This window comes from Trifolium pratense, linkage group LG3 (assembly GCF_020283565.1).
Source record: "Trifolium pratense cultivar HEN17-A07 linkage group LG3, ARS_RC_1.1, whole genome shotgun sequence".
In the NCBI taxonomy this organism is placed as follows: Eukaryota; Viridiplantae; Streptophyta; class Magnoliopsida; order Fabales; family Fabaceae; genus Trifolium; species Trifolium pratense.
The window spans coordinates 41,034,330-41,173,841 of NC_060061.1; the positions used below are offsets into that span (position 1 = coordinate 41,034,330).

Below are 139,512 nucleotides of genomic sequence, written 5' to 3' on the forward strand. Positions count from 1 at the left end.
TATTAATTTGGCGGTAGGATCTGGTATTCCTAGGCAAGGTAATTTTTTCACTATTGTCTTAAGTTGTAATATACTCTGGGTCATGGTATCATCCCAAGGAGGTGGATTTTTCCTAAGTCTTTTAAACAAAGGGATACATAAAGTCCTTAAATTAGGTATAAAATCTGACACATAATTAACACAACCTAAAAACCTTTGTAATTGGGTCTTATCTTTTAGTTCATTAGGAAATTTACTAACAAATTCTAATGATCTACTAATCGGGGTGTACATTCCTTGTGTTATATCAAAGCCTAAGAATCTAATTTTTGACTGATATATTTTTAATTTTCTTTCAGATAATACTAATCCATTATTTTTAACGATTTGATAAAATAATTCCATATGGTGGAAATGTTGGTTAATTGAATCCGAAAAAACTAATATGTCATCTAAGTATACTATGGTGAAATCTGAATAATTATTAAATATGGTGTTCATAATATTCTGAAATTCAGAAGGGGCATTTTTTAATCCTAAAGGCATAACGTTCCATTCGTAATGACCAAATGGTACCACGAATGCTGTCTTATATTTATCTTTTTCTTCTAATTGAATTTGATAATATCCTGATTTTAAATCAAATTTTGAGTAAATACTTTTATTATGTAATCTATTTATTAAATCTTTTTTATTAGGTATAGGATACCTAATCCATTTTAATGCTTTGTTTAATGGTTTATAATTTATTACTAGTCGAGGACTTCCTCGTTCTAATTCTGAAGCATTGATTACATAAAATGCTGAGCAACTCCAGGGAGATTTGCTTGGCCTAATTAACCCTTTATCTAAATATTCTTGTATTTCTTTTTTACAGTATTCTAGGTGTTGCTGATTCATTTGTATGGGTCGAGCTTTAGTTGGTATATTAATTTCTTTAAAATCTTGTTCATACGGTAAAGAAATAGTGTGTACTTTTCTTTTCCAGAACGCATTTGGCTGTTCTGAGCAAAGATCCTGTTTAAATTTTTCTAAAACATTATTAATTTTTTCTTTAATAATTGGTGATCCTATCTGTTCTTCTATTCTCTTAAATCGTATCTCTTTATTAATAAAATTAATTTGCTTTTTCTTTTTATTTATTAAATTAATTCGAGATATGGCTTTCTCTTGAACAGAGTTTAAATCCCTAATCTTTGGTTTATCTAAAAACTCAAAATTAATTTCCCTACCTAAGACTGTAGTGGTTATACCAATTTCATCTACTTTAAGAGGGTAAAGTAAGGTTAAAAAGGGGGTTCCTAGAATAATTTCTTCTGTAATATTTTTTACTAATAAAAAGGAAGTTGTATAACAAACTTTATCTTTACAAACTTTAGCGTTAGATAATTTGTAAGAAACTTGTAATCTAGTGCCATTAGCTCCTCTTAATGATTCCTTAGTTTTTTCATAAAACTGAGTAGGTATTAATCCTTCTTGTATACAATTTAAATCTGCTCCAGAGTCTACTAAAGCAGTAAATTCATAAGTTGTATCTTTGATTATTAATTTTACTTTAGTATACCATTTATGGGATATCATTTTTTCTATTTTATTAATGTAGATTTCTTCTTCGTGTTCTTTACTAGAGCTAGTAGCTCGTAACCTATTTTGTTCTTGGATAATCATGGTTCCTTGTATTTCTAGAAGTTTTACTTCTAGCTCATCATCTTTAGTTTTTAATGATCTAATTTCATTTTTGAGAATCGTAATTTCTTCCTTTAGATCTTTTATTGTTATAGTTCCTGATGAGGGTTTTTTAAATAGATCCATAACATCTTTAAATTCTACTTTATGTAATTCTTTTCTAGTTATTTCATTATCATCTATAATATCTTTAATTTGTCGCATAAAGGCTTGCTTACTTTCAGATTCTTCCATCTTATCTAGTATTCCTATTAGAGTATTAGCCTGATGATTAGTTAAAACATTAATGCTTTTAATGCAGCTGTTACAATTACAAAAATCTATACCTAAACACTCATCTGATTCTTCTTCACTAGAATCACTGGATTCTACTAATTGATTAATATCCTCAATTTCATCAGACGAAGAGGATTCTTCTTCTGATATTAGCATTATATTTTCTAATGTATGAATTAGATTTTGCTTTAATTCTTCTGAAATATCTAATTTACTTATTTGTTGAATTTTTTCTCTGACTTTACAGTCATTAGCATAATGTCCAAATCGTCCACACTTGTAACATTTAATGTCTTTATTTTTGTTACTAGTTTTCTGATAAGGTTTCTTACTATTCTTATGCTTTGGTTTTTTATAAAATCTTTTATTTTCTTGGTAATTTTCTTTTTGGTTTTTGCTTTTCTTGTAATAATTGGAAATATTTTTCTTGTTCTTATTAAAGGATTTTTTCTTACTTTTAGGGTTGCTAGGAGCTCGAATAGGGGTAGCACCATACTGCTCACAAAACGAACCCATTTCTTTTCTATTATTTGCTTTTTCATTTTTAATCTTATTTTGTAATTTATAATCTGTACAAATTTGCAAACCAGTTTCTACAATATAATTTGATATTTCTCCTAAAGTTAAAGAATTAAAAGGGATTTCTCCATTATAATTTTGTCTAATGTTACTTTTGACTTTTTCTGCAAATAATCTAGGTAAACCACTAATAAATCTTTCTTTCCAATAAATGGCTGCTCCATCAGGACGCAGACATAATTTAGAAAGAAACATATCTTTATACCAACGGTAATCTGACATAGTTGGGCAATATAGGTTTAATAACTGATCAGATGCTCTTTGTTGTAATTTTAAAGGTTCTCCTATAAAGAACTTGGTTATCGCATATAATAGGGTTGTAACACAGATCTCTTCATTTGTTTCTAATTTAACAGCTGAATCTATTTTAAACTTATCTTCCTCACTGAGGATATTATCCCACCAACCTTTTAATTGACCAGTAAATCCCATTACTAGCATATCTTTGGTTTTTCTGTCCGAATTCTTTTTAATCTTGAAGGCAGTAGCTGCCATGGTCATATTCTGAATAATATTTAATATATGATGTTCAGACGCACCATCTATATTCCATTCTATAATGCAGTCTCCGGAGTAACTATCTCCGATGAAACTATTTCTTTCCTCAAACTGAACATCAGCAAAGGAAGGTCTAGGGTAATAGTTTCTAGTTTTAGGCCGGGGGGCTTTATCTAAACGAGAGAGAGTATTCTCTTTGTTATCTTCAAATGATAGTGTGTTTATTTTTACTTCTGATGTGGATCCTATGTTTAAAATTTTTAATCTATCAACCAATTCATCTAATTTTTGTTCTGGATTAAATCCTAAGGTTAAATTTTTAATTTCTTTATCCGAGGGTATATTGTAATGATAGATTGGTCTAGTTGGGTCAGATGTTTTAACATCTAAGGTTTCTGGTAATAGTTGTTCAACTCGGTCTAATTGTTGAGCCATGGTGTGTAATATTTGGTTTGTGTAGTTTAATTGACTATGAATATTATTTATTTCTTTCTTTGATTCAGTAGGATTAGTTATAATTTTAAAAGGCGAGGCTTCTATCTCAATATTTTCTTTTGGTGGAGTAATTTTAATAGCTTCTAGAGGAGGATGAATAGCTTCAACTATTTCTCTCCGAGCAGTCTTCCACTTAATACTCATTCTGGTTTTAGTGTTTAAAAATAATTTTTTAGCATAAAGATTTGGAATATCGTTATCTAAGCAGTATAATTCAAACCATGTAAAGAAGTAAATATTTACTTCGTGATGTTCTAAGAATTGATAAAATAATTTTAGATATAGATTTCTTTTATCTTCAGAGAAGGTATTAAAATACCATTTACGTTTCTCTTTGTTATAATCAGCTAAAAAGTCTTCTCTAATCCAGGTTTTATCAATTTCGAAAGGCTCCTCACTTTTAATCATTCCTAATATTTGAGATTCAGTAGGTGAAGGAGATCTACTGATTCTTTCTTGGTAAATAGGTTGTGGTATATTTGGAGCGAAATTTACTCCTGCTAAATTTAATCTAATTGTAGAGTCTACAGAATGTCTAGCAGAGGAAGTAGATCCTATGCTGGGCGACTGATTATATCTAAAAGATTGACTTCTATTCATTCTAATCCTAATGTTTCCATTCTGGTCTGAAATGATATCTCTAATAGATCTAGCTTCTAGCTTCTCAGGCTGAGAGGCATTTTCTATTATCCATTCTTCGGGTATTTTATCTTGTAATTCTGATATTGTTAGAATCTTTGGAGTGATAACATTAGATTTTTTAAGATTTGCTTCAATAATACAGGTTTCATTTTTTGGGGTTGATCTTAATGATTTATAATTATAATTCACGTTAGTTATTTTATATGTTATTCTGGTTATAATATCTACGTTAGAAATTCCTTCGGTAAAATTATCGTTTTGATGTTGGACACAAATAACTAATGAACTACTAGTTACTTCATCTCCCAAACTCATAGAATAATTTGGATAACAGTTAAAGTAAACCGGTCCATCATTAAGATTGGATTCCAGCATAGCTATAACTGAATCATGAAAATCACGTATTCTTGAATCTCGTAAAATTAGTAATATTGGTGAGTTTAATCCTAATTTATGAAGTGGTTTAACAGCTACTTGAACTAAACCTAGATGAATATATCTAAAACCATCTCTGTAGTGTTGATCTAATAGCTTTTTGTCTAGTAATGTAAATATTTCTTGTTTATTTTTTACGTTTCTAGCTTGTTCTAGAGTATGTATAATCTTTTGGCTTTTAAAATCAAAAGTACTTATTTTATAGATTTCATTTAACTTAATTTCTGGCATATTCCAATTAATTAATTTATTTTCTAATTCTTGAACTTCTAATTCTTGATTTTGAAAAGTATAGTAAAGTCATCAATAATAAATACAATAAATTTAATAACATAAAGATAAAAGAAAAAATTATTCAAAAACATTTTATTAATAAAGATATCTTACAATTTCTAGAGGCAAGTCATGTATCTTCAGGTTTGATCTGAAAAATTGCTGCCTTGTAATACAAACGATGAATCCTTTTATAGAGTAAGGAATCCATCGGACTTCAAAACTAATGCAATACAATACATAATTTGTAACAGCTGTAAAGTAACCTAAAATTATTACGGACTTCAAAAATTAATGCAAAACAATACATAATTTGTAACAGCTGTAAAGTAATCTAGAATTATTACAAACGACAAAGTTAACAAGTCATAAAGGAAAATAATAGAGGCCCATTTTGTAGTGATGTCAAATCTAAAGGTCCTGAATGCCGTAACAGTCATCTTCATTTTCAGCCGCGCTGGTAATGCTGGTACTTTCGGTGTCAGATAGGACAGACATAGCATCTTTTACTTTATCAAAAAATTCTTGCGGATCAGTAATCTTTTTTAAAGATTCTAGTAGCTTTGGATGAAGTGTTGAGAAGTCATTAATCTCTGAAGAAGGAGATAATTTTGTCGCCTTACAAAGATTTGGGTTTGCTTTGAACCAGGCATTTAATCTTTCAGTTGAGAGTAATTGCGGATTAAACTTACTCCACCGTTTGACGGAGTATTTTTTAACTAATTGCAAAGGAGGGGCATCTTCCCATAAGGGTTCAGTAGATAAGGTCCAGGAGGTAATCCAAGTAATTCCAAATACAGCACAAAAACCAAGTAAAGCCTTATGCTGGGGACAAGTAGTAGTCTCTTTAAATATTTTAAAAGATTCAAAAGCGTAATCTGGTAATGTATCCAGGATTGGTCCCACGGTATAGAACCATTCAACAAACCAAGCTGGAAAATTAATTGATATATTTTTATTAAACCAAATAAACCATGTATGGTTATAAGGTTCAACGTCTAAAAAATGGTACCAAGCTCTCATGTAATCAAAGTAATTGTAACATTGGGGGACAAAAGTTCTGCTAAGAGCTTTTTCTTTAAAAGGGGGTTGTCCCCAATCTGCTGGAGATAAAACTTTGTTAATCTTAAATTTTGAAAAGGTAATTTTCGATGGGTCTTTATTATCATAGTTGTGAGTGAGGATTATTGAGTCAGTATCAATTAAAATGAATTCGTAGAACGTTCTGGTTTTAAATAAATTTGAATCTTCTGGTAGATAGAAGAATCCAGGAGGTAAAACCTTTGACACTATTTGGGCTAGTGAAGAATTTGTTGGACAGTAATGGTTTTCTAAAGGTATAATGGGTACAATCTGACTTTTAGTAATGAAGGATGCTTTAGGTGTAGTTTCTGGTGGTGAGTAATAAGCTAATTTAGCAGGACGAGTGTTTGTTGAGGAAGGACTCGGAGGTCGAGCGGTAAATTGTAATGGAGTAACAAGAGCAGGCCTAAATCCTGAGGGTGGACTAATTCTGGTAATAGGCTGGGGACTAGCCATAATTTTGTTTAAATAACTAGGTGATCCTAATGTTAAAGTTTTTTCTGATGATCTTGATGAACTTAATGCTAAGGTTGTATCTGTAATTTTCTTTGGAGGTCCATAATTATCACGAGGGTCAGCAGGAGCTTTACTCATGTTTACCCTGTAAAAATTCTCTGGTTAGAAAATCTGGCAAGGAATTCTTAATTCCCTGTATATGCTCAATTTCGAAATCAAAACAGGAGAGTAATGATTGCCATCTAGCAAAAATATGTTTTGAAACTAAATTTTTAACATCTTTTTGTAAAACGCTGGTTGCAGCTTTGCAATCAGTTTTTAATAAAAATCTTTTAGAAAATAAATCATCTTGAAATTTTGTAATACATAAAACAATTGATAAAATTTCTTTTTTAATAGTACTATAATTTAATTGGGCTGGGTTCCAAGCTCCAGAATAATATCTGACCACTTGTTCCTTATCCATACCCGGTAATTTTTGCTTTAAGATTCCTCCAAAACCAAGATCAGAGGCATCTGTTTCTACTATTAATTTGGCGGTAGGATCTGGTATTCCTAGGCAAGGTAATTTTTTCACTATTGTCTTAAGTTGTAATATACTCTGGGTCATGGTATCATCCCAAGGAGGTGGATTTTTCCTAAGTCTTTTAAACAAAGGGATACATAAAGTCCTTAAATTAGGTATAAAATCTGACACATAATTAACACAACCTAAAAACCTTTGTAATTGGGTCTTATCTTTTAGTTCATTAGGAAATTTACTAACAAATTCTAATGATCTACTAATCGGGGTGTACATTCCTTGTGTTATATCAAAGCCTAAGAATCTAATTTTTGACTGATATATTTTTAATTTTCTTTCAGATAATACTAATCCATTATTTTTAACGATTTGATAAAATAATTCCATATGGTGGAAATGTTGGTTAATTGAATCCGAAAAAACTAATATGTCATCTAAGTATACTATGGTGAAATCTGAATAATTATTAAATATGGTGTTCATAATATTCTGAAATTCAGAAGGGGCATTTTTTAATCCTAAAGGCATAACGTTCCATTCGTAATGACCAAATGGTACCACGAATGCTGTCTTATATTTATCTTTTTCTTCTAATTGAATTTGATAATATCCTGATTTTAAATCAAATTTTGAGTAAATACTTTTATTATGTAATCTATTTATTAAATCTTTTTTATTAGGTATAGGATACCTAATCCATTTTAATGCTTTGTTTAATGGTTTATAATTTATTACTAGTCGAGGACTTCCTCGTTCTAATTCTGAAGCATTGATTACATAAAATGCTGAGCAACTCCAGGGAGATTTGCTTGGCCTAATTAACCCTTTATCTAAATATTCTTGTATTTCTTTTTTACAGTATTCTAGGTGTTGCTGATTCATTTGTATGGGTCGAGCTTTAGTTGGTATATTAATTTCTTTAAAATCTTGTTCATACGGTAAAGAAATAGTGTGTACTTTTCTTTTCCAGAACGCATTTGGCTGTTCTGAGCAAAGATCCTGTTTAAATTTTTCTAAAACATTATTAATTTTTTCTTTAATAATTGGTGATCCTATCTGTTCTTCTATTCTCTTAAATCGTATCTCTTTATTAATAAAATTAATTTGCTTTTTCTTTTTATTTATTAAATTAATTCGAGATATGGCTTTCTCTTGAACAGAGTTTAAATCCCTAATCTTTGGTTTATCTAAAAACTCAAAATTAATTTCCCTACCTAAGACTGTAGTGGTTATACCAATTTCATCTACTTTAAGAGGGTAAAGTAAGGTTAAAAAGGGGGTTCCTAGAATAATTTCTTCTGTAATATTTTTTACTAATAAAAAGGAAGTTGTATAACAAACTTTATCTTTACAAACTTTAGCGTTAGATAATTTGTAAGAAACTTGTAATCTAGTGCCATTAGCTCCTCTTAATGATTCCTTAGTTTTTTCATAAAACTGAGTAGGTATTAATCCTTCTTGTATACAATTTAAATCTGCTCCAGAGTCTACTAAAGCAGTAAATTCATAAGTTGTATCTTTGATTATTAATTTTACTTTAGTATACCATTTATGGGATATCATTTTTTCTATTTTATTAATGTAGATTTCTTCTTCGTGTTCTTTACTAGAGCTAGTAGCTCGTAACCTATTTTGTTCTTGGATAATCATGGTTCCTTGTATTTCTAGAAGTTTTACTTCTAGCTCATCATCTTTAGTTTTTAATGATCTAATTTCATTTTTGAGAATCGTAATTTCTTCCTTTAGATCTTTTATTGTTATAGTTCCTGATGAGGGTTTTTTAAATAGATCCATAACATCTTTAAATTCTACTTTATGTAATTCTTTTCTAGTTATTTCATTATCATCTATAATATCTTTAATTTGTCGCATAAAGGCTTGCTTACTTTCAGATTCTTCCATCTTATCTAGTATTCCTATTAGAGTATTAGCCTGATGATTAGTTAAAACATTAATGCTTTTAATGCAGCTGTTACAATTACAAAAATCTATACCTAAACACTCATCTGATTCTTCTTCACTAGAATCACTGGATTCTACTAATTGATTAATATCCTCAATTTCATCAGACGAAGAGGATTCTTCTTCTGATATTAGCATTATATTTTCTAATGTATGAATTAGATTTTGCTTTAATTCTTCTGAAATATCTAATTTACTTATTTGTTGAATTTTTTCTCTGACTTTACAGTCATTAGCATAATGTCCAAATCGTCCACACTTGTAACATTTAATGTCTTTATTTTTGTTACTAGTTTTCTGATAAGGTTTCTTACTATTCTTATGCTTTGGTTTTTTATAAAATCTTTTATTTTCTTGGTAATTTTCTTTTTGGTTTTTGCTTTTCTTGTAATAATTGGAAATATTTTTCTTGTTCTTATTAAAGGATTTTTTCTTACTTTTAGGGTTGCTAGGAGCTCGAATAGGGGTAGCACCATACTGCTCACAAAACGAACCCATTTCTTTTCTATTATTTGCTTTTTCATTTTTAATCTTATTTTGTAATTTATAATCTGTACAAATTTGCAAACCAGTTTCTACAATATAATTTGATATTTCTCCTAAAGTTAAAGAATTAAAAGGGATTTCTCCATTATAATTTTGTCTAATGTTACTTTTGACTTTTTCTGCAAATAATCTAGGTAAACCACTAATAAATCTTTCTTTCCAATAAATGGCTGCTCCATCAGGACGCAGACATAATTTAGAAAGAAACATATCTTTATACCAACGGTAATCTGACATAGTTGGGCAATATAGGTTTAATAACTGATCAGATGCTCTTTGTTGTAATTTTAAAGGTTCTCCTATAAAGAACTTGGTTATCGCATATAATAGGGTTGTAACACAGATCTCTTCATTTGTTTCTAATTTAACAGCTGAATCTATTTTAAACTTATCTTCCTCACTGAGGATATTATCCCACCAACCTTTTAATTGACCAGTAAATCCCATTACTAGCATATCTTTGGTTTTTCTGTCCGAATTCTTTTTAATCTTGAAGGCAGTAGCTGCCATGGTCATATTCTGAATAATATTTAATATATGATGTTCAGACGCACCATCTATATTCCATTCTATAATGCAGTCTCCGGAGTAACTATCTCCGATGAAACTATTTCTTTCCTCAAACTGAACATCAGCAAAGGAAGGTCTAGGGTAATAGTTTCTAGTTTTAGGCCGGGGGGCTTTATCTAAACGAGAGAGAGTATTCTCTTTGTTATCTTCAAATGATAGTGTGTTTATTTTTACTTCTGATGTGGATCCTATGTTTAAAATTTTTAATCTATCAACCAATTCATCTAATTTTTGTTCTGGATTAAATCCTAAGGTTAAATTTTTAATTTCTTTATCCGAGGGTATATTGTAATGATAGATTGGTCTAGTTGGGTCAGATGTTTTAACATCTAAGGTTTCTGGTAATAGTTGTTCAACTCGGTCTAATTGTTGAGCCATGGTGTGTAATATTTGGTTTGTGTAGTTTAATTGACTATGAATATTATTTATTTCTTTCTTTGATTCAGTAGGATTAGTTATAATTTTAAAAGGCGAGGCTTCTATCTCAATATTTTCTTTTGGTGGAGTAATTTTAATAGCTTCTAGAGGAGGATGAATAGCTTCAACTATTTCTCTCCGAGCAGTCTTCCACTTAATACTCATTCTGGTTTTAGTGTTTAAAAATAATTTTTTAGCATAAAGATTTGGAATATCGTTATCTAAGCAGTATAATTCAAACCATGTAAAGAAGTAAATATTTACTTCGTGATGTTCTAAGAATTGATAAAATAATTTTAGATATAGATTTCTTTTATCTTCAGAGAAGGTATTAAAATACCATTTACGTTTCTCTTTGTTATAATCAGCTAAAAAGTCTTCTCTAATCCAGGTTTTATCAATTTCGAAAGGCTCCTCACTTTTAATCATTCCTAATATTTGAGATTCAGTAGGTGAAGGAGATCTACTGATTCTTTCTTGGTAAATAGGTTGTGGTATATTTGGAGCGAAATTTACTCCTGCTAAATTTAATCTAATTGTAGAGTCTACAGAATGTCTAGCAGAGGAAGTAGATCCTATGCTGGGCGACTGATTATATCTAAAAGATTGACTTCTATTCATTCTAATCCTAATGTTTCCATTCTGGTCTGAAATGATATCTCTAATAGATCTAGCTTCTAGCTTCTCAGGCTGAGAGGCATTTTCTATTATCCATTCTTCGGGTATTTTATCTTGTAATTCTGATATTGTTAGAATCTTTGGAGTGATAACATTAGATTTTTTAAGATTTGCTTCAATAATACAGGTTTCATTTTTTGGGGTTGATCTTAATGATTTATAATTATAATTCACGTTAGTTATTTTATATGTTATTCTGGTTATAATATCTACGTTAGAAATTCCTTCGGTAAAATTATCGTTTTGATGTTGGACACAAATAACTAATGAACTACTAGTTACTTCATCTCCCAAACTCATAGAATAATTTGGATAACAGTTAAAGTAAACCGGTCCATCATTAAGATTGGATTCCAGCATAGCTATAACTGAATCATGAAAATCACGTATTCTTGAATCTCGTAAAATTAGTAATATTGGTGAGTTTAATCCTAATTTATGAAGTGGTTTAACAGCTACTTGAACTAAACCTAGATGAATATATCTAAAACCATCTCTGTAGTGTTGATCTAATAGCTTTTTGTCTAGTAATGTAAATATTTCTTGTTTATTTTTTACGTTTCTAGCTTGTTCTAGAGTATGTATAATCTTTTGGCTTTTAAAATCAAAAGTACTTATTTTATAGATTTCATTTAACTTAATTTCTGGCATATTCCAATTAATTAATTTATTTTCTAATTCTTGAACTTCTAATTCTTGATTTTGAAAAGTATCTTGGTTTAATGTGGGTTCAGTACTTGAGGAAGTAGGTGGAACTAAAGTTCTGTTAGACCTACTGCTTCTACCGCTAACTCTGCTCCAAGCCCTATCCAGTAACCGAGACATCTTTGAATTAATTTCACCTTTAAATTTTTAATTGGTTCGCTTTAAATTAAAACTCTCAAAACTTTTCTAACTAATCTTACTGTGTGACTCTCTTCTCCCCCTTATTTTTGTTTGAGTTTCGAAGAAAAATACAACTAGGCTAAACCAACGGTTTCACTGCCCTATCTGCGGGTCTTACTACCTGGACCACCCAGCTATTCAGCATCTTCTTACAAAACAAGCCAACACTCAGGGTTATGGGTTGAATCAAAAGCAAGATAAGTAAAGAAAAGAATTTAAAGTCATAAATTAAAGCTTAAAAAATTAAAAATTCTAAGTTCTATTAACTCAAGAGGTCTCAGAACCGTTCAGGCTCTGATACCAGTAATATGGGGATAACACATTTTAATCTTCCTTCACACGATTTGTCTTCCTTCACTAAAACTCAATAGTTTTTCTTCAGAGTTTTTACTACACTCATTGTCAGAATTTGTACAAGTCATCCTCATCTCAGTCGCCCTCGCCGCTGTAACAACATCCCGTCACTTGGTTGAAATTTCGCTGCTACTAAATACCTCGTCAGTGCGCTATGGGAGAATCATGAAGAATCATAATTTGAGTATTGCACCAAAGGTTCTTGAAGTCTAACAAAACTAAATCATAATTTGAGTAGTGCATTGTTTAATGACCGATTTAATCTTATCCATTGATATGAATTTAACGGTCGACAATTGATCCTCTCATCTCTCACAATAATAAGTCCTCTTACTTGTGTGTATACAAACAATCAATAATAGTTTTAAATATACAAACATAATAAGACGGTTTAGTTCATTTCAGATGAGAAATGACGAAACTTCATATCCAAGGAATAATCAATACTGAAGGATAAAAGTTTACGAAGTGAAATTCGTATGGTGTTATCAATGAAGAAATGAAAATACAAGAAAATATAGTCTAGTATCCAATAGGGGCGCTTAAAGCTGCCTCTTGTTGAATGATATTCTCCAAAACAGCTTCAGAGGATGTTAGTTGATGTTTAAGATCCTCTATCTTCAAACGCAGTACTTCAACATCCTTTGTAACTTGTTGCTTAGAAACTGATAGATTTTTTAGTACATCTTGAGAGACTTGTAAATCAGGAAACAAAGTGCGCCTCTCGATACCATCAAACCAATCTTTATCAAAAGCAAAGCTGCGTGCATCTTGTAATAATTCCACAAATTCAGTTTTGCATGAGCCCAATACTTCCAACACGCTATGAGTTTTGAGGAATTTCAATAGCTCAGCAAGGCAGTTGTAAGCATAGCCCTTGTATTTATTACTAAGTGAAGTGTCCCTTAAAAGAACTGAAGGATGATTTACAAGGAAATCATTCAACAAACACAAGTTCTCATCATCCAAATGCTTCTTGGTGACCAGTTGCTCAAGCTCCCTCATCACAAGCAAAGAAGAACTTAATTCTTCTACTTTTTGAGAAGGGTCTCCTGAAATCATAGGAAAGAATAACTAAACCTATTTGCGCACAACAAAGTTAATAAATAATCAAAATTCATGCAATAAAATACCTTTAGAAGGAACCAAGGGAAATTGAGATGGAACAGGAGATTTGGAAATTGTTTCTTCATTATTCTTAGGAAACTGGTCCTTGATATTTGAGCTTACTTTCTTCAAAGCATCATCATTCCGAGAAACTAAACCAATTGTGAGACGAAAAAGTTCAAAATCAAAAGGGTGATGGATTGTGAAGTAACATAAGAGTGAAAAAACATATTCAAAGCATTTTCACCTTGATTATTGGTCTCTGTAGTGGCAATGAAAAAAGCTGTGGCTATTTGGTCATCACCATCTTCCTACATATTTAGTTCAAACCAACAAATCATATTATCATATCTTAAGTCTGAATATGATCAACCTTACAATATTTAACACGATATTTTTAGTTTGGAAGAGCCTAATTTCACAACAGATAAGATTTAAAATTGTAAAAGAATGTCAATGTTAAGTCTCAACAATTATTGAGCAACAATTCCTTTTACTTTGGGTGCAAGCTTTTTAAGCAACAGACTTCTTAGAATTGAGAGTTGGCCTAACTCAACCCTACAAAAACCGGCTTGTAAGGTGAGTATTATCCTTACTTATAAACACACATTCCGACCATCTCGCAACCGAAGTGAGACTTCTTAACACACTCACTCACGCCAAGAACTATTGGGCTCGGTGTGTGGATATAAACGGTGGGTGGCCCGATTATGGAAATCTGATAACAGGTAGCCTAACGGATCGTGGAGGATACTCTGATACGATCATATAATTGAGAGTTGGGACTAACTCAACCCTACAAAATCAGATTGTAAGGTGAAGATTGTCTCTACTTTATAAACACATTTTCAGGTCATCTCGCAATTGATGTGAGACTTCTTAACAAAACAAAAAAAGATATTCTTTATATCAAAATTAGTTTGAATTTTGATTCATAGGAATTCAATCACATGGCAATTATAGTTGGTTGGGTGTTGAGTGGGTGTCTCCTCCTGGTATCCTAGGGTGTTTTGAGGTTTTCTTAGACATGGGTATAGGAAAAACAAATTCGGGTGGATGTTAATTTGGCAAACTATTGTGTGGACTATCTAGAACTCCCGAAATGATGTTTTTGTTCTGAAGGAACTTTTTTTGCTAAGTGTTTGGTCGATAGGGTGAAACTTTCATCTTGAAAATGGTGCTAGGTAAAAACTCTGGCTCCGCCTGTTCCTTTTACGAGTGGGGTATGCACCCTATTTTTTGCTGGAACCGGTAGAGTCTGTAGGGGTGTTGAGTTGGGTCTTCGTGAGGTCTGATTGATTGAAGGTCTCTTGTGACTGTCCTTCTTGATGGTTGATCCTTGCCCCTCTCTCTGAGGGGTCCTTAGATCTTCTTGTGGTGGTGGGTTTTCAGTTTGCCTTCTTGTAGAATGTATGTGTTTTTTAGAGGTTGAATGAGTGTACTTCTTTTGTATTATGAACTTTCTCTTATTCCTTTTGCAAATTATATATAATACTATTATTTGCCATTAAAAAAAAATCACATGGCAATTACTAATCAAATAATGGACCATGATGATGAACTTGCTACCTTTTCATCTATTTGAGAAGGGTCCCCTGAAAGTATAAGAAAGAATAATTAGTCTTTTAGAGCACCATATAATTTTTTAAAAAATAAATTGAAGATAAAATTGAAAAGGGTGATGAGGTAACTAAAGAAGATAAAATTGACCCAAAGATCCTTCACCTTGATCATCATTAAGAGTCTTTGTCAAGGAAATTGGAGGAGAAGCTACAACTATTTGGCCATCACCATATTCCTACATAAAGTTTTAATTGTTTGTAGGATCAGCCACACTATATATTTTTGTTTGGTTCGCTATATAAAGATAATTAAGAAAATAGAAAACAAAAGAATCCAAGTTTCAAAAGCAGACTCCATTTTTTCCTCTTTATATCAAAATTGATTTAAAGGTTTGATTCTTATAAACACACAAGTAAGAAAAATACCATGTTAATTTTAAGACTTTGATACATAAAATAAACTCACTAGTGAAGATGTAGCCGTTGGACCTAACGAATTAGCTGATTTTGAATGAGTTGACGATGTTATTGTCTTGGCATTAGCTGATGTAATTCCATCTTCAGAACTTAACTTTATACCCTGAATCAAATTAAAAGGATGTTTAAGTTGATAGTATAATTCAAAACCTGCATTGATGAAGAGTCAAAAAGATAATACAAACAAAATAGAGGAAAAATGCCTTTTGTTTAGGAGCAACGTCTGATTGTATAGGTGGTTCATTCTTTGTTTCAAAAATGGTGGACAAAGAAGGTTCTGCGGCTGTTTTTCCTGATGTAGAACCCTCCAACTAATTGCATAGCATGAAAATGTAAATTAGTTGCAGCATATTTTTAAATGGTTAGAATTTCAAAAATGGTTAGAATTTCAGTAGAGATTTCTTCATCTTCTTGGAATATAGAACATAAGAGGAACAATTCCTTGGCTTTTTTATCCTTCAAATTATCATAGCTAAACTTCAAACATTTATAAATGTCAACCTTAGTGTCATCAACACCGGCCATGAGCATAGGATTTTGTAAGGAGTTTAAGGCAGCATCCCAATTTTCTTGACGTTTTTCTCCCTTCAAACTTCTGGCGATAGTAGCAATTGCAATTGGTAATCCTTTGCATTCACGAGCAATTTTGCATCCCTGGTCAAGAATATTTTTGGAGGAAATATTACTTAGCTCAGCATGCCTTTTGAACATTTCCCATGCCTCTTCTTCAGATAAGAGGTCTAGTTGAATTGTTTTTGCACATGACATTTGGTTGCATACCTTAAAATATCGTGTGGTTACAAGAACTTTGCATCCTTTGTGATTATCACTATTTGGAATCCCTATGTCTTCAAAATTGAGATCATCCCAAACATCATCCAATATCACAAGAATTTTCTCACCATTGGTGAGTCTGTCCCATAGCTGTGTAGGCCGGGTTGACTCATTGGTGGCCCTCCATTCCAATTCCAAGTGTCCAGCAATATCATCTTGAATCTTTTTTATATTAGGAGTATTGGACACTGTAGTAAAGATGACACGATTAAATTGCATTGAAGTCTTAAGTTGTTTGCCCACTTCTTTTGCCATGGTAGTTTTTCCTGTGCCCCCCATCCCATGCAATCCAATTGTATAGTAACTGTCATCTTTTAGTGCATTCAAAAGCTCATTGTATTTCGACTCCCTAGTTTTAAAAGAAATGTAAGATTGAGAAGAATAACGCTCAACATCTGGAAGACTACGGGTGAGTTCAACATTTTCAAGTTTCTCTCCCTTTACCATCAATTTTTTAATTTCCTCCGTTTTGTTTGTCAACTCCTCTCCCCTTTTATATAGCCATATGCAATCAGGGCAAAATCCAAAAAAACATCTTTGTTTTAACTTAGTGTTCTCTTGAATGAGCTTATTAGCTTGCTTTTCCCAAAATTGAGCATTAGATTGAATATCTTTACCTTTTTCCTTTGCCTTTGTAAAACGCAGTGTCATAGTTTCCCATTCTGCTTCCAATTTTTCCTTCTCTAATTCAAATTCGTTGGCAATGCACTTGTAGCAAAATAGATAACGTGATTTTCCTATTACACCGTTTATCAATTTCTCTACAAATGTCTTCCCCAAATCTGTCGAGATACCCTCCATCTAAATCAAGTTCCATAGATCAAAGTTAGACATAAAAAACTTACCATGTATTTGTTTATTTTTTTTTCTAATTAAGTTGAATGAGAAACAAATATAAAATTAAAGGTATATGTAGATGATCAAAATAAAAACAAAATGCTAACTGTATTTTTTTTAGAGAGATACATGGGGCCAAAAACTCTCATCAAAATAGGGGTGGAAATAGGTCGTGCAGCCTATAGCCTAACCTACTCGTTTAGTAAAAAAGCTAGGATAAAGCTTCTTAAAATCATACTGTATTTATTTAGTTAAGTATGTTAACTGTTAAGCATAGGCTTGTTAAACGAGACAATCATATCAGGCTTTTAAAAATCCCAATAATTAAACTTAGCCAACTTATTCGTCTTTTTTGGGTATGTCACTTCATTGTTTATTTTTTTTATGAAAATGTCACTTCATTATTGTCACACCAAAATATACGAATTAATATATTTTTAGATAAAATTATTATTTTAAAAAAAGATAAAATTATTTTCAGGTTGTTGTTTTAGAAATGAGCCTCAAAATCGTATCGTTGGGGCATACAACTCACGCATGGAAAAATTGTTAGTTACTAATGAATACGTAAAATTTAGTTTTTTTTTTTTATATCTTCTATATTAAAATGAGAATAATTATAATATACTATAATTATAAAAAGTTATATATAGGCCAAACATTTGTCTCTAAAAGAATCACTTAAATATATATATTTCATAATATTTTTGAGAAAAAAAACAATTATAATACACCAATTATAATTTTTATAAACTTAATTGTTTTCACGTTTTTTTGTAAATGAGTTACTAAAGATTGTGATAGAGCTTACGATTCATAAATGATAAAATTATTTTTCACTAATCAATTAGTTATAGTTAAATTTCTTTAAATCTTCTAAGTAAAAATGAGAATAAATATAGTATTCTAATTATATTATAAAATTTACTATAAAAGTGAAACACATGATAAATGTGAATAAAACTTTAGTTAAATTTAGTATTTTTTTTAATATCGTCACCGTATTAGTATAAATGAGAATAAATATACTAAACAAAACTACAAATGAGAACTTTGCATTCTTTAACGTTATTTTTTTTTTTGGAAATGGATCGCTAAAGAAGTTTTTTTTTTTTGACTTACGCTAAAGAAGTTGTTGGCATATACGAGTTGAGATCCTCTTCATTTTCTATAATTTCCATTTCTTCCATTATCAAAGTTTTTAAATGTTTTTGGATGTATAAAAAATATTTGGACTCATTTAATACCATATTTTTGCATTTATATTCTCAAAACTATATAATAATGGAGGAAATGAAAATAATGAGAAATGAAGAGGATCCTAACTCCTGAAATGTACAATTTATACACAATATAAATATTTGACATTAACCAATTAATAAAATTTTGCATTTTTGATTTAATAGTGTCGATATAAAAATGAGAATAATTATAATACACTAATTATAATTTTATTTTTCCGAATTTTTTTTTATACTTCAATTTTTTAATGTTGCTTTTTTAAAAATGATTACTAAAGAAATCATTGATGCATACAATTTAAACACTATTTAGAGGCTGTTTGTTACAGTTTTAAAAAAAAATCAGAATCTAAAAATAATCATAAAACAATTAAAAAAGAGAAGCTGCTAAGAGTAGCTAAAAATTGAGGTTATTTAATAATTAAAAAAAAAACATTTTTACATTTTTTTTATAAGCAACGTTTTTACATGTTGTATCCAAACAAATTAAAAATTATATTATTAAAAAAAGTGATTTTTATTACAATAAACAAACACAAAGTAAATTTTACTTTTATTCTATTACTAATATATTAAAATCGATTATCACCAAAGTTACTAATTTATCCTAATTACTTTTAACCGCGTTGCAAGTTTTATATCATTCATTGTAATTTCACTAAAAAAAATATTAAAAAAATATAGAAATAATATAAGATAAATACATAAAAAAAGAAGATGATATGCTTAAAAATAGAAACAAAACATATATTATAGATTGAAACAAAACAAAACGAATATATTCTCATAAAAATAGCAACAAAACAGATTAATACGATCAACTCAATAATTTATTAAAAGAAGACAAAAAAAAAGTCAATAAAAAAATGATAGGAAAAATAAGATTAATATGCATAAAATTAAGAATATATAAATAGAAATAGAAACATAAACAATATTTTTCATTAAAAAAATACACTATTAATAATAATATAATACTAATAAAATAAAATTAATCACTATCAAATTTACTAAATTATCCTAAATATTCCTAATCAAATTTCTAATTTTTTATTAAAAAATATACACGGGACTATTATTTGTGACAAATACATAAAAAAATTTGTGACAGATACATAAAAAATTGGATAATTTATCATCGATAATTATTATCAAATTTATTTATTTAATAAGTTTTACAAAAAAATAGCACAATAGTTTCACTTATATTTTCACAATATTATATAACAAATTATTAAATATTTTATTCTAAATAAATTTTCTACCTTAATATAAATGACAAACTTAAATATCGAATAAAAGTCAATGACACGTGCAAATATACGGGTCTTTAAACTAGTTTCTATAAAATCTCTAAAAAATAATCTCTAAATTGTACTGGTCATATTTGTCTTTTAACTACATGTTGAGAGTAGGATTTTGTTGTTATTATTGTTGTCAAAATCACATTTTAACTCGTAAAATAAAAAAATGTTAAATCGGATGTAAAATCGTTTTTGGTAAACTCGAAGAAAAAATGAGTTTAGATCACATGACACGTACTTTCCCTCCTTTCAATTTTTTTAAATTATTTTCTTCCTTCAAACTCAAGGAAACAAATTTGTGGGCCAAAAAAGTCATCTCCCTCTCATTTTGTTTAAGTGGGACAAAAATGAAGTTAAAGAAGAGGGGTTTAGTTTTCCATTTTTGTCCTCATTTCTTTTATTAATATTATTATAGAGTGAGTTTATGTGATTAATTATATATTCAAAATAAATTGCGAAAGTGTCATAAAATCATTTTCTGTATATGAGTAGACTTGTAATGAAATGATCCTTAGTTGTTTTGAAAAGATTTTTGAAAATTCCTATTTAGGTACTCTCCAAACTGAAACAAGCTTTTTCTTCATTTCCGAAACGACGAAAAGGGATATATGGTTTGAGTCGTGTTAATTTTATAGCTGATTAGTGTTGCTTTATAGACATTATAATTTGTCTATCGACTGAAACAAATGGTAAGACAAAACTAGCAACCAGATAATATTATGTCTCCAAATCAGTTGCTAAGTTGATCGCTAAAAGTAGATAACATTAATTTAATAAAATGGTCACAAAATAAATCGCCAAACTCCATCTCTATACATTCATGTGATTTGAGATGTTTTGGAAATCGAAGTTTAAGAGGATGCCCTATGTTTATTAATTCTCAGAAGCTTAAGGCTCTAAATATTTGTATAATTACTTGTAGAGCTTCATTATTATATCTTTTATGTGGTCATGAAATGGTAAGACTTTGTTATGAAAGAAATAACTAAGGAGAATGAGAATGATGACTCAGCAAAGTTGGTTACAAGTTGTGGAGAGGGAATGAGAAAAGGGAACAGAGAAGCGACTAATCGCCAATTGCATAACAATCACACTTACTACTAATGCAGATTGCTTCCATCTCCTTCATGAAGCTCTTGAGGCACTCATTCAAAAGCAAACCATGCCAACTCAACAGAGTCTTCCCATGGTGCAATGAACTTGATCGAACAACCATTTTAGATACGATCTGTTAAGCTCGATTTTTCCCGATTCGACGAGGCAATGTATTGCACTGGATTTTTAAGGTGGAACAATTTTTCGAGTATCATAACACACCATATTCCGAGGTTAGTGATTTTGACGGTACATTTGGATCACGACCTTGTTTTGTGGCTTCAAATGAATCAACGATCACACCCATTTCGTTCATGGCATGAATTTATGAGGTCATTAGAAATGGATTTTGGCTAGTCAGCTTTTGATTGCCACAGAGCAGCTCTATTTAAGCTGAATCAATCAGGATATATTGGTGAATATTGTAAGAGTTTAACAAACTAGCAAACAGGGTGTACAGTGTAAGTTCAGAAGTGCCCTCAGACAGTTTTTTGAGTTGAGCTCACCAATGGATATGAATAAAATTTTCCAAAGTGCATTGAGAAAATTAATTCTAGTATTTTTCGATGATATCTTCAAATATAGCTCTTCATGGTCATTCCTTCTGCAATACTTTGAATGGGTTTTACAAGTATCACAACAATATGAACTATTTGCAAAACTGTCATGTGGAATCTAGAAAAGGAGTTTCCATGGATGCTAATAAGATCAAGGATGTGTTAGCATGGCCTCCTCCAACAAATTTGAAGCAACTTAGAGGCTTTTTGGGATTAACTGGATATCATAAGAGATGAAAGTGATAGAGCAGCTCAAGGGTCATCTGATGAGGGCACAACAATTGATGAAAAACCAAGCTGATAACAAACGAAAAGATGGAATTTTCAACGCAGGAGACATAGTTTTGGTCAAGCTGCAACCTTATTGTCAACATTCTGTTGAATTAAGGAAGAATAAGAAATTATCAACGAGGCAGTTTGGACCATTAACAGTCATTGAAAAGATAGGAAATCTGGCCTATAAGCTAAAGTTCCTTGCAACTGCCAAGATACATCCAGTATTTCACATATCTCAGTTGAAGGAATTTAAGAGCAGTAACGAAGAGCCTTATTTTCGTTTACCTCTCACAACATCTGAGACAGGTCCAATGTTGTAGCCTACTGCTGTGTTAGATGCTCGAATGCAACTTCAAGGCAATCAACATATTCCACAAGTGTTGATACAATGCTAGTGGGAAGACTTCAGGGAAATTTGTGACAACTATCCAGCTTTCAACCTTTGAGGACAAGGTTGAGTTTAAAGAGGGGGGTATTTTTATGAAAGAAATGACTAAGGAGAATGATGACTCTGCAAAGTTGGCTACAAGTGGTGGAGAGTGAATGAGAAAAGGGAGCAGAGCACGTGTAACAAACGTTAGGCTCAAGGACTATAAAATAGGCATGTGATGAGTGTGATTGTTAGGCAATTTGTGATTATTGGTCTCTCTAAAATTCTGTTATTCCCTCTGTACTTCCTTTCTGCACTGAAATAGATCCATCTTTTCAAAAGAGGATCCGTCTTCATTAATAACATTATCTTTGTGAGTATACTGTTAACAGACTCTCCTATCCTATGAGTATTTCCTAGTGGATATCAAACTTTGTTATTTACTTAAATTGGTATCAATCCAGTGTTATTTTCCACTTTTAAACAAATATTTGAGAAAGTTCAAACATTGCATTCCATCCAATATCTAAGTTTGAGATCCATTAAGCAGATTTCTAAATATCCAATTTATCTTTGATAATGATAAACCAAGTTAATCATGTAGAAAAGTGAAGTGCAGATCGAAAATGGAAATCATATGCAAATAGAAAATCTGAGAAAGTAACAAAATGATAAAGTACTCATTTACCTCAACCAATGTTTGTCTTTTGACCAGTATAGAGTTCCTTTCTCCCCAGCAGCTAACATCTACTCATCTATAGAATATGAAGTAATATAAACTATCATTCATGTTCTGAACAAACAATAGAAGCAATTCATTTATAGATTCAAATTATGCTTTAAATTTATCAACATTCTACATACTCTAAGGAGTATAGCTAGCTATTCATTTAAAGCTTAATTATTGGTCACAAATTTATCATCCATTAATTTCACACTTTTGGTCTTTCTTTTACAATCATTCTTAAACGACATAAATTCTATCTGATAATTTATCTAAGTGACAACAATCATTCAAGATAAATAAACGATATATATAGTTTTGCTATATTGTCTATGTAACTATATGAATCATAATTACAGATAGCTTCACTCATTTTGATTGTTGTGACTACATAGATTATACTCAAAATAAGTACTAAATTTACTTTTCTTTCTAAGGTGACATTGATTAGATATAGGTTATGAGGAATAACATCTTTATTTTAAAAAGGGAACCATATGATTGTTTGTTACTTTATTTCAGCACATGCTCAAATAGTATGAACAATGAAGGTGTAGTGTTCACTGCAATTCAAGTTCTGCAGCATAAGGTGTACTCCTCCTACTGTGCCAATGATTTAAAGCTTCAATTGGAATAGGTCAATGTAATGATGATGAGATATGAAGAAAACATGACATGGAGAAACTATGAAGGGAGTACTTTGTTCGGGTTTCAAGTGTGAGTTGTTAAGTCTCACATTGAGTATATGAAGCTAAGATTTTGGGTTGAGATGTGGCGTCTATCTCTTGTGGTCTTGGAGCATTTGACTTGACGCTCCCCTAGACGTCCCAACAAGGGGTATCAGATTCAGATCAACAAGAGAGATGACCCGATGCTCCACCGGACTCTCCCCAACATGCTTACTATAACTAATAACCCTTTGTAGGCTCTATTTAAAGAAATAGTCTCGCCTGGCCTGAGCCTATGCAGTTTACTACAGAAAAGGTTAATAAATTTATAATTTAATCAAAGTACAAATTAGTTTTTTTTATCAAGTAGCCTAATGGCTAGAAAATCTACCCTTAAGGCGGATAAGTAGAATAACCGGTGTACAAAAGTACAAATTTTAATATATAAAAATAATAATAGCAGTAAAAATATTATTAATATTTACTTAAATAGGTTGACCTAGTAATACAAAAGGGTTTTTTAATAGTGTGCAGCCTGACCTTTTTACTTACATAGGCCGATAAAAAAGCTCTGGCATGGTCAATTTAAAGAAATAGTCTGGCCTGAGCCTATGTAGGCTAGGCTATAGGCCCCTGTAGGCCGGTCTGGCCCATTCCCACCCCTAGTTGAGATGTGGTATCTCTCTTGTGGTTTTGGAGCATTTAGCTTGACGCTTCCCCAGATTTCCCAACAAGAGAGGTGACCTGACGCTCCACCGGGACTCTCCCCAACATGCTTATTATAACTAACAACCGTTTGTAACTAAATAGCTTATTTCTAACTAATAGATAATAATTGATTATTACTAGTTTCAGTTAAATTGAGTATGTCAAAATAAACATGAAGGTGTATTGATAAATAAATAAAAAGAAGTGGAAAAGCTGTAGCTTACAAACAACATGAGTAGCGATTATTATTTGCAGTATGAATGAACAATGAATCTTCTTGCTTCCTTTTTAAATTTGTGGAATAAATTTTGTAGTAGCAAATGTATTTGAAGTTCTGTTGCGTTGTTGTGTAGAGATTATATATATAATAACAGCTTTGAAGGAATGGAAATAGAATCAGTAAAGGAAGTAATCGAAGGAAGGAAGGAAGGAAGGAAGGCACAAAGCAAAGCACACATTCATTGATTGATTGAGTGAGTGAATCGTATGATGATACCAAACTAAGCAACCAAGCAAAGCACAAACAAAATGGAATTTACCAAGAAAAGAATTGTACCATTATACCTCAAAAAAAATTGTACCATTATCCTCAATTAATAAAAGGAATTTTTTTACTAAACTTATTTTATCCTCTATTAATAAACTATTTTTATAAAAAATATTATTTTTAAAACAATTTTTTTAATTCTATAGACTTTTTTTAAAATTTCAGATAAGCAACCGGTAGTAAAAAAATAAATAATGGGGGGCAAATGTTAAATGGGGTAAAGTTGGGGGAAAATTGTGGGGTTAAAGTTGTGAAACTTAAATAGTTAAAATTAAGAAATTGAAACTTGAATGGCCATAATCAGATAATGGTGATATTTGAAGGGTTAAAACTGCATTTGAGTAGATCGAGTTTTAGATTAAATTCTTCTCTTTTACCACTTTTTTTTAAGAAACTAAATTAACCCACCCAAATTGGTATCAGGGAGAATCTAAGACTTAAGACCTTAAAGAGGAGCACAATTCTAAGTCTCGAATCAATACATTTACCACTTTCTGCAAACTATCATCTGCAAATAAATGTCTAATCCGACTCAGACAAACATTAAAATACTCAATATTACACTCCATCTCACGGCCTGGATTGGCCAACACATCCAGACACTTGTTAGCTTCACCGTAGGCATAAGAAATGTACACCTCTCAATCGTTAGTTGGTTCAGTGGTGATTGACGCTGAACTTTGTAGGGAGAACCACGATTCGATCCCCCGCAACTGCGATCGGGAGGGGGCTGGAACCACTTGATGCCAGAACTGACCCCCGAACCAGATTAAACTGGTGGTGAAAGCCAAAAAAAATAAAAAACATTCCAATAACATTGACATTTGCTAGGAATTAATATTCAATTCAACATCTCATAACCCCAACATCCATGTGTACTTCAAACCATCACACACCAACCCTCACAACTCAGCCACAATCGCAATACAACTACCAAAAAACTTGGCAAATTCACCACACCATTCACCACAACTATCTCTAACAATCCCACCACACCCCGCCTTATGTTCATCTTTACATATTAAGTTCAAATAACAACATTTCTCTCATCAATATTACTAATATCAATTGAAAAGAAGACTCTAACAATATAAAAAATGACATAAAACTCTCCATAAATATAATATATATAGAAGTGACCAGCGGGTGTTACTTAACCAAAACAGCTACTTTGCAGACCAATAAAATAATCACTAAAATCAAATTACAACTTTTCAAGAATCAAATCTAGGTAGCCATACTAGGTAAATTCTAATATGGACCACTTCATCAAGTGGTCCATGGTGGACCAGTCATGAATAACATTATAACGAATACGAATTTTACAAAATCCACTGTTGGATTGAAAGTTTATATCATATAGATTATCCATAGAAAAATTTAGAAAAATTGAAAATCATTTGATATGTTATTGAGACACATCAAGATTAACGGTTTATTAAATAACGTAAATCTTGATGGGTCTCAATAACATATCAAATGATTTTCAAAAAAATTTAAAAAATTTATGGATGATCTATACGATATAAACTTTCAATCTAATAGTGAATTTCGTAAAATTCATATTCGATAGATCACTTGTCCACGATGGACCACTTGTAAAGGTAGTCTACCGTAACATACTGAAGCTTTTTTAGGGGTGAACTGAATGAATGAACTTACTAAGTATACAAACTTTTTCATATTACATACTACTAAGTGTAAAACTTAATTAGAGTGGCCTTTTACCGTAATATATATATGGGTCATGCTAACCGGTGCCCCGGGGCACTGGTTAAGGAAACCAAGATTAGAAAGTTTTGAAAAGAAAATAACACTTTTTAAACTTTCGAGAAGTTGACTGCACAAATTCCAATACCAAATTACTATTTTTGCATTGTTTAATGACCGATTTAATCTTATCCATTGATATGAATTTAACGGTCGACAATTGATCCTCTCATCTCTCACAATAATAAGTCCTCTTACTTGAAAGTTTCACACACACACACACACACATATATATATATAGGGGGCTGCTAACTTAGACCCAGTTGGGTCTAAGTTAGCAAGGTGCACCTTTTCAGTTGGACAAAAATACCCATGTTTTTAATTTTTGAAAGAATAGAGCAACAGGGGCATTTCTGTAATTTTCTGCAATTTTACACGCGCCCCCACTTCTTTTTCCCCCCCCAGGACACGTGGCAGCGTGTGATTGCACAAAATCCGCGCGTGGGTGGAAGGATTTCGCAGAGAGAGAAGATCTGATCCAGTGTCGCGCGCGTACCGCAGGACCATGGTTACAGGCTGTTGATTTCCATCAGACAGCCAAGATCTGATCTCATCAAGACTGTCTGATCAATCAGACAGCCCAGATCATCCGAATCCATCAGATTCCAGCGCGTGCACCACACTGGATTACACCCTGGAGAGAGAAGAATCTACTTTTTAAAAGCAGGACACGTGTCGCTGTCTTATTGGCTGGGCGTGATTTTTTTCCATTTAATACTTTGAACTCAATTATTTCGTCGTAAATTAATTTTTTATTTTTTATTTTTTATACCAAAATTCATAATTTTTTTTTCTCTACAAATAGAGACTTGGTTTGTTTGATTTGGACACAGAAAAAAAAAACTCAATTTTTCACTACCTTAATCTCATTTTTCACTACCTTACATCAACTCACTGAAACCATTCTACAAGCTAAATGGTTTCAGAAGCAAATAACTAATAATCAACTTACTGAAACCATTCTACCAGCAAAATGGTTTCAGATTACAACTCTCTGAAACCATTGTACCAGATAAATGGTTTCAGAAGCAAAAACAATTAATAAATTACTCACTGAAACCATTCTACCAGTAAAATGGTTTCAGAATACAACTATGTGCAACCATTCTACAAGCTAAATGGTTTCAGAAGCAAATAACTAATAATCAACTTACTGAAACCATTCTACCAGCAAAATGGTTTCAGATTACAACTCTCTGAAACCATTGTACCAGATAAATGGTTTCAGAAGCAAAAACAATTAATAAATTACTCACTGAAACCATTCTACCAGTAAAATGGTTTCAGAATACAACTATGTGCAACCATTCTACAAGCTAAATGGTTTCAGAAGCAAATAACTAATAATCAACTTACTGAAACCATTCTACCAGCAAAATGGTTTCAGATTACAACTCTCTGAAACCATTGTACCAGATAAATGGTTTCAGAAGCAAACACAATTAATAAATTACTCATTGAAACCATTCTACCAGTAAAATGGTTTCAGAATACAACTATGTGCAACCATTCTACCAGTAAAATGGTTTCATAAGCAAACATTAGTTTTTAATTACCGTTTTATCTCATTTAATTAACTAAAAATAGTTTCAGGTCTCCAAAAATTTCATAAAATATACCAACAGTTCCAGAATATTATCTACTATTTTCCTGGTATAATGGTTTCAGTGAGTTGGTTGAGTGGTGCGTGTTAAATTACAACACACAAGTAACGTATTTAGTAGACAAAAAATGAGTTTAAGGTAGTGAAAAATTGCGTTTTTTTTTCGGTGTCCAAATCAAACGAACCAAGTCTCTATTTGTAGACAAAAAAAATTATGAATTTTGGTATAAAAATAAAAAAATAAAAAATTAATTTACAACGAAATAATTGAGTTTAAAGTATTAAATGAACAAAAATCACGCCCAGCCAACCATTGTGTGACACGTGTCCTACTTTTAAAAAGCAAATTTTTCTCTCTCCAGGTTTTAATCCAGTGTGACGCAGGCGCTTGAATCTGATGGATCTGGATGATCTGGGCTGTCTGATTGATCAGACAGTCTTGATGAGATCAGATCTTGGCTGTCTGATGGAAATCAACGGTCTGTAACCATGGTCCTTCGGTACGCGCGCGACACTGGATCCGCGTCTATTAATGGTTTAAGAAGGTGGGGCGCGTGTATATGGTTGACAAAATTGCAGAAAATTACAGAAATGCCCCTGTTGCTCTATTCTTTCAAAAATTAAAAGAATGGGTATTTTGGTCCAATTGAAAAGGTGCACCTTGCTAACTTAGACCTAACTAGAGTCTATGTTAGAAAACCCCATATATATATATAGTAATTGATTTTAAACCTTATTCGTCCCTCTTTTGAGACATATGATATGGCTCCCTATGATCATCACAAAAATAATTAAATTTCTGTCGTTGATTGTAAACCTTATTCATGCATTTTTGACACATATGACCAGGGGCGGACTCAGACACAAATAACTGGTGGGGCTAAAAATTTTAGGCACTACTCGAAAAAAAAATTCATTGATAATTCAGTTGAACAACAAACAATATGTGAGATTTACTAATAGAACATGTATATCCAAAAAAAAGAATAACAAATCAACAAACTATAAAATTTCTTTTAAAAAAATTCAAACATAAAAAAAAACCACAAAAATTCTATTCGAATAAAAAAAAGACTATAATTGTTAAATCATGCATATCAAACATGAAGAAGAGTTATGTCATGAGAGGTTGGTAACTTGGGTTAGGGAAAAGAGGAGAAAAGGATTAGAAGTTGGTTATTGGGTGGAACAAATTGTTGATCCTAATTTGGGATCAAATTATGATGTAAAGAGAATGGAGACTTTGGCAAATGTTGCTTTGGATTGTGTGGCTGAAGAGAAAGATGTTAGACCCACCATGAGCCAAGTTGTTGAGAGACTGCTAACTCATGAACATATGATTATTGATGGTTTGCTGAATGAATAGCCATCTCTCATGTTTGCTATTACCCTCTGTTCCATTTTCTTGTGTTTTAGTTAATTTCCTGATGTAATTTGATTCAAGAACTTATGATTAATTAGGGTAATCTATTTTTTTTATTTGTTCACGTGTGATCAATTCCTCACTTTCCAAATTCTGATATCCAAAGTGTAAGAATTCCTCCCCTCGTATTAAACACTTACCAATTCAATTCACACACCATAACTGTGAAGAGTGGTAAATTTGAGGTTCGGACCATGTCCTCTCCAATAATATTATCTTCAATAGTTACAGCTACCTTTACGGAACATTTAATTTGAAATTGTTATAACGCATCTTTTTCTTATGAAACAATTTGATCAATGTGTACTAACTTTTTCTATAAGATTATATATCTACTAACTTATACTATTCATTTAATAATTTTTTCTTAACACTTCATTTATTCAATAAGATGGTTTGTTCAACACGTAGTAAGGACATTGTTGATGGATAATCTATAACTTATAAATACTATTTTTAACGGTGTTTTATGAGTCTTGATAGTTGACCGGGCCCTAATAAACTTTTGAGGGTCATATTTAAGCAACTCAAAAAAAAAAGAAAAAATTGGACTTGAAAATGCAAGTCAAATATTTCCACAGTATAAAATATAGTACATTTTTCTATATATCTCTAGGGATGGCAACGGGCGCCCATGGGTGCGGGTTTGACACTTACCAAACCCACACCCGAAATCATCACCCAAACCCAAACCCAAACCCAAAGACTGTTCGGGTGGCAAAACAACACCCACGCCCACACCCATTGGGTTCGGGTTTTTTCCACCCAAACCCAAACCCACAACACATTTAAAAATAATTTTCAAATTTAAGAAATTAAATTCCAACATAGACTTTGAATTAAATTACAACTAAAATTAAGGTCTTCCAAAGAAATTCAAACATAGACTTTCAAGAAATTACAACATATACTTTCAAGAAAATAAATTACAACTAAAATTTAAGGTATTCCAAGGAAATTGAGGGAGATTATGGGGGTAATTAGGTAATTATAAAATATTTCGGGTGGGTGTATGGGTTTGACTGATACCAAACCCACACCCATATTATCGGGTGTCACCCGAACCCAAACCCAGTCAAATCGGGTTTCGCCCGTTGACTTGAGTTTGGGTTCGGGTGGGTCTCTCGGGTTTGGGTTTTTTTGCCATCCCTAATATCCCCATTGACCCTTAATGAAGCTTGCCCAGCCTCTAAAAATGTCAGTACCTCGTTTTGATTCCTCAAACAATATTCTAAAGAGGCCAAGTCTAACATGAACAAGTGGTTCAATGAGCTTGATTCAATTGGTAGGGATATTGTATTATATAATACAGGGGTCGCAGTTTGAATTCCCGACACTCCACTTATTCACTTTAAGAGTGAAATTTCTAGTCATTTGGCTACTTGACAAAAAAGATAATTATTAATATTTTCCTATAATTAATCAATGAGATGACAATAATGAGAAGAGAATTGTGCAAGCAAAAGAAGAATTGAAACTAGTAGAAAATTCTCCGAAAGTGGAAGAAGTTTCACAATTCGAGTCACTCCTACACGGCACATCAAATTCCTCATTGGTTCAAACTTCCAACACAACACAAGGATGAAAGTTTAACAATGAACGTGAATTAACTTTACGAAAAATTGAACGACCGGTGATGAAAGTTTAACAATGAACGTGAACTTTACGAAAAATTGAACTTTCAACACTCATCATCATTTTCCCTCTCTGTTGAAAAACCCGAACAAGACATTATAGTTTCACCCAAAGGCACATTCACCGCAGGCTTCTACCCCGTTGGAGAAAATGCTTATTCTTTTGCCATATGGTTCACTCAAAAATACAAAAACCTCACCAATGCCACTATTGTTTGGATGGCAAATCGTGACCAACCGGTAAATGGAAAGCGCTCGACACTTTCCCTTCTTAAAACTGGCAACCTTGTCTTAACCGACGCAGCTCGTTCCATCATTTGGTCTACAAACACTAACTCATCTAAACAACTTGAGGTGTTTTTGTACGACACTGGAAATCTCGTTCTCAAAGAGCATAACACAAATGGTATCGTTTTATGGCAAAGCTTTGATTTTCCAACAGATACCCTCCTTCCTGATCAAAGTTTCACAAGGTACATGAAGCTTGTTTCCTCTAAAAGCGACAACACATACTCCTCTGGCTTCTACAAGCTTTTTTTCGACAACGACAATCTTCTCCGTCTTCTCTACGATGGCCCTCAAGTATCAAGTATTTATTGGCCAGATCCTTGGCTCGTTAGTTGGGATGCTGGAATATCCTCATACTACAATAGTAGGGTAGCAAAACTAGATGTTTTGGGGAACTTTAGTTCTTCGGATGATTTCACTTTAAAGACAAATGATTACGGGACAGTGCTCCAACGAAGATTGACTCATTTTTATGGTAACAATAGGATTTTGACTCACTATAAAGAAACAAGGCTATGTTCTTGCGGCAACAATAGGATTTCGGGAATTCAATTACTCGGAATTAAAACAAGCAACAAAAGGTTTTAGTGAAGAAATTGGAAAGGGTGCTGGAGGAACTGTTTATAAGGGTTTATTATCTGATAATAGAGTTGTGGCTATAAAGCGACTACACGAAGCAAACCAGGAAGAGAGAGAATTCCTTGCAGAAGTAAGCATAATTGGAAGGCTTAATCACATGAATTTAATCGGTATGTGGGGTTTTTGCGCAGACGCAGAGGGAAAGCATAGGATGTTGGTTTATGAGTACATGAAAAATGGTTCTTTGGCCGAAAATTTGTCATCAAATGCGCTTGATTGGGGTAAGAGGTATAACATTGCTTTAGGTACCGCGAAGGCTCTTGCCTATTTACATGAAGAATGCTTGGAATGGATTTTACATTGCGGCATAAAGCCTCAAAATATACTTACCAACCCAAAGTAGCGGATTTTGGGTTGTCTAAACTACTACAAAGGAACAATCTTGATAATTCAAGTTTCTCAAGGATGAGAGGAACAAGGTTACATGGCACCTGAATGGATTTTCAACTTGTCGATCACTTCTAAGGTAGACGTTTATAGCTACGGAATTGTGGTGTTGGAGATGATTACCGGAAAGAGTCCAACATGTATCCAAGTCGTTGATAATGGAATAGTGTTACATAATGAGAGGTTAGTAACATGGGTGAGAGAGAAAAGAAGGAAAGTATCAGCGGTGGAATGTTGGAAAGAACAAATAATTTACGCTGCATTGGAATTAGATTATGATATAATTGATATTGTGAAATTGGAGACTTTGGCAATGGTGGCTTTGGATTGTGTAGAGGAAGAGAAAGACTCGAGACCCACCATGAGTCAAGTTGTTAAGAGGCTCCAATATCATGAACATGGTTCTTGATTATTTGCACTAAGAAGTTAATAATATTTTAGGTCTACTTAGGAGAGGGAAATTGGTTACAATGTTTGTATTCTTGTAAAATGCAATAAGTGTAACTGTGTAAGTAACAATGTTGTCCCTAAACTAAATCTCAATGTTTTTTTTTCTCATTGTTATGCTATGCCACTCCTCTGCTTAACATTTTAGTTAGCACAAGAGTAAAAAAAGGTAAAAAGTGATGGTGTAGATATAGATATGGGGGTTCAAATAGTAACCTATTGAAAAATTTGCTTGATGGAAATACTAGGAGATTGGATCTTCTACTGTTTTTTCTGTTGAAAGAGAAAAAAACATGAATGAACGATTGAGATGATGGCAGCACGGATAACAGAAGAGGATCCAGATCCAAATACACGAGTCTAATTTGGCACCAATGTGCTTTAAGTTGTATAAGGTCACAAAATTTCGCAAGAGCCAACATTACCAACTATTCAATTAAGACTAATGGCTTTGCTAAATCAATTAATGGAATCTTCTTATACTGCTACCCAACAATTAGGTGCTAAGCAAAGAAATTTAAAGGCAACATAATAGACAAAGTACATTTTCAATTAAGTAGTGAAGATTAAATTGTTCAATCTCATAAAACCACAAGAATTCACATATAAGAATTCTGGTCAAATGTTGATAGTTATAGTGACTGAATACACAAGTGCACCTTTATTTAACATGCTAGTTATACGCACACTTTAAAAATAGAAAAAGAAATCACATGAACAATGAGAAAACCATCATCACATGTCACATGTTATTCAATCACCATAAGTTTCCACAACATCCACAATAACTTAAACTAAACCTCTGCTCTTCAAACACTCAACTGCATCCTTGATAATTTGTTCAGCTGGAGTAAACTCTAGACCTAATTCAATCAACTTCTTTGATGCATTCTTTGCTCTCAACAATCCAGGTTGTTTATCCGTTGGCAACCTATAATTAAGCATTCAAAAATTTATATAAGTTACTCGATTTAGATTAGAGAAAATGGGCTCAGTAATCCCGAGTTTGGCAGCGAAGTAAGTAAAATTTGGTCAAAATTTGACACCATCAGGATTTGAACTCGGGTTCTTCCGAACAATTCGTTCTAAGAGAGTTCATTAATCACTTGAGTTCAATGCCTTAGTTCAAATGAATTTATTTTTTGTTGTAAACTTGTAATTAAATGAATTTGTCTAAAAAGTTAATGTAATTGTGTGAAATATACTCACTTTGCAACATTATATTCAGGGTATAAATCTGCAACCAAATTGACAAAATCACTATAGTGACGAATAGCTTCCACACACAAATGCCTTCCAGATGCTTTCTTTTGCTCAAAACCCAAAATATGTGCCAAAGCTATGTCTTTAAAATGGGCCATTCCCATGAAGAAGTCCTCATATGTCTCTGTGTCACCTATAATAACAAGCTCCAAACACACATTTTATCAGCTTTGCATGCTATGGTGTCAATTCAGTTGTAATAATATCGACATTTATTAGTTGAAGTAGGATTTATGAACAAACATTTTTATTTTTGTAACCATAAAAATTTAAGTTTTCATCATCTTTCTCACCCATCAAATGATTCACATTAAAATCATTTTTTTTCCTCTCAAAACTACTACAAACATCTTCTCATTTTAGTTAGATTTTTTTTTTTCTTTTTATAAGTAACTATTTATTTTTTATATATTCATTGAATAATTAATATATTTGGTCTATATTATAGACAAAAAAATATCAGTTATTTAATGAATCTAAAAATTAAGTTGTTTTTTTATAAGGTTAAATTACACTTTCGGCCGCCTAACTTTTACAAACTTATAATTTTATCCCTTAACTTTAACATCTTTTGTAAAAGGTTGACTCCACTACTTTTGACCAAATCAACGCACACGTGAACTGTGACTCACATGTTAGATCAGCATGTTTTACCACTTAGATTGATGTGGCATGAGTCATTGTTGACATGACAAAACATGTTGACGTGACATATGAGTCACTTTCCATAAGTGCATTGATTTGGTCTGAACCAGTAGAGTTAATCTTTTGTAAAATAGATAAAAGTTAGTTATACATTGTCTAAAAAACTTAAGCAAATACAACTAAAACTACTAAAAAATTAGTTATACATTTTTTTTTTCTTTTTTCTCTAAAATAATAGTATGTTACACAAGAAATCTTATGTACCTTTGAGAACACCAGCAAGAACAGCCATGCTAGAATTAATTCTTGGTGGAATCAAAGGGCCCAAAGCAGTACCAGGGTTAATCATCACAACATCAAAACCAGTCTCTTTAGCAAATTCCCAACCAGCTTTTTCTGCTAGTGTCTTTGCAATGGGGTAGTATAACTGGTCCACAATATAATAATAATTGTTCAATAAATCAATTAAGTAACCCTACCAAAAAAACAAAACAGTATCACTTGTACCCACACCTTATCAATTCATTTGCCATTGGATGGTTGAAATTTATTTTATTTTCTAAAAAATTAAATGAAAAATTGGTTAAATTGGATTCCAACATGTGGTGATGAATTTTATTGCAAAAAGTTTAACTCTTTCACATCATCAAATGTACACATCAATAAAATTTGGATATTTATTTTTAGAAAAAAATTGAATTTTCAATTCTTAGAGTGGAGGGTGGATTCTCTCCGGTGAAATTTTCATTTTCACCGGAGACGGTTCATTCTTGAATCAAGCCTTCTAATATTTTTTAATAATATAAATAGTAATTGTTCAAAATAATAATATAAATAGTAATTTATAGTAAAGGAATGTGCGGTTGAGATGCCACTTGAGAAAAAATGTACTATAGAGAATCTTTTCCTTTTAGGGTATGATGATTCTTTTCTAACCCTCGATTTTATGTCTTCTAAAGGTAGTTCGGAGATCAAATTTAAATTTTAAATTCTCCAAGTCTATTAGATTTAGTCATTAAATTATTAAACTGTTGAAAACAAAAATAGGGTTTTATAAATGGATAAATAAATAAATTCAAAAATAAAAAATAAACAGAAAACTGAGAGAATGCATTATTGAGCAATCAATGTCTCAAAATTACATATTTCTTTCCTCCAAAGAAATATATATATATATATAGTTCCTCTGTGATAAAATATAAGCAAAAAATATTTTAAAAAATTTATTATATAATTAATTTTATTTGACTAGACCAAATACATAAAAAAAAAAAAAAAAAAACCATATGTTATGTGGTACACTAAAAAAAATCTACAATGTTTGAGAATTTAAGACGAATATGATTGTTATAAACAACACTTTTCCAATTACGGAGGTTATTTTACAAAAGACAAAATCGTAAAAATTAGACAAAATTTAAAACAAACAAATAAGAGTATAATATATGTTCTATCGGTGTAAATTAATTTTATATTAACATTCAATAAAAATCATTTGTTTCATATTATTAAAGTGGAGGTGATTTGGTGAAATACACAGTTGTTATTGAATAACGGTGTCGATGAATATTCAATTTTCTCAACAAATTAATAAAACTTTTTTCATATATATTTTCATGTACTGAATCACTTACCACATTTTTCATGTTCTCTGATTCTTTATATGCACTTACTATAAGTACAAATTACTCAGAGACAAATATAAACTGATCATTAATATTATTTTATTTGATGATTTTTCATTTTCCTTTTTCTAAAAAATATATAGACTTAATATAAAAAAAATGACATTAATTATATAAAAGTTTCCCAACACTTGTGAACTTTAGATAATAATGTAAAGGGCTTAATCACAATGACGATACTTCAACCATGATTTTTCAATATTATTAAAAAAAAAAAACATCAATTATATTTACTAAAATTAGCACAAAAAACTCACCTTCTTCTCCTTGCAATACTCAAGGTCTGTCCAACAATCTTCTGCCTTAATCTTATCAGCTGGCCAATTAGGACTCGGTATGATGGCGGAGATTGACGACGTCGCCACCACACGCTCCACTCCTGCTTCCTTTGCCACCTTCAACACGTTAACCGTTCCTTGAATTGCCGGTTCCAAAATTTGCTTCTGCATTTTTAATAGTAGTAGCACAAGTACAATACAAATTCAATACAACACCCAAAATTAAAATGTTACCACTAACAAAATAAACAACATTAATAATTAATGTGAACCATATAAAATTGGACTATATGTTAAGTAATTTAATTTTGTTTTTGTTTTCGGAACCTCGGGGTCTTTGACTTCACCAATGATGTTAGGACATGCAAGATGTATAACTCCGGCACAACCTTTCACGGCGGCCGCAATAGAGTCGCTGTTAAGAAGATCCATTTCGAAAAATTTGAGACGACCTTTTGCTCCTTCCATTGCTTCCAAATGTTTTGTCTCGTTCTCATCCTCTATAAATTAAGTGACACAACATTCATCATATATTTTCATAAAACTTAAATGTATATATTTGATTATGTTTGTTGAGTAACAATGTTTTCAAGCAGCTTAGTGAAAAATGTTCGTAAAAATGAACGTATCTTAGAGAATTTTACTTGTTTTGTTAATAATTTTTGTAATGTTTATTAATGTGTGTGTAATAAACTTTGTATTATGTATAGAGTGGCTAACCGAGATCTTGGATGGTGGCGTGGACGATGTAGCCGCGTTCGAGAAGGATGCGAACCACCCATGATCCGATGGCTCCGCTGGCTCCCGTGACACAAACAGCCTTTGACATGTTTGAGAATTATGTGATTACTCAATTTGGTGATGAGTCAAGAAGTGGTGTGGAAGTGTATTGAGATTCCTTGTATATATAGGACTGGGGAAACACTGAAAAATATGGATAGGGAAGTTATGCACACAAAAGTTAGAAAATATATCATTATTTTTAAATGATTATTAGAGTTTAATTTTATTTGTCACCGTGAATTTAGCTTAGTTATAGGGATATCACATTATATATATATATATATATATATATATATATATATATATATATATGGGAGCCCCTAATATGGTCCTCAAAAAATTAGGTCCACCAATGGTCCTCTTAATTTGACCTGCTATAACAGGTTTCATTAACTTTTTTGTTGGTGGGTCCCATAACAGTAAAAAAAATGAAAAATTTATTGATATTAAATTAGAATGGTTGATTCCGTTGATGCCCTTGCATTGACCCATAAATCTAGGTACAAATTAAAATTGATTAGAACAGTTTTTTTCCTAACAATAGTTCCTTTTTATTTATTAATAATGCAATAGTAATAGTTTCTTTTAATATATTGTTAGTACAAATGTTGAAACATTAATAATTTTAATTTAAAAATATTTTTAATCAAAAACAAAGAAATTCATCATAAACTTGATAGAAATCCACAAATTAATCATGATCTTCATATAAACTCAATAATTTTTTTTTTTGTTTGAACTAAACCCATAAAAAGAAAATCAGCAATTGAAGAACTACAACGCAGAATTTCATCAACATATAAAAAACGTTTTCTGTTCTCATCCATCCAACAACTGCCGCCCCACTACGACCACACAACACTGATATTCTCTATCGCGACTCTGCTCTCAGTCCTTGCAAGAACCGCCGCGAACCAGATCGTGTTCTGTTTCGATCTCGCGCGTCCTCTGTTTTCAAGCGCCGCCATCGTCGACGAACAACCCAACAGTGACGCCATCTCCTCTGTAGTGATGATGTACCAGTTGGTCTAGGAGATGTTTTTGCAATGAATCAGACAAATCTTGGAGACTGCAAGTATGTTAAAACTATTTCTCATGGGAGTGGAAAATGTGATAGAGAAGGAGAAAGATCTATTTTTGATATTATCAAAATAGAAAGTTTGAATTTCATGAGAGGTGATAATTAATAGGTCAATGAGAATGGAAATCTTGTTAAACTATTTGGATTTTATTTGTAATGAAGCATTAATACAGATTGGCCGGTGGTTGTTTTTGACAGAGTTGTACCTAGATCTACGGTTCAATGTAAGGGCATTAACGGAATCAACCATCCTAATTTAATATCAACAATTTTTTTTTTTTTACTGTTATGGGACCCACCAACAAAAAAGTTAAGGAAACTTATTATAGCAGGTCAAATTAAGAGACCACCGCTGGACCCAATTTTTTGAGGACCATATTAGGAGCTTCCATATATATATATATATATATATATATATATATATATATATATATAGAGAGAGAAATTGGAGTTTGAAATTCGAACACTTTACTTATTCATCTTTAAAAAATGTGAAATTTCCATAATCACTGAACTACTTAATCATTTGTCAAAAAACAAAACTACTTAACAAAAAAAGCAAGGAGTTTAATCTTATTCATCGGACTGCTTTCTCATGACAAAATTTTTACACTATTTTATATTTTGACTATTAATTATAGATTAAATTGTGCAGATTAATTCTGTTATAAGATTATTTAAAATAATTTTTACCGCACAATTTAAATAGAATAGTTTACCTCAAAAAAAATAAAATCGAATAGTCTTATGAATATTTACAGCGTGGAATCTATCGGTCCCAAAACAGTGTTAGACTTAGATTGAACATGTATGTAGGCAAAGGCCCTTGCAATAATTTAGTGTCTTTTATTGGGCTTGCCCTGTAATTTTCATGACACGCGCCTTCTAATCCTGCAATTAGTGGTCAGTCTCAGCAAGTCGGTCATCCTATGGTCCACCACCACAACAATGACTATTTTCTATTTTAATTTTTAACTTTTTTATTTATTTTATTATGGTACGAAATTTCCACGGTCGTTAATAATAACTAATTTTAAGTCATTAGGTTTGATCTAGTGGTCAAGGGTTTGTGTAATACGCTATAAGTTCTGGGTTCGATTCTCAGCTCACTGTGGACCAAAAAAAATAATAACTAACTTTCATTGGAGCATTTACATAAGGTATATTATCTCCTCTCAACTGAATTTTTTTCATATGCATGAGTCATGAATCGAATTTCTAATCACATGCTTAAGATGATCAAGATAAAAAAAATTTGAAATTAAGTTAATGGACCACACGATTTGGATATTCTCTAATTTTTCCTCATGTTTTCTCTCTTCTTGCTTCATCCAATGTGTAATTTTACCTTTTTTTAGGGTTAAAAGAAGTTTTGGTCTTTATGCATCTCTCAAATTTTATTTTAGTCCTATAATAAAATTTCAGTAAGTTTTGGTTCTTAAAATATTTTCCGTCATGACTTTTGCTCTCTGCTATTAAATCAACTTATAAGGATAAAATTTATATTTTGTTAACAAGACATGAATTAAATATGAACTTTTTTTCAACCCTAGCGCAACCTCCACACGCGCAGCCTATCTCATTTCTCTCTTAGTAACCAAACTCACCTCCTCGCAACTTCCATAACCACCACGAAGGTGCGTTTGGCCGTCCTATCCATCGCTGTTAGGTTTGGTGGCCCTTGGTTTGTGTCAGATGAAGAATAAAGCATGTTATTCGTTTAGTTGCAGACTTGATTTGCGGCGAGGAACATGTTTGGTTTTTGTTACACCCTTGTTAAAATATATATATATATATATATATATATATATATATATATATATATATATATATATATATATATATATATATATATATATATATATCAGTTTGCGTAGATCATCTCTGTTTACTAATTGTTTGGAATCCACTCACGATCCAGATTCTTCAAGATTTGCCTCGGCCTAATAATGTTCGAAATGGCTAGTTGTGTGTGGATACGTTGTGTTGGCGGTGGTGTCGCTCGTCGCACTAAGGGGTTCAATGGTTATTTTGGAGATTCTCAGACTCGTGGTGCCAGCTCCATCGATCGACCATCTCTCGATCTAGCTTTCAAATTGTTCTGGGTTGCTTTGGATGTTCAACTAAATTTGTTTAGTCAGAGATTGATATTTCAATATCCGTATCAGTCATTGATTTCAGACTGTATTGCTTGAAAAAGCTTCATAGCTTGTTGCTTGTTACGGGGAATATATGGTAGGTACGTGGACCGTTTTCGTGTTGACAATCGATTCATTCGCTCGTTTTTTCTATGACTTATATGTTGTCTTTTAGGATTAACTAGAAGTTGATATATCTTTTTCTACTTTTTAATAATAATATGAGTTATAATTGGAGGACGAGGAAGGATATGGATGCCAACAACGTTGGTATGTCTTCCCTTACCTTTATGTGTAAATGCTCTTAATTTATCAACAAAAAAAAAATGAACTATTGAGGTTTTTGCACTAAAAAATTTATATTTAATCCATATTTTGTTAGGAAAAAAATCTAAATATAAGAAAGTTTTATTGAAATTTGTGTAGTCAATCATTCAAAAATATAAATAATGTTATTTTCAATACAAAAGTTAATTTTTTTTTTCTTTTTTAACTAATGCCTAAATGACACTATTTAACATGATCCATAAGTAATGATATAAATTTCTAAATTTAATTTTAAAAAGACTTACATGCAATTTTAATTCTTCTGTTTTATCTGAAATTGCATTTTAACCCATCTATTTTATATTTTTCATGATTTTGCGCATTTAACATTTAATTAAGATTACTTTTTTGTGACGTGTTCGATTACTTAATTCTAATTTTTCCGTTAATACATTGTGTATTTTATTGTCAAGTCTCAGCTAACCATTTCTTGAAAGTTAAAAAATCGTTGGACCAATTACTTGCATCTAGCTAGGTCTTTCTATTAATTAATCTACTATATAAGAAAAGAAGGTACATATGAAATTCCTAATTTGCCCCTTTTTGATTTTTTGACACATAATCAATTCAGGGTTATTTTGTGTCTTTATTAAAAAAAGTTAGTAGAAAAATGCTAAAAAATTTCTTAGTAGGAATCGAACCCTTAACCTTTTAGTTACACTTCTTATTAGATTTACCACTAAGCCATATGAATTAATTTGTTATATTTTTGGAACCAACATATAATTAACATGAGTTAAGTTAAAAGAAGAAAGGGGAAGTGTTTATTTATTTTTTCTTTTTTTATAATAAGAGAGTAAAATTCATTACAAATAAAAAGAGAGATTTAATGAAATTCTTTATTTCAACGTCATGAGTGCATTATACCAAATATGACAACAAATGTATGGTTTATTTTTTTTACAATATAGAGGTACATGATGTTGTTTCCATTTATTAATGATATTTTATTTGAGTCCAACCCTTTCTTTAGTGTAATTTTATCATTTATTGTTTATGTTTTGTTATTTTAGATTCACTCAACTTGATTTATGGACTTCAATCCAATATTTAATTAAGTTAATTTTCAATTTGTAGTTCAACTCAATAAATTTAATTAATTTAATACAAGAATATGGTGGGAAAAAACTGAAAAACTCCTGTAAAAAAATGGTGAGACAAAAACAATAAAAATTGTCAGTTACCTCAAGAGGATTATTCTCTACAGTTTCGCGTGAATGATACATTTAGTTTTAAAAAAACAGTAAAAATTAAATACAAAGTTGAAAATAGTTGAAAAATAAATGACATTTTTTAGAAGTTTTTTTTTTAAAAGATTTTTTGTTTTTGATATAAGGACTAATATTTTTTTTAACAAACCAAAATGAGATATATTAACATAGAAAACCTCTCCAACACAAGATGTACCGAAGTAGACTACAAAAGTTTACAAAGAGTCAGAGAAATAAAACCATAAACAAATCACACAAGAAAGATATAATAAGAAATATATGACTTTCGTTCTTATGAGATTTTTCTATGCGGAAGAAAATTATTGGAGAAAAAAAAGGACTAAAATATTATGTTGCCTATTTTTTTTTAATAATTTTATGGGTTATATTCAAATTAATACGGGAACCTAATTTTTATGGATATATCTACGGGTCTTATATTTTTACTCATATATTAGTAGAGTTGTTTATTTTTTTTATAATTTTACGAGTTATAGTCATATATTAATATGGGGACATAATCTTTCGTGTGAATCCTACGGGACCTATGTTTTTCTTTTTTTTTTAGACTAACAACAAACAATATTCATTTATTCAAGTAAGTAGAGTACGTGTGAATCTGCACTGAATCTGAATCGGAGCAAATCTGCAAATCTGAACAAAACAAACATTGTACTACAACGGAATTAAACCGGACACCGTACCAAGACGCGAACTCAAGACAAAAAACCTCTGCACTAAGACGGGATTAAAACAACATCAGACAAGAACAACAAAAGAAAACTCAAATGAAACATAAGAATGTGTGAAAAATCACTTATTTAAATAAAAAAAATATATAAAACAATCAAAAAGGGGTGATTTTAGATCAAAATTGATCCAAAATCACCCCTCTTTAAAAGATGAACAAGAATAAAAAGCAAAAAGTAGGGTTTACTATGTTGTTGTTGTTGTGGGGCGGCTATGAAAAAGCAAAAAGTGGCATATGTTTTTCCTCTTATTAATAAGATTTCATGTTCTTTAATAATTTATGTAGGACTATATATTTATACTCATCAATTAATAAGATAACCTTTTTTTTTTATTTGTACGAGACTTATAATTTTAATCATATATTAATAAAGTTGTTTATTTTTTTTATAATTTTACGGGTTATACTAGATCAAATATTAATACAAGGACCTAATTATTTTGTTCATTTTTACGAGCCATATATTTTTTTATTAATATATTAATAAGGTTGCTCATTCTTGACATATATTTATACTCATGCATTAATAATAGAAGGATATAATCTTTTGTGTGATTTCTGCGGTGCCTGTGTATTTTTTTTGAACAAACTAAAATGAATTTTATTATTAATAATGAGTCCTGATTGGCACAAGGTGTGCCAAACAAAACAACAACAGTTTATATCATACACGTACGTAGAGCTGTCAATAGGGCCCTAATTTAAAGGGCCCATTTATTTGGCCCCCTATAAAGCCCCAATATAGCTGGCCCCCTTTTAAAAAAATTTAAACAAATTATTTTTGGTCCAGCCCTGTGTTATCTTTTTAAATTATTGGCCCCCTTTTGGGGCCTTACTATTGGGCTAAAAAAACGAGAAACCCAAAACGCATAATGCATCTTCTCCGCCGAAGAAACAAGCAGAAAACTCCGAAGAAACTATATTTTGAGGATAAACCCATGCAACTTGAAGAAGAAAACTCCGAAGATTTTGAGGTACTCCTTTATTGGAAGCTTCATGAGAAAAAATTTCCAACGCTCTCCATAATGGCACGAGATATTCTTAGTATTCCCATCACTACAGTGGCATCAGAATCTTCTTTCAGTATTGGTGGACGCGTTCTTACCAAATACAGAAGCTCCACACTTCCTGAACACATCCAAATGTTGATTTGCACTCGAAATTGGTTGCACGGCTTTACTGAATATATAAATGGTAATAATACTTGGTATTACAATTTTTTTGCTTTTGTTATAAGTAGTAGATCAAAGTAGTGTGAGTTTGACTGCATTTATGGCATCAATTCTGTTTCAATTCATTGCACACTTATTCTAATTATATATATTGATGATTTTTTAAGATGATGATGAAAGTAATATTGTGGACGACTGCAACACTGCGGCGACAATGACTCAACATGGATGAATGCAACGCTAGGGGCGACTGCAACACTGCGGCGATAATGACTCAAAGAATTTTATTTTATATCTACTAGTATACTTTTTTCCTACTATGTGACTGTGTTCTTATGTGTAAATCTCCCGCTTATATTTGGACGAGTGTATGAGGATTTTGATAATTTGATGTGTTAGATGAAAAAAAACTTAAGTGAGTTCTAGGAATTTTTTTCCGAAAATTCTCGTTTCCGAGAATTCTTAAAATTTTCGTTTCCGATGCTTCGACTCATCTGATGGGGTAATCCAGCAGAAACTAAAGTGATCATTTTGTTTTAACAAAATGTAATTATTTGATTGAGCAAAGTTTATAACACCAGATATTGGTACACAAATCTTAATTCCCAGATGGCAATATTGTTACTACTTTTAGCTGTTGGTTTCAATTCTTAATTACAATATTGTTATCGAAATTCCCAAAAAAAATTAATTCTCAGATTTTTTGGATAAAATTGGGCTTTGGGGCCCATTTTGGGCCTTGGGGCCTATGTTTTAACTTTGGGGCTTAGTCTTTTTGGGGCTTAGTCTTTTTGGGGCTCATTATGATTATCAAATTTAGGCCCCCTTTATGTTGGGGGCTGGGCCCAAATTTGCTTAGCCCAACAAATTGACAGCTCTACACGTACGCAGGGCCTATATTTTTACTCTTATTAATAAAATTTACAGTTTTTAACTATTTTTTGTGAACTTATATTTATACTCATATATTAATATACGATAACCTGATCTTCTGTGTGGTTTATGCGGGACCTATGTTTTTTACTCATATTAATACGATTAATACGTTTGTCCATTCTTTTATAACATATACGGAACCTATAAAATACTCATATATTAATATGGAAACTTTTTTTTTGTGATTTCTACGGAGCTTATACTTTTATTTATATATTAATTAAGTTGCCTATTTTGTTTTACAATTTTACGGGTTATACTCATATTTAATACGGTGACCTAATTATTTTGATGATTTTTATGAGACCTATATTTTCACTAACATATTAACAAGGTTACCTATTTTTTAATAATTTTAAAAGGATATATTTATACTCATATATTTAATACAAGGACCTAATTTTTTGGTGGTTTTTACAAGGTCTATGTTTTTACTAATATATTAATAAGGTAACCTATTTTTCCATAAATTCTACATTATCATTTATATTCAAATATTAATACGGAGACATAAGGTTTTTTTGTGATAGTTTTACCATTGTTCTTTTTCTATTTTTTTACCAAATATTATTATATCTTTCTATTTTTTTAATCTTTTAATCTACTTCCCAATAAATTACTGTTTTATGTTATCAAGTGAAGTTTTCAATTTTTTACTATTTTTTTTAGTCCTATATTTATAATTATATATTAATACGAGATCCTAATCTTTTGTGTGATTTCTGGGGACCTATGTGTTTTTTTTTTGGTACATGTGGACCTATGTGTTTTACTCATATTAATAAATTTGCCCATTCTTTTATAACATCTGCGGGACCTATATTTAAACTCATATATTAATATGAAAACTTTTTTGTTTGTGTGGTTTCTACGGGACTTATACTTTTAATTATATATTAATTAAGTTGTTTGAAACAAAAATAAAATAAAAATTAAGTTGTCTATTTTTTTTTACAATTTTTCTGGTTATACTCATATTTAATACGATGACCTAATTATTTTGATGACTGTTGCGAGACCTATCCTATATTTTCACTAACATTTTAATATGATTGCCTATTTTTTAACAATTTTTACGGGACTATATTTATACTTATATATTAATACATGGACATAAGTTTTTTTTTGTGATTTTTCAACACCTATGTTTTTACTAATATATTAATAAGGTAGCCTATTTTTTTTCTTCATAATTTCTACATTATCTATATTTATATTCCTAAATTAATACGGAGACCTAAAGTTTTTTTGTGATGGTTTTACCATTGTTCTTTTTCTATTTTTTTTTACCGAATATTATATCCTTTCATCTTACCAAGTGAGGAGCGGCAACGCCGCGACTCCCGTGCGTCCCCGTGCGGACGCACGGGTGTCCAGCTAGTGATATTTGATAGTTTGATAATCGCCCTATTATTTTAAGAAGTGACATTGTTGAAATACTGGTTTGCCTAATTTTCTTTAAGGAAGCTTTGTTTGTTTCCTCCATTTTTATATCTCTTTCTCATTTTATGTTATGTTTTTTAGATGTTGGCCTCCATGACTTTCTTCTTTTGTTTAAAAAACAATATTATGTATTGCTCCTTTCTTTGGAAAAAGCATTGATATATATCTCCTGTTAAAGATTTTCCGATTCCGTGATAATTTTTTAAAAATCTGCTTCCAACTAGTGTTCTGTGATAGGGTATAGCTAGGGACCATGTCTCACATTTGAAACCTGTTGTTTTTTATGTTTGAAAAAGATTTTCGAAAGATTGGAACCGAAGAAATTACTGGTCGAGTCGCGTACTAGATCGCTCTCTTTAAGACATTTCATGATACTGCTCGAATTGTGCAAAGCAGACAATCAACCTCGATGTCCCTAAGATGAGTCGTAACGGATGGAGCGAATCGTGTGGAGAAAGAAAACATGTGGATTTCTTATAAAAAAAAATGTGGATTGACAAAAAAATATCCATTTAAAAACGGAACGGATTGGGGCTAGTGATGAATCGATGTGTAATTAAAACATTAAACATGTTTTAATGACTCATTTGACCACTGTTAATTAACTAATAAAAATTAATTAATTTTGTGACTAAAAAATAACACATCATTCAGACTCAAGCCCGGCCACAGCCGGCCGAACGGACGGCGACGCGTGATGTTCAAGAGTAGTGTGTGGTCCACCGTTTACAAAACGGAATATTCCTTGGGCCACACCTCAATTAGTCACCATTGGGATATAAATACTATTAGGAGAATGTTAACTTGTGCCCTTAAGGGCACATGTTAAGAAGATAAATGTGGAAAAAATTTATTGAACTTGTGGTGTATTCAATTATCTAAACATTAAATTCTTTGTATCATTAAATGCTATATTACTATTTTTAGATAGCTTAACATGTGCCCTTAGGGCACAAGTTAACATGAGTGTTTATATTCTTTTTCATTTCTTGTTTTAAAAAAAAACACTAGTGTTTATATTCTTTTTCATTTCAATCACATATTGGTTCAACAGTTCAACTTACACAAATTAAATAAACATTGATGAGTTCATTTCAATCACATATTGGTTCAACTTCCACTTAATGTTTCCTTTGGTAGTTCTCAAGTTGCTTTGAATTGAAACAGAATCGAAAAAATAAACTTATTCTTACCGGAGAGAGTAATTTTTGTAAAATCTATAAAATTGAAATAAAATAATAAAAGTAACATCTTGATATTTGCAATATTATTTGTATGCAAATAGTCAGCATTAAAAAGAAATACCACATGAATAGACTGGTGTGATTATAATTTAAATACTTAAAAAAAAATGTTCTTAGAACTACACACGACTCACAAAAATAATAGGATGTTTTGGAAAAAAATTATCCTAAATAAGGATGGCAATTTGACTCATACCCAGAGGGTACCCGCAAAAATTACCCACAACGATAGGGTAAAAACCCGCATTTTGGGTACGGGCACGGGTATGGATAATTACCCGCAAAAATGAACGGGTATGAGTGCGGATACGGGTACCTTAGTACCCACCCCGCCCCATGCCCGCATAATATATATTTATTTATTTTATTTATATTATTATATTATAATATATGTAAATCAATTTAAAACAATACAACTCTACTAAACTATTACATATTTTTAATAAAAATATTTATTTATAACATAATATAAAAATAATGTGAATATTTAACATAAATATGAACTTTACATAAGGTTAGTAATAATTTTGTTTATAATTTTTATTAGTCAATATTAAAATCTTTGAAATTTTTTTAATTCTATTAAAATTATATGATATTTTATAATTGATCAATTTATTTATAGTAAAAATGCGGGTAACGAGTACGGGTATGAGTATCTAGGTACCCATAGGGTATGGGGACGGGGACAAAAATTGTTACCAACGCGGATATGAGGATGGGTACCAATATTTTTTCAATCTGCAGGTATGGGAATGGATACTATAGTACCCTACCCATATCCTACCCATCGTCATCCCTATTCCTAAACAAAAGGCAACAAATTATAAAATGACAAAAGGAAACCACGTGTTGAAAATTGATAAAAGTGACCACAATGGAAAAAGCTTACTACGTCAAAATCATAAAATGTAACCACAAAATGGAATCAATAATAAAAAATAATTGTAACTTTTTATAAAAGAAAATAAAATAATTGCAACAAAATAACAGAGGACGTTAGTCAGTTAGTGGCTTCCAAAAGCAAGAAAACAAACTTGTTCATTTTGGACATCCAGCCACGTTTCAGCCTATGATTGTTCCAACTTTAAACATAAGATTTTTTTCTTTTGGTACATTAACTTAATGCTAGAAAATTTATCTTAAACCTGAATAAATGGAGTGTCTGAAATTTAAACTCCGACTCTGCATAATATATGTAAAGTTCCTACACATAAAATTGTTTTTTAGTTAAAAAGAGTATGGGGCAATAAAAAACTAATTTTGTTTCTAAAATTTAAATTTAGTGGATGACTAATTTACTTTTATCTCACTAAAATATATATCACCTTATTTTGTTTCATCCACTAAAAAAAAACTAATTTTGTTTCACTACCTTAATCTCATTTTTCACTACCTTACATCAACTCACTGAAACCATTCTACCAGCAAAATGGTTTCAGATTACAACTCTCTGAAACCATTGTACCAGATAAATGGTTTCAGAAGCAAACACAATTAATAAATTACTCACTGAAACCATTCTACCAGTAAAATGGTTTCAGAATACAACTATGTGCAACCATTCTACAAGCTAAATGGTTTCAGAAGCAAATAACTAATAATCAACTTACTGAAACCATTCTACCAGCAAAATGGTTTCAGATTACAACTCTCTGAAACCATTGTACCAGATAAATGGTTTCAGAAGCAAACACAATTAATAAATTACTCATTGAAACTATTCTACCAGTAAAATGGTTTCAGAATATAACTATGTGCAACCATTCTACCAGTAAAATGGTTTCAGAAGCAAACATTAGTTTTTAATTACCGTTTTATCTCATTTAATTAACTAAAAATAGTTTCAGGTCTCCAAAAATTTCATAAAATATACCAAAAGTTCCAGAATATTATCTACTATTTTCCTGGTATAATGGTTACAGTGAGTTGGTTGAGTGGTGCGTGTTAAATTACAACACACAAGTAACGTATTTAGTAGACAAAAAATGAGATTAAGGTAGTGAAAAATTGCGTTTTTTTTTCTGTGTCCAAATCAAACGAACCAAGTCTCTATTTGTAGACAAAAAAAAATTATGAATTTTGGTATAAAAATAAAAAAATAAAAAATTAATTTACAACGAAATAATTGAGTTCAAAGTATTAAATGAACAAAAATCACGCCCAGCCAACCATTGTGTGACACGTGTCCTACTTTTAAAAAGCAAATTTTTCTCTCTCCAGGTTTTAATCCAGTGTGGCGCAGGCGCTGGAATCTGATGGATCAGGATGATCTGGGCTGTCTGATTGATCAGACAGTTTTGATGAGATCAGATCTTGGCTGTCTGATGGAAATCAACGGTCTGTAACCATGGTCCTTCGGTACGCGCGCGACACTGGATCTGCGTCTACTAATGGGTATTTTGGTTAATTAATTAAAAAGAATTGGTATTTTGGTCCAATTGAAAAGGTGCACCTTGCTAACTTAGACCTAACTAGGGTCTAAGTTAGAAAACCCCTATATATATATATATATATATATATGGGGGCTGCTAATTTAGACCCAGTTGGGTCTAAATTAGCAAGGTGCACCTTTTTAGTTGGACAAAAATACCCTTTCTTTTTATAAAAAAAAAAAAAAAAAAACATATTGGCGCTGATCCAGTGTCGCGCGCCTACCGCAGGACCACCGTTACAGACCGTTGATTTCCATCAGACGGCCAAGAGATGATCTCATCATGGCTGTCGGATCAATCAGACAGTCTAGATCATCCAGCTCCATGATAAGCCAGCGCGTGCACCACACTAGATCTGCGCCTGGAGAGAGAAAATTTTATTTTCAAAAAAGCAGGACACGTGTCTACTGCTGGGTGGTTGGCGTGTTTTTTTTTCATTTAATACTTTAAACTCAATTATTTCGTTGTAAATTAATTTTTTATTTTTTTATTTTTATACCAAAATTCATAATTTTTTTTTGTCTACAAATAGAGACTTGGTTCGTTTGATTTGGACACAAAAAAAAAACTCAATTTTTCACTACCTTTAATTATCTTTATATAATACTGTGAAACCATTTAGCTGGTAGAATGGTTTCACAGTATAACGCTCTGAAACCATTTTACTGGTAGAATGGTTTCAGTGAGTAATTTCTTAATTGTTTGCTCCTGAAACCATTCTGAAACCATTTAGCTGGTACAATGGTTTCAGAGCGTTGTACTTTGAAACCATTTCACTGATAGAATGGTTTCAGGGGAGTTGATTCTTAATTGTTTGCTTCTGAAACCATTTTACTGCTAGAATGGTTTCACAGTATAACTCTCTGAAACCATTCTTCCAGCTAAATGGTTTCATAGTAATATATAAACATAATTTTTCACTTTCTTAATCTCGTTATTTATATGTTCTATTGCATTTTAAATTATGTGTATCGTACTAAGTACGTTACTTGTGTGTTGTAATTTAACACGCACCACTCAATCAACTCACTGAAACCATTATACCAGCAAAATGGTTTCAGAATATAACTCTCTGAAACCATTCTACCGGCTAAATGGTTTCATAAGCAAATAACTAAGAATCAACTCAATGAAACCATTCTACCAGTAAAATAGTTTCAAAGTACAACTCTCTGAAACCATAGTACCAGCTAAATGGTTTCAGAAGCAAACAATAGTTTTTAATTACCGTTTTATCTCATTTAATTAACGAAAAATAGTTTCAGGTCTCCAAAAATTTCATAAAATATACCAAAAGTTCCAGAATATTATCTAATATTTTATTAGAAACAAATAAAAAAACAATTGGTTTCAGAGTACAAATCTATGAAATTATTATTATTATTTGTTAAATGGTTTTAAATAATCAGCGGAATTTGTGAAAATAATTTCATGACTTGAACTAGGGAGAGTGAGGTACACAAGAGGGTTCTAAATAATTCATAGTACTTTACATAAAATTTTGGAAATTTTTTATGGAATTATAATATTTTTAATTACCTTTTTAATCATTTAATTAACTAAAAATAGTTTCAGGTCTCCAAAAATTTCATACAGTATACCAAAATTTCCAGAATATTATCTACTATTTTATTATGAAAAAATAAAAAAAAATAGAGCCTCCCTCAGGCCGCACGCGCCCCCACGCGCCTCCGGTGAGAGTGGGCGTGGGCGACGCGCACTGTTCATCGTCCCCCCCACCCGTTTTATGCAGAAACGGGTCGCGCGACCCGGTTTTTGACCCGGTTCGATCTCCCTCAATACTCAACGAAACTCGACGTTCCTTATATGGATTTTGATCGTTTTTCAATTTTACAAAGGTTTCCGGTATTAGTTTTTGAAATCGGCGTTCGATTCGCACGTAAAATGAGGTCGAAATTTGGAAGAAATTTAAAAAATGTAATAGTTGTTGTTGTTGCATGGGGGGCGCGCTATTTTGGGGGGCGCGCTATTTTATGATGCAAATTACATACATGCCCCAGTTGCTCTATTGTTTCAAAAAAAAAAAATGGGTATTTTTGTCCAACTCAAAAGGTGCACCTTGCTAACTTAGACCTAACTAGGGTCTAAGTTAGAAAACCCCTATATATATATATATATACCTATTATCTCACTATCATTGCTTTATCTCTTATTTCTACATGTTTCTAAATATAAACTTCTTTTGAAAAAGGAATTGTTTTTTATTATAATTTATTTTTTTCACCATTAGTATCTGGTCGATTGGACCGTCTAGTCTGATTTAGTGGTTACTTCTGTCATCAAGTGGTTTCAGCACCCTCCCAATTGTTGACGGCAAAAAAATCTCCAAATATAGATGACCAAAGAAATCCAGTTCCTTCAATTTGGTTTTTATATCGAAACAAAATCTCGATGCAAAAATATTCTTAATGGACTCCAGGCCCATTTTAGGTCCAATAAATAAATGACAATAACATTTGGAAAGAGACGATATATATTTCTTTGGATGTAGCTCATCCAACCTCCCTAAAATGCGACATTTTATCAAAAACTATTGTATTTTTTTACATATTTGAGCATATGAGGGTAGAGATGAATTTATGGGATATGCAGACCAATGGAAATCCACATTTGGTATGTTTTACAACTAGCTCCAGGAGCAATTTCATGGAAGAATGTGAAAATTAAAGTTTTGTGATTGCTACTTCTAATATGGAGACAAAATGTGTTGCATGCTATGAGGCGACATGCAGTGGCGGAGTCAGGAAAAAATATTGCAAACTGCTGCAGGCGTTGAACCTACAAACCTCTCCACACTAGAAGCGCTTTATACCAACTAAGCCATGTGTTTCAATCATTAACATTATGTGCACACAAATATAAATACCATATACTTGTAATTTTATTAAATTACTATGGGTACTTAGTAATTTCATATTTTTTGGGGTGGTCCATGGCCCAGCCTTGCCACCCCTAGCTCCGCTACTGGTGATATGGAATGCAAGTACTCCCTTCGGTCCTTTTTATAAGGAATACTTTGAAGAAAAATTTTGGTCATTTTTATAAGAAACTTTGACCAATTTTCAAATGTTTTAAATTTTTTTTTTTAAGAAGCTAAATTAGCCCCCCCAAATTGAAATGTTTTAAATGTTTAATTTCACTTATGCTCTTATTTATTATAGGAGAGAATATTCAAAATAAGTTAGTTGAATTAAGAGTAATTAAATAAGGGTACATGTGAATAAATTTAAATGAGTCAGGATCCGTTGACACCAACTAGTATGACACCAAATGTTACACCTCTCAATAACATTTTAACCGATATAAATTTTATAAAATCCACCGTTGGATTGAAAGTTTACATCATATAGATCATTTGTGTAAAATTTCAGACAAATCCAAAATCATTTGATATGCTATTGAGACACATAAAGATTAACGGCATTTAAAAAAATACAAAAACCGTTAATTTTGATGTATCTCAATAACATATCAAATGATTTTGGATTTATTTGAAATTTTACACAAATGATCTATATGATGTAAACTTTCAATCCAACGGTGGATTTTATAAAATTTATATCGGTTAAAACGTTATTGAGAGGTGTAACATTTGGTGTCAAACTAGTTGGTGTCAACGGATCCTGACTCAATTTAAATTTATAACAATATTAAATGAAAATAACTATGTACAATGTGTTTCCTTGTATGTGTAATTTTTTGGCTTAAATATCACATTGGTCCATGTATGTTCCCGTTTTTTTGGTTTTAATCCCTGTATTTTTTTTTTTAAAACAGTCCCTGAATGTCCAATTCCTTTTGGTTTTCGTCCCTCCCTTCTCAAAAATGCTGATGTGGCTAACGGCATGATATATGGCATGCTGACGTGGCAAATGAAGGACCAAAACCATAAAAACAAAATTCCTAAAATAATTTTTTTTTTTTAAAAAAAAAAACTTTAAAAAAACCAATTTTTTTCAAATAGAAAACAAAATTTAAAATATGAGAAGTGCTAGCAACACACTCCAATAACAAACACACTCTAACACACTCTCTTTTATTGGTTAAAATTTATATGGGTCCCATAAAAGTTATATGGGTCCACATTTTTTTATGGGACCCATATGAATTTCACCCAATAAAAGAGAGTGTGTTGGAGTGTGTTTGTTAAAGAGTGTGTTGCTAGCATTATTCTTTAAAATATATATATAAGAGTGTTAAAATTCAAAATCCATAAGCCTATAGTGTAAAAACTTGTTCACGGTGTACTAAAATTGGTTTAGGACATGCTAAAAAATATGGCTATAATGACAGTGTGCTTAAAATTGCACATCAACTTAGACCCTGTTTGAATTAGCTTATTTTTGAGTTTATGCAAACAGCTTATGTAATTTTTATGTATTACTCCATTGGTTTTAAATTACTTGACATTTTAGAAAAAATAATAATATTAAGAAAGTGTATTTTTGCTCCTTATTTTCCTATTATACCTTTATTTTAATTCACCAATATGGAGTATTATAAGTTTGTCAAGGTAGTTTATGATAAAATAACTTATAAAATACAATTTTTACTAGTGTGAACTTATAAAATAGCATAAAACCTAATTTATATTGTATAAGTTGTTTGAATAAGCTCAAAAATAAGTTAATCCAAACAGAGCCTTAATATTGCACAAACTAATAACAAGTGATCATTAAGGCACTAAAAAGTTGTTAATAATATAACTTGTCTTACATAAAAAAAATTGTTTTTTTTTTATTTTTTTATTTTTAAAATTAAAAAACGTTAAACTAAAAGCATTTTTTTTTATTTTAGGGATTTTAAACTTTATTTTTTGGTTTTGGTCCTTCAATAATAACTTTTTTTTTGTTTTAGTCCTTCATTTGCCACGTCAGCATGCCACATGTCATGTCGTTAGCCACATCATCACTTTTGATAGGGAAGGGACGAAAACCAAAAGGAATTGGACATACAGGGACCGTTTAAAAAAAAAACATACAGGGACTAAAACCAAAAAACCGGAACATACAGAGACTAATGTGATATTTAAGCCTAATGTTTTTAAGGGTTTTTCTAACCTTTGCAACATTGCACAAGATAAGAAAGGAGTAATTAATTCCTTCTTTTCTATCTCCCTTATTTTTCTCTTAATTTATTAAGTAGCAACTCTTAATGCCTATTTTTTTTCGTTGTCTCTCTTCACTCACTCCCTCTCTCTAATCTCACGCTCTCTTCTCCTCTTTCTCTCAAATTTGGTTGAGAAATACAATAAAAAACAAAACAGTAAATAAAAGAGAACAAAACATTGTACCAAAAAAAAAAGAACAAAACAAAACAAAAAAAATAGAAGAACAAAAAGACAGAAATTTAAAAAGTATAAGAGGTAATAGAACAAAATAATTTTTTTGGCTTTTGATTTGTTTGTTTAGATTTCGTTGTTTGAGATTTAATTTGTGTTTAAAAACAGTAAATAAGTGTTTAGAAGGGATTTGAGGTTGATTTGGGTCTTTTTGTGGTTTGTTTTGGGTTCCGAGCGGTTTTTTTTTTGGGCGGCGGCCGTCGGACGGCACGTTTGCGAGACGCCACCGAAATCTAGTCCGGGTGGTGGTCCGCCGCTGATGCTCTTGCTATTCATGATAAACACATGAATGTGTTTTTGAGAGAAAGAAAAAAAAAAGAGAGCTTGAGATTATTAGAGAGAGAGGGAGTGAGTGAAGAGAGAGAAAGAAAAGAAGAAAAAAAATAGGCATTAGTTGCAACTTAATAAATTAGGAGAAAAATAAGGGAGAGAGAAAAGAAAACATTAATTACTCATTTTTTATCCTGTGCAATGTTGCACAGGTTAGAAAAACTCTTTTTTTAAAATGTTTCTTGTAAAAAGAACGGGAGGGAGTATTGAGATTGCGAAACTTTAGCTTGAGACTTGGTATTGTCGATAGTATAGGTAGGCCGTTTAGGATTTATTGAAATAACTATGCAATTTTATGTTGTTTTGTTGGAGTGAGAGTACTGAGTACCTCTTCTTTTTGTTTTTTTGAAACAGTGAGAGTACCTCTTGTACTCTTGTTAAAGTACACTAAACACAATACTACGTCTGTTCGAATATATAAGACATTTTATAAGATATAAAGTCAAACAAAAATTTAAAAGTTTTTCCTATTTTTTTGAGCAAATCAATCAAACACTTAGAGGCAAAAGACAGACAAACTAATTAGTGTGTGTTAATTAGTTAAGGTTGCACTAAAGTTACTAGTTCATGTGTGTGTTTTTTTTCTTTCACAAAGGAGCAGATGATCGAATATCCATGACTTCATGCATACTACTCGAATCCCTCACTACTAGATTAAATATGTTTACAAAAGAGTAAAGACAATCTTTCATTCAAACAATCTTGACCAAAATTTTTGTATCTCTTAACTAAATTTTGAATTAATCAAAAATCAAAAGGTTAAGACAAAAAAAAATCTAATTAGAACATCATAAGAGAAATAAAAAAGTTCAAATATTCATTGAGGATTAATTATTAGTTATCAAACTTAAGTCCAAAAAGTCTCACTCTTAAGAGGCTCATAATCTTGGAATACATTAGAAGATGATGAAGAAGAAGATGGAAAGTTGAGATATTGTGGAAGGACTCCATAGCAATTATTATTTTCAGATAAGAGCATGAATTTGTCATCTTGGTCAACATGTGTTGGTAATGAGTCAGTAACAGTGGCAGAGTCTTGTTGCATCTGGATGCAGAGTATCTCTGCTTGAGCTACTGCAAGTTGCATTTGTAATTGTGAAACTTGACTTTGAAGGTATGATATGGCTCCAACACATCCATAAACAGGATCTCTCACTCTTGCATTTGCTTCATAAACTAAACTGTTTACTGCTTCTGCTCTTTGATGAATTGGAAGCTCCTGATGAAAAACATATAGACTAGGGTTATAAAGATTGTGTAATGTTAATGTAGACTCAAAGTTAGCACATGCTTCACAAGAGTTTTTGGGCTTGGAACAATTAATATGTGTAGTAAGGTTTTAAATTCAAATAAAGGTCTATGATTGTGATTTGGATTGGGACATCGGAGTATTTTTTTCTCTCGGTGACACGAGAGCGGATCTTCTCCCGTGGATTTTTTTTCTAAAGTGACATCTCAGCCACTCATTCCATATTTGCAGTATACTATTCATACCTTCATATGACTCAAAATTAAAAGGTAGAGATTTACATTGGACTACATCCAGCGAATATTTCACTGGAGAAGATATGTTTTCCCGCGACACAAATGCAGTTACGATCGATGTTACGTTAACTGCATTTGACCGTGATTCTATGTCACACTAATTAAGGGTCACCAACACTAACATTGTGGTTACCATGTGACATCAAGTACATGTACTTCTTCGTAAAATCTAATTCATTTGTCTTATAATAATTGTCACATTTTAAATTTAAAAAATTGACCCAAAATAATTATCATTTTCCAATGTCATACTTTTTTTCAACTTATTTTCATAAGCTCTCTAAAATCGATAATGAAAATAAATTATACTGTATCATATATAAAAATAGTTGGGTAAATGATCATTTACCCCCCTGCAAAATAAGCAAATTTTCGTTTACCCCCCTGTGCATATTTTTTTTCTGTTTACCCCCCTGCAAAAAATAAATTCTCTCATTTTGCCCCCTGGCTGTACAGCAGGACATGTGACTGTGCAAATCTGCTGACGTGGCTTGTACACATGGAAAAAATCATTTATATTTTTTTAAAAAATTCCACGTCAGATTTTTTTTTTATAAAAAATAAATTTTTTTTCCTACAAAATAAAAAAACCAATTTTCTTATTTTCTTTTCCCAAAATTAAAAAAAAATTCCTACAAATAATTTTTTTTCCTACAAAATTTTAAAAATTATATTTGTTTTCCTACAAACGAATTTAAAAAAAAAAAAATTCCTCCCAAAATAAAAAAATGAATTTTCTTATTTTACTCCCAAAATAAAGATTTACTCCGAAATAAAGTTTATTTCCAAATTAAATATTTTAAAGATTTATTTTCAAATCTCTTTAAATTAAAAAAAACATAATCTTTAATTTTTAAAAACAAAACTTTATTTTTTTTGTTAATCTCTTTGAATTAAAAAAAAAATAGAAGAAGAAGTTTTATTTGTGTTTTCCTCTTCTACCAAAATTATATGTGATATTAAATTATGCAGCAAAAAAAATTAAGCAAAATTATGCTTCAATTCTTATGTGATATTAAATTGTGCAGCAACCTTAGCTTGTACTATATTGCAGCACTAAATTACGCAGACAAAAATAAAGATTCTATTTTTTTTAATTAAAAGATATTTGAAAATAAATCGTTAAATTCTTTATTTTGAGGACAAAATAAGAAAATTTAATTTTTTATTTATGCAAAAAAAGTTATTTTTGTACGAAATCTTTTATTTTTTTTTATTTTGTAGGAAAAAAATTATTTGTAGGAAATTTTATTTTAAATTTTGGGAAAAAAAAATTCGTTTTTTTTTTTTGTAGGATTTTTTTTTAAAAAAAAAAAATTATGTGACATGGAATTTAAAAAATAAATATAAATGATTTTTTCCACGTGTACAAGCCACGTCAGCAAATTTGCACAGTCACATGTCCTGCTGTACACCTAGGGGGCAAAATGAGGGAATCTATTTTTTGCAGGGGGGTAAACAGAAAAAAAATCTGCATAGGGGGGTAAACGAAAATTTGCTTATTTTGCAGGGGGGTAAATGATCATTTACCCAAAATAGTTTGACCTTATTTTATCTTTTGTTATAGGAATAACAAAAATTATATACTTATATGATAAGTGTTTATGTTATAAGTGCTTAAGTATGTGTTTGGTTTTGCGGTGGACAGAATTGATTTTGACAGAATTGAGTTTGACATAATTGATTTTAATAGAATTGAGTTTGATAGAATTGATTTATGTTTGGATATATTCATACAAAAGTGAGTTGAACAAAGAATTTGAGTGTAAAAATCAATTCTAAAATGAGAAGCTACAATTTCTAGCTTCAAGTAGAATCCATTCTGGAGGCAGAATCAATTCTACTTTTGAGGAACCAAACAAGTCAGAATCCATTCTACATGTACAGAATCAATTCTGGCTACTCCAGAATTGAAACCAAACATACACTAATTAAACATAAGTAATTTTTTACATAAATAATTGATGGAGATCAATAAGAAATTTCAGGGTAATGAAGAGATATAGGAATGAAACCTGCAGCATTTTGCTGATATTGCTAGCACCAAAGACCTTATGAACAATGGCAAACTTGCGTGGATCATCAGAAGGAAAGTAAGGGGCAAAGATGCATTCTTGTATGCAACGCCTTCTCAACAATTTGCAAGAAGCACAAGGAGAGGAACCTGATCCCATTTGATGGAAGATAAAGATTATAATTATTGATGTTGTTAACTTGTTATGATGAAGAGGATGATGAAACGTATATGCAGAACGATTAATATATATATTGAGCTTTGGTGTTTAAGAGAATGAACCTAAAAGTTGTATTTATAATTATAATATGGACTGAGATTTCAATTGTTAATTGTCTATGTAGAGTAGAATATTATTAATTAGCTAGATGCACATGTCTTTCTTTGTAATGTAAAGTATGAGTTGATAATAATATATTAATTCTACGTACATTGATGTTCTAAGAAGAAAATTGGTAACCATTTCTTCAATGGAGATCATATATTATAATATACTTCACATGTAAATTGAGTGAAGTCAAGGTTAGATACATATTTCTATGATAAAAAAAAAGGGTTATTTTGAGAAATTTAGTTTGTCTTATTTAAGATAGAAAAGTGTTATTCAAACACATTTTTTTAACAAAAATACAATAAAACTACACTTTTTGCTTTTTTAAATATTTTTTGCACATCTCGATATACGTGCTGTGAGTGAAGAAAAAATAATGTTGTATTTTTGTCAACTTTTTTGTGTTTATATAACACGCCTCTTTAAGATATTGTAGAAGTTTATTATAGTTTGTTTTGTTTAACAGAGAATGAGACGATTTTAATGGTGAGATCTGAGACAGATATGGTGGTGATAGGTATTTGCATGTCACATTATTACTCCCAACGCTCAAGCCAAATATGTGTTTAAGGAGGAGTGAAAATGTAAAGTGATTGTAATGTGTTCTTTGGTGTCAAAACTTGTCTTTATATAAAAGGAGACAGTTATAACCATTTGTACCAACTACAACATTTGTCAACAGAAATAGAGATACTTAAAGATAACATATATAAGATTTAACAGAGAATTGGACGATTTTAATGGTGAGATATGAGACAGTTATGGTGGTGATAGGTATTTGCATGTCACATTAGTACTCAAACGCTCAAGCCAAATATGTGTTGGAGAAGTGAAAGTGTAAAGTGACTGGAGTGTGTTCTTTGGCTTCAAAATTTGCCTTTATATAAAAGGAGATCGTTATAACCATTTGTGCCAACTACAACATTTGTCAACAGAAATAGGGAGATACTTAAAGATAAAAGATATAAGATTTTCACTCTTATTGCTGGAGTTGTGCCCAAGTTTTAAAAAACTTGACCAAGAATTATTTTCACATAAAATCGAACTTGAATTCTCTTAAACTAATTGTCTTGGTAGGAGCTCATTAATTACTTGAGAGATCTAGTTATAAATGATTTTTTTTTTAATAATTACTAGTATTTTGGCGGTGGTCAAACACAGGCTAGGCGCGTGATGGGTTGGCAATTCACGCAGTTGTGTAGATTTTACGTACACATTGACTCTTCAATCTTATTTTTATATACACACATAACGTATAGTATACATGTGCAAATCTAAGTTGAAGTTTATTTATAGAGTCTAAGTTGAAGTTTTCACACTTGAATAACAGATTAAGTTGTAATACAGCTGTTAGCATTGGATATTCACTTCAATTTGTTTAAGTTAATTAGAATTCTTTTGTCAAGAAAAGAAGTTAATTGGAATCCTAACATGCATGGACCAAGACTCCTTGAGATAAGGGTTCAACCAACGTGAATGTTTGTTTTGTTGATTTGGGCTTTCACATCGAAACCACCTCTCTCCCTCTTTTCTCTACTTGCTTAAAAGTTCAATTAATGCGTAAATTATTTATTCAAATCATGAGAACTTGCTAGCCACAAAACCAAGAGCAATGCTTGAGAGAGTATTAATTACTTTCATGCTTATGCAATGTTGGTCATTGATAATTGAAATATAGATATTTTGGTTTTTAAATATTGGCTTAAATGCACTTTTGATCATCCTATTTTCAAAAACATGAAGTTTTGGTCCCCTATTTTAAAAACCAACTTTTTGATCCCCCAATTTTAATTTTTTCAAAGTTTTGATCCCTCATCCCGTTTTGAAGTCAATTTTGCTTATGTTGTTTTGTTAATAATGATGTGGCAACGCCTATTAGACAAAATTATAATGGATGGCAAAACGCCTTATCAACCGCAAAGCATCATGATATAAGGGACAATTAATCAAAATAAGAAAGAAAAAAAAAAGATGAAAACAGTTTTCAGAATTTTAATGAATTCTCTAAATTACTTGTACTTTATAATCGTGTTTTCAGAACAATATCAGGAGGTTCAAGTTGACCCAGGAACCGGCCAATACCCTGGTTGGTTCAACCACGACCAGTTTTGTTAGGAATCAATATTTTGGGAATTTTCAAGATTTGATAAATTTAGGGTATATTGAGATTTTAGGGATTTTGATTTTTGAAGATGATGAATATGTTTAATGCTTATGGAAGATAATTTTGATTTGTTTGAGTTAATTAATTTTGACAACGGTGTTTTTAAAATTTTTGGGATTTTGATGAAACTGGTGAAAATAATGAACACGTGGTGATGAATATTATGAACACAACGAAGAAGATGATGAACACATTAAATTTTTATTTTTTTTAAAAAAATATTTAATTAAAAAAATTAACAATGAGGTGTATTATAAATTTGTCTACTAAGCGCTGCCACATCATTAATAACAAAGCCACATAAGCAAAATTGACTTCAAAATGGAATGGGGGATCAAAACTTTGAAAAAATTAAAATTGGGGGACCAAAAAGTTGGTTTTTAAAATAGGGGGACCAAAACTTCATGATTTTGAAAATAGGGGGATCAAAAATGCATTTAAACCTTAAATATTTTTAAGTGGCGAAAATCGCAAACACTAAAAAAAAATTGCAAAATTGAAAAATACATCTTCAAAATAACGCTTCAACATAGTAACAAATATCATTAGTCTTTTATCATCTAAGTTGTATTTATATTACAGATCGAACAATTTCATTCTTTTCTTTTATAAGAAAAATATATCATATATGAGAATACAAGGTGTACCCCAACATATGTACAATTATGATGACGTATATGTTTATAAAATAGAGGAAATTTTCATCTTACAAGTCGGTTTTGTAAGGTTAAGTTAAAACTAACTCTCAATTCTAAGATAGTATCAGAGCGGAGCCTCCTCAACTTGATCCATTGAATTGTCTGCTATCAGGTTTCTGACCAGGTCATCCACCATTTATATCTGCACCCCAAACTAATAGTGTTGGATGCGAGAGGGTGTATCGAGAAGTCTCATTATGTTGCGAGATAACCTGAATATATGTTGGTAAAGTTTGATGCAATCCTCAATTCTAAGAATAATATTGATCTAATTCATTCAAATGGATTAGTAAACCGACCAGAGTAATGCAAACCTAAGTTCTTTCTCATCTAGTCATCTTTATCATAAAACCAACCCCATAATAAAGTTTTAATGTGTGGAATAATTCTATGGCAATCGGCAATTTTTCCATTAAACACCGTTCAAATTAGTAACCAACAACCCTTCAGTTTTCTCCCACTTAACAACGCCACAAATTACAACAGGATGCTCTTAGCATCATTAGGTTAGAAATGAATCATGTCGAACTTAACTCATTTTGACTCGATAAGAATTGCACTACAACAAATAAGAGGATTTAATAGCGTTTTTTTAGCTTTTAATAGCGCTTAAAAACGCTATTACTGATACTGCTATTATAGGTTTGGTACCTATAATAGCGTTTAAAAACGCTATCAATTGTAAATATTTAATGGCGCTTATTGAAAAAACCGCTGTCGTATGTTGCTTACTGCTACTTCGGAGAAGGCTTTTATAGTGTTTTACTTTAGAAGCGCTATTATAGGTGATATATTTAATAGCGCCCGAATATAAAGCGTTATTATAGTCCTTCAAATACACAGGCTTTAATAGCGCCCGCACTACATATAATAACGCTTTCTTGAATAAACGCTATTAAAGGTCCTTCTTTTAAAAAAGAAAATCAAATTTTTAATAGGCTATACGTTGAATATAAAAAAAAGAGCCAACAAATTTCATTGATTGTAATCAAACACCACAGAAGGCATTCATACAGTGTACCATACAAAGTATATTATTGGAGTCCTCAAACTTGTGAGGTTATATCAGCAACAATAATCAATGCTATTTGAGGGATTTGAATTGTTCTTGATAGCTTCTTCACTACATACTAACTAGTTTGACTCTATCTACAGGGATATATATGTGTGTGTGTCTAAATAGTACAATGTAACCATTATCAGTTTTTATACATGAAGTGGCAACTGGCAAGCACTATTTGAAAGTGTTCAGCTTTCGTATTATCTGTATTATCAGTTGAACTAGTTCTTAGAGACCATTTTAACCATTATCTATTCTAGACGTAAAGTAACAATAATTTGCTCATTAAATACGTAGGACATTGGTATAATAGTTTATGAATGTATCAAAATTATAAACACATTTCTAGATATATCTTTCGTTGGAGAGATCTATCTTTGAATTGTCTTTCCTTAATTTGTTTGGATCTTGAATGCATTTTTCATTAATTAATTTGGCCCAATAAATACAACAAAAGACACCAGAGTGACTATTAATAGAGGTTTGGTCTAGCGGAAGAGGATAGATTTCTACAATGTGGCTAGCTAAAATTTGAATCTCGGCCAAAAGAGGTATCGACAGACATTGAATAGGGAACCTATGAAGAAAAAATAAGACCCTGATTGGAGTGACCATATTTCACAATTGATGATGACTATTTCTCCTTTGTATTGTCTTAAGGCTTGCTATTACAAGGTCTTGTTATCAAAAGAACTTCTGGTCAAAAAATAAGAATCAACAGAACTTGCTTAATAACGAAGATTAATGAATCAACATCAACTGACACGGATTTCTTTTTTATAACTAACACCACGTAATTGCTTATCCACCCCTCTCACCCTCTGTCACTCATATAACTTTATAATGCCTGAGCAAGGATACTAAACCCCCCTATTAACCTGGAGCAATATGGATGAGTACACATAGCTTTCACTAGCCAAACAGAAGTGAGTTATCAGAATCCAGATATAGTATGAAACTAAGAATCAATCAACAAAGTACCAGTATGATTACAAACTTGAAACCTTGGAGGTTGCAATCTGTACTATCTGCTTCAGCTGATCACGAAATAAAAAGGCAGATGTTAGTCTTGATAAAAGAAACTCAGATATACAATGTCTGTTCGCAAATGGTAAAATCACAGTAGTTTTTTTTTTAACATCTAATATAAGTAATTAGTAGAAGGAACTGAACCAATAACTTCTTTATCACATAATCTTTGTGATCATATGCTATTATCTTTATTAACTTATTCTTTCTAATGTTAATGGTGAAAAGAGAAAACACCAAATATAGATCAAGGTTTAACACTCAAATGCTGAAATGTAAACATCACACACTCAAACAATGAAATGATCACTAAAAAGAAGTCAAGGATATAAAATGATTAACCTCAAATTTGGATGTGGTTCATGCAATTCACCATTGACCTGCAGAAGGCTTTGTCGTTCATATAACTTTCGCATATTCTGTCTCTTAATTCCATTTCTGAAGGAAGTGCTTGCTAGACATCGTTTTTCTTTGTAGGGTAAGTCCAACTTTTGCCGCTCTCTTGTTTTCCTTTCTAGGTACTCTGTTGCTTGTACCTGAACTGCTCATATGACAACAGAATTAGCAGTGAACAAGTGATATTTATATTTATAATAATGCACAAATTCTTGAAAGAATATAAAAATCAACTTTAAATATAAATGTCCATAAAATTAGCCACTAAAGAGAAAAGTTTGACAAGTATAATTAGACCATCATAAAACCTCGCACATTTATGCCAGCAAAATTCCTCAAATATTTCGCTGATTTGCTTGGAGAGCCATGGAGCATTCTGGTCTAACCAAATATAACACCACAATAAACAACACACTTCCACAGAATTTGGGCACCTTTTGCAACCAAAATATTTTGATCAAATCATAAATGGTAAGGATCAAATCACAAATAAGAAACTGTTCTCAAATTTTGAATATCATAATCTGAAAATGATGTGTACATATGGTCTTCAATTGCAATACAGTTACAAAGACTCATATACCTATAAAATCATTATATTATGGTCGCAATTGCAGTAACCGCTAGCAATTTACTAATTCAGAACTATGCTCAGAAGCCAGAACAATAATAACGTGAATGTTCAATGCAGTGGATAAGGATATACCAGAACGTGAAGTAATTGATGTCATTGCAAAGTTCCTAAGCCTAGTAATCTCTGTGATAGTAGTTGCCTTCGACTTTTCAGGAAACGCGTCTCTTCCAAGCTTTTGAACATCATCATTTCCAATGCAACGCAAAGCATTTTCACATGCCTATTTGCCAAAAAGTAATAATTAAGCAACAAAAACAAAAGAAACAGAAATTTCAAACTAAAAGTATCAAAGACTACAGAATTTTACATCACTATTTCATAATATCATACATTCAATTTAATCAAAACTAATAAGTCCATTGTAGAAAAAACATTAAATAAGCTAAATCTCGAATTGCGCATTATCACAAACAAATAGAATGCTTTACTAATTACCTTAACTGCAACTGAATGAAAACCGTTCTGCACAGCATCCTCAACAAACTTTAACCATTCTACCGGCGAAACTTGAAGCAATTGAAAACTAGCGGATTTGATTTCACGCATAACTAAAGCTTCATATCTCAAAGCCAGACAACTCTTCAAAATTGAAATTCCAAAACACATAAAAATACGAATTAACATACTGTTATACAAACAATTGATATAGAAATTGAATCATTATAACAATGCTAGATCTATGTTATTTCTAGAGTTACGAATTTAGAACTTTTCGTGTGAAATACAAACAAATCAAATACACTAAAAATGCTAGAAGATTCAGAAATTCGGAATTTGTAGAAGTACCTCTAGATCTCCAACGAGAGCGAAAGCGCGAACGAAGAACTCGAGAACGAGTAGCTTATCGTGGACGGATTCTGCAGCGATTGATTGAATGATGGATAGTGATTCAGATTTGAGGAGTTGCATCAAGCTGGATCGAATCTCCACTAAGGATTTCACGTCTTTGGAGACTAAAAGCGAATCCAGAAATCGGAGCGTAGCGTTGCCGAAACTGCGAGAAATGAAATCTAAGTTTTTTTTTTTTTTATAAGCAGAAATGAAAATCAAAGTGTTCGTTACAGTGAGAGAGAGAGAGAGAGAGAGAGAGAGAGAGAGAGAGAGAGAGAGAGAGAGAGAGAGAGAGAGAGAGAGAGAGAGAGAGAAGAGAGTACCTTCTGGTTTGGATGAGGTAGCGAAAGAGGGAGAGTTGTTGTTCGACGGAGTGTGACATTTGGAGGGAGAAAGGATTGGAATTTGGCGGGTAAGGAAACGTTCTTGAGAATGAGAACTTAGAAATTTTGAATTCGATTGGGGTTTAAATATGAAGAAGGATCCAAAAAAAAAATTATGAAGGAGGAGAGAATAGAGAAAAAGTATGTCACACAGCCTATTTTTTTTAGCGGCGCAGCTTTTTGTCCGTCTACCTTTTGTTCATATGTAATTATTATAATTATAAAGGAAGAATAAATGTCACACTATGGGACCAGACCAGCTATAGGGGCGCTAAAGTGTAATATTGATGCAGCATGCTATAGCGAGATTAATATGTACGGTGTTGCAGCATGTGTGCGAGACGCTCAGGGCTGCTTTGTGAAGGCGTATACGCGGAGTTTCGAAGGAAAGCAGGAGATAGCGGAAGCAGAAGCACAAGGTGTGTTGGAAGCTCTACGTTGGATAAGGCATGAAGAAATGACAAACATTCTAATTGAAACGGATTGTCTTTAAGTGGTACAAGCTATTCATTCTAAATCTAGGAATAATACTGAGTTTGGTATTGTTATTGAGTTATGTCGTAGACTGTTAAATTTGAGTACGAACTGTAAGGTCAGTCATTTTAGAAGACAAGTTAATCGAGTAGCCCATGATCTTGCTCAGGCAACTCGTTCTTTTGCTAGTCCTCAGGTCTTTGATCATTGTCCACCTTGTATTGAAACTACTATTATGAATGAAATGCACTAAGTTTGCTTTTATAAAAAATAAATGTCACACCATGGGAACTATGAAAAGGGGCTTTAGGGTTTTTTTTTAAAAAAAAACAAAGTGTAAAAATATTTTACAATATCAAATTCAAATCTATATATATAATTCCTAAATAGTTATCCTACTATCAATCTAAACCCTAATCCACTTAAACCAATAAAACTTTTTCATTTAGCCATGTCATCAATACATCCAATTAAATCATTTTACCATGCCACATCACTTCTAACTTTCTTCTAAAATTCAATTTAGTTACTAAGTTAATTTTTTCTAACACCCGTCCAATGTCTGTCAATTAGCTTATATGTACCACATTTATTTTCCTTTTCATATGCAACATTTATTTGAAGCATTTATATGCCTTTTCATATACTACATGTTGTAGTATAGTATACTTTATATCTTTTCATATACTTTAAAGCAACTCCTTTGATTCCTATGCCATTTTTATCTTTGTTTCAAGGTTGCATTTTACACTTTGTTTCTTTCCAAACCTACGAGCTTTAAATTCTTGCCACATTCAAAGGATCTCCAATTTTTTGACATCTTCACTTTAGTCATTTTCTTCTTCAAATCCGATCTTCACATCTCCAATTTCTTTTTGGTGATATCCGATTTCTCATTATTGTTCACATCTCTGATTGCTTTTTTGAGTTTCCAAAGAGATTTTTGGGTAATTCTTTTAAAGTTCCATTTTTATTTTTGCTTCTCTTTTTCTCATTATTAGTTCTTTTTTGGGTGATTGGTTGAATGTTGGAGAATTTGAAGAATTGTTTATAGGAGTATTAATAAAATTAAGCATTGATCTATTGGCAATAACAATTTTATAGCAATCTTTATGTGTTCAGCAAAAAGATGAGTTCTCTTTTTTTTTTTTTATGTGTTATGAGAAGGAGATTATGCTTTTTCCAAACCCGCGGGTTTTTTTTTTTTTTTTTGTGGAGAAATTCAAATTGGTACTCCTTTAGTAAGGTGTTTCTATATTTTTTTTTAAAAATTGGTAATTAATTTTTGTTTGTTTTGGCCATTTTAAATTTTGTCTTGGTTTGCTTGATAATAGATTTACCTTTTCAAATTTCCATAATCGATGGTAGTTTGTTTCATTCCTATATAAAATACCCAAACAAAAAAGTGAAAATTTTGTTCCCCTCAACGCTTTCACAATTTATTTTGCTTCATTTTGTTCTTTTCAAAATATCCAAGAAAGCACGACACAACAAGTTTCTTAAATTATCTATGAAATAATATATCATTTATTTATGAAAATAATATTATACTTAATACTACATTTGGTTATTGCAACATGATAAAAAAAAGTATAAACACATATTTTATATCTATTTTATATTTACCTCACTTTTATTATTATTATTATTATTATTATTATTATTAATTTTTTTTTGAAGAAGTATTATTATTATTATTTTGTTATTGTTGATGATATTTATTGTTTCAATTTATACGAATGATTTTTCAACATTATAATTTAAATTACCGCATAACACCCGTGCATAGCACGGGTGTGGGACTAGAAACAATATCAAATTCAAATAGAGTTTAATAGAAACAATGTCTATGTCTCCCTTCTCTTTTCGTTGTTGTTTATGATTTTATATATATTTAGGGTGTTGCAGTTGATTCACCATCTACTCTCCATTTGTGTAAAATAAAAACCCTTATTAACCAAAAAAAGAAATAAATAGTGTCGAACTTCTATAAATAAAATAGTGCAATATATATATATATATATATATATATATATATATATATATATATATATATATATATATATATATATATATATATATATGGGGAGGGATCAAATTACACCGGTGTAACATTTGACTAATGTTACACCGCTTAATAACGCATTAACGAATATAAATTTTACAAAAATCTAAAATCGTTTATTGAGACCAATCAAGATTAATGGTTTATTCGTTTTTATTGAATACCGTTCATCATGATCGATCTCAATAACATATCAAATGATTTTAGATTTTTATAAATTCTAACATAGATGATCTATATGATATAAACTTTCAATCAAACGGTGGATTTTGTAAAATTTGTATTCGTTAAAGCGTTGTTGAGCGGTGTAACATTAGTCAAATGTTACACCGGTGTAATTTGATCCCTCCCCTATATATATATATGGTTGTTATGTCAAGAATGTATGTTAAAGTTTGTTTATGTGCTTATGAATTACATTTCATTTTATTTTATTTTAGGTTAATGATATATTATGTAAAAAATTGATTCATGAAATACGATAGATATGTCTTTTTGTAATAACGGAAGATGTTAAGAAATCTCACATCAGATGCGAGTTAGTTTGGACAAATGTTTATAAGTAAGAGGTAATCTTCACCTTACAAGTCGGTTTTGTAAGGTTGAGTTAAGCTCAATCTCAGTTCTAAGATGATATCAGAGTCTCTCCAAGATCCGTTAGACCATTGGGTATCGGGTTACTCACCATTTATATCCACGCATCAAGCCCAAGAGTGCTAGATGTGAGGGGGTGTGTTAAGAATTCTCACATCGGTACATTTTGTCATCCGCTTAAATCCAAGTCTCACATTTTATTATCATTGCAATTTTAATTTTTTTATTATTTAAAAAAATGAATGGTTCGATTGTGCATTGGACCTCCTGTATTGTTATAACATATGGACTTAACTGAAGTAGCAAAGTTTTTCACAAGAGAGAGGGATTGAATTGTGACCCTATTAAAATTTCCTTTTAAAAATTTAAACTCAATTGAAAATGTTAGAATGATCTCAGATAGATCTGGTTAGCTATAAAACAAATTCAAAGATAGGGAAAGAGAGATTCAACAAAAAACAATTATACTGGTTCATCCCGAATAGTATGGGTTACGTACAGTCCTCATGCTCCGTGAGGGTATCTACTATAATCTTGAGATACTAGTAATATCAAAATACAAACCTCCTTGATCTAAACCAAGATCAATAACCTTAAGCCCTACAAGCTTAATAACTACCTCAGTCCTACAGACTATACAGAGGTGTCACTCAATCAATAGTTACGTATTGACTTGATCCAATCATTTCTTTTACAAAGAGTTGTTTGGATCACAAGCTTACAAATAAAACTCAATCAAGTTTAGAAACTTAGAACAAATGCACTCAGTTCACTCAATAGTATACTAATCCAAGTATGTCATTTAGAGAGCTATGAGTAAGAGTGGAAGAGCTTGATAACTTGCACGATAAAGACAAGTGTAGATTTGATAGTTGTAGTGTAAACTCTTGAATCTTCAAAGCACCCAAGTGTGCTATTTATAGATGTGGCTTGCTCTGAATTTCGTGGCCTCCAAGTATTCTGAGGTGGAGCCAAAAACTAGTCGTTGTTCCTTTTTAAAAGCAGATCAAATGATGTTTGATGAAGGAGAGTAAATCTGCTAGAACGTCCTCAGACTGATGTGGTCAAGTGAGAATGATGAGGAGCGTGGGTATGAGCTAGCCATGAGTTGTATCAAGCTGTATAAACTTGTTCTCCACGGAAAGACGTTGTAGGAGACTATTATAATAAAAAAAACAACTTCTGAAGACAGCTGGAGTGGATGATCAAAGAATGTGCAGAAAAAGTTGTCCAAAGCAAGAACATTCTCATTGTGATTCTCTAAAAATGTATTGATACTTTGGCCTAGATCAAAGAGGCTTGCTTGTTCGCTTTGTTGCGTGGGCTTCAAGATATCCATAAAGGTGGGTCAAAAAAATAAACTTATAAATTTGTTTGTTAAAATAAAATGTAGCTAAAAATTAGTTCATTAAATTAGCTTTTAAGTGGGCTAAAAAATTAACGTATAAGTTTGTTTGATAAAATAAAAAGTTTTTGGCGAAAAACTTTTCTTTCGGACTGGTAGCTTCTTTTATAAAGTTTTTGGCGAAAAACTTTTCTTTCGGACTTGTAGCTTCTTTTATATGCTATATCAATTAGCGTTTAAACTTATAGCTTATAATTTTTTTTAACCTTATTATTTCTTTATTTTTATTTTTATAATAAAATAACCACCTACACACATAAGCTCATAAAATAATATGTATTTTTATGTCATTTTGTTCTTACAAAAACTAAATTTATCAAACATTTTAATTTTATTCTACTAACATTTCACCTATCAGGTAGTTTATAGCTTAATTTTACCGAACTATGGCTGTCATAGGATATGTTTGAACCCATTTAGATTTGACTTATTTTAAACTTATAAAAATAACATATGCAAATAAATAAATTTTTATACTAATTCATAAGTTTTCATGGACAATAATTGCATCTTTATAAACATTTTTTTTTTAATATAAATTACCTTGAAAAAATTATAGTAATACATAAAAGCTCATTTATTTGCATAAAATGTTTCGCATAAGCTTAAAAATAAGTCAATCCAAACAGATCATTTGTCTATGTTCTTCAGAGTTTGCGTGAAACTTGGACATCAATAGACTCAAGGACAGAGACCTAAAACCATTTAAAAACCTTGTTTTTCCAAACACTTCTCTTCCACATTGATTTTTAGACAATCATTTGGGTCAATTAAAAATGTATCACACATATGAAAGGAAGATGAAAACTTTTTGAAGTTCAATATATATAGTGAAGGCCATATGCTCAACGTTTGCTGAATTATCATGTATAATTTTGTTTATCACATCACATCACACTATTTACAAATAGAAAGACAAACGATCATTTAAGCTTTATACAGGTCACTAGAAGTCTTTTAAGGATAAAACCAAAAAATAAAAAAGTCTTTTAAGGATGAACTGAGAAATACAAATAGTCAAAAACATTTCGTGATTCAAGTGACTAGTACTATATTATGGTTAGCAATGTTAGAGAAAGGCCAACACATTGCAGTTTTCACCAATGAAACATAAACAAGCCCAGAAAACCTACCAAAGATGAGAGCAATTGAACTTACGAACACCTCTAGAGGTCTAACTCGTCAACACACTTGGTACAATTCAATGTACAGTCTACAAATCCTTCATGTGATCTAAAGCTAAATGAAAAACGATGAAAGAAAAAAAACAAGTCTGTCACCCGTCAACACATGGAAGATCATTCTGCTTGCAGATGATATCAATATACAGCACGAGGATTAAGGCGTGGGAAATAACATCAAAAAGCTTCAAGTGGAAACATTCTTAATGCCAGGAGAAACACATTTCAATAGCAAAAGCAACAAGGGAACCACCAATGATTTAGATATCCAGGAGATGCATTACTATAGCAGCCAAGTGTATGGTGCCCAAGTGAGACAAATCTTTCACCATGCACAAGTTTATTTTATCCATTGGATCAAGTGAGATGTGGTGTGACTTACAGATGCAGGGTGAGACTTATTGATCTATTGGTGAAACAAGTTTGCACATGGTGAAACGATTTATCTCACTTGTGCATATTAGACAAAGCCTACTAGAGATAAATCAAAACATAACAATATAAATTACCTATTAATTGACAAAAGATCTTTTAAATTATTATTCGCATACTCAAAATTACAAATGGATGCAATCAAATTTATGGAGCCAATCACAATAACAATAATTATAACAAGAAAATTATGTAGTTACAAGTTTGATAAAAGGAAGGTGAAACAAGCATTAACCAATTAAAATTATTAAGCATGGCATATACCAAGGATGTTTTAAAATATCAGTGGTTCTTCCTTCCATAAAAACATGATGTATATGCAACGATAATTCCACAGGTATGTTTTAGAAAGAAGCCTTACACTTCAAAGACAATTTCCGCTTGTGAACTAATAATACTAGTGTTTGGATCTATCTTAACTCGATGTACTAAAAATAGACACAAAACTATACTGCTTGCAATGCAGTTCACTTCAGAAGAAAAAAAAATTACTCCAAAAAACAGTTTCTACTTGGAAAATTTGAAGTCAAAGAAATCATGCTTTTTGCATACAAGCAACTTGACTATTCAAATTGTATTTATTATAGAAAAATATACAAGTTTTTACTGGAGGGAACTTGTGCATATTTGTTGTTATATGCGATACTTTTAAAATCTGTCTGGGGATAAAATTGCTTTCAATGAAAGAACAAGGATAAAGTCACTTAAAGATTGTATAAAATTAACTTATCAACATCACAGATTAACCTTGAGCTGCTTGGCAGCCAATTCAAAGAGTTATATCAAAACTTGTCAACAGTGATCAAGTAAGTTAAGAGCAATAAAAGACTTAAGAAAATTACAATGCCTACCAACAGGCCATCATTATATAACTTGTAATGAAACGATTGTGAATGATATTTTAGATAACTACAGGCAGAATCAGTAATATCCTGACAAAACAAATTGCATTTGAAACACTGGGATTAATTGATCCATCAAAATATGACTGATATACAGTATTCTATTCATTAGTGCAATCACAGGCTTGTACCAGATGCCACATGGGATGAGCCATGGATCCACATAGTGACACATGGTTTAATTTCAAGCAAGCATAAAGCATGTTTTCATGAAAACAGCACTCACCTGAAATAATCAACCTACCTTAGCAGCAATTATTTGGAGACTATCCACATGCCTCTATAAAAACATTCACATAATCAAATTAATCCCTGACTAAATATCAAAACCCACCAGCTAATAACAGAAAAAGCAGGAGCGAAGAGGTCTTGCTCAAAGTAAGTGAACAACCTACCTCTTAGCATCCAGTTCAAGAAACCAGCCAACTGAAATAATAAATCCCTCAGACCACAGTTCAAAGTACATAAAACGTTCAACGACAAAGCTCTAGTATGGGCGTGAGCGATTCCCACTATAATGATCTCGTCTATCAGGACCGGAATTGTCTCTGCGCCTATCTCCACCATAGCCACCTCTATTGCCCCTATAAAACAAAGAAAAACAATTAGTTTTGAACTTCCAAGGAGGGATAGAATTTTCATTTTCAAAAAGAAACACACAGTTGTATATATGAACATGGTCAGTAGATGCATCAAGTCATCAATGCAATAAAAACATACATACCAATTAATTGAAAGTACAAAAATCCAATTTGAAAACCTAAAACTAAATTTAACAATCATTGTTTATTTTAATTATTGTATGATGATCGGAAGTTGATGAGCTCAATACTGTCCACCTATGACATTTATGCTTAAAAACATGAAAAATAAAAGATATGCATAGAAATTTATTGAGTGAACACAAAATAAAAGATATGCATAGAAATTTAACGAGTGAACACTTTTTAATTATTATGAAAATAACGCGTATTTTCAATCCCAATCTACAACATAAGCAAGTATTAGTCTGTAATGCATACCCGTAGTTATTTGCTTGTGGAGCCCTTGGTGCAGATTTCTCTGCCATCGCAACACTGATTTTGTAACCCCTCAACTCATAATCTGAAATTGCAGATTCATGATCAGTGTACATTTATATGAGAAATTATATTAATATATACAGGAGAAAAAAAGTATTTCAATGAAGTACCATTGTAAAATCCACCAGCAGAGTGAGCAGCAGAAGGATCTTCGTAAGCAAGGCACGCATCACCCTTGTTTTTTCCACTTTCATCAGTGTAAATTTTAATGTTGTATGGCCATTGATCTTTATAACCCCTCTTCTGTTTTATTCTTCCAACCTAGGCAATTAAAACACATGAGAAGATTCCGTACTAGTCCAACCGGGTAAACCAATTCATATCCTTCTCATCCGTAACAAAATGTCTAAAATGTTTAGGCCTCTAACCTAATATTTCACAACAGGGTTGCATTTCTCACATAAAGTACAATTCAATACGTATATAAAAAAATATGGTTATGCATCAAAATGAGACTGAATTTACCCCGTAAGAGGCACTCGCACTTCCATATAATACATTCCTGATGGAAAATTTAGGCAAATAAAAAGTGCAAAAGTCAACAGATCAGAACATTACCATTCCAATGCCTCCAAAAAGTTGCTGCAATTCATCAGCAGTCACATCAGGTGGTAAATTTGAGATGTAGATTCTAGAGTTGTCACATGTATCTCCACAATTCTCATCGCACTGCTTCACAGGAGCAGCTGACTCTGCAGGAGCTCCACCAAATCCACCGCGATTACCACTGTCATGTCCAGCTGGAGGCGCAGACCTACCACCACTCCGTGCATCACCTTGATTGTTTCCACCATAACCACCCGTGTTACCCCCATATGAAGGAGGATACGAATTAGGTCCGCCGGTATAGCTTGTAGGTGGAGGAACAGCATCTGTTCCATAGTTTGCATTCCCACCATAAGTAGGTGGGTAATTTCCACTACCACCACCTCCATAAGACTGAGGAGCAGCTGGAGGAGGAGCTTGACCATAGCCACCATCATCTCTGCCTTGATTACCACCATATGAGCCACCTCTATTGCTCCCTCCACCTCTTCCATCATTGTTACTACTCCTTCCACCATTATAATCATTATTTCTTCCTCCATCGTAGTTCCCGGACCTACCTCCTCTGTTACTGCCGTATCCTCCATCACTTCCTCCTCTATTATAACCACCACCACTACCGCCGCGGTCATTACCACTGCTAGGACATGGAGTACCGCATTTGTTACATTCATTCCTTCTAGCAAAGTTCACGTTCCCACAACTATTTAAAGTATAACAATATTGATTCAGATAAAAAACAAACTACCATTCAACAACAATAAAGTTCAATCAAAAGAACCACTGAAAATCATAAATATTTCTAAAGAGCAAAATAGCATACCTTTCGTTAGGACAACGCCAATCTCCATCTCTGCCACTTCCACCACCACGGCCGCCACCGCCACGACCACCACCACCTCGACCTCCACGGTCTCCACCTTGAAAACCGCGATCACCACCACCACCTGTATAAATTCACATCAATTAAGAACACAACTATTGAGAATACACGAAAAACATCATAAAAAGATAGATCAAAATTACAAACCGCGACCTCCATATCCTCCTCCACCACCACCACCACCTCCTCTACCGCCGCCACCTCTTCCACCATAACCACCTCCATCGTTTCCACCATATCCACTCCTTCCACCATAACCTCCACCATCGTTACCACCATATCCACCACCAGCTCCGTTTCCGCTTCCTTTTGCTCCATAACCTCCACCGCTTTCATTTCCACCATAGCCACCACCAGCGACACCTCCTCCATAGCCTCCGCCACCATAATTACCACCACCTCCACCTCCGTAATTACCGCCAGATGAACCGTATCCACCGCTAGCTCCATAGGAAGGTGGCGCAGAGCCACCTCCGGCATCATGACCGTACCCTCCAGACATGATTCGATCTAGGGTTTGCTACGACCACGAGAGAGAAAGAAAGTGAGATTTTTCAAGACTGAAGCTTCTGGTTCTGGTATTGTAAAGAATGAACTGTGAATTGGGCCTATACTAAGTATTCTACCCAGAAACATGGGCTATTTCATTATTTAAGAAGGTTTAGGGCCTTCCCATTTAAACAAAGGAACTACTTTTTGAACCCCTGTTTTTGCTATTATATACCTTGGTTAATACATCCCTTAAAAAATTAGAGCGAAGATTCATTTTAATCCCCACATTTTTTTGACGGGACAATTCAGTCCTCAACAAAAATAAAACTTAACCCGACATTTTTATATTGAAGACAAACTAGTCTCTGGTCTATTCTAAGTTCTAACAGAGAGACTAATTTGTCCCCAATATGAAAATTTCAGGGATTAATTTGGGTTTTAAAAATTATAAGTTATTTTGCAAAATTATTCTTCATTAAATGGCATGAGAAAGATAAATTAAAAAATTGAAAGAAAATAAAGTAATAAATAATTAAGGGGTAGAAAAAGTTACATCAATGTTTTCATTGGTATTGTAAATAACTTAATTTGGGACAAATTTTTTGTTTTCTAAAAGCAACTTATAATTTAAAGAGAATAAATTACCAAAGAATTCTGAGAGAATAAACTTACAATTGATCAAAATTTAACAATCAATAGAACCTTTCTCAAGAACTACAACTCAATTTCAGGAAATGGTCATTTCATGTTCAACGCATGCAGTGAATAACAGGCAAACCAAAGTGATAACACAAATACTTTAATTACACAAATAAATTAACTTTAAAAAAACCTACCCATTTTTACTTCATCAATAGACATCTACAACAAAATAACCACAGTCCAAGAGCTGCAAAAATTATCCTAACTTTTACTTTAAGTTAAACCTCCAATTATACCAAGAGGGTTATTACAAGTAAAATCATCCATAAGAAACTACACACCCTATAAATTTCTGCATGAGAGGTGTTAATCTCGATCGGAAACCTGCAATGATCCAAGGATGGATCAACGGTCGTGATTAAACCAAGACCACCAAAGTCGCAGCTTTCGGCCTTCTGATCATGCTGCTGATAATAACTATTAAAAGCATATGATATATTACTAGGCCATGTAATGTTAAAGCAAGATCCACCAGAAGATAGTGCAGTACAATCAGCATTTGCACAAGCCTCTAAAGCTTTTGCAGTTGCATTCGACAAGTCTTCATTGTTGTTCACAACACACCATTTAGAAGAAAGATACTCAACATTTTCAGCATTCACAAGGCTCTTTGAACCTTGGCCAAGATCCACGTGGTATTTCGCTTGGCCGTCGAAGGTGAATAAACCCCAATGCCTTTCGAAGTTTCCGGCAGTAATGCTTCTTTGATCTTCGTCGAGAAGGCTATAAATGTATGTTTCGTGTGGTGGCTGATGTGGTCGTAGTGGTGTTCCCGAGCTGCTATGGAGGTGGTTCATTAGACCTTTCATGAAGGTTTCTGCAAGGTACGAGGTTGCGTTGGCAGCTCCATCGGTTGGCCAACCAATCTTTGAAACAACAATTTCCATATTAGAAAATCCTACTTTTGATAAAACAGTAATCACTGTATCGTAGCTCAAATCGAAGCTATTTTTGTATGTTTTGCGGCTGAATTTATGAGGGCGTGCAGTTTCTTTAAAGAGTGAAAAATCTAGTGAAATGTTTTTGGTCTCAAGGAAGGTTACGAATGGAGAAATCGTTACAAAGAAAGGTGATCCGTGTTTGTCGAGGAATGTGAGGAGCTCAATCATGGTTTTGTTGAGGTCAGACCTGAAATGCACTTCGGTGGACGAATTGGATCTAGACTCAAAACTATCAAAGCTGCATGGAACTACAACTTTCACTTTGTTGTCCAATTTTGCTTTCTTTAAAGCGGCTTGAATGTTCATAGCAGCTCCAATTGTGAAGGGATGGAATTGTTCACCGTAACTTTTAAGAAACGGCTCGTCACCAATAGCAACATATCTGCACATGGGTAAAATTTAGAACCATATAAGTAAAGTGAATCATACTTCAATATACATATCCATTTTCTTTCAACTAACAGTAATAATTATTTTTCAGCTAGGTGGCAACCAGAACCGAAAATTTAGCAATTAATGGATAAAAACTGAATAAAGAGAAATAATGGGAAATGTATGATGTATCACTATCATTTATGGAAAAGAAAAATACTATCAGTGGAATAACATTCATACTCGTACAGAGAATAATGCTCTCTCTGCTCGTAACTAACTCACCAATGATTTCCGAGATGCCCTCTCACTCTCCCTCAGTCTCAATATAACAGAATTCATCACACAACTAATCCACCCCTCTCTCTATCTACCATGTCAGGATTCTCTCCCTTCCTCTTATTATTTTTCCTAACATATGTTCCACATACCGTAGGCTTGGGCAGCTGATGTGTCCATTTGAGCACACATTCTCATTCGGGGTCCTAACAGTGGCTCTATCCAGACAGCCAGAACATTCCTCCTAGTCCTACATTATTGTTTTCAGTAACTTGTTCCAATTTTTGTTAGCTGATTAAACGGTTTCCATTATTGTTTTCATTAATTTCTGTCAGAAGATCAAAAAGAACTTCTTCTGGTAGCTGCTGAAACAACTTCTTCTGTGACTTTTGCTAATCCTTCTTCTTCTCTTTCTGACGTTGAACAAGAGCAAGAGGTTGCTATGATGAGCATGATCATGCTTAACAGGGATGTGAGTCACTGGAGTATTCTTCATTCTCTTGCTGCTGAATCCTCTTATAATAAATAGTTCTGTTTGCTTCGAAGCTCGATCTTCTGTTCAAACTAATGTTCTTACTAAATTTGATGCCAACAAGAATCCTACTACTACTATTATCAATATTGCAAAGTTGACGAAACAAAGTGGCAACATGAATTGGGAGTTAGGCAATTCTTTACAAAAATTTCAACTTCATAGGGAAAAAAGATCAGAGCTTTTGGATACTGAAAAAGGACTTGGGATTAACAAAACTGGAGTTTCCATTAAGGGGTTCACCAAAGCTACCAAGTCTGATCTTAATCTCCTAATACACATTTCTCCCTTTAACAATAATGTGGATTGTTTTTTGATATATTTAATTCTTTTCTACTTTCTGAAACAGTATCAAGATATTATTTAGATAAATTGAATGGCATAGAAGAACCATTTATAATGAAATAGGTTCGGGATTTTTTTTTATACAGTGATCAAACAAGGAAGGTAATGCAGAAAAGAAACACAAACTTCATGATGAAAAAAGCACAGTCAAGAAAAGTGGCATTATCTTCTTTTGTTCTTGATAAATGGTCTCCAATTCTGTCATTTTGCAGTTCGTTACTTGTATTTGAATTAAGCTATTTGGCTATGACAACTCTCTTATGCTCATGTAGAGAGAAACCACGTAACTTTTTTGAACAAGCAAAAAGAAACTTGCAACAAGTCTCTGCGAGTGGCCCAACACAAGAGATACATCTTGTAGAATTTGTATTTATGTGTAATGTCTGTGTGTCTAGACAGCGCACAGCTTGTTTGTATTTACTAATAGAAATAGTAATTGATAACAATTAATGCTAATTAATTGATAGGAGAACTAGTAAATCATAATGTTTCATCTCTAATTGATTTTAACACATCTTTGAATAAAGTCTATTGACAGAACTAAAAATAGTTCTATCCGCTGCCTGCCGTCCCAAACGATCACTTTGGACTGTCAAAACATCACAGCAGCAGCCTAGTGTTAGTTACAGTAACTTCTCTGCATCAAACCAATCGCTGAATCCCCAGTTCAGCAATAGAACATGCTTTTGTTCTTCTCCTTTCAGCATCGGCAAAATCCTTATGCCTAAGACAAACTTCGTCCTATCAACAAATCATGTACACCAATATCACTACTCTACTCTTCCACAACACTACCTCCGGCTATTGATTCTTTCATGACAGCCATCGATTCCTCTTTGTTATTGGATAACAGCTCACACCTTCAATAGTCTTGATCACAGGAGTTTTATTTTGTATAATTGTCCTGTCAAGATTAGCTTTTATTGTTGCGATGTTTTCTTCCTTATTTGTTGTGTGAATCAGTGTATATATTGTAAGGGATCTCAACACTGAAATGCAAGCATTCTATTATAACAATTGAAGACCTGTTATATTTGTTTCATGCCAATGCCATAGATCATACCTTACACCATTTAATTTACTGCTTTTATTTGCAATAAACATTGGCAGTGCTAATTTTAGTTCTTTTATCCCTTAGTCACAGTAGCTACATTTAACTTTGACACATTCCGACTCTGCTACGTCTTCCCTAAACATATCATGATCTTATCTTTGTCTCCTATTTTATCATTTAACACTTTTACAAACCTGCACAACCATAGCAACACCCCATCCAGATTAACCTCACATTGATTATATGCCTGTCTGAAATCCAGCTCAATCTTACCAAACACCATTAAGTTGCAATCCATATCTACGTTTTCACAACCCTAACTTCTCTCCTCCCTGCTGATTTTGTCATGTTCCCCTTGCATTCCAACATCGCCTGTATTTTAATTTAATCTAGAGCTCGCAGACAACATTGTCAGTTTTCGCCACTATACCACTGACTTAACTAATCGAAGTGTGTTCGGTTTCCAACACGACATCGACAGATGTGATTACATTAAATTAATTAATTTTTTAAAATTATTACCAATGTCGACGTGTCGGTGTCAGCATCATGTCTGGTGTCTGTATATGTGTCAGTGCTTCATAGGTTTAGGCATCAATGGGAGATTGAGTACTCAAAAACCCTACTCAGTTGACACCTATGTCATTGTTTGTTCTATAATCAATAAACATTCCTCATTCATTTAATAATTCTTGTTTCACTCTATAGTCTATACTAATAACTAAGTCTTTAAATTGTTACCAAAGGCCATTACAACAAATATGAAAAATAGGGGGAAAAAAAAAACAAAATAGTCATCAATGTATTAAGAATTAAATAATATAAAATAGGAAAATACACAATTAGAAGAAAAACACAACAAGAAGACAAAACAATAAATAGGAACAAAGAAAAGTGACATACTCAATTTTAGCAGCACCACCACCATTAGAAACATAGCGAGTAACATTATCATGAACCCAACTATCAGCAGCTTTTCTAGAAGAATTCAAGCTTTTAAGCATAACATTAGGAACACCAACAGTGACACCAATGTTAGACCCAGAAAGAGCTTGAAGAACATCAGGTTTTGCATCAAACAGTTTAACTTTATTGATGTTGTTGGACTTCAAAAGCTTCACTACTTTAACGGGTGATAGAGGGTGAGAAGCCATGGTTCCCCAGTTTACACCTATGGCTTCAGATACAGAGGGTATGTTGAAAATGGTGAAGAAGAAGAAGAAGATGAAGGAAGAAACGGTAGTGGACATTGTTGAAGTGAATTTGGGATTTTTGAGGAAACTGGGAAAGGTTTTTCTGGGGTTAGTGGTGGTAGCATTTGAGGGTGCTTTTTAAGCGTTGTATTGGTGGAAAATGTTACTTAAAGTACATTTGAATTTTCTGTGTAATTATTTGTTTTTTTTATTAATCCATTATTTTTTAGGAGAAGATGATCTAATAATTTAGAGTTCGGGAGATAAATAAAATTTGATCATTTGAACTCAATAATTTACTTTTACCTCTGTAAAGTAGACGAGTTTTAAGGGGGTGTATTCAATTAGGATTTCAATGAATTTTAAAAGATTTTTTATGATGACAAAATCTTGTGGTATTTAATTATGATTTTAAAAGACTTTAAAAAAGTCTAGTGGTATTCAATTAGGATTTTAAAAGACTTTAAAACAGTCTACTGATATTCAATCAACACTCTTTACAACTTACAAAAAGTCTTGTGGTATTCAAAAGTATTCTAATTTCGATGGATTGTTTAAAAAATAGGATTTTGATGGACTTTTTAGTGAATTTTGAGCTACAAAAAGTCTTTCCTCATATCATGAGATTTCTATTAGAATATAAAACCGTTATTGTATCATTATTGTATCATTATTTGTATCATTATATTAGGAGATGCCATATTAATTTATATTGATTAGGAAATTATTTTGATGAGTCAACACTGACTCAATATGGTTGTACATATACTGATTATGGCATAATGAAATGATCAAGGAAACAATTCTATTATGGTATCAATAGCCTCACCCTCTTAGCAACCCTAAGTTCATTGTTCTGTTTCATCCAAAAAAAAAAACCAACGCCGCCAGCAAATATGTTTCTTCTAAATAGTTAGTGGTGCACCATATTTGTTCCTCAAACAATATTATATCATCATCCAGTATTATACTATAATAATCATCCACCGCATATACTTTGTAACCCACTTTTGAAACCAATTGTCTCCTATTTTTACATTACAACCAAACTCACCATGGCAGATCACTCGATCTCCCGCACTCCTTCCCCAAAACCAGCATCTGAAAATATTCCTTCTAAAACCATTAATCACACAATTCATCCAGCCCTCACAGTCACCAACATCACAAACTTCATTAAAATCACTCTTGATATCGAGAAAAGTCAATACAACACATGGTCTGAGTTGTTCAAAATTCATGCTCAGGCATACGAGGTTCTTGATCATATAATTCCTCCCACCGAAACAAATACTACCTCCTCTTCACCATCCCTCAAAGAAACTGACCCAACCTTGTGGAAACGTCTTGATGCCATTGTTTTACAATGGATTTATGGTACTATTTCCACCGATCTCCTCCACACCATCATTGAACGTGACTCTACTGCCCAACAAGCTTGGAACCGCCTTTTTGACATGGTATCAGAGCCTCTATGACTAAGTGGTCTAGAGTTCGATCCCCGCTCCCCTCACTTTCTAATTAAAAAAAAGTGGAATTTAAGCATATGGTAGGTGGGCCTATGCATTATCCACGCTTCAAGCCCAAGTGGGCTCTTGCGTGAGGGGGCGTGTTAGAAATAATATAAAACCATTGATATGATTCTATCCTAACACCTTAAGGTTTTGGGATAATCGGTTATTTGACAATTTCCATGGATTCTCATTTTTTTTATTTCTTTCACCTTTCCTCATGTTTCTATTTCATGTTTCGTGATTATCTCATGTTTTTTATATCGCTTATTTTCTCCTCATCTCTCTATCATGTTTCCTCTTCATGGTTGTCCCGCTATCATAGATAGTGTCACCTTTATATTAGTATTCCCATCATCAATAAAAAAAATCTATTAAATACTCATTGTGAATCATGTTTATTTCTTCTTCCACCGTAAAGACAAGGAGTACCAATAGAGAACCTTCATGACTCAATCTTTAATAAAAAAAAAAAAAATCACTACTGATAACAAAAAAGAGAAAATTTTGGGATTTTTTTAAACAAAATTGCTGCATTTAATTTAAAATTCAATGTCTTTTAAAATCCAATAAATCCATAAAGTCTTCCAAATCCTATAAAATCTTACCATATAAATCCATTGAAATTCAAATTAAAAATCTTAATAGTCTTTTAAAATCCTAAAAGTCATTAAAATCATGCACAATCTTTTAAAATTCACAAGACTTTTTTATGCAAAAATTGTCTTTCAAAATCCTAATCCAATACACCCCCCTTAGTTTACTCCTAAAAAAAATTTGGATTATTCATGTAATGTGAAGATTCTCCGGTTTACCCTCATGGAAAATGTTGACCTAAGATTCCACAAAAATGATGATGACACATGGTTAGTCAGAGGGTAAATCAAAACTCGCTAACATTACAGGTAAACCAAAACTCGCCTACTTTTTAGAGTAAAAACCTATTTACCCATTACTTTTATGTTTTAGTAAAAAAAAATAATTAGTTTTATATAATTAATTTTTGTATAAGGGTAAACCAACTAATTGATACTAATCCCATAGCCAAACATGAAATTATTAGGTCTCTTCTTTTTTTTTTTCTAAGAATCAAAGGATATTAGTATGTGTTTTGAATAGAAATTATTATTAATGTATAATATTACATTTTCTATTATAATAACTCACATTTTCACACCCAAAATCTGTCCAAAAAATATGGCTTTCAATTTTCAATGTAATTTTATTTGTTTTTTTTAGTATCCGATTCATCAGAACGTCTAATCTGGTTCGGGGCCAGTCTAGCATAAAGTGATTTTAGCCCCCTTTCGATTGTAGTTACGGAGGATCGAACTGTGGTCATTCCCTCTAAGTCCAGCGTTAATCACCACTAAACTAATTAACGATTTTATTTGATTTTTTCTTAAGTGTATCCTCCTATTATATTTATTTCACATTTATGAGAATAAATATGCATTAATAGTTACCAAAAATGAATTGATTTAACTAAAGATCTTGATCTCATAAGCCGATAGTATGACAATAAAATCCATACATGCAAGTATTTGCCCGAAATCGCCTCGACTTTGACGGATAAGCCTGGTTTGATTGGATTTGGGTTTGAATTTTTTCCGATTTCAAAAGACTGAGGTAGGGCGCGTAATGAAAACATTGACACTCATCCTGAATCCGCCTTGATTATACTGAAATCATATTTTACTACTACTACTATTACTACTACTATTAAATTAGAAATCCTTAAACAAACTCTTCAATTATTTTCATATGTTTATTTTTATTTTTAAGTTCAGTATTAAATAAATTGCTTTCTCTATTTTTTCCTTTATCTATAAAAGAAATGATATTGTTGAAACAAAATAGTTTTAAATTTTTAACTTTTTTTTAATAAAAAAAAGGCTAAATACATCATGGGATCCTATAAGTTTCGCGTTTGTAACAGTTATGTCTTTTAAGTTTTAGGTAACAAATAGGTTATTTATGTTTCTAAATTCTAATTTATTGCATTGTTACCCTTCTATTTAACTTTCGTTACTTTGTTGCACCGTGGCGGTGGCGGTTAACGTTGACTTCTACCATGAATCATGATGGGTATTTTGATGAAAAAGACACATATGTAGAAGAGATTAACTAAAAGGGTAACAATGCAACAAGAGTTCCCAATGGAAGACAACTGGAAGGGTAACTGTGCAACAAATTAAAAACTTAAATGACATATTTGTTACGTAAAAAACTTAAATGACATATATGTTACAACGTGAAACTTGTGACCCTTCAATGCATTTAGCCTAAAAAAAATACCAAACTTGATGGGGGTGAGGCGAAATGGGGATATCATAACCCCATCACTTATCAAGGATGCTTGAACCCAAGCCGGATATGCATTTTTATTTTATTTTTCAACCTCCTTGAGAATTGGGACAGTATTGGGGATACTCGAATTTAATGGGTTTGAGTTTGGGAGAGCAAAATCCGTCCCCATCCCGTTGTCAAACCTCGGGTGGTCAGACGTTCGATTAGTCATCGCTAATAACAGTAAATTTTGTTACAATAGTTATTTGATGGAGTTAGCTATGACTAACTCTTGTGTGCTCTATAGGTTATCTATGGAGATTAGTCATCACTAATAAAAGTAAAAAAATTGTACTTGCGACGATGGTTAATAGAATTGTATTTTTTATTTCAAGTAAATCTTTTTTATTTTACATTATTTCAAGTATACTTTGTATTTTACTACGTGTAAAATTTTAAATGCAAAAATTATTGTGTTACTAGTGTTCGTTAAAAAAAATTATTGTGTTACTTGTGAAGAAATGTTATTTTTTGTTTTTTTCTAAAGGTAAACTTACTCCCTCCATACTAAATTATAAGACACTTTGAGAAGAAAAAAAAATTGTACTATATTAACTATTTATTACTCTATCTTTTTTCAATTCTTCAATTTATCATTCATATATCATTAATGAAGGACAGTTTGGTAAACTAACTCATAATTTATCTTTTCTATACGACATTAATTAGATGTGGTGCAACAAAGCGCCACGTGCAAAACCGGTTCTTTAATAGCGAGTTACATGACCAGGTGAAGTTCAACCTCTGTTATGAAATGGAAGGAAACTTCGATCATGGATGGAAGAGTGTGTGGGCTATGGCCTGCCACTCGCTTTGGTTATGGAGGAATAAACTATAAAGAACAACATAATGAAAATTGTATCCGTCCTTTGAGGCCACACAACTATATTTTTATATATGGAGTAAAAGAATATAGGGAGGCGCAGTGATTGATAAGGAGAAAGATATGAGGTATATATATAGGATGGAAGAAACAAGTTGTTGGGTGGATTAAATTAAACACCGATGAGTCTTGTTCTGAAGATGGAAAAATAGGTTTTGGGGGTGTGTTGAGAGGTGGCGAAGGTGGATGGTTGGGAGATTTTCCTAAATTCATTGGAATAGGAAATGTTTATTTAGCGGAGTTGTGGGGAGTGCTATAAGGGTTGAAACTTGCTAGAAGTCTAAATTTTAGAGCGGTAGAGGTAAATGTAGATTTTATGGAGGTAGTTCAAGCTATTTCTCAAGATGGAAGAGGGAGTCCTGCCGGAAGTGCACTTGTCCAAAAAATGAGACAGATGTTGGCTCTTGAATGGGAGGTTGAGTTATAACTTATAAGTAGCTTTTGTAAAAAAAAAAAAAAAACTTATAAGTAGCCTTTTTGACAACGAATTATAAGTATAATATAACCACATTCTAAATATAGATCTCAAGATGCAATTATTTCTCACATCATTCATCAGACTTTGTTATATTCTGAAGCTTTTGTCATAGTTTTACATTTGACGACATTGGGCGTGCGGTTTGCAGAACGCACGTCCCCTGTCTTTCTCAGAAAAGCTTCAAGTTTTTTTTGTTGATCAAATAACTTTTGGCGGAAGAAAAGCTTTGTGTTTAAAGGTTCATTTCTTTTCTTCAGGCTCTTCATATTTTTATTTATTTATCTATAATAAGTTCTATAATATATGTTTATCAATGTTCATGATCTGCATGCTTATATCCATATCATTGATTGATATGTTGTATTTCAATTCCTTTTGTCATTATATGTAATTGATTGTTATTCCCAATTATCAATTCCTTTTCACGGTACCATGGCACTGTGGCATGAAAGTTTCATTTTATAACTTGTAAAATTCACAACAATATATAAACATATAGTGATAGTTAATGTGTCACCATAATTTCGTCAAATTTACTGTAATTCCAAACATGGAACAAACTTAAAAGTCAATTTAGACAAGAAAAACATTATATTATTCATTTAGTGGTTATATTTTCTCCATCGTTTTTAAAGTGTATTTAGGAGTGTAAGCATGTATAATATTTAAAAATATATTGTAGAATCTATTTTCTTCTTCCTCTGTTTTTTTTTTTTTTTTTAATTATTCCTGAAAATTGTCTTTAGTTCAAATTCTTTGTAAGAATATACCAGTCTATTAATCTGAAAATGAAAATAATAATTCGGTAATACTTAATGGTACTTTAGCCTATTAAAAATTATGAATACTGAAATATCAAACAATTTTTTTTTGTAGCCAAAATTGAAAAATATGGCTCAGTCACCAGGAACAAAGTTGGTACTAAGTCATATGCATGATTGGCTTATTATACTGCTTCTTGCTGCTATAGACGGATTATTGAACATGATAGAACCTTTTCATCGCTATGTTGGTAAAGACATGATGCAAGATCTTATGTTTCCATTTAAAGAAGACACTATACCTATGTGGGGTGTCCCAGTAAGTGCTTCTTCTCATGCCAATAATCATCCATAGTTTTAAATTGCAGTCACAATATAATGCTTTTAGATATTTCTATAACAATATTGTCAATGTGGTTGCATCAGTCACATTTTTTTTATATAGACTAGATATATCAGATATTCGATAAATTTGAAGAGCGAGCCACACACAAGCCTCTTGTGGCCATGGCTCTTATTGCATTTTTTTGGTTTAGTAGCGTAGTGATTAGACTTGCATACTATAAGTGTAGAAAAGTGAGAAATCTGAGGTTCAAACCTCAATTCTGTAAATAATATTCCTAATAGCTATCGACTGAGTTACTTTTGTGGGACATGTAACATAATTTTATGGTGGTGTGCTCTTTATAATTTAATGAAACAAACTTAACTAAATGTTATTTTTTTGAACAGATCTTATCCATTATTATCCCCATTCTCATCTTTATTGCTTTTTACATGGTTCGAAGGGATATCTATGATTTACACCATGCAACATTGGGTACTTTCTTATGCTCTCTTGGTCTAATTTTTTTTTTTAATTTTATTTTTTTATGAAATTTATTGTGTAGTTTAATTAGCTTTTGACATTTTGTATCACATTGGAACAATTTCTTTCGTTTGGAATATTTAGGCATCTTGTTTGCTAGCTTAATAACGGGAGTTATCACGGATTGCATCAAAGATGCTGTTGGTAGACCAAGACCAAACTTTTTCCAAAGGTGTTTCCCAAACAAAATACCGGTTGGTTTTTCGTTCCTTCAGTCACATTACTTATTCAATAAATCCGAGAAAAAGAATTTTTGGTTATATATAAGATCGGGGAATATTTGAAACTAACAAAATTTTAAAATCTTGATTGCTTTGATTCTTTTAGGTTGGTTAATTTAGTATCTAAAATTGTCTTAGAAATAAAATAGTTGAATATTTTCAATTTCTCAATATTTTTTGTAGACCAAACAAAATCTCTAATTTCAAGAACTAAATTGGATAATCACTTTTGTTCATCATATTTTCTTGCCTTTGGTTTGTGCAGGAATTTGATAAAGAAACGGGTGATGTTATATGTAATGGGATTAAGGCAGTTATAAAGGAAGGATACAAAAGTTTTCCTAGTGGCCATACATCATGTAAGTAGTAGAATACCTATATAGTTGTGTATCTTTTTTGGCTAATTGATAATTGGTGAAATGATACAATTTAGAAGATAATATGAAGCACAAATACCATACATGACACTTACATTGACACGTAGAGAATGTTGATTTGTATAATTATTTAAGAAAATAAAAGTGATTAAATGTAATCACATGTGTTAGTGTTATGTCGGTGTTTATGAGACATTAGACATACCTTTAATTTGAAGTCTTTATTTTGCATTGTGAATATTGATTTAGTATTGAATGTCAAGATTATATATAATCCCTTGTGCAAGACTATTTTTTTAATGATATGATATTTATTTTTCTAAATTGGTGATTAATAAATGTTTAACCAAAATGCAGGGTCTTTTGCTGGTCTTGGTTTCCTTTCATGGTATTTATCAGGCAAAATTAGAGTGTTTGATCGTAGGGGCCATATTGGAAAATTTAGTATAGTCTTGCTTCCTTTACTAATTGCTGCTCTTATTGGAGTTACACGAGTAGATGATTATTGGCATCATTGGACTGATGTGTTTACCGGAGGTTTTATAGGTTAGTAGCTACATTTATTATGCCATGTTTGATATCAGAATTACGGTGATTAACCGTAATTTTTCACCTAATAAAATTAAATTGAGTTACTGTGATTCTCATATTCATCGTGATACCAAACCTATAATATATTTGGATAGATATAGATTCATATATATTACAATACATTGCATATTTAATTTGATATTTATTTTTGTCCCTATCCCTATATAAGGTTATGTTGATTTTTTTCTAATGTGTTGTTTATAGGAATTGTTGTGTCTTCAAGCTGCTATTTGCTACTCTTTCCTTTTCCTACTTTTTCCCAAGGTACGTATCATTGTAAACTACTATATCACCAATGAAAATTTAGTTGGTCAATGTGTTGAGGAGTCTGGGGAAGTTTAGTTGATATTGGATGGAGATATAGTGTCTCTCTTTTTTATGATCTGAATTATTTAATTTGACTTTCTCTCAAACTTTCCCGAACTTCCCACCAAAAACATATACAAAGACACATAGAATGACTTTAATAATAACACTTTAGTTAGAGTGAGAAATGAGAACAAATAACTCCAACCGTAGAATCCTACTTAATTTTTTTTTTTTTTTTTTTATAAGCGAATCCTATTTAATGTAAAGACGACTCAAATTTATTACTTAACTTTTTTCTGCAAATGTGTAGGTTGGGCACCTCATGCATTTTTTTACATGTTGGAAGAGGGTGGTGGTGAATCTCCACAACCAGATAGTCAAACTCCATCATTAGTACGGCAAGAAGACTTCTCAGCGGAGTTGGATGCAATGGAAAGTGGAAAACGATATATATAATTAGTGATTTTCTTCATTATTTAGCAAATAGCAACAATTTTAGTAAGAGTTTAAATGATGCGCACCGTCGGTGTAAATTAATTTTATCATGACAATCAATAATAGTGGTTCAATCTTCCATGTCATATCAAGAAAGTGGAGTGAAATGAGGTAACGTGGCAGAAAACATAGTTATAATTGATTGACATTGTAAAGTTAGTTTATATTGTCTTGCATATTCCTTTTTCTCTTTTTTTAATCGCATGAACTATAAATTAAAAGTTAGATTTTGTTTTAAAACAATAAAAATTAGTAGTGACTCAATTAGGAGGCGAGTATTTCCAATCTCACTTGATTCACAACTTATTTAAAATATTAATTAAACAAAGAGCACTACTATATATCAAACACATGAAATTTGATGAAAGTTGGAAACCACTCACCATACAAGGGTAGTATGGTGATATAGAAAACATATAATGGATAGATTGGTTATACTAAAAAATAGTACAGCTTTCTCGTTGTCCTCTTCTCCTAATAAATATTAGAAGAAATTTACATATTTACCCTTCGATTTATAACTGATTCAAAATGGTGAGAATGATATTTTTGTCTAAATATAAAAGGTGCGCATTGCTAATTTATAACTTCTTGTTTTTAGGTGGGTGTAAATTAGCCCCTTATATATTGTATGTATCATGTAATGTTATTAGTTGTATGCTACCAAATGAAATGAAAGGAAGTTTAGTGTACATACCTTTGCAACGATTATTTCGTAGGGTTTCGTGTTGATAATATGTTATAAAACTAGTTCTAAAGAATAACAAGAATAGAGATGAAGGAGAGAAAGGGAGAAGAGAAAAAAAATAAACTTTGTATTTCATATTTGTTCTGGACTGGGCCTAGAGCTGGCCCAAATCCACTCTTACTCGGACAGCCTAGTAAGACGAGTCGTCCTCGTCCGCGTCATCAAAGTAGTACTCCATCTATCCAGGACGCGTGCTCATCAGAGCATATCCACTTCCCTTGGAACAGCTCATCCCAGGATGAGGACCAATAACGGTCTCTCCATCTACAGAGAAATCATGCCAGTCACTCTTAATAGGCTGCTCAACACGGCCCATTAAGGGGAGCTTTGGCCTAGTGTTTGGGGCTCTATAAATACCCTCCTCTATAGGAGGGTCAGGTATTCAATTCTCATTCTAACTCCTAGCTTAAACTTGCATCTCTTGTGCTCTCTGCTGACTTAAGCATAAGAAATCACCCCTCCGATGGACGGTTCGCTTGCTCAACGACGGTTTGCTGGCCACCAACCTACTCTGATCAACAAGTAAGATCAATATCAATATTCTCAAGTGTGTGTTTTACATTGTAACACACACACACACACACACACACATATATATATACTCCCTCTGGAACACTTCATAAGGAAAAATAGTAAATTTTTGTTTATAAAATTTTAACGAGACGGTGTATATATATAGAAGATTACATGGACCAATAATATGAACCAAGATTAATGGACATCTACTATAATTATTTCGAGAAGATTTATGTTAGCAGTATTAATATGATATATTCTATTTTCAATTTAATTGTTGTGCACTGTCGGTGTAAAGATTTTTTACACATACATCCAATGGTGCGTTGCCATATCATTTAATGAATGTCTACATCATGTGTTTTTAAATATCATACATGATGTGTCGGTATATTATTAAATGCATTTACACGGTGCATATAAATTAAATTCTTTCAATTTCACTTCACTTCACTTCACTTCATCTATCCGAAGTGAATTAGCCACAAAAATATATTGAACGATACATATAAATTAAATTCGTTCAATTTCACTTCACTTCACTTCATCTATCCGAAGTGAATTAGCCACAAAAAAATATTGAACTTAATATACCCTTAATCTGGTCCAAATTCATCCACGCATGAATGTTCATTATTGCCTTGTTTGTCTCAATCAAGATAGAAAATTAACACCCTTCTTGTGTAATCTATAAGTATAAGTTACTTATTGTTCTCAAACACATCACAACTTGTTACTTTGAAATTCAACCATGGTTTCTTCTAACACCCTCTCTCTTTCTCTCATCTTATTCCTTTCTCTCTCTTCATTTTTCTCTCCCACTCAATCTCACAAAAAGGTTTCACTAGAATTGTACTACGAAAGTTTGTGTCCTTACTGCGCCAATTTCATAGTCAACTACTTACCTCAAGTATTCGAACAAGATCTTATCTCAATCGTTGACCTTAAACTTGTTCCTTGGGGTAATGCTAAACTCAGAGATAACTCCACCATTGTTTGCCAGGTAATTTCCCCCTACTCCAATTTTAGATTGGTTCCAGAAAATAGTGGATAACTTATAAGTTAGGTTATAATTTAATAGGATTAGTTAGTTGATTGAATTTGTAGAGTATGGTCAAATTAGTCGTTGATTAGCTTATAGATATCAAATGACATAAAAAATATATGCTTGATTAATATTTTTTTCACCTAAGATGATTTAGGTAAAATTAAGAGAAAAAAATGATAAGGTTTAAGTTATAAGTTAATTGATTTAACTTATCAAAATAAGTTATAAGCTAATAAAAATAAGGTATAATCTCGTGGAAATTCCACATAATAAGTGTCTGGGGTTAGAACCTCAGCTCCTGCATATATAATGAGATGTCTCTACCAGCTGAGTTAAGCTAACGAGACGAAAGAATTTATATTTGTTTTAATTAATTGGTTGATTGATTGATTGATTAATTTATCTTTGATGATGGATGAGAATTGCAGCATGGTCCAGTTGAGTGCTTGCTGGACACGGTTGAAGGGTGTGCTATTGATCTCTGGCCACAACCGGTAACAATTGCCTTGCCTCTTTATTTATTTTTTTCGGAAAGGAAAAATTATATTGATTAGAGAGATAAAGAAAACTATGAAATGGATTAATTGGAATTTGGAAATTAACATGCATGTTTTTGTTTGTATTGTTTTCTCAATTATTTGAAGTGAGTTTTATTTAATTGGGATGAGGATTACTATATGATAATTAGTACTATTGAAAAAAAGAAAAAGAAAAATAAGAGCAGCTGCTTGGTAATTGATACCTTCCTTTGTAAGCACTTGTGAGACAGTTCGAGAGAACTTGTAAAAATAACTTATAACGTTCATAAACTCTTTTTTTTTTTTGAAAACTTGGTATCCGGCCTTAGGACCGACTAATCCAAGGGGACCAATCCCACCGCCCACTTGCGGGGGCCCATTTAAAGCCAGAGTTTTTTTTGCTCTGTATGGACTTAGCCCACCGAAATTGGCACCAGTGGGAATCGAACCTGAGACCTTGAGAGGAGCATACTCCAAGGTCCCAAGCCAACACCACTCGCGTTCATAAACTCTTTATGATAGCTTATGGCAAAAACTTATAGTTTATATGAAAACAATTTGACTTTAGTCTATGTTTTGCTAGAAAAAACAACTTATGATAAGTACATATATATATATATATATATATATATATATATATATATATATATATATATATATATATATATATATATATATATATATATATAGGGGGCTGCTAATTTAGACCCAGTTGGGTCTAAATTAGCAAGGTGCACCTTTTGAGTTGGACAAAAATACCCTTTTTTTAATTTTTTGGAAGAATAGAGCAACAGGGGCATTTCTGTAATTTTCTGCAATTTTACACGGGCCCCCCACTTCTTTTTCCCCCCCAGACACGTGGCAGCTTCTCATTTGACAAAAAACGCGCGCGTGCAGCACACGCGCCGACAGGCGCGCGTGGTGGAGAGGAACACGCGGAGAGAGAAAGCCTTTTTAAAAGGCAGGCCACGTGTCACATTTTAATTGGCTGCGTTAATTTTTTTTCATTTTATACTTTAAACTCGATTATTTCATCGTAAATTAATTTTTTATTTTTTAATTTTTATACCAAAATTCATAATTTTTTTTTCTCTACAAATAGAGACTTGGTTTGTTTGATTTGGACACCGAAAAAAAAACGCAATTTTTCACTACTTTAAACTCGATTATTTCGTCGTAAATTAATTTTTTATTTTTTATTTTTTATACCAAAATTCATAATTTTTTTTTCTCTACAAATAGAGACTTGGTTCGTTTGATTTGGACACAGAAAAAAAAAACCCAATTTTTCACTACCTTAATCTCATCAAATAACTAATAATCAACTTACTGAAACCATCCTACCAGGAAAATGGTTTCAGATTACAACTCTCTGAAACCATTGTACCAGATAAATGGTTTCAGAAGCAAACACAATTAATAAATTACTCACTGAAACCATTCTACCAGTAAAATGGTTTCAGAGTACAACTATGTGCAACCATTCTACAAGCTAAATGGTTTCAGAAGCAAATAACTAATAATCAACTTACTGAAACCATTCTACCAGCAAAATGGTTTCAGATTACAACTCTCTGAAACCATTGTACCAGATAAATGGTTTCAGAAGCAAACACAATTAATAAATTACTCACTGAAACCATTCTACCAGTAAAATGGTTTCAGAATACAACTATGTGCAACCATTCTACAAGCTAAATGGTTTCAGAAGCAAATAACTAATAATCAACTCACTGAAACCATTCTACCAGCAAAATGGTTTCAGATTACAACTCTCTGAAACCATTGTACCAGATAAATGGTTTCAGAAGCAAACACAATTAATAAATTACTCACTGAAACCATTCTACCAGTAAAATGGTTTCAGAATACAACTATGTGCAACCATTCTACAAGCTAAATGGTTTCAGAAGCAAATAACTAGTAATCAACTTACTGAAACCATTCTACCAGCAAAATGGTTTCAGATTACAACTCTCTGAAACCATTCTACCATATAAATGGTTTCAGAAGGATTTCGGTGTCCAAATCAAACGAACCAAGTCTCTATTTGTAGAAAAAAAAAAATTATGAATTTTGGTATAAAAAATAAAAAATAAAAAATTAATTTACGACGAAATAATCGAGTTTAAAGTAGTGAAAAATCGCGTTTTTTTTTCGGTGTCCAAATCAAACGAACCAAGTCTCTATTTGTAGAGAAAAAAAAATTATGAATTTTGGTATAAAAAATAAAAAATAAAAAATTAATTTACGACGAAATAATCGAGTTTAAAGTAGTGAAAAATCGCGTTTTTTTTTCGGTGTCCAAATCAAACGAACCAAGTCTCTATTTGTAGAGAAAAAAAAATTATGAATTTTGGTATAAAAATTAAAAAATAAAAAATTAATTTACGACGAAATAATCGAGTTTAAAGCATAAAATGGAAAAAATCACGCAGACCCAGTCATATGCTGACACGTGGCTGCCTTTTTCAAAAGTAAAATTTTCTCTCTCCAGCTTATAATCTAGTGTGGCGCAGACAGGATGGTAGGATGATTTGGGCTGTCTGATCAATCAGACAGCCTTAATGAGATCACATCTTGGCTGTCTGATGGAAATCAACGGTCTGTAACCATGGTCCTTCCGTACGCGCGCGACACTGGATCCACGTCTATTAATTTTTAAGAAGGTGGGGGCGCGTGTCATTATTTTTTTTTTTATGTAAAATTACAGAAATGCCCCTGTTGCTCTATTCTTTCAAAAATTAAAAGAATGGTATTTTGGTCCAATTGAAAAGGTGCACCTTGCTAACTTAGACCTAACTAGGGTCTAAGTTAGAAAACCCCATATATATATATATATATATATATATATGATCAGAAGCACTCCCGTTTGGATTGACTTATTTTTGAGCTTATGCAACTGATCTTTCTTTTGGATCATTATAACAATGCTTAATGTTGCAACTGATCTTTCTTTTGGATCATTATAACAATGATTTGCATGTATTTCACTGTTATAAGTGTTTTACTTATATGATTCTCACCATTTTGCAGACCAAACATTTTCCTTTCATCCATTGTGTTGAGGATTTGACCTATCAGGGTAGGGACGACGAGTGGGAATCTTGTTATGAGATACTGGGTCGGGATTCATCACTTGTCGATGAATGTTATCGTAGTGAGCATGGGAAAGAGGTTAGTAATTTTCTCTGATTTAGTTTTTGTACATGATACAAAAAATGTGTTGAAAATAGTGTCAGAGTGTGTTGCTGACACTCCTCATTTGGATCTAGTTACAATGCTTTGATCCGGCATCTGTTCTGTGCTCATCTACTGCTTTGGTTCAAGTTTTGACTTTTACAGGACACTGAAGCAGCGTAATAATTTGTTAGGTTGTATTCATAGATGACTTATATATTCGGAAGTGTCATATATATCATTTTTGAAGATTTTTTAGGAACATTTACCGTTTCAAGCAAACTTGTGATAGTTGATCTTGTGCTAGTGCTAGCGACAATGCTTTTATCTTGCATTATGATGTCGTTTTTTAACTAATGAAGTAGTGTTTAAACTAATTCTAAAATCTGCTATAAGAGAAATTCCTCTGGTTTTGATTTCCTACAGAATTCTGAAGCAGTATGTATAATATTGGTGATTAGTGCTTCTGAAAATGGGCTTTGTTTATGATAATCTTGAAAAGTCCCATTTTCAGATTTTGGCATACTTGCAGAATGTTAACACTCTATCTTGATGATTAAATAACGATCCGACAGATGAGCTTTTGAGTCTAATATACCATTGTTTGGCTGATATTTTTTCTCTCACAAGTAACGAGTATCGTCTTGATGCAGTTGCATCTAAAGCATAAAGATCAAACAAATGCTCTACAGCCTCCTCACACGTACGTTCCATGGGTAGTTGTGGATGGCCAACCAATCTACGATGTAAGTCTTTGCAATTCATTATCTGCCTAAACATACGCCTTATTTCAATTCTTGAAATTTTTGCAATGCTATGCCTCACATATATCCTTAAACTCACATGAATTTGCAAATTTCTTTTGCTGCAGGATTATAGAAACTTCGTAAGCTATATCTGTAAAGCTTATCAGGGTAATGATGCACCTCAGATTTGCAACCAAGCATCACATCTTAGTACTGTTCGAGAAGTGGAAGCTAATTCAGTTTGCGCTAGGGAAAAAGTGGTGCCATCATTGGAAAAGATAAGATCAACCGTTGGCTCATGGATGAGCCAGATGAACCTTGTTGGTGCAATTTAGATGTGTGTAAATCAGAAACATACCTGCTGTAATTTGAACTTGTCACGAGTTAGTAGTACTTCCTCAGCTTAATAGAACTCAAAATAAAACTATTTAATGTATCTTGTAACATAAGTAAATTGCAATAAGATTATAATTGTTTCAACATACAAATTTTCTCCTGTAAAAATGGTAGAATTTTTCTCTCAATAGATGCAACAGTAACAAAAGATAATTAATATTATATAAGCTTAATTGCAGTTTTAGTCCCCATATTTTCACCATTTTGCAAAATTAGTCCCACCAAATATTTTGTCTAAAAATTGGAAATATGTTTTAAACAACATCGTATATATACGATATGAAATTGGAAGAGAAATCATTTATAAACTTAATTTAAAACATATTGTATCACTATAATTTAGTCAAAATATTTGATGGAGGGATTAAATCTGTTAAATTTTGATTCAAGTATTAAAACCTTTAATAAATTTTAATTTTTCAAATAAAATTTCAACACTAAAGGTAAGTTTCGAAATGTTTATGATATATTCTCTTCATCCTAAATTATAAGCAAAAAATTATTTTACACTTATTTAGAAAACTAAAACATTAGTAATTTAAATTTTAAAGCATGTCTTTGGAATAAGTTTAATGGAAGGCCAAACTGAAGCTTTAAAATAACTTAAGGATCAAAAAGATAATTTAACCTTATTTTTATATATACAATGTTTATAATAGTGTATAATTTTGTCCCCATTTTTAAAAATTCATGGATCTGTTCCTGTTTTTAGAGAAGGAGACCTGATAATATCAAACTCAAGTTTTTTCAAACAATTTATTATATGAGGAGTTTATTAACCACTTAAACATATACATACCGGTAGAGGTGGAAATAGGTTAGGCCGAGTTAGGTTTTGTAAAGCCTGAACTTGACCTGTCAAAAAATCAAAGGCCTGAGCCTGACATATGACCTATCATATGCTTATCTTTTAGGTCTGAACCTGACCTTTTGAAAGCCTAGTGTGACCTGTTAGTCTGTTTAAAAACTTATTTCACATGAACATATTTAAAAAAATAATTATATTTATTTTTAAATATACTTATGAACTAATAAACCAATGTACTTTTGATATTTAACATGATATTTTAGAGACTTTAACTATATATATCATCATATTTCAATTATAGTTTATAATAATATATTTATATAGGAAAAAACTTAGGTACAGTTCCATAGATGCTGTACATACTGTTCCTCACATAAAATGTAAAATAACTGCCAAAACTATTCTGCCGGACCCACCTATTCAACAACTTTGGGTTTGTTTTTTGTACAGCACAGTATAAACAGTTTCTAAAGATCAATATCTAAGTTTTCTCCATTTATATATGGGAAAAACTAAGGTAGATAAATAAATTTAAACTATTAAAACAGTCAATAAATTTATAATTTAATCAAAGTACAAATTTTAATATATAGATAATAATAATAATAAAAATATTACTCATATTAACTTAAATAGGCCGGCTTAATAGGCTAAAAGACTTTTTTTAATGGCCTGCAACCTGACCTATTTAACTAAATAGACTTATAAAAAAGTATTGACCTGCTCTATTTAAAGAAATAAACTAGTCTGGCCTGAGCCTATATAGGCTAGGCCTTAAGGCCATGTAGACGGGCCTTACCTATTCCCACCTCTACATACCAGTGTTTACCTTTTATCTTTCATCCATTGTTATATTCTAATTCTAATTGTCTAACATGCCAAAAGCTTTTGAAATATTTTGTCATTTTTTAATGAATCTTCCGATAAACTAACCTTAATCCTAATCATTTTCTCTATCTTTTTATTTAAGTTTTATATTAAAAAAAAATTAATTTGTCTACGTGGGAATCGAACTCGCACCCTTTGCTTACAATAAAGTTGTTCAACCTCACGTGCTTCAATTGTGATTAAAGTTAAAAATTCTAATATGTTAACCTAATATTAAATGCATTTATAATCTTTTCATATATCTTATATTCTAAGCTTATTTCGATACGGTAACCTTAAACCTAATCTTTTACCCACTCATTTTTCCACTATCTTTTTATTGCAGTTTTAAATTAAAAAAATAAATTTGTCTACAGTGGGAATCAAACTCGCATCATTTACTTACAATAAAATTTTTTAAAATATTTTTAATATTACATTTTTTTTGTTATTTGTTACGCTAATTAGACCCGTGCAAGTGCACGGGTCGAATTTCTAGTTATTTTTGAAATCTTTTATCTTCATCCATTGCGTCCGAATCTTCATAGTTAACAATTTAGTTATTAAATAAATTAATAATCGATCAAAATTAATCTGTGAATCTAAACTAAGTTAACACGACAACAAAAACAGAAAATCAAACAAACACGAAAAATCAAACATTGAAGAAACACACACCAAAGAACAAATATATCATCTACGTGTAGAAACCACTTCCACAGTCCCTTCCACTTGTGACAAAAGAAGAAAAAAATCTAATCCAGGTGTCAATTATTGGGTCCCATTACCTCGCAAAGAGTAAATACAGTTTCTTTTCTTTTGTGATCTCAAATCCAACTCAACTAGTTAGTTACTTATTTTAGATACTTTGAGATTCAATTCAAATTCAACCATGGTTTCTTCCAACACTTTTTCACTTTCTCTCATCTTATTCCTCTCTTTCTCTTCCTTCTTCTTCTTCTCTCCCTCCTCTCAATCTCACAACAAAGTTTCTCTAGAATTGTACTATGAAAGCTTGTGCCCTTACAGTGCCGATTTCATCGTCAATGACCTCCCTAAAATCTTTGAACCCGATCTTTTCTCAATTGTTGACCTTAAACTTGTTCCTTGGGGTAATGCTAAACTTAGACCTAACTCCACCATTACTTGCCAGGTAATTTCATTTCTACTCTTCTCCGGTTGTTATTTTTTTGATTCATTGAATAATTGATATATTTTCGAGGAGTATTGATTAATTAATTAATTTGGATTTTATTATTTTATAATGGTTGTGAATTGCAGCATGGTCCATATGAGTGTTTGTTGAACAGGGTGGAAGCATGTGCTATTGATACATGGCCTCAATTGGTAACTATTTCTATTCCCCTTTAGTAAACTATGAAATTAATTAACTTGAAAGTAACATGCATGTTTCTTTTTTGGATTGTTTTACTCAATTATTTGATGAGAACTTTTTTTAATCGAGTTGAGGACTACTATGATACTACTCCCTTTGTTCCGTGTTATAAGCAAAATTTTACTTTTTAGGTTGATTGAATAACCGACTAGACTAGACGACATACATCAATCATTTAATGAACTTTAATTATAGCTACTTCTAAAATCACACGTATGATTGATTGTGATTTGATCTGTATCAAAATTAAACTCTAATTAGTATTAGTCGAAAAAAGTAGCTGATTGGTAATTCATACTGGTACTAATTTCTATGGTAATTATAGGCTTAGTACTGGTCATTGTCCAATCAAAGTCAGTTAAATATTGGAAATGACTTTAGAATTATGCTCTTTGTCTCTTTATGTCTTTGTTTGTCTTGCATGCAAACTAATCAGCAATTAAATCGTCTTATTTGTTTAAATTTACTGTACTTTTTCATAATTTTTTTATGGTTATAGTAATGTTGTAGATTTATATTTCTTAATATGATTGGTTCATTATAAGTTTATAACAATGCTTTGCGATTTGAATGACGGTTATAAGTATTTTATTTATAGAATTCATGCCTTTTTGCAGAATGAGCATTTTTCTTTCATCTATTGTATTGAGGATCTGGTGTATGACAATAGGCAAGAAGAGTGGGAATCTTGTTATGAGAAACTTGGTCTGGATTCAACACGTGTCAATGATTGTTATCGCAGTGAGCATGGAAGAGAGGTTAGTTCTTTTCTGATTTAGCTTTTGTCCTTTAAATACCATGCTATCATTGAGATAGTAGTAGTAGCGTGTATATTCCCATTTTCTGTCATTAAGAAATGTATTTGGGTGTTGTAAATTATCTTGAATAACTTCTTTTCTACAATTGTTGTGTATGAACCTTGAAGTTTTACTAACACTGCTAAATGAAACTAACTTGTGGAACTTGAGTGTTTGAATAATCATACGGATGCAGAATTGCTGGAGACTTCTTGATTCTTTATTTAAACTAATCCCGCCAACAAGAATGCATTATTGAGTCTCACTTATGTCAACTAATTCGTTACCGGTTCTGTCATGTTAAACTTTGATTGAAGTAACATAAGCAAGATACTCTCTTTTAAGTCTCAACATACTCTTTATTACTCGGTGAAATCTGTGTAGGTCTATTGAAAATAATGTGTCAGAGAGTGTTTGTTCTGTGCTCACCTGCTGTTAGTTTTACTTCAAGTCAATACATAAAATAACTATCGTAAAGTAATTTTGACTTATTTCAACGATTACCTCAGGAAATTGGTTGTAGTTTTGATTTTCACAGAACACTGAAGAAACGAAATTTGATATTTGAGTTACGTTGTATTGTATTCATAGATGGCTTATGGCTCAAAAGATATAATAGAACTGTCAATTTGTTATAGCTTCTGAGCAGTCATATTTCTTCATGATAATTTGGAAAAAGTTAGCCAATACTTGTACAGACAAGTTGGCCAATTTTGGCATATCCAGCCAGGACTTCATTTGGTGGAACTTAATCCCTCCTTTCATTACAAAGGTGTTTTTAGAAATAGGTATCACATTCCTAATTTTGGCATACGATTGTTGTTTCGCTGAGGTGACAACATAGTTGGGATGCTAGTAACATACAGTGACACCTTTGCACTTCCAATTTCTTTTTGCTTTAAAAAATTATCGATCCCTAACTTGCAAAACATTATCCAGGCAATAACAAAGTTATGATAAATGGGCTGAGACTGTGTACCATCAATGAATTTTTTACAGGAACAGTTACCATCTCGAGCAAAATTGTAATAATTAATATTGGTGATTATTGCTTCTTTGGCTTCTTAACATGGGCTTCCTTTATGATAATCTTGAAAAGTCTACTGCTTCTTAACATGAGCTTGTTTCTATTTCGATGATTAAATAAAGATATGACAGATGAACTTTTGAGTCTTCATACTCTAATGTTATAATTATCATCTGGATGCAGTTGGACCTAAAGTATGCAGATGAAACAAATGCTCTACAACCTCCTCACGAGTATGTTCCATGGGTAGTTGTCAATGGAGAACCACTCTACGAGGTTAGTCTTGCAACATATGCCTTATTCCAGTGCTTGAAACTTACACAATACTAGATGTCTTTAGAACTCGCATGAATTTGAAAATTTCTTTTGCTGCAGGATTATGAAAACTTCTTAAGCTATGTCTGTAAGGCTTATAAAGGCGCTAATGCACCCAAAAGTTGCAACCAAGCATCATATCTTAGTACAGTTCGACAAGTGGAAGCAAAGGCTAAGCATTCATTTTGCGTTATGGAAAGAGTGACGCCATTGTGGGAAAAAACAAGGTCAACCATTGCCTCATGGATGAGCCAGATGAATCTTCTAGGTGTAATTTAGATGCGCGTCAATGCCGTGTGTAATTAAGATGAATCCGTTTGTTCCATTTCTCTTGTAAAACCCCTAATAAACTGCAAATAGAACTTGTCATTAGTAGTTCTTTCTCATTTCTCAGTAAAAGAAACAATGTTGTGTATAATGTATTTACATGATGTTTCTAAGTTCAATTTTATATTTTGGATATTTCGAAGTATCAGTTTTAAGAATCTCCTCAGATTAAATAAAAGGGTGCAAATGTTAAATGAAAAAGATTATGAAAGATGCAATAGAAAGGGTTGGCTAAATCCAAGATACCTAAGACACTGAGAATTTCAGCTGATGTTGCTTGATAAGAAACAAAGTGCAAAAGGTTACAAAACCATTTCTTGAGGAATCAAATGGACATACATCTTAAGGATGAACATTCCAAGTAATCTGGGAGTAATCAATTAGTAGACATACAAATTTTAGGAAAAGAAATGTAACATAATTCAAGGTATATTGCTGAAAAATTAATTACTGCAGTTGAAAATTTGAAAGTGATCTTCTAAAAGTGACAAAGAAAAAACTATAAAGAGGTGAATATAATATATAACCATGATTTTTTTAATAGCTTGTAGCAAACCATATACCTCCCCATCTTTTACCGACAATAATGACGATATACTAATAGTTTTTGATTTCTCAGTGCCTACCTTATTATTCAGGAATGTTGCATCTATACTGCACTTCAACATTCCGACAGTTGGTTTCCTCCATCTAGGCACAGTTGGCCTATGCGCCCTATCTTCAGCTGTTGTAGCACTAAAACTTGCCCATTGCCATTGGTTGAAAAACAACGCAAAATATTTTAAATAATGGAACTACATATCTTTTTTTCTTTTGGACATAAGAAGGGGATAATGTCAAAAACTAAAGAAAAATCAAACGTGAGTAGAGAGACTCCCAATAAATCAAAAAGAATAACCTAATGAATTGGAGTAGAAATTTCTTCTCAAAAGAAAATGCATTAATGGTAAAAAGGTCAATAATATGCATTAATTAACGAAGAAATATTGTTTAGTATATAATTTGTGCGAGAAACAAACAAGACGTCGATATGTCCGAGTGGTTAAGGAGACAGACTCGAAATCTGTTGGGCTTTGCCTGCGCAGGTTCGAATCCTGCTGTCGACGATTTTTCATTTTTTACTTATTTAATTTCAGCTTATTTTAATTTTTTAACCCCCTTTTCATCTTAAAGATTATCCCAAGATCAAAATTATATAAACGGGCTCTAAAACCAAGTAGAGAGATGATGGGCTTATTTTATATGTGATTTTTTTTTTAATGTTGACACTAATTATACCAATTACATTGCCTTCTCACCTCCACATATGTCTAAAATTTTCTAAATCTCACGTAATCAAACCCTTACAACAAAAAGCACTAAACTAAGTGCTTAAAATACAAGACATAGGATGTAAACACGAAAAAGGAAAAAGAGTACAAGTCTTACGTCCATACCGACTAGTGAACCACAACCAAGAATGAAGTTTGATTGTCTCCAATAACGATGAAACATCCGGTATATTATCCTTAAAAATTATTTTATTGCGAAGATTCCAAATATTTCAAGTGGTTGCCAACCATACCAAGTACCGGACACGACCTTTGTCTTTCATTTTGAACAAATCACCAAATAAAAGGAAATGATCTCTAGCTCCGACTCCGGTTTGTAAAGATGTCCCTAACAAAGATAAAACTTTGTTCCATACTCCTTTAATAAAAGGACATGAAAAGAAAAGATGTTTTTCGTCCTCAGCTTGTTGAAAATAAAAGACGCAAGATAATTCATGATGATTAGTCAAAATACATCGGTGATGAAGAGCTGCTCTTGTTGATAATCTGTTTAATAATAAGTCAAAATACCGAAAATATTTACTTTCGAAAAAACATCCGACGTCCATAAGCGCTTCATAATGTGAAAAATTTAACATCTAATTCACATTATGACATAGTTATTTTATGATAATCTCATACTCTTTACACCTCATAACTATGTCGGGCTCTTCCCAACGTAGTCCATAGCTGGATTTTGTGACTACGCCACATTGAGCATAATGTTATAAGAACTCTAAGATTGTTGAAAAACAACGCACACCCATTTCATCTAATATCCAACTTCTTACTCACATTCAATCCGTTTCTCAATCAGTCACCTCAATTCTAATGTTGTAAAACACACATACAAAATATCTGAACACAACATGAGAACTTTTGAACATTGTCCATAGCATATGAGCCATGAGGCATGTTATAGACAGAGTGTCAGTTAATAAATCTAGAGGGGCTCAACACTTTGTCGGTGACTCAAACAACACTTTGTCAAAGGTCATTGGTCCCACTTCACTCACTAGTACATCGTTTATTATACTTTGTATCAATAGGACCTGGATAGACAGCTGATGTAATTACACGCAGTTGTATACAGTAGTCGATCTTAATTATCAATTTATGATCAAATTATTCAAATTTATGCAATATAAATTTTATCTAATCTCTCGGTCCTTAAAATTTACAGTATCTAATCGCGGTCCTTAAAATTTGATCGGACGATCAATAGCAGTTACCACCTGCGTTGAATCTAAATCCGTACAAATATATGATCTATATGATCATTTGCTTAGTTTTCAAACAGTACTACGTAACTTTGGTCAGAATTTTTTTTTTACCCCAACAATTTTCACTCTACCCCAACAACCAAATTTGAAATGACAAATATGCCCTTATATATAATGTAAAACTCAAAAAATTCATACCGGTATGAATATTCATACCGGAACAGTATAATACGACAAAAAAAAAAATTAAAATATATTAATTTTTTATAAGGGTATACTGGGTATTTTAAAAAAATATGTCGGGGTAGAATGAAGATTGTTGGGGTAGGAAAAAAAATTTCCTTTGCTCACTATAATCGCAAATTGGGCCGACAACAAATATGTGGGTATTAAAGTCCAAATAATCATAGCCTACGTTTCTTAGGTTGCTTATAAAATAAGATCGATGACAATTGAATGATATGAGAGAAAATGAAAGTAAAAATAAAAGTAAGAGAAAAAACCGAAAATATATATGTATGTATATAAAATGACTTGAAGGTTCTTATATGAAAGTTAGATATGATAACATGATAAACATTTCATTAATTACAATAAAATAAAAAGTTACATAATTGTGCTTGCAAGAACCCTAGTTTCACAATGAAATAAGTTGTCTATAGATAGAGATGTGGATTTCTATTAACAGCAGACATTAAGCATCTTGGTTGTGTTGGTTAAATTATGGGTTGCTATACTCGAATAGTGGAGCTAGAGGCGCTAATGACATGCGTCGAGCTAATGGTCAAATCTTATAACAGTTCAAAACTCTTTCAAGCATGTGGTCTGTAAGAGCGAGATGCTTAAGAAGTATTTATGAGAGTTCAATGTCTTCAAAACATGAAGCTAGTTGAAAACTTTGCAAAATAATTTATTGTTCTCGATCATCATTCGCAATTTTCACTTATATATGAATTTGTCTAGATCGTTTAAGAAATAACATAGCAAAATTTGTTGACACTGAATTCTTTTATTTAAAATTAAGTGGTCATGATAATCGAAAGAACCAATGGACTCGAGAGTTCATCTCTTGCAAATACTGTAATCAGGAAGGATGAAGTATTAATTGGACCATGATGGAGCTTGAATTTTTCTCTATGGAAGTTCAAAAAACTTAATTAAACGGTTAATTTTTACCGGTCTCTCTAAAGATAGCAGTTTCAGTTCACACTTTGATAAAAAAAAAAAGAGAAACTTAAGAAATTATAAACACATGATTTTTTTTGTTTTGTTAAACTTGGTCTCCTGAAAATTCGTAGACCATTAACATTTGAATAATGTTGTCTCGTTCAACAAAGTCTAAATTCATAGATAATTCATGTAAATTTTAAGGAAATCTAAAATAATTTAATATGTTATTGAGACCCATTAAGATTAATTGTTCAACGAAAATGGCTAAATCCTTAATCTTGGTGGGTCTCAATAACATATTGATGACAAAATTTTCTATAATGTTTTTAGATAGTTTTTAGGTTTTTTTAAGTCATTTTAGTAGTTTTAGAGAGTCAAACATGGAAAATAGCTAAGTAATGAAGTTACTTGAAGAAGAAGAAAGAGTTAGAAGAAATTACATAAAAAGGAGCAAAAATTAACGAAAATCTGCTCCGAAGCCATCATGCCACGCTGGAATGCATCATGCCACAATGAGAACAAATATTTGAAGAAAATCTACAGTTTTCATCGTACCACGATGGAACGTATCGTCCTACGATGGGAAATTTGTGAAGGATCGTGCCACTATGGGCACGATCGTGGCACGATGAGCACAAGTTTGGAGCATAAAAAATCCTATAAATAGAGCTTCAAGCCACCATAATTTACATCAATTCAAGAATCCAACAAAGAATCAACACAAGAGAAGGCAAGGAACTCAAGGAAGGAAATCTCCCCACCATTGGGAGTAGTTCTAGCGCTTTAAAGAGGTTATTTTGCATGTGTAATTTTCTAAACTCTGTTGTGTCAATTAATTAGTAACTAATTACCTTAGGTTAGGTTGAGTAGATGAAGTCCCCTAGGATTTTTTTTTTGTTACACTCCCCTAGGATTATTTAAAACATATGAATTTGGTTCGAAAAAGATTATATTACTTGCAATTCAGTTTATTATCTTTAATTATATCCCTGTTCTTTATGCGATATTAATTGGTAGACATATTTATGAATTGTTCTCAAGAATTATTTGTCTAGTAAGATAACTTTTAAATCTCGATTTGTGATAATTAATCTAACTGACACTAGAGATAGTAACATTGAACTGATGAACTCGAGGTTAGAGACTATAGAATTAACGCTCAATTAATGCTTTAAAAAATTCCAACTTTGTCTACGAAAGCGGGTATCTGTAATTAAATATGGTGATTTTAGTATTCGAACGTATATCTCACTACTTTGATGTTTTCTCTCCCGACCCCCCGTGATTCTTTTATACCCCCCAATATTCCAATTTTGCACTTGCAGAAAAATTCGGTTTGCAGAAACCGAATTTTTTTAGTGCAAATTCAGCTTTAAATTTCGGTTTTTAGAAATCGAAATTTGTTTTCAAGGCAAAAAAATAACTTCAATTTTTACAAACCAAAGTTTTTTCAAGGGCAAAATTGGAAATTCAAGGGGTATAAAAAAACAAGGGGGGGTCGGGAGAGAAAACATCCACTACTTTTAACCCACTTGGGTTGGTCTGGTGGTATTGGCTTGGGCATGGAAGTGTGTTCCTCCTTAAGGTCTCAGTTCGATTCTCTCTTGTACCAATTTCATCGTGAGAACTGCAAGGGAATATAACGTCGTATTATCAAATAGGAAATAGAGGAGAGATTCGAAATAACTTAACCATATTTCTCATCTTGAATTTCTCAATATCTCAAACTTATCTTTTAAAAACAATCTTTCAAAATAATCTTTCATTTCTGTTTACTTCCTTAATTAAAACTATTTCTTTTGTATGGAGACGAATATATATATAAATACTATTATTATTTGACAACAAAATTGGTACACTTGCCAAGGGTCACATGATATATCAAATAATTTTATATTTTAGTAAAATTTTACATGAATTATTTATATGATATATTTTCAATTTAATGGTAAATTTTATACTCGTTAAAATGTCCTTGGTGCAATTTAATTCCTAAAATATGTGTGTATTGACACGCTCGCAAGTGCACGAGTATGTCGTTGTAATAAAAAAGAGTATTGAATCCACATAGACTAAGGAGAGACGGGGTAAAATTTCACTTTAAAGAAAATAGCAAATTAGAAATATAAAAGTTTAGAAAAATGTTTTGGTTTTATGATGATCAAACAAGCAAGCAACAAAGACTTTAAACTTACACTATAAATTACCTCGAGATTATGAATTTCATCAATAACACAAATTCCCAACCCCTTCCAAACATACATTTGTCATGTGAAAACCTTCTTTTTAAAAACAAGTTATAGGTGTGCCAATGTGACGCTGCAACCACCTTTTCTCACACCAGTTGTTAATTGCCCTAGATGACTGCAACATGACACCCACACACATCCCTAGACGCACAATTAGCGCAATAAGCTGGTCATAAACTGTAGAGGGTCAAGGCACCGACTTCTCCGATGTGGTAAATTCCTCGATACCTTGAGATAAACAATGAAAACATCTACAATTTATGATATACTTTCTAGTAATCACAATCAACAATGATACATGAGGAAGAGATCAAGAGGCTATGTTGTGGACTTCTCTTCATAACCTCAAAGTGTGGGTGAACTACTCAAACCTTGACATCATGAGCCAGCCACTAACTAAAACCATGAACATGAACTAGAACAAACACAGAAAATAACAAAGATAATTTTATATAGCAGCCACAAAAGAATTCGTAGGAAATGGATAAGTGTTACATAAATAGCAATAAAGTAGAAAAACAATAAAGCCAAAACTGACATTTTCCAACAGTTGGAGCTGCCACGGCCGTGAGGAGCATTGACACGACCATGGGAGCATTTCAGACTCGTCATGCCATCTGTTTTTCCCGGCACGACCGTGACCAGCTTCAGACCCATGATCTTTGGATTTTCTCAACATTAAGTCATTGGTAAAGGCCATAATGGCCATAAACCACGAATTTAAGTCTTTTGCCATCAATTTCCACTAGTCCTTCATTAAGTAAGCTCTTCCTTTGTTTTCATACAATATCTTGGCCAATAAGTCATCAAATCCACTTATTCGTGCATTTGGACCTACAAAAATAAAACATAACAAATGTACTGTAAGAAAGTAATAATAACTTGATTTATAAGCAAACTTTTTTAATAAAACTACTATTAAAAAGTATAGATATTTTAGAGCTATCAACAACAACAAATTACGACAACTAGATAACGGTATGGTCATATAAAATGAAGACTATAAACCGTCCATGTGAGCTTAGCTCAGTTGGTAGGGACATCAGCATTTTATATGTAGGAACTGAGGTTCGAACCCCGGACACTCCACTTATCCATCTCCTAAAAATAAGACTATAAGCCTCTACTTTAAACGAAGAGGGTACTAGACTTTTTAGAGGTGACACAAGAGGCAGTATCGTACCACCTTCTAGCTAGTGTGAATTGTGAAATGGGTCCTAGAATTAACCATGATTAGGAAAAATCTCAAATTTAAAGAATGATGATAGAAGAATTTATTCATCGGCAACACAATTTAGACCCAAGTTCTTACAATTTTTTATTATTAATATCTTTGCAACTGTACCTACGTTAGCAATAATGATGAGTCTTTGTCATCATAAACTACTAAAACTTCATATTCCCCATAATTGAAGAGTATATTTAAAATATATAAAAAAAAAAAAGAAGAGTAAACATATCTTTGATAAAAACAAAATACAGTAATATAATTTCATTAAGTATTTGGATAATTGGTTGAGTAAGCGTATAGATAATCCTCATTTGGTTTTTTCTGTACGAAGTAGGCAAATTCTTTTATAGGATGGCACCATCGGATTCCTTATCATCTATCATATCATATACTCCATTAATTAAAAACTCCCACAATAATAACAACCCGTGACATACGTTATAGGTGTGATTGTGTGAATAATCAATGTAATTGCATTAGGGCTGAGTACGGATCCGCGGCCCAACTCGAAACTGACAATATATTGAAACATTTGGTTGGGTGTGGGTCGGGTTTCGGATCAACAATTGCAAAACATCAGGCATTAACGGTTGCTTATGGGTCTCTAATTTTATTTTTTGATAACTGAAACCGGTCGAACAACTCATTAAGATGCAAATTATCTTTTTTATCGATTTGATGATTTTTCGCCCGAATCCGATCGAACTCGACTGATGCTCAAGCCTAAATTGCATTATCTGATATATAAACAATATACTATACCAATTGCACCACCAATATAATCTATCAAAATAATAATAAGTAGGGTTAAATAAGTTTTTGGTCCGTGTAAATATCTCGAATTTTATTTTTAGTCCCTATAAAAAATTTAGCGCACGTGTAATAAAATTTTATTTAGAGGAGCATTCACTAATGTTTCTTCTTTAGTGAACCAAATTATTTATATTGCTTGGTTTTGGTTTATAGGCCATTTAGGGAGCAATGATTTTGTGGCTTTTCATGACTGGTGTAATAATCCCTTGGATTGTATTCATTCGAATATGAGGTGATTACCTTTGAATTGTAAGGGATGAGTACCCCTTATATTTCTTATAATTCAATTTTTGCTTATAAAAAAAAACTAAACAGAAAATTTGAGATATTTATAAAGACTAAAAAATAATTACACCACCAACATACATATTTCAAGTACTCTCAGTTTTCTCTTAAGTGTCACTTTTTTTATCACTGCTTACATATTTTGATCACTTCATACATTTTATTGAATAACTTTGATCACTAATATATTTAAGGGTTAAATATATTTTTCGTCCCTATAGTTTTCCAGAATTTTATTTTTAGTTCCTAACTATTTTTTTCGCACTTTTTAATCCTTGAAGTATTTCTTGTCATAATTTTCGGTCCCTACTTTTCATTCAACTCATGCATATCATTCAAATTTTAAATTTTTTTTCTTCGGTCATGTTTAATACTACATTATATGAATCTCTCTTGCAAAAGTTTAATTTTTTTTAATAAGAGATCAATTAAATATGTTTTTTTTTTTTTAATTTTTTGCACATAAAAATTCATAAACAATTCATTTTATGTTAAAAAATTCTAAATTTTTATCGGAGATATTCTTATAATATTATAAACATGAATACAAAAAACCATTAAAAAATATGAAAATATACAAAAGTTTGATTAAAAGTAGGGACCAAAAGTTTGATATAAAATTTTTCAGGGACCAAAAAGTGCGAAAAAATCTTTATGGACTAAAAACAAAATTCTGAAAAACTGTAAGGACAAAAAAACATATTTAACCCTATTTAATCATCTATTATAAAAAAATTCTAAAAAATTTTATATTTTAAAAGATTTTGTCGAGACAAATTGAACAATATCTTCAATCAAAGTTGGATGATGCCTAATTTTAATGCTAATACGGTGGTTCTTATTCCAAAGTCTCCAAATGCGGATAATGTTAATCAATTCATACCGATAGCTTTGGCAAATTTCAAGTACAAGATTATTTCCAAAACTTTGGCTCATAGATTAGCTTAGATAATGCCTTATATTATTTCCACAGAGCAAAGAGGCTTTATCAAAGATAGATGGATCAAAGACTGCATTTGTCTCACTTTTGAAGCAATCAACCTTCTTCACCTCAAATCATTTGGAGGTAACTTAGCTTTAAAGGTTGCTATAGCAAAAGCTTTTGATACTTTAGACCAGAATTTCCTACTAAAAGTTCTTCAAGCATCTTGAAGGACAACAAAAACCATATTCCTCACCAGATGCAAGCATTGTTCCAACGATTTATTAGCTTCAATGGAATGGCTAGGTAAAACTTGGAGGCTAGAGTCACAAGCTTGGAATCATACTCAAGCCAGCGATCATTCCATCCTTTCCTATGAGCAATCTCAATAGCAATAATTGCACCAATGAGCTCAGCAGAGAATACATCACTAACACCTAGATTGGAAGCAAAACAACCTAGATTATTAGCTTGATTGTCTCTAAAGATTCCTCCACAAGCAGAAGGGCCAGGGTTACCCTTTGAAGCATCATTCGAGTTACACTTAACCCAACTGCATGAGGGAGGTTGCCAAATAATTTCAATAATGACAAGGGCTTTAGGCATATGATTTTGCACACTTGAAGCGTTTAGAATACAAAAATCAGTCATTGCAGGAGTTGAATGCATTGAAGTGAGCAATGTAGTCAGGTTCGGGATCCTACGTAGGATCGGGAGGCTGGTGGAGGGTCGTAAGGTCGGGATCGTAGCTCGATTCGTAAGAACCTACTTAAGGGTAAAATGGTAACTTCACATATATACATATACACAAAACCACAAAATAATAATAATAATACATGAACACAATAAACTTAATTAATATTTCATATATATCATTCCAATTGTTCATAACTTCATAACCAACCAAGTACTAAGTTAATAAAATAAGTAACCAACGGCCTATACATCATTCACAATTAAAGGCCTATGCATCATTCACAAAAGGAAGACCTATCATTCACAACTAAAGGCCTATGCATCATTCACAAAAAAAAGACCTATCATTCACAACCACAACTAAAGGCCTATGCATCATTCAAAAAATCACAACTTAAGGCCTATGCATAATTCAAAAAAAAGGACCTATTATAGTATCATTCACAAAAGACATAATCTAGACATTTAAAATATCTTCCAATCCAACATCTTGATAGTCATCAAGATCACCATCTTCATCCTCATTCTCTTCAACGACATCATCATCATCTTCTTCATCAATGGGAGGAAGTTCCAAATCATCACCAAGAACATCACCGATACTAGCATCTTGTCCAACATCAAGTGAAGTGTCATCTCCTTCATCTTCCTCATCCTCCACATTCTCAATCCATTCTTCCCCTTCATCTTCGGAATTAATTTCTTCAATCTCATAGTTAGCACTTTTTCTCTTAATCTTAGTCTTTCCCAATTTTGAGTTAACCATCACAAAAACTACCTTATTCATTGTGATTTGCTTCAAGCGATTCCTCTTCTTAGTGTGAACCTAAATGATTATAAGTTATAAATAAATTAAAAAATAATAGATACTTGTTTGTAATACAATTTGTTCAAAAAGTTTGAAAACGTACCCTTTCAAAAGAACTCCAATTCTGTTCACACCCCGATGAGCTACATGTCAAACTAAGTACTCGCAAAGCGAACCATTGCAATTCTTTATGTTTATTTCCATAAGATTCCCACCATTGTGTTAGTGTTTTATTTCCAAGTGCAAATGTAGCAAATTCATTACCAAAGTTTGATTTCCTCGCTTTGAAATCCTCAAGTTGGTAATCAACTTTGGCTCTTTTTTCCGGATCATCCACCAATCTAAGCAAACAATCATACATGCCATCCGTAACTTCATCATCATCAACGAATCCCGGAGAATAACGTATCTTGGGGTTCAAATAAAGGCCTGCAACATGTAGTGGTCTATGAAGTTGCTTATCCCACCTTTGATCAATTATATTCCAAAGGGGAGTGTAGCTAACAAAGACAAAAAAAAAATTGAATTGGTTTTCATACGGTAAATCTAATTATTATAATACAAAAGAACAAAGTGAAAAGAATTGAATTAGTTACCTTCTAGCAACTCCATTAAAGCTTGATTTGATATTCTCTTTTGCAAGATCCATTTCTTCATAAAGATACCCCATGGCTGCCTTCTCTTCCGAGTCCACCATGCGCAACACTTTAATAAGTGGAAAAGCACCTCTTAGACAAGTCAAAACATTCTTCCAAAACAATCTTTTGCACAATAATCCCATCTTTACTCTTAGCAAGTTTGCTAGTCTTCCACTCATTTGATTTGAACATAGATATCAACTCATCTCGGTGATCATTCAAACAACCCAATGTCAAGTAAGATGTCGCAAAACGGGTCAATGAAGGTCGAATCAAATCAACATTCTTAGTGAACCTATGCAACATACAAATAAGACTTGTTCTACCATAAATGTAGGTGGTGATCTTCTTTCCCTTAGGAATTGTTTCTTTGTGGAGAGGGATCTTCTTCTCAAAATCTTCTAACATCAAATCGATGCAATGCGCGACACATGATGTCCAATACAAGTTACTTCTTTTTTGCATTAACAATTCCCCGGCTGCTTTGTAATTCGCCGCATTGTCCGTAACAACTTGGACAACATTTTCCTCTCCAACCTCTTCAACAACATCATCAATCATCTTGAAAACTTTGTCTGCAGTCTTGGTTATATCGGATTCATCGATGGACTTTAGAAATACAGTTCCCTTTGGACTATGTACCAAGAAATTCAATATAGTTCTTCTCTTCCTATCTGTCCAACCATCCGTCATTATTGTGCAACCATATTTCTCCCAATCTGCCCTATATCCAACAACTACCTTACTAATCTCTCCATAATAATGGTCCAAATATTTAACTCGAATTTCATGATAAGAAGGTGGTTTAAACCCTATACCATGTTTTGTAACATTGTCAAACATCTTAAGGTACTCATCAGACCTAGCAACATTAAAAGGAATAGCATTATTGTAAAAGAAAAGAGCAATATCCTTACAAGCATCTTCTCTGGTTTCTTTCTTATAGGCACCGTTGATTGTGCTTTGTTTAGCTTGTGTCAGCCCTCTTTTGTACATATCCTTTCTTGCTAGCTCCCCTTGACTCTTTCTTTTTCCCTTTGCACCAGCAGCATCACCATCACCAACCTCAACATCAGCATCGCCTTCAATGTTAATGTCAACATGTATCTTTTTTAGCAACTTCTCTTGTAAGCCATCAGTAATAACCAAAAACTTTTTCCTTATTTCCGGAGGACAGTTTGGACAAGGCCTAACATTACTATTAGTGCCAGCCAAATGATGCTTAATTCTGAAATCACTTCCTGTGAATTCCCAGTCACAAAGTTTACACTTCACCTTTCTTGTTTTTATATCAATCGATGTAGCATATTCCCATGCTGGATCAGTCTTTTTTCCAGCTGAATTTTTAGGAGAAACCCTAACACGGGCAGCAGAAGCAGAAGGTGGAGCTTCATTAACAGTGGCAGCAGAAGAAGCTCCAACATTTGAGGTTGAAGCCATTAAGGAGAGATGAAGGACAAAATAGTAGTAACAGAGATGAAAACAGATGAATACAAAATAGTAGTAACAGAGATGAAAACAGACAGAACAAAGAAAAAAATTAGATAGATGAAAACAGAGAGATGGGATGAGATGAAAACAGAGAGAGAGAGAGAGAGAGAGAGAGAGAGAGAGATGGGATGAGATGAAAACAGAGAGATGGGATGAAATGAAACAAGGCTAGGTTAGGGTTGGTTTGAAACAGAGAGATGAGATGAAACAAAAGTGAAGGAAAGGAAGGAGATGTTAGGTTTAAAACAGATGAAACTAAAGTGAAGGAAAGGAAGGAGATGTATGAAGAAGCATGGTTGAATCGCGATTGAAGAAGTGAGAAGAAACATGACGGCGTTTCTTTCTTCAGAGAAGAATCGCGTAATTTTTTCTTAGGGTTTCTGAGAAAAATAAGCGTGTTTTGTATTTTTATGTCTTGACCCGACCCGGTTTGACTGCAAGGCCCAATCAGTTTTAAACCCAACTTGTTTTTTTTTTACGAACCTGCCTTTGCTTTACGCACCACCAGCAAAATGCGCGAACCTGACTTCAAAAAGCCCAAAAAACGAACCTCCATGGGTTCTTAGCTCGTTTAGCCTTCATGAGCACGTAGGATCGTACGATCCTACGACCCGGTGCGCGAACCTGACTACATTGGAAGTGAGATTACATGACAAAGAAGCATTGGAAAATATCATAGAGATAGCAGATTTCCAATCGATAATTTTGTTTTTGAATCTCAATGGATTCCTACAAACCAAATCAACTTAAAGCAATTAATGGTGGCTACTAGATCAAAATTTTGCACTGAGGTGACCAAACCTCTGTTACAAACATCAATCACATCTTGATGATTACTGAAGTTAAAGTTGACTTGAAGAAGAACAACAAGGTAGTTCCAAATTTTAACACCAAAAGGACACTGAAGGAACAAATGCAAAGATATTTCCACTTCTTTCAAGCAAAAAGTGCACATAGAAGCTGGAGTGATTCCCCTAGCTGAAAAGAGATCGTTTGTTGGGAGCCTATTATGAAAACGTCTCCAAACTAGTAAAGATTTTAAAGGAGGAATGACATTATTCCAAATGATTTTGGCCCAGTGAATTTTCTAGCCAATTGGCCTTTGGAATAAGAAGGAATCTTTAAAAGTTAACTCCCCATTCTTTGTATACCAAACCATAAGCTATCAATAATTTTGTATATCAAACCATCGGTTAACTCCTCATTCTTTAATTGTCCTGATTTACCTTTTTGGTTCAAATATCATGCTTGGACTCCTAATGGTATTATCTTCATTATAACGTGTTGGATTTTACGGAAATTCCAAAATGATAAAGTTTTCAATGGTAATGATTGGTTGAATTAGAATTGTCTTAGCCAAATATATTCTCTTCACTCTGATGTGTTGCATCTCCTCTCTAAAGAAGAAATACAAACCTAGTAGACATGTAACATGGTCTCCTTCTTTAGATAATATCATCAAAGTAAATGTTGGTTGCAGATCTCTATCTAACTCAGGGAGATCAAGTTTTGGTGGTCTTATGAGGAATAATAATGGCGAGTGGTTATTGGGTTTCTCTAGTTTTTGTGGTATCACTACTTGTTTGATGGCGGAGTTATATGCTATTCTTCATGACCTCCGTATGGCTTACGATGTTGGTCACTAAAATTTTATTATTGAGTCAGAATATTTGGAGGCTCTTAATTTAATCATGTCAGAAGCTAAACCCCTTCATCCTATGCTCCGCTGATTAGTCGAATTTTTCAACTTCATTGTCAAAAGTGGATTGTTTCTTTCTATCATACTCTAGGTTAAGACAATAAACGTGTTGATTGGTTAGCTAAACATTGTGCCTTACTCTACTCAAAAACAAAATGTTATATTCTGTTTTACTAGCGCAAATGTGACATTTGGTTTTAGAGTACTAGTATAATGGTTCAAGTAAAATCACTCAAAATGATGAACCTCATTCTCAATAATAGGAGACACTTTTTCCACACATTCAATTATTGGATTTGGTCCTCTGATTTCTTGATCCCTTACAAGCTTTCCCACTTCCCTGTCCCCCTAATGGTTTCAGTGTCACTATATATATTTAAGTCTTTTTTCCTTCTTTCTTTCTCACTCAATATCACTCTCACCGTGTAAAACATTTTACTTCATGACCATAGTGGCAAAGAAAAAAAAAAATTATGTATATGACCATAGAGTATTGCACGCAAAAGATACATCCATAAATTTACTGTCACAATATATGCAATAAAGAGCAAAATCTAATGAGGCCACCACTAACTAAATGCAAAAAAGAAAAAAAAAAGAAATAATGATTGATGATTATTCCCAAATTTTTTTAAAAATAATAACACAATTCAAAAGGACACAAAGGGTACTCAATTCCAACAATGTACTACTTTTGTAGGGCCCCTATTTCAGCTAGAAAACTTTGCCCAATTTATAAGCCACACTCATCTATTTTTGTACTATACTACTATTAATTGTCACAACAAATGCACCGATTTGTTTAAAATGTACACGTAAATATATGGTTCAAAATTATGCATGCTTCGGTCACCATAGTCTATACCCTACACATTACTGTTTTCTACGTTTATTTATGTTACTATAGACAATGTCATGTGGGTTGGACCTTTTTTTGCTACACTATGGCTAAAAGCTATGTATGAATTTCATCAGGTTTGAATTACTTGAGGTTTTTTGGAAACATAGTATTCAATTTAGTTGTTTGTATATTGGTACAAATAATTATTTGAATTGAAGTTAATTTCAATTATTGTTGTGTATTGTGAATCCATCCTTTGTGATGTGGTAAAAAGCTCTAGACAATGACCTCAAGAAGGAGCATCTTATGGTGTGATGTGGTTTTTAGGTACTATACTATATTCAATTTAGGGGTTTTTGTATTGCTCATGTTTGTGTAATGTAAGATCAACAATAATGTAAAATCATAACTATTTAACAAGCTAGTGAAGAACTTTTCACACTCCCAATATCATTTTGGATGTATACAATTAAAAAATATGAATTTTATACCGTCTGAAAATATACTTCAAGAAAAAGTATGTCGTTAAGAAGTATACTTTCGAAAATATATGTTCTTTTAGTGAAATAATCTATTTTCGCGCATGAATCAACATTTTCAACTCACCCCCTCAAGAAGGAGCACCCAATAGTGATTTGGGCTTCGGTTGGACGGATAATTTAGGCATGAGAACTTCTTTGTTGGGACGAGGCGGCAAAGCACTCTTTAGACAATTGGTCTCGAAGTAGGACACACAAATTGTTATGTCGATCAGTTCATGAGAGGAGTTATTCAAAATAGGAAATGAATTACCAAGACGATAATATTGGGTTTGAGGAGGTGTGGTGAAAAAAAACTAAAGTATCACATAAAAAAAATAAAATTACTTGATTAAGTTTATAAAAAATGTCCTTTTTAAAGATGAGTTAAACTTGATGTAAAAATTTAATATGGTATCAATGAATATTCATTTAGAGACACCCATCATTTATATCAATGCACAAATTTTAATAATCCTAAACATAAGCGGGGATGTATTAGAAGAGAAAAAAAAACTTCAATTTGGCGATGAGAACAATAATGAAAAATGTTGTGTCAAAATAATATATCATTCTTTTGTGTTTTATTTTTTTGGTTTTCACCCTCTGGTTTTTAGGGAAGGGACTTTAATAGTCCAGAGTTCGGAGCGAGTTCTGGTATCAAGTAGTTTCAGTCTCCTCCCAAATGCAGTTGTCGGGGATCAGACCATGGTCTTCTCCTCCCTAACAAGTTCAGCGCTAATCACCATTGAACCAATTCTTCTTTTGTGTTTTATCTTAAAAAAAAACTAAGCTTAAGAATGTACACATTAAATTTTCAATCCATAATGTCAATAAAGACACTATTCAAATTGGTGTATGTCTAGGACAGTCACAAGAATCAACCCCACAATTCTTCCTAAAACTAAAAGAAAAAAAAAGAGAATCCCACTCCTCTCATAAATGAAGTATAATGTGCAATGACCAATGCACAGAATGCTAATAACATTTTATGTGACGACAAATAAAGGAAAAAATTCAGAACATAAGTGGGATTCTCTTCCCCCTATCAACCTTGTGATATTGCTCCTTAGCACTTATTTCTGTTCAGAACTCCGTGTCCCACGTAACAGTATATAAATCATAAAAGCTAAAAAACAAAATAACCAAACTATAAGGACCAGTCATATTTCATCGTACCATATAATAATGACGGTAAAATGGGACGAGGCATAACGGATAAAAAATAATAGTGTTGGATTTTGATCTTTAAAGTGAGTAAAATGTAATATTTAAAAAATTAAGGAGTATTATTTACATTTGATTTATTCATTAACCGTTAATATTACTTACTACTATAAACTATAAAGCCTCTGAATTTAGCTCAGTTGACAGAAACATTATATTATATATGTAAGGGATCTGAGTTCGAACTCCGATCATCTCATTTGGAATTTCTAGCCATTAGATTACTTGACCAAGAAAATAAAAGTAATGCCTCGTTTTGATAAACAACTTATACAAATACTTATAGTATTAGAGCTTATAATATGAGAGCTTGTAAGCTCTTATACTCAATAAACTCTTTATATATGTTTGGATATATACGCTAAAAAGTACTTACATAAATTGAAGTGTTTGAATGTGTCGTTATATAAACAATTATAAATTTAAGATTGGGTCAAAATTAAAATAAATTTAAAAAAAAGATAAGTGATATACTTTTAAAAAGATAAGTTTGAAGAAGAAAAAGATAACTGTATAAAAACAAGAAGATAAGTTTAAGATTGATTCCAAAAATAAATTTTAAAAATATGCTAATATTGTGAATAATGGAGCAGTCGAGAGATTCGAAGTGAGATACTTTTTCTTAAGCTCCTTGTTAAGTCCAATGATAAGCATGTTGTGTGAGCTTATTAAATATAGCATAATTAGCTTATGAAATTGTGATAAACATTTTTTATTAATTTACCCAAATATATCAAATAGACAAGCCTACATAAGCTTCAAATAAGTCAATTCAAACGGAGCTTAAATCACTTACTTTAAAAGAGTCAAATAAAAAGTGGATTATGATTTTTAGTAGTCAATGATTCCACGCAATCACATAGTCGGAATAACAATAACGTAACAATTTAAATTCAAATTCTTTGATATTTTGAACTAATAAACATAAATTAAATATATATTTCAATTTTCCAATTTTAACCAAACAACTATTAATTTGAATTTTATAAATGTGGGATCTTTTGATTGCATGGAATTCAAATTCTTAAAATGAAAGATACATTAGAAATGTGTAAAATAAGATAGAAATACCCTATGAAAATTTTCTTACGTATTAACACCAAACATGACACTGATATATATAATATTATTATATGTCTTTTTTTTTTTTGAAAGAATTATTATATATCATTAGTAATTCATAAATTAGAAATAGTTAAATGTAATTATGATGAAATTTACACGTCTTCAATTTGAATAGGAAAACACACTAAACTTTTATTAATTAATTTTTGGATGGATATATAAATATAGTTTTCCTTTTTGACTTCTCTAGTGATCGAAATGGTTAAAGTGGGCACCGCACATAAAAAAGAAAAAACAAAAAATAAAGTGAGAAAATAAAGTTCCCTATACGAAATTATGTGTATCTAGAAAAGGTCAGAAAGCGAAAGTTGTTGTTAAATATGAATATATTTCTTTATGGTGAGAGAATGAAAAAAATAATACCAGAAAAAGAAGAACCAAACAAGAAAGCAATACAAAGAAATAATTTCGGTACATTATCATGAGTAGATGAATCATGATTTTAGTGGAAATATGGGTCCAAAAATATTCCAAATTGAAATTTGTGAAATATGGTTTTGTTTTGGAGGGAATTGGTGGGTCTATTATGCTATAATAACAAATAGAACATAATTGTATCCAATCCAAGTTATAATAATACAAATGATTATTAATTAATATAAGCAGAAATATAGAATGTAATAAGGGGTACGGTTGGTTAGTAATCCTTTTCACACTTAGGTGGTGGTTACCCAAATAAAAAATGAGTAGCAATCACAAGGCATCACTTTTTTTTTTCCTTGATGCTTGTAGGTTACTTATCTTTTAGTAGGTGTTGTTGTCACGGAAAGATATGTCAATTATAGGTATCATAGGACTATAAGAGAGAGATAATGGTGATGAATTGAGGTTTTGAAGGGTATTACAGGGATTTAGATTTGTTTCAATAACACATTCACACTCAAAAAACACATTTTTTAATTATGTCTTTTTGAGTTAGCTATGAGGTAAGTAAAATCTAGCTAAAAATTGTTTTCATCAGTAATTGAATTTAAATTCTTTTAAATGATTCGTCCTAAACAAACCATCTAATCTTAAAATAACTATCATTATTAAGTCAGTTACTCCCTCCGTCCTAAAATATAAATAAAAATAAGTTGACAAAAGTTAATGTGTCTACTCTAAATTTTACATTAAATATATCAATTTTTCTTAACTAATTTTTACTTATATTTTAGAATGGAATGAATTACTCCATATTACTAACATTGGTGTGTGAAATATTGATCTCTCTAACAAATAACAACCAACAACATTGATGGTGTATAAAAAAATCATGGTCAATAAAGTCAAATTAAATCTGAAAATTCCCAACACCTACCTAAGCCATAAACCAGTAGAAAATAAGCCAAAACTTTAAAACTGAAAAACAAAATCATAGCACAAAAACAACATCTTAAATCAAGTTGCAGAAAAGAACACCTGAAACAGAAGTGTGCAAAAACAAAAAAGTTTTGAGAAAATGATAAGTTATTGCACGTGTGTTTTCATCATTGTTGATAGATTGAAGCCAGTAGATTCAGAAAGAGCCTCTGGGGGACCATATATGAACAGTATACAATTGAAGAGTTACATCTTCATAATCTTATTGAATAATTTACTAGCTGCATCAACACTAAAACAAAGACAAAAGAGGAAGAAGAAGGAGTAAAATTAACTATGATTAATTATCTATCTTTTAAAAATAATTTTTATGATTATAATCATAATTATGGAAGGGTCATTATACCCTTTGTTATTCCTGTATCTAAATCTAGTCTAGCTACATTGTTTTGTAGTAAGAAATTGACAATTTCAGATAAAGACATATCATTATGATTTTTCTTTCTCATTGTTCATACTTTCAACAAATTAATTGATATCATTCAAAGCAAGGGGTCTTCACCATATGAATGAAGACAAAATTAATATGAAATGTCATTATGTAAGAGGAGGAGGAGGTGAGGAGGAATAATGATGTACTTGCTAGTTGATAGTTTATTAGTAACAATAGTACACCTCACCGATAAAATATAAGCAAAATTCAATTATATAGATCAAATATATTAATTATGCAGTGAAACTTAAAAGTAAAATTTGCTTATATTTTTTCATAGATGGAGTATGTATATTAAACAAAATAAAAAAAATACAAAAATTAAGAGTATTTGAGCTCACTCCTCAATTCACCCTCCAATTACATAAACCCAAACAAGAATATTAGCAAGAAAAACAAAGAAGAATATGGTAATAAAAATGATTTGGGAGTTTTTTATTCTGACAATTAGTTCATTCCCATAACAAGTTCCAATAATAATAATAATAATAATAATAATAATAATAATAAATATTATATTTATGTAGCTTCACCATAGTACATTGAGCAAACATATCACATTAAAAACCAATAGCATAAGCTAAAGAATATTAAAAATAGAATAATTAAAAAAATTATTTAATTAATAAATGCCAGCTTGCTCAGAATATTTCTAATTCATGGAATAATCATGAAAATTGAGTTGAAGCATACATTAATCAAACAATAATAATAAATTTATATATACACCTACATTTTTTGTTGATGAAAAATAGGCATAATAATATTATTAATAATAATTAATATGTAACTTAATAATAATAATAATAATAAGCTTTAATCACAATTAATTTCCTTAAAATTAAAACTAATTAAAGACATAAAATTTTAAACAAAGAAATGGGGAGAAATTAATAAATATAATTAAGATATTACTATACTGCAGTGGTGGCTGTACTAACATTAGCAGTATCAGTTGCAGTTGTACCACCACCAACAACAGTGTTGTCACCTGCACCACCGTTACCACCGCCGCTATCATCATTACCACCACCACTACTACTCACAGCTGAAACTGTCACTGTAGACCTCTTTCTCTTCTTCTTCTCATAAGGAATCCCTCTAGCTTTAGCCTGTCCTTCTCTCACTTCCCTCAAATAAATCCTCACTGCCTTTGCGCCGAACGGATTAGACTCAGGACGGCCTCCGTTCTCTTCATAAGCCGCTCTGAGTCGTCCGATCAACGCATCAAGGCTTCCCCACGCCTGTTTTAACGGGCAGGCACAGGGAGCAGGAGGATTCGGATGTCCGAAGTACGGACATCCGGATACATGAACTTTCGTCTTCCCGAATTGATCGAGATATTTCAAAAACTCGATCACGTGTGCACCACTGCACCGTGCAAGCGTCAATGGCGGTTTGTGATTTTGTAGATACTGTAAGAAAGTGTTCCAATCACGACGTTTTTGTGATTCGTAACGGCTTGGTGGAGCTGGTGGTGGTGGTGAAGATCCCTCCGGTTGTACGGTTGTTACAGTAACTGTAGGTGAATTTGTTGTTGTTGTTGATGGTGGTTCTGAAGGTGCTCCTGAACCACCACCACCACCACCACCAGATGAAGAATCCATGATGATGAAGAAAGTAAGTTTCTAGAAGGTTCTATAAAATTAGGGTAAGTAATTTATGGATTTTGCTGGTGAGTAAAACGGTGGCGTTTTGTTGTTGCGAATAAAGAGTGTGTTTTTGTTTTCACGGGTTTTGTTGATGGTTTTGAAGAAGAGGAGCGTTTTGTTTGGATTTGGGGTTTTGTTTTGAGAGTGAGAAAGAAAAAGAGAGAAAAAATTAGAATTTTTTTTAGAGAGAGAGAGAGAGAGAGGGGTGGGGTGATGGGACGTTAAAAAGCATAGCTGAATGAATGAAATCAGACTGAGAGAATGGTGAAGGGTTGCTTTGCTGACGTGGGTAAAGGACATTTTAAATTAAATAATAGTACTACTTCAATTATCTTACATAATCTTTTTTTTTTCAATTATCTTACATAATCTTTTTTTATTTGTATAATTCTTTTTGTATTTATCCAATTAAATCGTCATTGTTAAATTTCATTAAAATGAAGTCATTAGGTTTGGTATAGTGGTGATAAATTTTGGTAGTATGTTATAGGTTATGGGTTCGATCCTAGCTCGTTATAAACTTAAAAAAAATCATTAAAATGGGAGAAAAAAATAATTAGCAGGAGTAGTATTTTTCATTTTTGTTGTCTTTATATGTATGCATAATCATCAAATAAACTATCAATTTAATCACTAATTTTATAAGACACTTTTTTTTTTGGTAGAAATTTTATAAGACACTTTTAAATAAGTCTCTTACTTTGTGAATAATGGTCTGTATAATATTATTAATAAGTCAATTTAGTTCATGTTTTATTTTTATTTTTTTACTAAGTTCATGTTTTATTGCCAATAAGTTTTTATATTTTAATAATTTACTATAAATTTGGTCCATAACTCTATTTAGTTACTATTAATTTAGTCTCTAGCATATTTTCAAAAGGATTAATATGAATAAAATTTGACAGTGACAAAAACTTTTATAAAATATTTATAAAATTAATAACCTTTTAAGAGGGTTCTACAAACTCAAGAACTAATTTGATAGTTTACTCGATGATCATTATTTAAAATTCATATACACTACTAACACACATAACTGTGAGATATTGAATGCGAATAAAAATATTTAGCTTAATAACATTTTCAATTAAGATAAGTTTTACTAAGAATGAGTATTACTAATTTAATTCTATAAATTTAATACATATAAGTCTAATGTAATTAATTTTAATATATATTTTTTTTTACCGTAATATATTTTTTTTAAAGACAGACATATATTAAAACAAGAAACAATTTGTACAAATAGTACAAAAGGTACCTGATAGAAAAAGAAAGAACCAAAAGATAAAGTAAAGAACCAATCAAAATATAAGTGGTTTAGCGAGCAAAAAATCAGCAGCTAAGGATATCAATGATGCAGAGATTGAGCTAAAAATATTTTCCTATTTTCTTTTCTGCCATCTAAATATTATTCGTCCTCAGTCTCTTTTTCATGGGTCGGGGTATTCTTTTCTGATCCTCGTCCGTGCAGATAGCCACAGTTCTCATGAAGATCCATTAAAATAAAAATAAAAATATATCAATTTTTTAATACTTTAAATTAAACTAGCTAGTTGAGAAAAAATGAAAGTTTAATTAAAATATATATAAAAAATTAACACATTATTATGAGTATTGTGACAACATGTATGGAAAATACTAACTTGTGATTTTGGGCACATGATATTCAATACAACATGTAAAGCTTTTATTTTTCAATGGATATTTTCTATAGAGTTTATTTGGGAAATATTATCAATGTGTCGATGTGATATATAAGAATATCCACAATGGTTATTATCTATTTTTTAAACGTAGCTACTTAATAGGGAGAAGATTCTCTCCCGTACAAATATGAAGCAGTGCATAAATCCATCCTTAAAATTCCACTTTTTAATTTTTAAATTTTTTTACTTTTGCATCCAATGGTCCAAAATTCACATGAGGGTAATTTAATCCACTCTCACTTAATAGGTAATCTAATTGGAGTAAAGCAAACTTGTACTAGTGCTAGGACCCACCTCATTTTCAATAAAATATATTTTTATGAGACTCGCTTAATTTTATATAATGATGTAGAGTTTATTGATTGGACCCGATTAGAACATTTGAAAGAGGTATTATTGGAGTGATGAATACTTATTAAATATTATTATTAAAATTTCATATAAAATTTATTCACTAAAATTTGGAATTTTTCAACATGGTGTGAATTAAATATGAATTTTTTAAAAGGCAAAAGTTTAAGATAAAAGCAGCGAAAATTATGACCTAAAACTTAAATTTTGAGCTCATTTTTTCTAGAGGAATTTTTTATGATATTCTAAACATATTTGTGAAAAAAAAAATCAAAAATACATGTTGTCTTAACTATAGGGACCAAAACTGAGTGTAGAATAATTTTTCAGGGACTAAAAATTTAATAAAAATTAAATAAGAACTAAACATAAAAGATCACAATTTTATAAGAATCAAAAACATATTTAATACTTTAAAAATTTATCAAATTTAGCTCATTCTACTATATAGGAGAAAGGATTTCCTCCCGTGATATTGCATCGGAGAGGGAGAAGTGTGGATCCTAATCCTTAAAATTTTGTTTCATAAAATTTTGTTTCCTAAATTTTAATTTTTTTATTTTCAATCTAAAGACTATGGTTGCACCGGACGATTATGTCGCCGGAGTGAAACCACTCTCCTATACATACCTAGGACCTACTTTAGTTGACTGTTTTACATTCTATTTCACACTCATTGTGATTGTGATTTGGATTTAAAGTAAAACTTTTTTAAAAATTGAATTAGGAATTTTTGTGATTTTTATTGTTGCATGTTCAAGTTAGAGAACGAACTCAAGATCTTAGTTAAATTAGAATAAACTCGCGTTATCTCATCCGAGTGCTCTTGAGTTCTCTTTACTTTTTAATTAAAGAAGACTTGATAATTTAAATTTCTATCAAAGCATAAATAAAAAATATTAAAGAAAAATTAAACTAAGTTATTTGGAAAGATTCATTATTTATATTTTTTGAATGACAAATATATATATATATATATATATATATATATATATATATATATATATATATATATATATATATATATATATATATATATAAAGAAAAATATTTCACTGTACAAGCAAGAGTACTAGCAAAAAAAATTACTACACTAGCCAAAAAAAAAAATTTGTCACTCATAAAATAAAAAAACGATTCATTCTTTAAATGATAAGTCTTCTCTAATACTAGTACATGTTATTATTAAATTATTTGTCACTCTTTAATGTTCAAATTGAAAGAAAAAAAAAATATAATATAGAGTTCCATAAACTTAGCTCAATTGACGGGATATTGAATTATATATACAGAAGATCAGAGTTTGAATCTCGACCACATCACATATTCGCGTTAAGAGGGAAATTTATTAATATAGAATTCTAGATTGAGTAATAGAAGAGGAGAGAATGGAGTCTGTGATATGAATTTTGCACAGTATTGGCAAATTCACATGGTGGCCCCCCTTTATGTGACAGGTTTACCATTCACCACCGGCGGTTCTCCACTCTCTTTCTCTCTGCTCATTTCATTTTGTTCTCCTTCCCCACTCTCAAACTCTCGTTTTATCGCTCACGCGCTTTTGTTATTGGCTTATTTGAGATGGTGTGTAACACGGATTTGTTGTTGCGTCTGGATTTTATTAATTTATTTATTTATGCGGATTTGATGGCAATAATAAATGGAGGGTCTTAATATGGTCAAATATTTCATGACCATGTTTAACGATGGTTGCACCTTTTGTACCATCATTTTCGTATTCTCACTCACATTCTAATTATTTAATTTTAAATTTTGTCAAAAAAATTTATTTAATTCAATTTCATATTTATATATTTCATCCGTTTTAAAATATAAGAACTAGTTTGACTACTGCACGTATGTCACAATTTTTATCATTAATATCTTTAATTAACTATTAGTAAAAATTATGAAAGCTTGATATTTTGAAAATACTCGTCAAAATAAATCAAATAAAATCTTATATGTTAATATTTATATCTATATATTATTAAAAAAAATATGGTCAAAGCAAAATAAGTTAATAGTATCATTTAGTCGAAATAACTCTTATAAAATGGGACGAAATGAGTAATTTTTTTTTGAAGAAGCCAAAATGATATATATTAACACAAACAGCCTCCCTTGCACAAGACGTACCGAGATAGACTAAAAAACGGAATGAGTATGTTATATTATACTCTATAAACTAATTCCATTATATGTCACAATTGACTCTTAAACTAGACTAAGCGGTTTTGAAGAGCATTCTCTTGTTGATGCCTTGAGAATTTCACCGTAGAATCTAGTTTCTTTTTGTGAGATAATTTTCATTCTCGTTACTTGATCAATAGAGAGATTAAGCCTTATATTGACGCTATTAGTCATACAACACAAGTTTACGCCCACCATGTCTAACATAACAAACTAGCATGACACAAGTCTGCGCCTATTGCACGCCAAATAGCTGGCCTTACTCGTTTGCGTCTATCACGCGACTATGACTGCTAACAAGATACACAGAACAACTAATACAAAACACTTAAACCCAACACTTTTTTGTTGTTTTCTTTTTCTTTCTCATTGTATAAAAAAACTTTTAAAACTTGTTACTTAATATATATTGAAAATATATATGTGGGAACACGAATTAATCAAATTTGAACACTCTTCCCGGCTAGAATACTTCAACCATATTTATAAGAGTTCTATTATTTCTCACAGATACTCTATTTTATTGTGGAGTATAAAGTGCAGTTAATTATTTTTATATACCAATGTGACACAACACAAAAGGTCAGCAAAAATAGTTGAGGTGAACTCACCACCTCTATCAATCCTTAAACATAATTTGACTATTTGATTATTTCTCAACTACATGTTTAAACCTTTTAAATATTTCAAGAACACTTGACTTTTATATCAAAGGATAAGTTCATATTTTTCCTACTAAAGTCATAAGTGAATGTTATAAAGTACATGCTTTCGCCATTTCCATTTGAAGTTGGATTAATTGGTCTACATATATAAGAGTGAATTAGTTGAAGCTTCTCAATAGCTCTCCAATTTGTACTTTTTGGTATTGAATCTTTATGTTGCTTGCCAACGATAGTCTTAACAAGTTTTCACATTTTCTTGCAGAGTAAGTAATCCCTTAAGCATCTCCTTCTTAGCTAAAGTACTTTGATAATGTCCAAATTTATAACATCTATAGCATTCAATAAAATCTTTACTATGTCTTCCTCAACCCCTACCACCTTGAGATCCAGCTCCACCTCTACCTCTCCCTCGACCATTACCTCGCCCAGAATATGATACCTTTAGTGCTTGTTCATCATCTTTCTATTGAGTGGCCTTCATACGTTGTTCACGAACAAATAAACTGCTTTGCAACTCATCAATAGTGAGGGTGGTAACATCATTAGACTGTTCAATAGAACAAACAACATAATTGAACTTTAAAGTCATAGAACGAAACACTTTTCCAACAACTTTAATTTGATCCATAGATTTACCATGTGGAGACGTCATGCGATTTGCTATAATTGCAAGAATCTCAAATTCTATATGTAAAGCTTGTAATTGAGCACGTTTTACCTTAGTTGTGTCTTGGTACTTTCTACGCATTTTCAATAAGACTCCAATACTCTTTAGAACGAAACAAGTTTTTGATAAGCATGGCCCAATGAAACACTCAAATTTCAACTAAAATTTGTTTCACTATAAATAAAGAAATCCAATAAAAAAAAATACTAAATCGCCATGATTTTTTGAGTTTAATTGTTGTGCATGTTGTGCACTGTCAGTGTAAAGATTTTTTATACTTGCATTCAATGATGTATTGTCACATCATTTAATGAACGTGACACATCATGTGTTTTTAAATACCATACATGATGTGTTAGTATATTATTGGACGCATGTGTAAAATAATCTTACACTGACAGTACATATAAATTAAATTCTTCAAAATATTGTAAAAATATCGGGCACCAAATTCATTATTTACACGGGCATCAAAAACATTATTGACAGCAGCCTTGACTATCAAGTTAAATTTAAAACTATTCACAAAATTGTTAATTTCGACCTGGATAAGTCTCTTAGAATTATTGGACGCATATGATTTGAAAAGAAATATTCTGAATTCTTTTAGTTTTTTTCTTTCTCCAATTATTTTAAATTTATCATTGTGTAGGTTTTCTCTCTTGCCTTTTTTTAGGTTTTCTATGTGGCAACTTGACCTAGCTAAAAGTCATACTCTCTCATCCTTTCTTGATCTTAATTTTCTTCTCCTCTATACACATGCATTTATTTTTTGAATGGCATATACATATGCAATATTATTATATGTCCTTGTAAAAGTATATTAAAGAAGTTGGATCTATTGTATACCCAAAAAAAAAAGTTGGATCTATCTTATCAAGGTGGATCACACTCACACTCCTTATCTACGACTATAACGAGACGTTATACGTACATTCAACTTACATATAGTATATGTTTAAAATATCACACTAATAGTGACACAATCAAAATTTTCTTGTAGAAGTTTTCACTATCATTTAACAGTGATTAATCTCCATCGAATAATTTATAAAATGAACAAACTGGATTCTCCGCTGATTACCTATTTTAGAAGTCTATATATTTTACCATTTAAATAAATTTATTGTTGGTGTGAATATGATGCTTTATTTTTGTAGGAATCATTTTTCAGCTCTTGAAAGAGATTTTTAAAACAAAAGTCAACATTGTTGCCCACACAATTGTATAACTATAAAGTGACTATATGTACGTATTTTTTTAAGTGACTAGATATCTATAATATAATTACTCCATTACGTACCTTTCAAATTTGTGATTAAGTTACCTTACCTACTATTTGGTCTATTGCAATTTTGTGCTTAATGATGGGAAGCGCTGTTCATTCATGTAAAATTGGAAACAACCAGTTGAAGGATTAAAAGCTTCAACTATCCAATGCCGTAAATAATAATAATAATAATAATAATAATAATAATAATAATAATAATAATAATAATAATAATAATAATAATAATAATAATAATAGAAGAGAGGCTGCCAATAATAATAGAAGAGAGTATGAATATTATATATATTTGTAAAGATACCTTATCAAATATAATGAAATGACATTTATTATATTTATAAATGAACGAATAGATATAATATGGATCCGGGCATTTCCCTTAAGATATACTAGTACATAAAAAATATAAACAAATAGATATACTTGATTTTTATGTTTTTGAGTCCGTGACTTTTCTATGGTAAAAAGTAATGAATTAGTCGATTTACTATTATTATTATTATTATCAACAATAAAAGTTACAGTTTAGTCCCAAACAATAAATTAGTTTAAGTGATAAAGATTTCAATCCATTTTATGTTATCAACAGATTCTTCAATAAAGATTAATCATCGTTAATGGTAGTAAAAATTTCGTACCAACAATAAAATAAAATAAAAAAACCACAGTTTAGTAAAATAATACGATAAAAGTTACGGTGGCGGGATTCTTTCCGAATTTTTCTATTCAAAAACCCCTTACTATTGTTCATGGGCCATACTATTTTTTATTTTTTTTTAATTACTTTTTTTTTATTTAATTAATTTTATATGTATGGTAGAGTACAGAGTACTAACTATTCGGTGCCTCCTATCATTGCCTTCTTCTTGTTTTTTTTAAAGGTTTTTTTCTTTTTTTCTTTTTTACTTAAGAATGTATTACAAACATGTAATTAATTTTTTTTAATAATAATATAGATAAATTAACAAACTAAATGAGGGTAAAAACATCTAAAAGCGCATGTAAAAAATTACGATAAGAAATAACTAAAATTGGGGAGTAATTAAGGAGCATCAAATCATTTTTTTTTTTCTAATAAATCTTCATATGAGTTGACCTCTCTAAAGTAATATTGAATAGTTGTCGACCAATCCTGAAGGTGTAGTAAATTAAGAATCACTTCTAAGACAGGTTAATAACACGATCAACATGAAGATGACGAGCAATACACATAACATAAAGTAAACTCCACATCTCAGTACCCTGAAAATTATAATAGAAACCTTTAGCTCAGGGTCTTTTGTAAAATTTTTGTAATTTTGCAAGGGTATATCAAAAGTTTTTTCTTATAGGGACCAAAATTATATTTAAGCAAACTTTTGAAAAGATATATAAGTGTGAAGAAGAAAGAAATGATAGTTTAAAAACAAGAAAATAAGTTTAAGATTGACTTAAAAAAATAACTTTTTAAAAATGTTCTAATATTGTGTAGAATCGTATACATTAATTAATGAATCTTAAAAATATGAATTTTACGTATACTAGCTATCACCAGGGAGTATGTTTATTTACGATGTATATAGATTCATATCTAATCATATCCAAAATCAATAGCAATTATCTTTGGTCTCTAATTTCATTTTTGGGTTTTTTTTTTTTATGATGTACGTTGTCTATTTATAAGTCACACTGAAAATTCATGTCAGAAAAAATATACTTAATAAATATGAGTTTAATTGATATGCACCGACAGTGTAAAATAATTTTACACAATCTTCCAATAAATAATCATTATTTCGCCATGTCATATCAAAAAAGTGGAGTGAAGTGAGATGATGTGGCGGAAAACATGGTTGGTATTGGTTGACAGTGTAAAATTAATTTACACCGTCAGTACATATCAATTAAATCCAATAAATATTGTCATGCCATAAATTAATAGGTCAAGCCGTAAAAAGAATGACCAAAAAATAAGATGAGGACCAGAATTTTGAAAAAGGTTGAAGTAACTGCCCAAAAAGTTCATTTATGGCCTTTTCTTTTTATTTAAAAGAAAATACAGTAATGCCTCTATTGACAAAATCCTATTATTAAAAAAATAAATAATTGGTTGAAATGTATATATATACTCTCTTCGTCCCAAATTCTAAGGAAAAAAAAATTACATTTATTAAAAACACTAAAATATAATAATTTAAAGTAGACTTAATTAGTCTTTTGGTCCCTTAAAAATATTTTAGGTTTCACAATAGTCAAAGAAAAAAAGGTCAGGATTGGTCCCTTAAAGACACACATGTTTCTCAATTGGTCCTTTCCGTCAATTTTTTACAAAAAACGTTAGTTTTAGTAGACTGAATTGTGAATGTCATTAAGTGTAAGTAGTCCACCAAAAATATTATTAATTTTTAAAATTTTAACCATTGGAATTTTTTGTTATATTTGAAGTTAAAATTTAACGGAAATGACCAATATGGCAAAAATATATGTCTTTAAGGGATCAATCTGAGTCTTTTTTTCTTTAAGTGACCAATCCAGACATTTTTTTCTTTAAGGGACCATTGTAAAACCTAAAATGTCTTTAAGGGACCAATAGACTAATTAAGCCTTTAAAATATCACTTTTTGTGTTTTCTTAAAATAAGTTTTATGGTAAGATGTAAAAGAAAATTTATTGGTTATTGATTATGGGAAGATGTAAAAAAAAATCAGTCCATAGAATGTTGTTTTTTTTAGCAAAAGTCCATAGTATGTTGTTGTTACAAAGGCTCTTTTCTTTTGGTGAATTCTAAGAAAATTTTGTCGGGCTCCTTGGCAATGGTTCAAGCATCAATTTTTGGAATGATAAATGGTGTGGCCAACCACTTGTGCAATTACATTGTAAACCATCAGTGATCTATCCCTCTAGATTTGGAGACTGCTTTTCCAAATATTCTCACAAAGTTTCAATTCCTCTGGATGATGTGTGATGAAAACAAAAGAATCTGGTTTCCTGATGAGAAGGGAGTGCTCACTCACATAAATGAAGAATTTCTCACGCTTCAGCTTCACACAAATACATTTTCCTATTCTTCCAAAAATTATGGATTAAGTCTTCCTAATGTCTAAATTATTCTTGTTAATTATGTATCATTAGTTTACTCAGGGTCTGTTAAATCTTGGAGGGTTAGCGTAATATATACGCAAAAAAACTGGCAAGAATTAATAGATACAGGTGATGTAATCCAGAAAGATAATATCTCAATTTTATGAGTGAGAATTTTTTTTTTCAAATTCATTTCACTTGGTTTAAAAAATATCTCTTACTTGTTATTCTGTTCGACACATATGTGCATTGAGTCACCCAAATTAATCTCCACATTACTAACCATAAAGGCTAGTAATTAGGAATGATAGCCACGTAAAGTAACGTGCATATTGACCAAGTATTAAAACATGTTTATCACAATTAATAATAAATAATATTACTTCTTTAAAATAAATTATATTATCAAATTATAAAACGGTAAGTCCCGGATATATCATCAAAAAGTAATATGTAGAGTTCACCATGCGGAGACATCTTTATTTTATTTTCTATTTTTTGATACATCTTTATTTTATTTTATTCTTATTAGTATTTGTTTGATACTTAGATTTTTTTTTTCTCCATTTAGCCTAGTAGTTAGAAACCCCACACTTAAGGTCGATAAGTAGGATGACCGGGATTCGAATCCTAAATCCTTATATATATAATGTAATGTCACTATCAACTGAGTAAATTCACAGGAACTTAGATAGTTCTAGGTACAATTTTACAACAACCACTCTCACTAAGTTGTCATCAAACAAATTTTCAATCTTCAATTTGCAAATCTTTTCACAACACAGATGCCTTATTACCCCTCCCAAAACATGACCACGACCACACTGCACCTGATTTTATCCTTATCAAATATTTAAATAAAACGAGTTCCTATTCCTACAACAATTTCATTCATTTTAAACTCTTAAATTTAACAAAAATAATATATATATATATATATATATATATATATATAGGGGTTTTCTAACTTAGACCCTAGTTAGGTCTAAGTTAGCAAGGTGCACCTTTTCAATTGGACCAAAATACCCATTCTTTTTAATTAATTAACCAAAATACCCATTAATAGACGTGGATCCAATGTCGCGCGCCTACCGAAGGACCATGGTTACAGACCGTTGATTTCCATCAGACAGCCAATATCTGATCTCATCAAGACTGTCTGATCCATCCGACAGCCCAGATCATCCTGATCCATCAGATTCCAGCGCGTGCGCCACACTTGATTACAACCTGGAGAGAGAAAAATTTGCTTTTTAAAAGTAGGACACGTGTCACACAATGGTTGGCTGGACGTGATTTTTGTTCATTTAATACTTTGAACTCAATTATTTCATTGTAAATTAATTTTTTATTTTATTTTTTGTATACCAAAATTCATAATTTTTTTTTTCTACAAATAGAGACTTGGTTTGTTTGATTTGGACACCGAAAAAAAAATGCAATTTTTCACTACCTTAATCTCATTTTTTGTCTACTAAATACGTTACTTGTGTGTTGTAATTTAACACGCACCACTCAACCAACTCACTGAAACCATTATACCAGGAAAATAGTAGATAATATTCTGGAACTTTTGGTATATTTTATGAAATTTTTGGAGACCTGAAACTATTTTTAGTTAATTAAATGAGATAAAACGGTAATTAAAAACTAATGTTTGCTTCTGAAACCATTTTACTGGTAGAATGGTTGCACATAGTTGTATTCTGAAACCATTTTACTGGTAGAATGGTTTCAATGAGTAATTTATTAATTGTGTTTGCTTCTGAAACCATTTATCTGGTACAATGGTTTCAGAGAGTTGTAATCTGAAACCATTTTGCTGGTAGAATGGTTTCAGTAAGTTGATTATTAGTTATTTGCTTCTGAAACCATTTAGCTTGTAGAATGGTTGCACATAGTTGTACTCTGAAACTATTTTACTGATAGAATGGTTTCAGTGAGTAATTTATTAATTGTGTATGCTTCTGAAACCATTTATCTAGTACAATGGTTTCAGAGAGTTGTAATCTGAAACCATTTTCCTGGTAGAATGGTTTCAGTGAGTTGATGTAAGGTAGTGAAAAATGAGATTAAGGTAGTGAAAAATTGGGTTTTTTTTTCTGTGTCCAAATCAAACGAACCAAGTCTCTATTTGTAGAGAAAAAAAAATTATGAATTTTGGTATAAAAATAAAAATAAAAAATTAATTTACAACGAAATAATTGAGTTCAAAGTATTAAATGGAAAAAAATCACGCCCAGCCAATCAGACAGCGACACGTGTCCTGCTTTTAAAAAGTAGATTCTTCTCTCCAGGGTGTAATCCAGTGTGGTGCACGCGCTGGAATCTGATGGATTCGGATGATCTGGGATGTCTGATTGATCAGACAGTCTTGATGAGATCAGATCTTGGCTGTCTGATGGAAATCAACGGCCTGTAACCATGGTCCTGCGGTACGCGCGCGACACTGGATCCGCGTCCATTGATGGTAATTTGGTTAATTAATTAAAAAGAATGGGTATTTTGGTCCAACTGAAAAGGTGCACTTTGCTAATTTAGACCCAACTGGGTCTAAGTTAGCAGCCCCCATATATATATATATATATATATATATATATATATATATATATATATATATATATATATATATATATATATAGGGAGCACTTCAAGTGAGAGTAGTGTTTTATTGTGAGAGATGAGAGGAACAAATATAAACCATCCGATCAAAACTAACGGTCTTGATTAAATGAGCTTCACTTAACTAATATACACTGCATCACTCTTTGTCTTCCGTTTATCCTGTACCGCACTTTTCTCCTTCACCCCTTTCTCCACTTTCTTGGATCTGTTAAGTAGTTTTTTTTTTTTTTTTTAATTTCTGAGCCCTTGCTTCTCGAATTCATACTTCATGCATGTTGTTGTTCTGGCTATGCTTCTCAAAATCAAATGAAAGTTCTTATAACTGAATGTCATAATTTTGTTTTTATTTTTCTTTTCAGAATAAAAATAAAATCACTAATTTTATTAAGTAGTTGTGAACATTAGAAGAACAAACATGTGAGAATTATCGGTTTGCCATGGATGCACCACACCACAAAAGAATGAAACCAATTGTGAATAATTTAGGTACCCCAAAATCAATCATTTTTATATTTAATTAAGAACAATCAAATTATTGTTATTATGATCAATTTGTTTATTGATTTGATTGGATAAAGAGGGATTTGATGTTGCTGTGTAAAAAGAAATTGTTGAAGATGTAGAACAAAGGCACTGAGAAATATGAAGGGGTGCAGTTTCCAAAAGATGGAAAAAAGAAAGATGAAGGGGTGCACGTGAATAGGAAAGGGTGTATTTTAATCTCATCCATTTATTTAGATCTAAGGGTTTATATTTGTTCCTCTCATCTCTCACAATAAAACACTCCTCTCACTTGAAGTGCTCCCTATATATATATATATATATATATATTTAATTCTTTTAAAGTATAAAATATTTGCAATCTTTTCGTAGGATTTAAAATATAATTTTTTAAGAATAAAAAATATTTTACTAAGATAAAAGAAATAATTTTTATGGTATTATGGTATCATCATTGAATATAGGGTTAAATATCTTTTTAGTCCCTATAAAATAACGACCTTCTAAGTTTAGCCCCTATTTAATTTTTATTAAATTTTTAGTCCTTGAAAAATTATCATACACTCAATTTTGATTCATACTCTTAAGTCAACATATATTTCTCAAGCTCTATAAATAGAGGAAGCTTAAACTATTTTAGGGAGTACATTTCCGAGAGAAAAATACACTGTCTAAAACAGAAATACATCCGCACGCTTACACACACAAAAACAACAATATGATACATTTCTTAGCACATGTTGTAGA

The 139,512-nt window shown here is 31.6% G+C and overlaps 13 protein-coding genes, 1 non-coding gene and 2 pseudogenes across 20 annotated transcripts; 8 read left to right on the forward strand and 8 right to left on the reverse strand.

Moving 5' to 3' along the window:
• Nucleotides 1–12,587: 12,587 nt before the first annotated feature.
• Nucleotides 12,588–24,664, reverse strand: LOC123916122. 2 transcript variants are annotated; one of them, XM_045967497.1, is made up of 11 exons: nucleotides 24,322–24,604; nucleotides 22,686–22,752; nucleotides 16,264–17,118; nucleotides 15,985–16,137; nucleotides 15,687–15,794; nucleotides 15,473–15,586; nucleotides 15,170–15,242; nucleotides 15,014–15,039; nucleotides 13,692–13,755; nucleotides 13,471–13,596; nucleotides 12,588–13,389 (listed from the first exon to the last, which is right to left on the reverse strand). In XM_045967497.1, the coding sequence occupies exons 3-11, from the start codon at nucleotides 17,116–17,118 to the stop codon at nucleotides 12,860–12,862; spliced, it is 2,049 nt and encodes a 682-aa protein (XP_045823453.1). In that variant the 5' UTR covers nucleotides 22,686–22,752; nucleotides 24,322–24,604; the 3' UTR covers nucleotides 12,588–12,859. The 2 variants fall into 2 exon arrangements, with proteins under 2 accessions (XP_045823453.1, XP_045823452.1); XM_045967496.1 differs by having other exon boundaries at nucleotides 15,985–17,118; nucleotides 24,322–24,664.
• Nucleotides 21,585–22,170, forward strand: LOC123915113. The gene is made up of 2 exons (XM_045966263.1): nucleotides 21,585–21,933; nucleotides 22,037–22,170. The coding sequence occupies exons 1-2, from the start codon at nucleotides 21,585–21,587 to the stop codon at nucleotides 22,168–22,170; spliced, it is 483 nt and encodes a 160-aa protein (XP_045822219.1).
• A 4,443-nt stretch (nucleotides 24,665–29,107) lies between the features above and the next one.
• LOC123915114 lies at nucleotides 29,108–32,911 on the forward strand (annotated as a pseudogene).
• Nucleotides 32,912–33,367: 456 nt separating this feature from the next.
• LOC123913368 (phenylacetaldehyde reductase) lies at nucleotides 33,368–37,679 on the reverse strand. Its single transcript, XM_045964085.1, has 6 exons — nucleotides 37,427–37,679; nucleotides 37,034–37,206; nucleotides 36,686–36,871; nucleotides 35,008–35,170; nucleotides 34,045–34,231; nucleotides 33,368–33,766 (listed from the first exon to the last, which is right to left on the reverse strand). Exons 1-6 carry the CDS (start codon nucleotides 37,533–37,535, stop codon nucleotides 33,625–33,627), a joined length of 960 nt encoding a protein of 319 aa, XP_045820041.1. The 5' UTR covers nucleotides 37,536–37,679; the 3' UTR covers nucleotides 33,368–33,624.
• A 6,247-nt stretch (nucleotides 37,680–43,926) lies between these two features.
• On the forward strand, nucleotides 43,927–44,771 carry LOC123916933 (zinc finger BED domain-containing protein RICESLEEPER 3-like). Its single transcript, XM_045968524.1, has 2 exons — nucleotides 43,927–44,191; nucleotides 44,337–44,771. The coding sequence occupies exons 1-2, from the start codon at nucleotides 43,936–43,938 to the stop codon at nucleotides 44,399–44,401; spliced, it is 321 nt and encodes a 106-aa protein (XP_045824480.1). The 5' UTR covers nucleotides 43,927–43,935; the 3' UTR covers nucleotides 44,402–44,771.
• Nucleotides 44,772–56,737: 11,966 nt separating this feature from the next.
• On the reverse strand, nucleotides 56,738–59,723 carry LOC123919025 (LOB domain-containing protein 12-like). The gene is made up of 2 exons (XM_045971247.1): nucleotides 59,480–59,723; nucleotides 56,738–57,138 (listed from the first exon to the last, which is right to left on the reverse strand). The coding sequence occupies exons 1-2, from the start codon at nucleotides 59,636–59,638 to the stop codon at nucleotides 56,767–56,769; spliced, it is 531 nt and encodes a 176-aa protein (XP_045827203.1). The 5' UTR covers nucleotides 59,639–59,723; the 3' UTR covers nucleotides 56,738–56,766.
• Nucleotides 59,724–63,884: 4,161 nt separating this feature from the next.
• Nucleotides 63,885–67,441, reverse strand: LOC123919024 (protein DOUBLE-STRAND BREAK FORMATION). 2 transcript variants are annotated; one of them, XR_006813009.1, is made up of 6 exons: nucleotides 66,945–67,441; nucleotides 66,577–66,784; nucleotides 66,226–66,369; nucleotides 65,863–66,010; nucleotides 65,103–65,296; nucleotides 63,885–64,768 (listed from the first exon to the last, which is right to left on the reverse strand). XR_006813009.1 is itself a non-coding variant. In XM_045971246.1 (6 exons), exons 1-6 carry the CDS (start codon nucleotides 67,001–67,003, stop codon nucleotides 64,765–64,767), a joined length of 762 nt encoding a protein of 253 aa, XP_045827202.1. In that variant the 5' UTR covers nucleotides 67,004–67,441; the 3' UTR covers nucleotides 63,890–64,764. The 2 variants fall into 2 exon arrangements, 1 of the variants encoding a protein (XP_045827202.1); XM_045971246.1 differs by having other exon boundaries at nucleotides 63,890–64,768; nucleotides 65,103–65,301.
• A 6,552-nt stretch (nucleotides 67,442–73,993) lies between these two features.
• LOC123915910 (transcription initiation factor TFIID subunit 15b) lies at nucleotides 73,994–77,162 on the reverse strand. Of its 5 annotated transcripts, none has more exons than XR_006812027.1 (7): nucleotides 76,722–77,160; nucleotides 76,509–76,632; nucleotides 75,698–76,388; nucleotides 75,250–75,400; nucleotides 75,080–75,161; nucleotides 74,453–74,641; nucleotides 73,994–74,337 (listed from the first exon to the last, which is right to left on the reverse strand). XR_006812027.1 is itself a non-coding variant. In XM_045967187.1 (6 exons), the coding sequence occupies exons 1-6, from the start codon at nucleotides 77,068–77,070 to the stop codon at nucleotides 74,545–74,547; spliced, it is 1,494 nt and encodes a 497-aa protein (XP_045823143.1). In that variant the 5' UTR covers nucleotides 77,071–77,160; the 3' UTR covers nucleotides 73,994–74,544. The 5 variants fall into 5 exon arrangements, 2 of the variants coding, with proteins under 2 accessions (XP_045823143.1, XP_045823142.1); XR_006812026.1 differs by having other exon boundaries at nucleotides 76,716–77,160; XR_006812025.1 differs by having other exon boundaries at nucleotides 74,453–75,161; nucleotides 76,716–77,162.
• A 572-nt stretch (nucleotides 77,163–77,734) lies between these two features.
• On the reverse strand, nucleotides 77,735–82,622 carry LOC123915832 (glucan endo-1,3-beta-glucosidase 9). Its single transcript, XM_045967088.1, has 2 exons — nucleotides 82,189–82,622; nucleotides 77,735–79,085 (listed from the first exon to the last, which is right to left on the reverse strand). The coding sequence occupies exons 1-2, from the start codon at nucleotides 82,533–82,535 to the stop codon at nucleotides 77,993–77,995; spliced, it is 1,440 nt and encodes a 479-aa protein (XP_045823044.1). The 5' UTR covers nucleotides 82,536–82,622; the 3' UTR covers nucleotides 77,735–77,992.
• A 911-nt stretch (nucleotides 82,623–83,533) lies between these two features.
• Nucleotides 83,534–86,603, forward strand: LOC123915115. Its single transcript, XM_045966265.1, has 2 exons — nucleotides 83,534–83,938; nucleotides 86,586–86,603. The coding sequence occupies exons 1-2, from the start codon at nucleotides 83,534–83,536 to the stop codon at nucleotides 86,601–86,603; spliced, it is 423 nt and encodes a 140-aa protein (XP_045822221.1).
• A 1,978-nt stretch (nucleotides 86,604–88,581) lies between these two features.
• On the forward strand, nucleotides 88,582–91,463 carry LOC123916167 (probable lipid phosphate phosphatase 4). The gene is made up of 7 exons (XM_045967551.1): nucleotides 88,582–88,779; nucleotides 89,193–89,280; nucleotides 89,413–89,522; nucleotides 89,815–89,908; nucleotides 90,284–90,472; nucleotides 90,722–90,781; nucleotides 91,137–91,463. The coding sequence occupies exons 1-7, from the start codon at nucleotides 88,591–88,593 to the stop codon at nucleotides 91,280–91,282; spliced, it is 876 nt and encodes a 291-aa protein (XP_045823507.1). The 5' UTR covers nucleotides 88,582–88,590; the 3' UTR covers nucleotides 91,283–91,463.
• A 1,663-nt stretch (nucleotides 91,464–93,126) lies between these two features.
• On the forward strand, nucleotides 93,127–98,561 carry LOC123916413 (gamma-interferon-responsive lysosomal thiol protein-like). The gene is made up of 5 exons (XM_045967867.1): nucleotides 93,127–93,588; nucleotides 94,062–94,127; nucleotides 97,188–97,328; nucleotides 97,985–98,077; nucleotides 98,203–98,561. Exons 1-5 carry the CDS (start codon nucleotides 93,337–93,339, stop codon nucleotides 98,410–98,412), a joined length of 762 nt encoding a protein of 253 aa, XP_045823823.1. The 5' UTR covers nucleotides 93,127–93,336; the 3' UTR covers nucleotides 98,413–98,561.
• A 2,400-nt stretch (nucleotides 98,562–100,961) lies between these two features.
• On the forward strand, nucleotides 100,962–104,145 carry LOC123917369 (gamma-interferon-responsive lysosomal thiol protein-like). The gene is made up of 5 exons (XM_045969071.1): nucleotides 100,962–101,301; nucleotides 101,430–101,495; nucleotides 102,162–102,302; nucleotides 103,552–103,644; nucleotides 103,744–104,145. Exons 1-5 carry the CDS (start codon nucleotides 101,041–101,043, stop codon nucleotides 103,960–103,962), a joined length of 780 nt encoding a protein of 259 aa, XP_045825027.1. The 5' UTR covers nucleotides 100,962–101,040; the 3' UTR covers nucleotides 103,963–104,145.
• An 889-nt stretch (nucleotides 104,146–105,034) lies between these two features.
• TRNAS-CGA lies at nucleotides 105,035–105,116 on the forward strand. The gene has a single exon. It is a non-coding gene; the product is annotated as a tRNA-Ser (tRNA).
• Nucleotides 105,117–113,893: 8,777 nt separating this feature from the next.
• On the reverse strand, nucleotides 113,894–116,795 carry LOC123915116 (annotated as a pseudogene).
• Nucleotides 116,796–124,673: 7,878 nt separating this feature from the next.
• Nucleotides 124,674–125,895, reverse strand: LOC123919011 (protein LIGHT-DEPENDENT SHORT HYPOCOTYLS 6). The gene has a single exon (XM_045971234.1). The coding sequence runs from the start codon at nucleotides 125,656–125,658 to the stop codon at nucleotides 124,966–124,968; it is 693 nt and encodes a 230-aa protein (XP_045827190.1). The 5' UTR covers nucleotides 125,659–125,895; the 3' UTR covers nucleotides 124,674–124,965.
• Between the last annotated feature and the right edge of the window lie 13,617 nt (nucleotides 125,896–139,512).

Excerpts from the sequence above, each read along its gene's own strand:
- LOC123916122 (XM_045967496.1), bottom strand. The coding sequence starts at position 17,118 with ATGGAGGGTATCTCGACAGATTTGGGGAAGACATTTGTAGAGAAATTG. Across the intron at positions 15,587-15,686 it reads ACGTTGCTCCTAAACAAAAG|GGTATAAAGTTAAGTTCTGA; the intron begins GCATTTTTCCTC and ends AATTTGATTCAG. Across the intron at positions 15,243-15,472 it reads CAACGGCTACATCTTCACTA|GAATATGGTGATGGCCAAAT; the intron begins GTGAGTTTATTT and ends AACTTTATGTAG.
- LOC123915113 (XM_045966263.1), top strand. The coding sequence starts at position 21,585 with ATGAAAGTGATAGAGCAGCTCAAGGGTCATCTGATGAGGGCACAACAA. Across the intron at positions 21,934-22,036 it reads TCTCACAACATCTGAGACAG|GGAAATTTGTGACAACTATC; the intron begins GTCCAATGTTGT and ends GGAAGACTTCAG.
- LOC123913368 (XM_045964085.1), bottom strand. The coding sequence starts at position 37,535 with ATGTCAAAGGCTGTTTGTGTCACGGGAGCCAGCGGAGCCATCGGATCA. Across the intron at positions 36,872-37,033 it reads GTGAAGTCAAAGACCCCGAG|AAGCAAATTTTGGAACCGGC; the intron begins GTTCCGAAAACA and ends TTAAAAATGCAG. Across the intron at positions 33,767-34,044 it reads CCTGAATATAATGTTGCAAA|GTTGCCAACGGATAAACAAC; the intron begins GTGAGTATATTT and ends GCTTAATTATAG.
- LOC123916933 (XM_045968524.1), top strand. The coding sequence starts at position 43,936 with ATGCAACTTGAAGAAGAAAACTCCGAAGATTTTGAGGTACTCCTTTAT. Across the intron at positions 44,192-44,336 it reads CTTTACTGAATATATAAATG|ATGATGATGAAAGTAATATT; the intron begins GTAATAATACTT and ends TGATTTTTTAAG.
- LOC123919025 (XM_045971247.1), bottom strand. The coding sequence starts at position 59,638 with ATGGGATCAGGTTCCTCTCCTTGTGCTTCTTGCAAATTGTTGAGAAGG. Across the intron at positions 57,139-59,479 it reads ATATCAGCAAAATGCTGCAG|GAGCTTCCAATTCATCAAAG; the intron begins GTTTCATTCCTA and ends GTTTTTCATCAG.
- LOC123919024 (XM_045971246.1), bottom strand. The coding sequence starts at position 67,003 with ATGTCACACTCCGTCGAACAACAACTCTCCCTCTTTCGCTACCTCATC. Across the intron at positions 66,370-66,576 it reads CTCTCGTTGGAGATCTAGAG|AGTTGTCTGGCTTTGAGATA; the intron begins GTACTTCTACAA and ends TCAATTTTGAAG. Across the intron at positions 65,302-65,862 it reads ATCAATTACTTCACGTTCTG|TTCAGGTACAAGCAACAGAG; the intron begins GTATATCCTTAT and ends TCATATGAGCAG.
- LOC123915910 (XM_045967186.1), bottom strand. The coding sequence starts at position 77,070 with ATGTCTGGAGGGTACGGTCATGATGCCGGAGGTGGCTCTGCGCCACCT. Across the intron at positions 76,389-76,508 it reads TGGCGTTGTCCTAACGAAAG|TTGTGGGAACGTGAACTTTG; the intron begins GTATGCTATTTT and ends TACTTTAAATAG. Across the intron at positions 74,642-75,079 it reads CCACAAGCAAATAACTACGG|GGGCAATAGAGGTGGCTATG; the intron begins GTATGCATTACA and ends TTTGTTTTATAG.
- LOC123915832 (XM_045967088.1), bottom strand. The coding sequence starts at position 82,535 with ATGTCCACTACCGTTTCTTCCTTCATCTTCTTCTTCTTCTTCACCATT. Across the intron at positions 79,086-82,188 it reads GGTGGTGCTGCTAAAATTGA|ATATGTTGCTATTGGTGACG; the intron begins GTATGTCACTTT and ends ACCCATGTGCAG.
- LOC123915115 (XM_045966265.1), top strand. The coding sequence starts at position 83,534 with ATGGCAGATCACTCGATCTCCCGCACTCCTTCCCCAAAACCAGCATCT.
- LOC123916167 (XM_045967551.1), top strand. The coding sequence starts at position 88,591 with ATGGCTCAGTCACCAGGAACAAAGTTGGTACTAAGTCATATGCATGAT. Across the intron at positions 89,281-89,412 it reads TTTACACCATGCAACATTGG|GCATCTTGTTTGCTAGCTTA; the intron begins GTACTTTCTTAT and ends TGGAATATTTAG. Across the intron at positions 90,782-91,136 it reads TTTTCCTACTTTTTCCCAAG|GTTGGGCACCTCATGCATTT; the intron begins GTACGTATCATT and ends GCAAATGTGTAG.
- LOC123916413 (XM_045967867.1), top strand. The coding sequence starts at position 93,337 with ATGGTTTCTTCTAACACCCTCTCTCTTTCTCTCATCTTATTCCTTTCT. Across the intron at positions 93,589-94,061 it reads ACTCCACCATTGTTTGCCAG|CATGGTCCAGTTGAGTGCTT; the intron begins GTAATTTCCCCC and ends TGAGAATTGCAG. Across the intron at positions 94,128-97,187 it reads TTGATCTCTGGCCACAACCG|ACCAAACATTTTCCTTTCAT; the intron begins GTAACAATTGCC and ends ACCATTTTGCAG.
- LOC123917369 (XM_045969071.1), top strand. The coding sequence starts at position 101,041 with ATGGTTTCTTCCAACACTTTTTCACTTTCTCTCATCTTATTCCTCTCT. Across the intron at positions 101,302-101,429 it reads ACTCCACCATTACTTGCCAG|CATGGTCCATATGAGTGTTT; the intron begins GTAATTTCATTT and ends TGTGAATTGCAG. Across the intron at positions 102,303-103,551 it reads GCAGTGAGCATGGAAGAGAG|TTGGACCTAAAGTATGCAGA; the intron begins GTTAGTTCTTTT and ends ATCTGGATGCAG.
- LOC123919011 (XM_045971234.1), bottom strand. The coding sequence starts at position 125,658 with ATGGATTCTTCATCTGGTGGTGGTGGTGGTGGTGGTTCAGGAGCACCT.